Source organism: Chiloscyllium punctatum, chromosome 10, assembly GCF_047496795.1.
Source record: "Chiloscyllium punctatum isolate Juve2018m chromosome 10, sChiPun1.3, whole genome shotgun sequence".
NCBI classification, from domain to species: domain Eukaryota; kingdom Metazoa; phylum Chordata; class Chondrichthyes; order Orectolobiformes; family Hemiscylliidae; genus Chiloscyllium; species Chiloscyllium punctatum.
The window spans coordinates 32,952,181-33,096,359 of NC_092748.1; the positions used below are offsets into that span (position 1 = coordinate 32,952,181).

The window sequence follows — 144,179 nt, forward strand, 5'->3', positions numbered from 1 at the left end:
ATGGGTTGGATACTGAATGGTTGTTTCATCTTGTGTGAGAACTAGTGTACACTGTAAAGCTAAGGAGACTCGCATTTAAGATTGAGATGAGGAAAATCATTAGCTTTCAGAAGGTTGTGAATATTTGTAATTGTCTTTTCAGACAGCAATAGGTTATTGACTTTTTTTTAAATCAGAGGAAGATAGATTCTTCACATGCAAGGCAGGCATAGTGATTGTGGGTAGACGGAGAGAGAGTTGAGGCCACAGTCAGGTCAGTCCTGAGCTTTGTGAGTGCTGGAGCGGGCTCGAAATGTCAAGTTGCCTACCTCTGTTCGTAAATTGTATGTTGACATTTCTGTGTGACCTTGGCTAATTGAAAATTTAGAATGAACCGCAAGATTGTCTGCAACTGAATGACATTGATTACAAAATGAAACAAATATTCAATACTACAGTAATCCGACTAAATAGATGTATATGCTGATAAATATTCATGGTCTTTAGAGCACAATCTGGAAATCTAAATGTACAATCAATTATAAAGCAGCACACTGTGTAAACACTGGGAATAAAGCAAATGGTTCTGGAAATGTGCATTTGCTTCTTTACCAGTATTGGAGACAATTTTGATCAGAATGCTGAACTTTTGGAAATATACCTAGTTGAATGTGTAATGCCAACCATTTGAAAATGATAATACAAGTGCAGTATTGGAAACACAATGGACTTTCATTCATCACACAATGATATTTCAGTGCCTTAATTAGCTTTCCTTACAATGAGCGTGAATGGCATTTGTTTTGCTGGTTTTGTGCTAATTTGAAACCATTGAATTCATTACAATGACAGAAGTACAATCCAGGGAGACTGCCCAGCGTATAAATACCAAACTGGTTGAAACAGTGAATCATTCGGTGATAATCTAACTCTGAGCTCAAAATGGGAAAGGCAAGGATAAGTCATAGTTTATGTATGTTGTTTATCATTAAAAATTGTCTGACTTGTGAAATTATTAACTGACCAATACATTTTCCCCACAGATCATCTTTTACGAGGACAGGAACTTCCAGGGGCGTCACTATGAGTGCAGCAGTGACTGTGCCGACCTGTCCCCTTACTTCAGCCACTGTAACTCTATCCGTGTTGAGAGTGACTGGTGGGTGCTGTATGAGAAATCCAATTACATGGGATACCAGTATGTTCTGACCAGGGGAGCGTATCCTGACTACCAGCGCTGGATGGGATTCAATGATTGTGTCAGGTCATGTCGCTCCTACCCACAGGTATGTGATTTCTGGTGGTTTGTATTTTCTACACAAACTGACATTGGAAAATGGCCTGTGTGCTCGACATTTGCATGTGTGCATCAGGTCTGGAGAACAATTGCCTGTTTCCACAGGTCTGATTTTAAGTTTTTCCAATGTTTGTTAGCCAGTAGTGAAGTGTCTGCCTGACAAACATCCAACTCATTTACTGATCCACTAACACACGTCAGAAATTATTATCAGTCCTTGTCATTTTGTCCTTCCTGCTAGGTTAAGTGGGTTTGATCTTATGTCAGTTATTGTGCAATCATAGAGTTTAGTTCCTAGGTGACGTCTGACAATATTCTGGATTAGTGGTGCTGGAAGAGCACAGCAGTTCAGACAGCATCCAAGGAGCTTTGAAATCGACGTTTCAGGCAAAAGGCCTTCATCAGGAATAAAGACAGAGAGCCTGAAGCGTGGGGAGATAAGCTAGAGGAGGGTGGGGGTGGGGAGAAAGTAGCATAGAGTACAATGGGCGAGTGGGGGAGGGGATGAAGGTGATAGGTCAGGGAGGAGAGGGTGGAGTGGATAGGTGGAAAAGGAGATAGGCAGGTAGGCGAGTTTGTTTCACGACCTGGTTGAAGAGCTTCAGGGCAGAGGAAATGATCTGGGAGTTGCAGTGGGAGAGGGACTCCCTGAGATTCTTGTAGAGAGAGGAGGAAAACTTCTTCAAGGCAGGCATCCTTGCAAGAGGATTCGCAGTAGGGTTAAAATCAACGAGGTAAAAACAATGACTGCAGATGCTGGAAACCAGATTCATCTGACAATAGTCTGATGCAACACTGTGAACATCCAGGATGTAAATAAAATGTTTATTGTCATTAATGAGACAATCAGTAAAAGTCAAATTGTTATAATCACAGTTTAGAAAATAAGCTTGCCATTTACAGGTAGACTGGCTCCATACAGTATGTTGAGAAATATATTTGTACACACTCCATTCACTGACTGTAAATAATTAAGACATTACAGGAAAGACAAAGCTGTCCTCAGATTCCTCACGGTAGTTTAGACTGGAAGTAAGTTTAGACTTTTACTGATATTACTAAACTTCAGTCTGTGTGCACCAACTAATCAGAGGTGGGTACTGCAGAAGCTGGAGATCAGAGTCAAGATTAGAGTGGTTCTAGAAAAGCACAGCAAGGTCAGGCAGCATCCGAGGAGCAGGAAAATCGACATTTTGGGCAAAAGCTCTTCATCAGGAATTCTGATGAAGGGCTTTTGCCTGAAACGTAGATTTTCCTGTTCCTTGGATGCTGCCTGACCTGCTGTGTTTTTCCAGCACCACTCTAACAGTGCACCAACTAATATCAGTCTCACCTACTCTCATAGATACTTCTTCACTGATTATGTGTGCAAAGTAGGAGCTAGTTATTGGTAAAGAAACCTCAATTATAATCGAACTGTTGAATCAATGTTCATAAATTATATCACCTTTGCTCTCATTGTTGGTGTCTTCGACTGTGCCTCACTGTATTCATTTCTTCATAATGTTTTTCTTTTTCTAAAAGTACTCAACATGGATTTGTAGTTTCCTCAGTAATATCATCTCATTTTTATTCCAGTACCGAGGAGGCTCCTACAGAATGAAGATTTATGAGAGGCCTGACTTTGGAGGACAGATGATGGAATTCATGGATGACTGTCCATCTGTCTACGATCGTTTCCGTTACCGTGACATCCACTCCTGCCATGTGATGGACGGTTACTGGATCTTCTATGAACATCCCAACTACAGAGGGCGCCAGTACTTCATGAGGCCTGGTGAATACAGGAGATACAGTGACTGGGGAGGCTACAGGTCAACTATCGGATCTTTCAGGCGAATGAGAGATTTTTAACTTCTTAAAAATTAGATTTTGCTAAATTAAAATATTCCCAAACATAATAAATGTGTGAATAGCATAACTAATAACCTTTATTGAATTGTGTTTCTTTACACCAGCCATCTGTTTACAATATAACATTAGGAGGACAATAATTAAGGAGTAATTATTTCAACTATATTATTGAAAATGAAATAGTACACAGCAGCAAGGTACTGTCTCCACTGAGTTTTATGAAAAATATCAAACTCAGAATTTCAAGCACTTTGCATCTCTTTCAGACATTCTAGGGCACTTGATCAAGATTTACTGACACTAGGAATTTTTATTCTAGAAATTCTCTGAAGGTTGCACCTAAAAATATTAAGTATCGTACTATTCCACTTCATTTGACACCTTAGAATGGTCAGGAACAGAATGGAGCCCTCACTTGTGGGCATTTCACTCACTGTTCTCAGGACTGAGTACGACATACAACTAAGTCACACGAGGTAGAAAGACACTAGTTGCAGAAGAGAAGGTGAGGAGGGTAAGGCGATATCTTTCCTAAGCACAGAACTATCTTTCTGCTCTGTACCTCTCACACTAGTGCTTGCAATGCCATCTCTGAGACCCTCTGCACCTTCACTGTGGTCCCTCAGCCATTCTGTAACTTGCGACTCTGTACTAAGAATTGGATGATGAACATTCACTGGATTGAAATGCCAGGAATGCACATATACAGCTTTTTACATTGCATTGCATTGCACTTGAATGGTAAACCCGTTCTGCCTACTACCTTCAGGCAAGTTGAAATTACGGTATTCAGCAATTATGTCCAAATTGTTGGGTAAAATCTTAACCCCCAAATTAATGTGCCTTTTTCACACAATATCACTTTAGCTCTTGCTCGCACCCATTGTCATATATTTTGCCCTTCAGCAACGTCTGGTCATGGCTGAATACAATGATGTGAAATACCTGACTTCTGTTTGATTCCAAGCATTTCAAAATGATCCACTTGATTGGCACTAGATCCCACACTTCCAATTTTGACTTCTTCCAGGGCATATACCAGGGACAGTAGTTGGTACAATGTGAAAGAAGCACTGCAGCACTTTGCCAAAGCTCCTTCATAGAATTTCATCGAATCCCCACAGTTGGAAACAGGCCACTTGGCCCAACAAATCCACACCAATCCTTTGAAGCCACCCAGACACATTCCCCTTCTATATTTCTCTACATTTCCCCTGTTTAATGCACCTAACCTTCACATACCTGAACACCATGGGCAATTTAGCATGGCCAATTCATCTAACCTGCACATCTTCGGACCGTGGGAGAAAACAGTAGCAAACCCACGCAGTCACAGGGAAAATGTGCAAACTCCACACAGACAGTTTCCCGAGACTGAAATTGAACCCAGTTCCCTGACGCTGTGAGACAGCAGTGTTAATCACTGAGCCACCATGCTGCGCTGGCACTATCCAAAGTGCAACTTACATTGTCAAGCACAGTGAATGCATATCAACGTCACCACCCACAAATTACCTTCAAGTTCACACATCATCCTAACTTGGAGCTATAATGCTGTTCCCTCACTGTCACTGAGTCAAAGCTTGGAACCCCCTTCCTTACAGCACTGTCAACGTATCCACGTCAGATAGACTGCAATAGTTCATGAAGGTGATGCACCACCACTTTCTGTAGGGCAATTTGGAATGGACAATAAATGTTGTCTTTGCTAACGATGCACATAGCCTCAGAATTAATAATAACATAACAGCAAACTTTTGTCAGTGAGACACAAATTGTCATCATTTTCCACCATTTAGGGTGTAGGTTTGCTCGCTGAGCTGTAGGTTCGATATCCAGATGTTTCATTACCTGGCTAGGTAACATCATCAGTGGCGACCTCCAAGTGAAGAGAAGCTGTTGTCTCCTGCTTTCTACTTATATGTTTGTCCTGGATGGGGTTCCTGGGGGTTTTGGTGATGTTATTTCCTGTTTGTTTTCTGAGTGGTTGATAGATGGTATCTAGATCTATATGTTTGTTTATGACGTTGTGGTTTTCCACCATTAGTGGCATTCTCAACTGACAGGTTAGTTTGCATAACATAATGTGTACTTCAGTTAATGCTGCATTACTGTGTGTTGCGATGCCCTTGACCCACAAAATAAACCTATGCAAAATGAGTAGATGGAAAACAAAACTGCCTGGAACCTGTGGGAGTGGCCCAATAAAGGCAATTTCAATGAGTTCCAAGGCCAGGCAGAAAGTGAGGACTGCAGATGCTGGAGAGTCAGAGTTGAAAAAAATGACAGACAGCATCCAAGGAGCAGGAGAATCGAAGTTGCGGGCATACACCCATCTTAAGGACAGCTCGGCAGAAGTAAGTATCATAAAAATGCACTACTTACACTAACACTTGAGTTGAGCCACATACAAATTAAACATTTTTCAACACTATTAACAGTATCAAAATTAAAGTGTCACTGGACTAATTCTTTGGTTTTAAAGATAATCATTTCCAGTGATGCTTGACTGCCCACAGGAGACTGGGGAAGCATTTGGGAGATGTTCTCTGGGTAACGGGATGACACGCATATAATTGGGCATTGACATCATGACTTTTCATTCAAGAACAGAAATTGCTGGTGAAACTCAGCAGGGTCCTGAGGGGAGAAAGCAAAGTTAGTGTTTCAACTCTGATGACTCTTCATCGGTTGTATGTTACCGGATCCAAAACATTAACTCTGTTTTTTTCCTCACAGATGTTGCTCGTGCCGCTGAGTTTCTCAAATAATTTCTGTTGTTGTTGCAGATCTCCAGCATCCCCAGTTGTTGGTTTCATCTTCATACAAAAGGGCTGAGTGTGCCACAACAATGAGAAAATCAGGAACTTGTAACATATTGTCTTCACCCACTATGCTCCACCAATATGGTTAACCTGAACACAGGAACAATCGAGGCAAAATTTAAGAAAATGGAGCAATAACAGTGGAAAGTAAACCATTAAGTCATAGAGTCATAGACATGTACAGCACGGAAACAGACCCTTTGGTCCAACCCGTCCACGCCGACCAGATATCCCAACCCAATCTAGTCCCACCTGCCAGCACCCGGCCCATATCCCTCCAAACCCTTCCTATTCATATACCCATCCAGATGCCTTTTAAATGTTGCAATTGTACCAACCTCCACCACTTCCTCTGGCAACTCATTCCATACATGTACCACCCTCTGTGTTGAAAACGTTGTCCCTTAGGTCTCTTTTATATCTTTCCCCTCTCACCCTAAACCTATGCCCTCTAGTTCTGGACTCCCTGACCCCAAGGAAAAGACTTTGCCTATTTACCCTATCCATGCCCCTCATAACTTTGTAAATCTCTATAAGGTCACCCCTCAACCTCCGATGCTCCAGGGGAAACAGCCCCAGCCTGTTCAGCCTCTCCTTATAGCTCAAATCCTCCAACCCTGGCAACATCCTTGTAAATCTTTTCTCAACCCTTCCAAGTTTCACAATATCTTAGAAAGCAACATTGTACAGTCATACATTTTCTGGAATTAGAATCAAAGCTCATATTTGAGGCAAAATGTGCTTGAATAGGGCATGGAGGCGTTTATCCCAGTAAGCTCAGAGAATTGGGGCAGAGGCAGCCAAGCTGAGAATACTTTTGGAGAATGTGAATTATTCAGTAAGCAAAACATTAGGTGGCAAGGGCATGATGTTTTGATCAGGAAGGACTAACGTAACACATCTTGTGAACAAAGATGACGGAACTGCTTTTCCAGTTTCCCTCTGTCCATGTTGCTTTCTTTTCCCCTGTCTATGTCTGTGTGTGTCTGCATGTGTGTATGGGGAAGTTTACTTCAAACAGGATTAGAGTTTTAATTCGTATATCTACATATAGGTGGTTTTTAATCTGTGTACCTATGGTTAGAGTATAATTACTTGCACTAAATAGTAATTCTTGTCCATGGTCCTGTTTTCATGGTCCATGCTCTCTATTAGCCTGGGTCTGAAAATTAGTTAATTTGGGGAACTTTGTGCGTGTTTTAAAATCTTTAACTTTTGTGACAACTCTGGGAGTAGCGGGGCTTGATTTTCAGTGTGTTACCCCAGTGAGGTGTTACAACAGTGAATGCAAATATACAAAGAACAGCTGACTTAAAGCAATATGGAAATGATACAAATATAACATACCATTGCAGTCATAAGCCTAATCAGCACATTTAAATGGAAAAATGCATAATATTTCTATTGGATTCAAAGTCAGAGAAGGACCACACAGTACAAGTTTGGACTTCATGGAGGTGTCATTTCTTAAGATACGCCATTGCTTCAAAATTAAACATTAAGCACTGCAGGAACAACAAGGATATTGAGGGTTCGTGATTAGGTCAGATTAAGCACAAAAATTAGATGGGAAGGCATGTGGTGAGAATGACACAAAGAGTGTGGTGGGATACAGACATTTTAACAGAGTGACCAAAACCTGGCAGTTGGAAAATAATGTAGGAAAATGTAAGATTATGCACGTTGGAGGAAGAATAGAGTAGCTGCATTTTACTTAAATGAAAAAAGATTGCAGAAATCTACAGCACAGATGAATTTTGCAGTTCAGTGTATATAATACACTATGCTGGCATTCAATTTAGTAGAAAAGGCAAATGGAATGTTGGTCTTTATTTTTAAAGGAATGGAGATTTAAAATAGGAATACCTTGTGAAAACTAAGTAAACCACGAGGTAAACTACAGTTGGAAAACTGGGAAAAACTTTTGTCTCTTGTTTATGAAAAGATATAGCAGCATTGAAGGCAGTCCGGGGAAGGTTCATTAGGCTGATCCCCAGGTATCAAGGCACTGTTTTATGAGATTGCTGAGTAGCAACAGTGAATACCATTTGCATGATGCACTGCAGAAATTCACCAAAACTCTTTAGATTAGATTAGATTACTTAGTGTGGAAACAAGCCCTTCGGCCCAACAAGTCCACACTGACCCTCCGAAGAGCAACCCACCCAGACCCATTCCCCTACTTTTACCCCTTCACCTCACACTACGGATAATTTAGCATGGCCAATTCACCTAACCTGCACATTTTTGGATTGTGGGAGGAAACCAGAGCACCCGAAGGAAACCCACGCAGACACGGAGAGAATGTGCAAACTCCACACAGACAGTTGCCTGAGGTGGGAATTGAACCCGGTCTCTGGCACTGTGAGGCAGCAGTGCTAACCACTGTGCACCATGCCAACCACTTTAGATTGCACTTTCCAAACCACAACATATGAGGAATGTTTGAGGACTCTGGGACAATACTCAATGGAGTTTCAAAGAATGAGGAGGGAATCTGATTGAAATTTACAGAATATTGAATGGCCTGAACAGAGGGGACATTGGGAAGATGCTTCCATTGGCAGGAGAGACTAGCACCCGAGGTCACAGCCTTAGAAAAAAAATCTTTTAGCGATAAGGAGAAACCTCTTCAGCCAGAGAGTGATGAATCTCTGGAATTCATTGCCACAGAAGGCTGTGGAGGCCAGGCCATTGAGTATATTTAAGACGGAAACAGATAGTTCTTGATTGTCAAGGGAATCAAAGGTTACAGGGGGAAAGTGGAAAAATGAGGTTGAAAACCCTATCAGCTATGATTAAATGGTAGAGCAAACTCAATGAGCTGAGTGGCCTAATTTCCGCTCCTATGTCTTATGGTCTGTGGTCACAAACATTAGAAGGACAATGGCAGCAGATACAAGGGAACACTACCATCTGCAAGTTCCTCCCCAGTCATTCATCATGTTGACTTGGAAATACATTGTCATTCCTTCAGTGACTGAGTCAAAATCCTGAAATTCTCCCTTCCTTTGAATTGTGGGTCAATCAACAGCACATGGGCCACAGTAATTCAAGAAGAGAGCTCACCTTCAGCTTGTCAAGGTAAACTAGTGACAGGCATTAGCACTAGTCAACTTAGTGACTCCAGCATCACAAGCAAACTTAAATAAACCCCAAAGCCAAACTGGCTCAGTAAATTCAGCATGTCTGTTGGAAGCACACTATCCAGGTGCATAACAGCCTGGTTTGGCAACTGCTCTGCCCAGGGCCATAAGAAACAGCATAAGTTGGTGTGCAAACCCAGACCATCACTGAAGCCATCCTTCCATCCATGGACTCCATCTACATGGCTTGCTGCTGCAGAAAGGCTGCCAATGTCATCAAGGACCCTTCACACCCTGGTAATGACCTCCTATAATCTCTTCCATCAAGCAGAAGATACGGAAGCCTGAACATATGCATCAGCAGCTTCAGGAGCAGCACCAGCAGGTTTAGGAGTAGTTTCTTCTCAGCCGTTATCAGACTGATGAATGGAGCCTCTAGCCTCAATAAGCAATACAATCTGTGTGCCTCTGTCTAAATCTTTTGGAACTGTACATCTTTGCTTATGATGATCTGCCTATTGTGCAATGGTTAGCACTGCTGCCTCACATCGCCAGGGACCTGGGTTCAATTCCAGCCTTGGGCAACACTCTGTGTGGAGTTTGCACATTCTCCCCTTGTCTGTGTGGGTTTCCTCCCACAGTCCAAAGGAGTGCAGGTCAGGTGAATTGGTCATTCTAAATTGTCCATAGTGTTAGGTGCATTAATCAGAGGGAAAGGGGGCTGAGTGGGTTACTCTTCGGAGGGTCAGTGTGGACTTGTTGGGCTGAAGGGCCTGTTTCCACACTGTAAAGAATCTAATCTAATCTCTGTGCAAAGCATTTCACTGTACATCAGTACACATGACAATCAATCCATCAAGAAAGCAAGCTTGGAAACTCATTGCCTTGTCTTGATAAGGGTTATATTGTAACTTAAGCAAAATCTCTTGAGTTCCTTCTCCAGACTGTCTGCTGTTGTCTGACAAGTTAAAGTCTCAAATTAACAAATAAATATTAGAGTTAGAATTTATATTGTAACCCAAAACTTACAGGGCATAATTTCCCAAGTTGTATTGAAATTGTGTAATGAGAGTGTTAGGTATTAACAAGCCACCCTCATTGCTGAGTGAACACCATTCACTAGTGTCCCTGTCAGCTCATTAAGATTTGATAGATGAATGTAGGTGAGTTTTTCAACCTATTGCACGTCACAACACTGGCATCTGAAGTCACCAGAAACTGCCTGTATATCAAGAGCACTGATTGAGGCCGGATCCTTGGGGCACCAGTAGTGAGAAGCTGAATCCTTTCTTTCTTCTTGTGATGGGGTGGAGTTTGTCACAAAGCTGGTCCTTTTTTCTAAAAGCTGTTCCTTTTCTCAAGGATACCGTGTCCTTGGGATTTTTTGCAGAGGGGTCATAAAGAGCTCCTGACCCCAGTTAGACTGGTCTGGTACAGAGATTAAAAAGTTTGAGAGGCCTTTTGGTTTATACATAAACAGATGTGATTTTATGCCAAAGCTTTTATGTTTTAGAAGTAACCTGTGTAAGTCAAGGGGGCATGGCCAGCTCTATGGCTGAGTAGTTTAGTTCAGAACTAGTGGGAGTTCAGCTGTGGGCTGTGTGGAAACAGGCTGCTAAGCTGTCTCTCCTTCTGCCCTTCTAACTTCAACCTTTTTACTGTGGTTAAGGGGTTTGCTTATTGAGACTGTTGTGTATATTTGGAACAGCATAATTAAGTCTAGTTTGGATAGACTGAGTTCTGTAGGTGTTCTTTATTCTGTTCTTTGTGTTTCATTGTGCAATTTTGTGAATACATTTTTATTTGATTTAGGACATGGTAGTCAACCTAACTAACTTACTCTGGGTAATTTTCACTGTAACTTACCGAAACAATGTGCCAAGTTAGGTCTACGTCTCCCTGCTTAAGACTGTTTTGACTGATCTGGCCTAGGCCATAACAGATTGGGGACTCTTTGTTGGATTTTAAACAGCAAGTGGTAGGTGCTAGTGTCTTATTTCAGATGTTGGTTTGATTAGGTAGACAAGGCTTGGGATAGCAATGGCTCTCTCAGTCACCAGATGTCTTCTAGAGGCAGGTGAGGTGACTTTGAAAGTTTTGCAAAAGGTGAATAAGACCAAGCTGCAAGACTTAGCAGACAAGCTGGGGTTGGAGCTGGCTCCTTCTGTGAGGAGAGATAATTACAACAGTAGCTCAGCATTTAAACTTGCTGCTCACACCATCAGAATCTACAGAGATGGCAAGAATTCAATTGCAAATGAAGTAGATTGAACTAGAGGTGAGAGATAAGGAAAGGGCAGCAAAAATGAAGTAGTTTGAGTTACGATTAAAAGCAAAAGAGAAAGAAAACGAACAAAGGGCCTTAGCAGAAGAGAAAGAAAAAGAGTGAGAGTTTGATATTCAGAAACTGACGCTTAAAAAGGAAAGTCAGCTTAAAAGGATGGAGATGAAGGCTGAAGGCAAGTCTAGTGAGGAAGAGAGTGGGCCAAGCAACCCCATGGTGGGCGAAAGCCTGATGAGAAACTGTTTAAGTATGTGCAAGCATTGTCTAAATTTGGTGTGAAGGATGTGGAAGCCTTTTTTGTATCATTTGAAAAAGTGGCTAAACGGATGCAACAGTGGCAATGTGGGTTTTGTTGATCCAAACAAAACTGAGAGGTAGGGTTAGTGAGGTATTCACATCCCTATCAGAGGAGATGTCTGGGGAGTATGACAAGGTGAGAAAAGTCATTTTAAGTGCATATGAGCTTGTAGCAGAAGCCTATAGACAACATTGCAAGAATCTAAGTAGGGACCCTAGTCAAACCTATATTGAGTTTGAAAGATCAAACAGAGTAATTTTGATAGATGGATAAGAGCTTTGAAAATCAAGCAAACCTACGATGCCCTTAGAGAGCAAGTTATTTCAGAGGAATTCAAAAACTCACTGCCTGAAGTAGTGCAAACTCATTTGGAAGAGCAGAGTTAAAACAGCAAGGTGAGCAGCTGAAGTGGCTGATGATTATGAGCTGATTCATAAAACTCGGTTTGGCTTCCAGAATCAATTTCAGTCCATGAGGGATAGAAACTGGGGCAAAGAGAAATCCTGACGTGGAAAGGGAAAGGTAGATCCCAGTGAAGATTGTAAGGATAAAATACAGGGTAAAAAAGAAACCCTTGAGGGGGTCAACGAAATTAAAAAGCTCCAGTGATTTAGTTGTAATAAAGTGTGCAACGCAAAATCACAGTATTGCTGGTCTAGGAGAAAGCCAGATGTAGGAAAGCCAGACAAGCCTGGGAGTTTTGTTGAACTAGTATCAGAAAGCACAAGGGAAGTTCGACAACTGCCTCAGAGTTTACAAGATAATCGGAGGTTGATTAAGGAAAAAGTGCCAGATCTGCTTAAAAATATACATGCAAGGGTAAAGAGTATTCACATAGGCCAGGAGTAGCAGGTAAAGAGATTACAGTATTAAGGGACACAGGATCTTCTCAGTCGGCAATGCTAAAGGATGAGGAGATGTGTACTCTTGAGGGTCTATTGAAGAAAAGGTACTGGCAACAGGAATTCATGGTGAGACAAAAAAATGCTCAGTTATGTAAAGTGAGGCTAGAGTATCCAGAGAAGAGTGGAGAATTGGTGGTAGGAGTACTGGACAAACTCTCAGCTCCAGGAATACAATTTGTCCTTGCAAATGAAACAGCTGATTCACCAGTAGGTGTGCTGCCTACTCTAGTTGAAAAGCCAGTGGAGGCGCAGGCAACTGAAACAATGAAGAATGTTTATCCAGAATTATTCCCAGATTTTGTGGTCACAATTAAATTGAATTGAATTGAATTTATTGTCATGTGTACCGAGACACAGTGAAAAGCTTTGTCTTGTGAGCAATACAGGCAGATCACAGAGTTAAGTAAATTATAGGTAAACAGTGGCAAAAACAAAATCTTGGGTACAGGCGAATCTTCAGAGTTTGTGAGTCCAATCAGTATTCTAACAACAGTTGGGTAGAAACTGTTTCGAAACCGGCTGGTGTGTGTGTTGAGGCTTCTGTACCTTCTCCCCGATGATGGAGGTTGTAGCAAAACATTGCCAAGTTGGGATGGATTTTTGAGAATCCTGGCTGCCTTTCCTTGACAGTGGGCCTGGTAGGTGGATTCTATAGATGGGAGGTTGGCCTTTGTGATTGTCCGGGCCAAGTTCACCACTCTCTGTAACCGTCTCCAATCTTGAATGGTACAGTTGCCATACCAGGTAGTGATACATCCAGACAGAATGCTCTTGATGGAGCACCCATAAAAGTTGGCAAGGATATTCGCCATCATGCCAAATTTCCTCAGCTGCCTGAAAAAGAGATGTTGTTGGGCCTTTGTAACCAGTACATCCACATGAAGAGTCCAAGAAAGCTTGTTGTGGATGACCACCCCCAGGAGCTTGACACTCTCCACTCATTCCATCTCTGTGCTGTTAGCGTGTGTGTGTGTGTGTGTGTGTTGTGTGTGTGTGTGTGTGTGTGTGTGTGTGTGTGTGTGTGTGTGGAGAGGGTGGGGGCATGAGTAACCTCCTGCCGAAAGTCAATAATGAGTTCCTTGGTTTTGCTGACATTGAAAGCTAGGTTGTTCTCAGTGCATCTTTTTTCCAGGTCTTCCACCCTCTGCCTATAGTCTGTTTCATTGCCATCTGAGATTCAACCGACTATGGTGGTGTCATCAGCGAACTTGTAAGTGGCATTAGTCTGGTATTTGGCGATGCAGTCATGAGTATACAGTGAGGAGACTACAATCATAAGATCACAGAGGCACAAGCTGAAGCAGAGGAGACCAAAAGGCACAGATAAGGATACTGAAATAGCTTTATCAGGGAATCAGATAAGTGGGACACAGCAGGACCAAATAAGTAAACATGCAAATATATTTAGCTCTGCTGAGCTTACTGAGTTACAACAGAAAGATGAGAATTTAAAACCGTTATATCAAAAGGCATACACAGAGAAAGAGAATAAATGCATTCCTGTGCATTATTACTTAACAAATGATATCTTAATGAGGAAACCTAGACAATCACACATTCAAGCAGATGAGAAATGGGCAGAGATTCATCTAATTGTTTTGTCAGCAGGGTATAGCAAGGAGATGCTGCGAGTGGCGAATGAGCTATCACTTGGAGGTCATTTAGGAGTGAGGAAAATACAAGCTAAAATACAAAGACATTTTTACTGGTCTGGACTACACAAGGATGTAGTTGAAATTTGCTACACGTGTCACACATGTCAGCTAATCAGAAAACCACAGGCAGTAATTGAACCTGCATCTTTCGTACCTATTCCAGCATTTGATGAACCTTCCACAACAATCTTGCTTGATTGCATAGATCTAGAGTGTGGTGCTGGAAAAGGACAGAAGGTCAGGCAGTATCCAAGAAGCAGGAGAATCAATGTTTCAGACAAAAGCCCTTTATCAGGAAGACCTTTTGCCTGACATATCAACTCTCCTGCTCCTCAGATGCTGCCTGACCTGCTGTGCTTTTCCAGTATCACACCCTTGACTCTAATCTCCAGCATTTGCAGTCCTCACTTTCGCCTGATTGCATAGTTTGCCTACCTCAAACAAAATGTGGGAATAAGTATTTATTAACAATAATGGATGTAATGACCATATTTCCAGAGGCAATCCCATTATGCAATATTACAGCTAAAAGGGTTGTAGCAATAGAGATCCAGTCAGATTAAGGGTCAAACTTCACATCCAAGCTATTCAAGGAGATTATGGAAAACTTGGGAGTAAAGCAATTCAAATCTAGAGAATGACTACATAGAGCTGGAGAGTTGGCTAGACAGCATTTAGAAGTATCACAGTATACAATGAAACAAGAAGCGGATAAAACATCACAAATTCACAATTTTGCAATTGGAATAAGGTATTGATTTACTTCCAGTAATGCGTCAAACTTTGAAAGCAAGGTTTAGTGAACTGTATCAAATCAAGAGGAAATGGAGTGAGGTGAATTACTTGATAGGGACTCTAGAAGGAAGAAATCTCACAGAGTGTGTCATGTGAATATGCTCAAAAGGTATTTTGATAGGGAAGGAAAGCAAGAGGAGAAGGTGTTAATGATTACAGCACAGAGGGAAGAACCAAGTTCAGAGGATTCTGAATTGGACATTCCTCAAATCAACTTGGACAATGAGGAAGTTGTCAAAAATTAGGATAAATTATTGAGTTCCCTTCCACAAGAAAATCAAAATGACCTGAAAAAGTTATTGCTATCACATGGGGAGATCTGCGGAAATAAATTGGGAAGTACGAACCTAATTGTGCTTGATGGCGATATAAGAGATGCTGTTTCGATTAAACAGCATTCTTATAGGCATAACCCTCTAAAGTTGGCACAGGTTCAGACGGAGGTAGAACACATGCTCCAAGATGGCATAATCAGAGTGAGTTACAGTGACTGGATGTCACCCATAGTAATAGTGCCAAAACCAGATGGCACCCAACAGCTATGTATGGACTATCGCAAAGTCAGCGCCGTTACAAAGGCTGATGCATCTCCAATCCCACGGTTGGAGGACTGTATTGAAAAAGTGGGAGAAGCAACTCATATTTCTCAGATGGATTTGCTCAGAGGCTACTGGCAAGTACCTCTGTTAGAAAGAGCTGTCAAAAGGCATTTGACAGCAGAAAAACTGAGTTAACCACTGCCCCTGTATTAGCCACACCTGACTAACCAAAGTCTTTCAATGTGGCTATCGATGCCAGTGATGTGGGTGTTGTGCCATGCTCCTGCAGGAGGATGATGAGGAAATAGAAAGACTCATCGGGTATTTTTTCAGGAGGTTGAATGTCCATCAACAGAAATATTCAGTGGTGGAGAAAGAGACTTTGAGCTTGGTGTTGGCATTACAGCATTTCCATGTTTATATTACCAGCAACGCATCTGAGACAATCGTATACACTGATGATATCGCATTGATTAGATTAGATTAGATTACTTTACAGTGTGGAAACAGGCCCTTCAGCCCAACAAGTCCACACCGCCCCGCCGAAGCGCAACCCACCCATACCCCTACATCTACCCTTTTACCTAACACGACGGGCAATTTAGCATGGCCAATTCACCTGACCTGCACATCTTTGTGAGTGTGGGAGGAAACCGGAGCACCCGGAGGAAACCCACGCAGACACGGGGAGAACGTGCAAACTCCACACAGAGAGTCGCCTGAGGCGGGAATTGAACCCGGGTCTCTGGCGCTGTGAGGCAGCAGTGCTAACCACTGTGCCACCGTGCCGCCCATACTAGATTACTTACAGTGTGGAAACAGGCCCTTCGGCCCAACAAGTCCACACCGCCCCGCCGAAGCGTAACCCACCCATACCCCTACATCTGCATTTACCCCTTACCTAACACTACGGGCAATTTAGCATGGCCAATTCACCTGACCTGCACATCTTTGTGACTGTGGGAGGAAACTGGAGCACCCGGAGGAAACCCACGCAGACACGGGGAGAACGTGCAAACTCCACACAGTCAGTCGCCTGAGGCGGGAATTGAACCCTGGTCTCAGGCACTGCGAGGCAGCAGTGCTAACCACTGTGCCACCATGCCACCCACTGCTAATTGTCATTTGTGGAAAAATTTAAGAACAAAAATGCCAGATTGTTTAGATGGAGCTTGTGTTGCAGCCGTTCAATTTGACAATTGTGCATGTGGTAGGTCATGAAAACATGATTGCCAATGCATTATGGAGACTCGAATGAGATATGGAGGGATTCCGTGGAGGGTGTGCCACAGCCTGAATTCAAATGCGGTTGTGCATGTTTGTATGTGTATCATTAGTATAGTGCATATGGGTGCTTTAGACTACGAATCAGTTTGTTTTTGAAGGTTTTAAGAATGTGATGGTTCATTTTTATTAAAGAGGTGAGGTGTCACAAAGCTGGTCCTTTTTTCTAAAAGTTGTTTCTTTTCTCAAGGATACTGTGTCCTTGGTATTTTTCCAGAGGGGTTGTAAAGCGCTCCTGACCCCAGTTAGACCGGTTTGGTACAGAGATTAAAGGGTATTGAGAGGTCTTTTTGTTCATACATAAAGAGATGGGACTTTAGTCCAAAGCTTTTATGTTTTTAGAAGTAGTCTATGTAAGTCAAGGGGGCGTGGCCAGCTTACTAGCTGAACAGTTTAGTTCAGAACTTGTGGGAGTTTAGCTGTGGGCTGTGTGGAAACAGGTTGCTAAGCTGTCTCTCCTTCTGCCCTTCTAACTTCAACCTGTAAGCCTTTGTTTCATTTTTACTGTACTTAAGGGGTTTGCTTATTGAGACTGTTGTGTATATTCGGAACAGCATAATTCAGAATCTGGTTTCCAGCATCTGCAGTCATTGTTTTTACCCCATAATTAAGTCTAGTTTGGATAGACTGAGTTCTGTAGGGGTTCGTTAATCTGTTCTTTGTGTTTCATTGTGTAATTTTGTGAATACATTTTTGTCTATTTTAAAACCTGGTAGTCAACCTCGCTAACTTACGCCGGGCAACTTTCACTGTACGCTTAGAGTCATAGAGCCATAGAGATGTACAGCACGGAAACAGACCTTTTGGTCCAACTCGTCCATGCCAACCAGATGTCCCAACCTAATCTAGTCCCTCTTGGCCCATATCCCTCCAAATCCTTCCTATTTATAAACCCATCAAGATGCCTTTTAAATACTATAATTGTACCAGCCTCCATCACTTCCTCCACCACATTCCATACACCCATCACTCTCTGTGTGATAGGTTGCCCCTTAAGTCTCTTTTACATCTTTCCCCTCTCACCCTAAACCTATGCCCTCTAGTTCTGGACTCCCCGACCCCAGGGAAAAGACTTTGTCTATTTATCTTGTTCATGCCCCACATGATTTTATTAACCTCTATAAAATCCCCCCGCAGCCTCCGATGCTCCAGGGAAAACAGCCCCAGCTTATTCAACCTGTCACTGTAGCTCAAATCTTCCAACCCTGGCAACATCCTTGTAAATCTTTTCTGAACCCTTTCAAGTTTCACAACATCTTTCCAATAGGAAGGAGACCAGAATTGCACACCATATTCCAACAGTGGCCTAGCCAATGTCCTGTACAGCCGCAACATGACCTCCCAACTCCTGTACTCAATACTTTGACCAATAAAGGAAAGCATACCAAATGCCTTCTTCACTATCCTATCTACCTGCAACTCCACTTTCAAGGAGCTATGAACCTGCACTCCAAGGTCTCCTTGCTCAGCAACACTCCCTAGGACCTTAACATTAAGTGTATAAGTCCTGCTAAGATTTGCTTCCCCAGAATGCAGCACCTCGCATTTATCTGAATTAAAATCCATCTGCCACTTCTCAGCCCACTGACCCATCTGGTCAAGATCCTGTTGTAATCTGAGGTAACCCTCTTCACTGTCCACTACACCTCCAATTTTGGTGTCCTCTGCAAACTTACTAACTGTACCTCTTATGCTCGCATCCAAATCATTTATGTAAATGACAAAAAGTAGAGGACCCAGCCCCGATCCTTGTGGCACTCCGCTGGTCACAGGCCTCCAGTCTAAAAAGCAACCGTCCACCAACTCCCTCTGTCTTCTACCTTTGAGCCAGTTCTCTATTTAAATGGCTAGTTCTCCCTGTATTCCATGAGATCTAACCTTGCAAACCAGTCTCCCATGAGGAACCTTGTCGAACGCCTTACCAAAGTTCATATAGATCACATCCATTGCTCTGCCCTCATCAATCCTCTTTGTTACTTCTTCAAACAACTTAATCTAATTTGTGAGACATGATTTCCCATGCACAAAGCCATGCTGACTATCCCTAATCAGTCCTTGCCTTTCCAAAAGATGTAAATCCTGTGCTTCAGGATACGCTCCAACAACTTCCCCACTACCGACTTTGGACTCACCAGTCTGTAGTTCCCTAGCTTTTCCTTACCACCTTTCTGAAATAGTGGTACCATGTTAGCCAACCTCCATTCTTCCAGCACCTCACCTGTGACTATTGATGATGCAAATATCTCAGCAAGTTGCCCAGCAATCGATTACCGAAATAAATTGCAAAGTTATGGTATGGGCTGCCTGCTTAAGAATGTTTTGAGTGGTCTGACCTTGTCCATAACAAGTGTTGGGGGAGAGGGGGTCAGGGGTTGAAGGCAAGGGGAGAGTGCCACCTTGCCAAAGCCAACTCACCCAATCATGTACCCTTCTTGTCACCTCTCTCACTCCATCCAAGGAGGGGAAAGGTCTGCTTTCAAACTGAGAGTGAGCAAATGAATACACTATTACAGTATATTCAATGGATACTTTAGGAATAGTGTTATCAACAGTCAAGGCTTCAAAGAAAGCACAGAAACATTTGAATATATTTTAAAAGCTTTACCTTAATCAGATATTCCAGAAATTATCCCTTCTCACAATTACTTCAATTTAAGAACAAGTAAAATTCTTGAATGAAAAAGGTTCAAGAAGAGTTCAGCTTCCAGAAGATTCCATAAACAATTTCATCAATAACCTCTATAGGGCGGCACGGTGGCACAGTGGCACAGTGGTTAGCACTGCTGCCTCACAGCGCCAGAGACCCGGGCTCAATTCCCGCCTCAGGCGACTGACTGTGTGGAGTTTGCACATTCTCCCCGTGTCTGCGTGGGTTTCCTCCGGGTGCTCCGGTTTCCTCCCACAGTCCAAAGATGTGCAGGTCAGGTGAATTGGCTATCCTAAATTGCCCGTAGTGTAGGTAAGGGGTAGATGTAGGGGTATGGGTGGGTTCCGCTTCGGCGGGGCGGTGTGGACTTGTTGGGCCGAAGGGCCTGTTTCCACACTGTAAGTAATCTAATCTAATGAGTGGAAAGTTGTGAATATGGAGCTTTGAAGTCAGAATTCATAAGTGACAGAATTGTTGTTGGAATTCTTCATGAACTTTTGTCAGATGTCTTACAGTCAAATGTAGAATATACTTTGGAGAAGCTATTTCAAAATTTTGCTGGAAGCAGAAAGTAAAAAGACTCACAGACAGAGCATGAGATGAAAAGACTAGCACGATGTTAAGAAGGAAGCAGATTTTATTAACTTTATAAGATATGGGCACTCTAAAGAGCAACCTGAGAAGCCTATTCAGAGAAGAAGCCAGGCACCTGATGCATAAAGCCAGAGGCAGGTCTGTGGGATAATGAGACCTCCCAGACACAGATAATATCCAGCCATTGCTAAAGAAAGCTACATTTGTAAAACTCTAGGCTATTTCCATAAGATATGCAAAATGAGCCACAGCTTCAGAAACTTGGAAGTATTGATTGTTCCATATGTAGAGTGGTCCACACAGTACATTATGCACCACAATTAGAAAACATACCCGTATTTGATGAGGTACTTCCAATAGAGAAATTAGTCAAGACCCTCTTAGAGAATGAGCCAACCACATGACAGAGAGATGATAATGGACATCCAAATGATTTTGTGTTTGATTCAGGATTAAGTGTTATTGTCCTATCAGATCAGTGACCCTGTGAGTGAGTGTTATGACAGCAAGCAAAAAGCGCTGAGATGTAACCTGTCCTAATCTGTGAGTTGGGAGTGTGTTGCTGAACACATAGTTTACTTGTAGCCCAAGTTGCAGCATTGAAGTGCAGAAGAATTTCCTGCAAGTGAATTGGACATGTGCCATAAGGGCTTATAGAGCCAGGTGCATCTCAGATCCAATGGCTTTGGATGTGGGGGTTCTGTTTCAATATTGTCCACAGAGGTGCCTTAGAAGTAGGTGTATGGTGTCCACCATAGAGGTCATTTTGAGCAAGTTAGAGTTGAATTCACTAAAAAGCTTCTTTGGTTTCCATGTCGAGTTTTCTCAAGGGCTAATTCATATGATTGCAACTTATGACAAATTGTTTAAGATGTTTAACAGAGTTGGGAGTGTGGTGCTAGAAAAGCACAGCAGGTCAGGAAGCATCCAAGGAGCAACAGATTTGACATTTTAGGCAAAAGCCCTTCATTAGGAATGAAACCTGTGAGTCAAGGGGGTGGAGAGATAAATGGGAGGCAGATAGGGTTGAGAGGGGGTGGGTGTAGGCAGCTGAAAGTGCGATAGGTAGATGAAGGTGGGGGTGATGGTGATAGATCAGAGAGGAGGGTGGAGCAGACAGGTGGGAAGGAAGATAGTTAGGTAGGACAGGTCACGAGGGCAGTGCTGAGTTGTAAGGTTGGATCTGCATGAGGTGGGGGGGGGGGGGGAATGAGGAAACTGGTGAAATCCACATTGACCCCATGTGGTTGGACAGTCTCAAGGCGGAAGATGAGGTGATCTTCCTCCAGGGGTCAGGTGGTAAGGGTTTGGCGATGTAGGAGGCCCAGTACCTGCGTGCCCTTGGCAGAGTGGGAGGGGAGGTTGAAGTGCTCAGGCACAGGGTAGTGGGGTTAGCTGGTGCAGATGCCACCTACAAATGGACACCACCACCAGAGATATAGTGCCCTCCCCACCCCTATCTGCTTTCCGTAAAGACCATTCCCTCCGCGACTCTCTTTTCAGGTCCACACCTCCCAGAACCTCACCCTTCCCTCCCGACACCTTCTCCTGCCACTGCAGGAATTGCAAACCTGCGACCTCACCATCCAAGGCCCCAAAAGGAGTCTTCCACATTCATCAGAGTTTTACCAGCACTTCCACACATGTCATTTACTATATCTGTTGCTCCCGATGTGATCTCCCCTACTTGGGGAGACAGGACGCCTGCTGGCAGAACGCTTCAGAGAATATCCCCAGGACACTCACACCAACCAACCCTACCGCCCTGTGGCGGAACACTTCAACTCCACCCCAAACTCAATCCGCCAAGGACATGCAGATCTCTAAACCCTAACCACCCGATGCCTGGAGGAAGAACACCTCATCTTCCACCTTGGGACTGTCCAACCACATGGGATCAATGTGGATTTCACCAGTTTCCTCATTTCCCCTCTCTCCACCTTATCCCAGATCTAACCTTCCAACTCAGCACCATCCTCATGACCTTTCCATCTTCCTTTCCACCTATTTGCTCCATCTTCCTCTCTAACCTATCACCATCACCCCCATCTTCATCTACCTATCGCACTCTCAGCCACCTTGCCTCCCCAGCCCCACCTCCTCCCATTTATCTTTCCACCCCCATGGCTCACAAGTCTCATTCCTGATGAAGGGCTTTTGCCTGAAATGTCGATTCTGCTGCTCCTCAGATGCTGCCTGACCATCTGTGCTTTTCCAGCACCACACTCTCGACTGTGATTCCCAGCACCTGCAGCCCTCACTTTCTCCAATAGATATTTAACAAATAATAATGAGAGTCACTTAGAAATCCGTCGTTCCTAAGCAAGACTCTCGTGCTGCTTGAAAAAAGGGTATGAGGCATGGCCAGATGATCTTGACATCAAGATGGATCTTGCTAAAATTCTGCCACACATCTTCCCTTAGCCACGTTGCTCAGAAGTTGATTGGATTGTGCTAGCTTTCAGAGGGAGAAGATCTATTTATACCCATTTCTTAAAATCCTGGTAATTGAACTTGATGAAATAGAATTGTAATCATTGCTCTCATGCAATAAACCTATTTGCCATCTAATAACAATGCTTCCTCTGTAGACACTCAATGGTGGTGAATCCTGTACCAATAATCTCTAGGTAGGCCCAAGACAGAGTAAAAACAACCCATACCTGTCACCAAGTACTGGCGGAAGTGGAAAATATCACAAGGTGACAGGAATAGTCATTAAGAAAATAAACACGTTCTATTAAGGGCAGGCACGGTGGCACAGTGGTTAGCACTGCTGCCTCACAGCGCCAGAGACCTGGGTTCAATTCCTACCTCAGGCGACTGAATGTGTGGAGTTTGCACATTCTCCCCGTGTCTGCGTGGGTTTGCTCCGGTTTCCTCCCACAGTCCAAAGATATGCAGGTCAGGTGAATTGGCCATGCTAAATTGCCCGTAGTGTTAGGTAAGGGGTAGATGTAGGGGTATGGGTGAGTTGCGCTTTGGTGGGGCGGTGTGGACTTGTTGGGCCGAAGGGCCTGTTTCCACACTGTAAGTAATCTAATCTAATCTAAATTGGGCTTTCCATTTCCTTCACTCCACATTATTCTTTTAAATAAAAATATGAATCCACCACTCCGGTGTGCCAATTAATTATGTTACAGTTTTCAGTAGCTTCTCAGTTCAATCTATATACAGTCTTTCATGACATGTGAATATTTTACAGGGCGAAAGTGGGTTCTGCAGATGCTGGAGATTAGAGTCAAGATTAGAGTGGTGCTGGAAAAGCACAGCAGGTCAGGCAGCATTCGATGAGCAGGGAAATCGACGTTTCAGGCAAAAGCCCTTCATCAGCATCATGAATATTTTACAGTCAGGCTGTATCATAAATGCTCTTGATATTACTAAAAAGGCAATTTGTGCCCGAATCCCAGAGAAATAATTTTCACAGCAGCATGATTTTTGATGGTCCTCAGCCTCCATCCAATTCACCATATTTAGACAGTTCCAAATTGATTGAGCTCAAATACCATGCCAGCAATATCACCATTATTTTGTAGCCATAATTAGTTCTGCCAAATATAAAGACTGAACCCTAGGTGCTCACCATTTCGGTGAAATTTATCAAATTACTGTACAATTAAAAATAATTCTCTATAAGTGCTGCAGAAATATATGATGCCAGCATGAAAAACTGTCTGCTAAAGAATTTTATTCAGATCTGTAGGAGTATTAATTCATAGATCTCTCACACTTACTTCTCAATCGTAACTGAGAAATGAGCATTTTCTCAAGTTTCTTAAGATATTAATTCAGTGAACAAGAATCAGAAGGTGTCATATCATGCTGTTTCTCTTTCTACTGATGCTGCCACACTCTGAGCATTCCCAGCATTTTGAGTTTATTTTCAAATATCAGGAATTTGAATTTTTTTTAAGTTTCTTTAGATCTTAAGATATTGTTATGAAAATATATACCATATAGAAAGAATATGGAGTTAAGTTCACATGCTTGAAAATATTATCAACCAAAATTGGACATCAAAGCACTTAGGAAATACGACAACAGATGATCAAAGTCTTGATCCAAGAATTAACTTTCACAAAACCTCTTGAAGGAGCAGAGAGTTGTGGAGAGAAGGAGTGATTTAGCAAGGAATTTCCAAATTCATGACCGAAGCAGTTGAAGACCAGCTTCAAATGGGTGGAGGAAGTAAAACTAAGTCTGTTCAAGACTCCAAAATAGGGAGCACACAAGGACATCTTGGATAACTAGGGAGCTGCATGACAAAAATATGTTAATTGCATGTTAAGTTTGTATTGAATTGCATTCAGATGATAGACAGTAATTGGGGATTTACTTGTGATTGTAGGTTTGTAGCTGCATAATATGGCTGTAAATAAAAGATGAAAACTATGCTCAAATTCCATCCTTTTGCTGCATGGTAATATAAGGGGATGTCAGGGATGGGCGATATGGAATAATTTAAAACAAATTGAGAATTTTGAAATTGAGATGGTGCTAAACTGGAAGTAAATGTGAGTTATTGAACTCAAGAGGGATGGAAGGCAGGGTAGATGCGTTAGAGTTTACAAAGAATAGATGTTGAGATGCTGGCTAAGTGCGTACATGGGAATAGTGGAGGGGTTGAAAGAGGTGACAATGAACCATCACCTAATGGTTGCTGATTTGCAAGCCATAAAAAGTCAGAATAGTAGTCTAACTTTATGTTTAGTCAATGTGACTAGGATTCACCTCTTTTCTACTTGTGTGTGTAATAGCTAATGAACAAAAGAAGGTTGTCTGGCTTATGACAATTCAGCAAAGTTCACAGTTCAATGTTTTGTGTATTTTATTCTGAGTATAACTAGGGTCCCTCGACTTTTGTTCCTTTTTATTCTTGCAGGACAAATCAAAATGACATGAAAGCAAAACTCAAAGAGCCAATCACTCCTATTATTCTGAATGAAGGTGATTTGCTGAAATATCTGTAACACATTTTAGCTTATTTTTGCTGATCTGTGCTTGAGATTGTTTAAAATTACAAAGGCAGTTTCTGCAACTGTCTCTGAAAGGTATAAATACTGAACACCCAGAGTGAGAGCATGTTCAGGCTCTGCTATATCACTGTGAGCTCAAAATGGGAAAGGTGAGGTAGATTCTGATATTATTTACATTTTATCCATGATTCATCAGAAAATACAAATAGTTTGTTTCATTTCCTTTCCTCACAGATCATCTTTTACGAGGACAGGAACTTCCAGGGGCGGCACTATGAGTGCAGCAGTGACTGTGCCGACCTGTCCCCTTACTTCAGCCGCTGTAACTCCATCCGTGTTGAGAGTGACTGGTGGGTGCTGTATGAGAAACCCAATTACATGGGATACCAGTATGTTCTGACCAGGGGAGAGTATCCTGACTACCAGCGCTGGATGGGATTCAATGACTGTGTCAGGTCATGTCGCAGTTACCAATATGTGAGTCATAAATTGACTGTCCTTCAGATGAAATGAGCTTGTCAATTGACTTATATTTGGAAAGGACCGTTTAATTATTTATTTCAAGAAAAATGTAGTGATTTTCAATTCATATTTCCATGCAATGAATTTCATTGATAATTAATTGAAATTTTAATTTGAATTCGAAATTGTAGCCTGCAAATTGGTGGGTTATGTTATCTCAGTAAGTACCTCAGGACTATCCTGATTGATCATCGATGAAAAATGAATGGGAATGCCATTACCTTGATAGGAGCAAGGGGAAGGTGTGACTGATGGATGGATTTTTTCTCAGTCTTCTCAAATGGTGATCATTCGGGACAATTTCTGAACAAAATCCCAATGAAAAGTCACTTGTGAGGGGCAATATGTAGAGTTCATAAATAATTACAATAAAGTAGGCACTAAAATAATGGGAAAACACATCAAGTTGTATCAGAGAACAACTTATTTAAAGCTAAGGCTGGCACCACATGTCAACTAACTCACACGGAAACATTGCACTGAAGCAAACTGCCAAGGTTATCTTCTACTCCCCTCGTAGTTGATGCAAAGTTTAGAGATGCCTCAAATCAAATAAGCAATGAAAATGCAATGGCATTTATCTATAAAAACAAACATGATAAGTAATCATCTTCTTGACTTCCGAGTCCACTGAGACTTGAGCTAAGCCATGTCTTCCCCAACAGTTGAATTCAAAACAAAACATTTTCGATTGCTTTTGTCATGAAGGTTTTAACCTGGCCTTATCATTAGTCTGATGAGAGATTAGAGTTTGTCTTGGGTGTGATGGAGGTTTGACGCTGTATAATGGAATAAGAGGTAAAATAGAGAGGAATTAGAATAATAGACTAGAGTCATAGAGATGTACAGCACAGAAACAGACCCTTGGGTCCAACCCGTCCACACCAACCAGATATCCCAACCCAATTTAGTCCCACCTGCCAGCACCCGGCCCATATCCCTCCAAACCCTTCCTATTCATATATCCATCCAAATGCCTCTTAAATGTTGCAATTGTACCAACCTCCACCACATCCTCTGGCAGCTCATTCCATACACGTACCACCCTCTGCGTGAAAAGGTTGCCCCTTAGGTCTCTTTATGTCTTTCCCCTCTCACCCTAAAACTATGCCCTCTAGTTCTGGACTCCCCGACCCCAGGGAAAAGATTTTGTCTATTTATCCTATCCATGCCCCTCATAATTTTGTAGACTTCTATAAGGTCACCCCTCAGCCTCTGATGCTCCAGAGAAAACAGCCCCAGCCTGTTCAGCCTCTCCCTGTAGCTCAAATCCTCCAACCCTGGCAACATCCTTGTAAATCTTTTCTGAACCTTTTCAAGTTTTGCAACATCTTTCTGATAGGAAGGAGACCAGAATTGCATGCAATATTCCAACAGTGGCCTAACCAATGTCCTGTACAGCCGCAACATGACCTCCCAACTCCTGTACTCAATACTCTGACCAATAAAGGAAAGTATTCTCCGTCATTTCTGCCACCTCCAAATAGACTCCACCACCAGGGATATATTTCCCTCCCCAACCCTCTCAGCGTTCCGGAGAGACCACTCCCTCCGCAACTCCCTTGTCAGGTCCACACCCCCCACCAATCCAACCTCCACTCCCGGCACCTTCCCCTGCAACTGCAAGAACTGCAAAACCTGCACCCACACTTCCCCCCTCACCTCCCTCCAAGGCCCCAAGGGATCCTTCTATATCCATCGCAAATTCACCTGCACCTCCACACACATCATTTACTGTATCCGCTGCACCCGATGTGTTCTCCTCTACATTGGGGAGACAGGCCGCCTACTTGCGGAACATTTCAGGGAACACTTCTGGGACACCCGCACCAACAAACCCGTGGCTGAACACTTTAACTCCCCTTCCCACTCCGCCAATGACATGCAGGTCCTTGGCCTCCTCCATCGCCAGATCCTGGCCACACGATGCCTGGAGGAAGAGCGTCTCATCTTCTGCATAGGAACCCTCCAACCACACGGGATGAATGTAGATTTCTCCAGCTTTCTCATTTCCCTTCTCCCCACCTTATCTCAGTCCCAACCCCCGGATTCAGCACCGCCCTCTTGACCTGCAATCTTCTTCCCGACCTCTCCGCCCCCACCCCTCTCCGGCCTATCACCCTCACCCTCACCTCCTTCCACCTATTGCATTCCCAGCACCCCTACCTCACTCCACCCCCCCCCCCCCCCCACACACACACACACACACACACACACACCTTTTATCTCAGCCCGCTTGGCACACCAGCCTCATTCCTGAAGAAGGGCTGATGCCCGAAACGTTGATTCTCCTGCTTCTCGGATGCTGCCTGGCCTGCTGCGCTTTTCCAGCACCACATTTTTCAACTCTGACTATCTACAGATTGACTGCATCGTCCTCACTTTCTCCAAAGCATGCCAAACGCCTTCTTCACTATTCTATCTACCTGCGACTCCACTTTCAAGGAGCTATGAACCTGCACTCCAAGGTCTCTCTGTTCAGCAACACTCCCTAGGACCTTACCATTAAGTGTGTACATCTTGCTAAGATTTGCTTTCCCAAAATGAAGCACCTTGCATTTATCTGAATTAAACTCCATCTGCCACTTCTCAGCCCACTGGCCCATCTGGTCCAGATCCTGTTGTAATCTGAGGTAACCCTCTTCGCTGTCCACTACACCCCCAATTTTGGTGTCACCTGCAAACTTACTAACTGTACCTCTTATGCTCATATCCAAATTATTTCTGCTCTTTGGGGAGTATTGGGAACGTGTTGAGAAAATGAGAACTCGGTCTTTCAGGCTGAACTTAGCACACTATCCTGCTTGCTAAGAGTGGTAGGTGTAGATCAATGGTTATTTTGGTTAGGCCAAGTTATTAAATGAAATTGAGTGAAGGCAAGAATATGGGATTACATCACAAATCAGTCACAAGCTTCTTGAATGTTGGAACAGGCTTGAAGGGCATAACGGCTCACTCCAGTTCTTATAATCCTCTGTTCCCATCATTAACATGTACTCTGCTAAATGTCAAACCAACATAGCTATGTCACAAATCTTTCATTTCTTTCTATTCCAGTACCGAGGAGGCTCCTACAGAATGAGGATTTACGAGAAGCCTGACTTTGGAGGACAGATGATGGAGTTCATGGATGACTGTCCATCTGTCTACGATCGTTTCCGTTACCGTGACATCCACTCCTGCCATGTGATGGACGGTTACTGGATCTTCTATGAACATCCCAACTACAGAGGGCGCCAGTACTTCATGAGACCTGGTGAATACAGGAGATACAGTGACTGGGGAGGCTACAACGCAACTGTTGGATCTTTTAGGCGCATGAGGGATTTCTAATTCCTTGTTGAACTAGATTTTGGCGTGCAGAAATATTCTGTAACATAAATAAATGTCCTTTCATTAGAACTGATTTTTTATCTTTGAATTATGTTTTTGTGCCTCTGTTAGTACAAAACTTTTATGAATTTGAGACCATAATGTTAAAAATAGGGAATTATATTCAGAAGTTCTCTGAGATCCTTATGTAAAAAGATTAGACATTGTGCAACTGCATCATTTGGGACACTTTGTAAGATACGTCAGTAAGAATGATGTTTTGTCCAAGGCCATAACTGGGTGACCAACATAATACTGGGCATTGGCATCATATGTGACACATGGATTAAGCAAGTCATTTGAAGAGATGGTGACATGGGTTGTGGAAGAGGTTCCCCTTTGCTTTGCCCCATCTGGGTCTGATAGTGGAGCTCATGTTCACTCTATAAGGGGTGTAGAGAAATGTGTTGGGAGGTGAGGGGAAGGGCTGATATTTGGAAAGCTTGCCCCTATCATGTATTGGAGGAAAGTAGATTCCCATGTCTCACATGTTGGTCTGCTTCCCTTGCATATTGACTGGTTAAAGAGTTTCCATGTGTCTATGGGTTCTAAGTCTTCAAGATGGAAAATGTTGGCATTGTCTGAGGCGGAGCATGATTAGAACACAATGACACCCTTCTATGTGCTGTTGAGAAAGAGGGAAGGCTCATAAGTACCACTCTGGATAAAGGTCAGCAGATTAAAGAAGTCACCGTGTGCCCCTATTCAAATGAACATGCCTTGTATGGTTTTCAGACAATCACTGTTCTAAATTGTACTGTAGAGAAGTAGAGCCTGAACACAGACACTACCAGGGCAATGTGTAGAAGGAAGGGAGAATACTATATCACAACTTCCAGAAAACACTGTCAGGATGGGATCTTTGTATGTAACATCCAAAAATACCACACATACCAGCCAGGTTAGGTGGAATCAAGCTCACAGACATCTACATGAGGAGTGAGATATTGTCAATGTCAGTGACAAACATTATGGAATCACTGGGACACCAGCATTGAACTCCTAGCAGAAAAATTACAGTCGGTCCGGACACAATGGGCAAATGCACATGAAGTTTTTACTCCAGTCATTCAGCAGACAGAGCAAATTCAAAAGGATACCAGGGAAAACAAAGTGACTAATTGGTGGGAAGAGTTCTGGCACTGGGGCTCAAACATGCATGTACCCCCATGGGTACGACTCCTATCACACCTGGATGTGTTGTTCATCCTCTTTACTTTAATCTACCTCACCCTTCTCACAGTGAAATTTGTTTGTTGAAAGAAGGAACTCATCCTGAAACTAACTACAAACTCTGTGCTCCTAAAGCGGGAGCCAAGAAGTTAATGAACATAGACTGCATCATGAAAGGTAAATTGTTGCACGGAAACAATTTTACCCTATCGACTACAGCTAACTGCCAAAGAGGCAATGTATATAAATAGTGGTTAATTCTCAATTTATGTATTAAGTTATTTGTAAAAAAAGTCCTGTTAGGCTCATTATGTGTGTAAGGAAAATGGTTTGTGTATAAGATATTTTTGTCTATGTATAGTGAGGAAACCAGATACTCAGTAAGTTCAGCTCACCATCTGAGATTTGATACATGCCTGCACAAGAGTGTGTTCTGAGCCCATGATCACATTTTCACTAGAAGTTTCAAGTGATCAACAGGATGGAAACGGGTCCAAAACTGGACATTCAAAACTGACCGACAACCAGAGAAATTGAGACAGATAGAAAATTAGCCAAACTAAATTAAGCAGCAGCCAGCAGCTACAGACAACAGTGGAAACCAAAGTCAAACAAGTTACAGGAGAACTAGTTTCAACCAGCCTGAAGGTTGTGTACTGGAGAAGTGTTGATCAGATATTCTGGCATCTTGACTACCTGAGTATGTGCATTTCACAGCTGTTCGTGCGACCCCATTGGATGATTAGAATCTTGTTCATGAAACCAATGGCCAAAGGCCACAGAATATTCTAGAAGATCTAAGGATGGATAAAAAACACACATATGGAAGCCAGACTTCCAGTGAGAATCCTGATGAAGGGCTCAGGCCCAAAACATCAATTGTCCTGCTCCTCAGATGCTGGTGACCTGCTGTGCTTTTCCAGTAACACACTCTCAACTCTGATCTTCAGCATCTGCAGACCTCACTGTCTCCAAGTGCGAAGACCCTGTGAAGACTCAATGAAGACTCAACCTGGCCCAGCAGTAGAGCTCTAACAACCTGGAAAGGGAGAGAGGAGATCCATCCTGACCTGCGAGATCCATCTTCAGGGAAGAGAGTGAACCCTAGGTCAGAGAGGAAGATGATTCCAATGACCCAGCTCAAACAAGTGGATTGTTGCGGGTAATATCCTTTCTCATATGGAGAGAGTTGAAAAATGTGGTGCTGGAAAAACAAAGCAGGCCAGGCAGTATCCGAGGAGCAGGAGAACCGCCGTTCCGGGCAGAAGCCCTTCTACAGGAATGAGGCTGGTTTGCCAAGCGGGCCGAGATAAAAGGTAGGGGGGGAGGGAATTTGGAGGAGGGGCGCTGGGGATACGATAGGTGGAAGGAGGTGAGGGTGAAGGTGATAGGCCGAAGAGGGGGTGGGGGTGGAGAGGTCGGGTAGAAGATTGCAGGTCAAGAGGGCGGTGCTGAATCCGAGGGTTGGGATTGAGATAAGGTGGGGGGAAGCTTCTTCATTTCCCCTCCCCCCACCTTATCTCAGTCCCACCCCCCCGGATTCAGCACCGCCCTCCTGACCTGCAATCTTCTACCTGACCTCTCCACCCCCACCCCCTCTCTGGCCTAACACCCTCACCCTCACCTCCTTCCACCTATCGTATTCCCAGCGCCCCTCCCCAAAATTCCCTCCCCCCTACCTTTTATCTCAGCCCGCTTGGCACACCAGCCTCATTCCTGTAGAAGGGCTTATGCCCGAAATGTCGATTCTCCTGCTCCTCAGATGCTGCCTGGCCTGCTGTGTTTTTCCAGCACCACATTTTTCAATTCTGGTATTCCAGCATCTGCAGTCCTCACTTTCTCTTCATATGGAGAGAGTTAAATAAAGAGTAAATATTGCGTGAATTTGGGAAATGCTGCTATTGTGTTTCTAATAAAAATATTTTATAAATAAAATTGAGTTGAACCAAATCTAATTCTCAGAATTAATCTGTGGAATTCTTTACTGCTGAGCACTATAGAGGCTGGGTTATTATGTGTTTCAAGACAGAGACATAGATTTCTAACAGTAGGGAATCAGAGGTTAAAGGGAAAAGGCAGGAAAGTGGAGTTGAGGATTTATAAAGAACAAAGAACAAACAACACAGGGTAGCATGGTGGCTCAGTGGTTGGCACTTCTGCCTCACAGCACCAGGGTCCCAGGTTCCATTCCAGCCTCGGGTGATTGCCTGTGTGGAGCTTGCACATTCTTCCTGTGTCTGCCTGAGTTTCTTCCAGGTGCTCCGGTTTCCTCCCACAGTCCAAAGATGTGCAGGTTAGGTGAATTGGCCATCCTAAATTGCCCATAAAGTTAGGTGCATTAGTCAGGGGTAAATGTAGGGAAATGGGTCTGGGTGGGTTGCCCTTCAGAGGGTCGGTGTGGACTTGTTAGGCCGAAGTGCCTGTTTCCACACAGTAGGGAATCTAATTTAAAAAGTACAAAATAGCACAAGAACAGCTCCTTCAGCCCTCCAAGCCTGTGCCGACACATGAGCAGATCAGCCATAATCTCATTGAATGGTGGATCAGACTCAATGGGCTGAATGGCCTATTTCTGCTCCCACACTTCATGGTATTATGGTATGCTCCATCTGCCATAAATCCCAACCAAATGACCTTATGCCATCTACACTGAAATGCACTTGTCCCATATTTTCCCATTCACTTATCATCATCTCTGTAATTCCATGTTTCCATTGATTCTGTTTACAATACTGCCTATGGTCTAGTTTCTATTAAATTTGAAATTTTGGATGATCCAACTTATTAATAAATACGCCAAATATTTGTGATCAATACAGTTTCGCACAGGTCACATTCTGCTGTTTTGGGTACATTCCCATTAAACCTGATTCCCTTCCACCTGTTTCTCTAACAGACTAATAATTTTCAATCATTAGAATTTCAACTTTGACTAGACGTCTTTTATGGGAAATTTTAATAGAATCTAAATATCTGTAAGGCAGCAAGCAGCAGGACTTATACGCTTAATGGTAAGGTCTGAGGGAGTATTACTGAACAAAGGGACCTTGGAGTGAAGGATCATAGCTCCTTGAAAATGGAGTCGAAGGTAGATAGGGGTGAAGAAGGCATTTGGTATGCTTTCCTTTATTGGTCAGAGTATTGAGTACAGGAATTGTGAGGTCATGTTGCGGCTGTACAGGATGTTGGTTAGGCCACTTTTGGAATATTGCATACAATTCTGGTCTCCTTCCTATCAGAAGGATGTTGTGAAACTTGAAAGGATTCAGAAACGATTTAAAGGATGTTTGCCAGGGTTGGAGGATTTGAGATATAGGGAGAGTTGAATAGGCTGGGGCTGTTTTCCCTGGAGTGTTGGAGGCTGAAGGGTGACCTTATAGAGGATTATAAAATCATGAGGGGCATGGACAGGATAAATAGACAAGGTATTTTCCCTGAGGTGAGGGAGTCCAGAACTAGAATGCACAGGTTTAGGGTGAGAGGGGAAAGGTATAAAAGAGACCTACTGAGCAACCTTTTCATACTTCACACAGAGGGTGGTGTGTGTGTGTGGAATGGGTTGCCAGAGGAAGTGGTGGAGGCTGGTACAATTGCAACATATAAAAGGCATCTGGATGGGTACATGAATAGGAAGGGTTTGGAGGGATATGGTCCAGGTGCTGGCAGGTGGGACCAGATTGGGTTGGGATATCTGGTCGGCATGGACAGGTTGGACCGAATGGTCTGTTTCTGTGCTGTATATCTCTATGACTCTATGATTCAATGAGTTGTGGAGGAGACAGGAGAGTAAGTTGAGGCCGCAGTGAAATTGGCTATGTTCTTATTGAATAGATGAGCAGGCTTCTGGTGCTGAATGGCCTCCATCGGCTCTTAATTTTTATTAACTTGCCTTCTTCCATTCATCTGACCACTACTTGATCCCTATTTTCAAAGTCAAATTTGCCAGCCATGACCTAGTCTTCACAAATCCAAACAGGCTGTTTCTGATCAGTTGAAAATTTCCATGTGTATCATCAATCTATCTTCAATTATGGTTTCTTATAGCTTCCCAAGAACAGATGCCAAGGTCACTGGGCAATCAGTTTATGGTTTTCCTCTGTCAATTTTCTTAAATAGTGGAGTAACATGGCCAATTCAATCAAATGGTTTTCAGTTTGAAAAGGCATCATGTCACTCTTGAGATAACTCTCATTATCCAGACTGTTCCTAATCTGATCTACTGCATCTCTGCTTTTCTCTTAGAGCTATTACTGTCTAACACTCAGAGGTTCCAGTAAATGTGTTATTTACATTTCAATTTACAGAAAAGTAATGCTCAACTCTCTAGTACTGTGCTTCCATTCCTCTCTTCCCAAAATCTGGATAGTATGCAATTGTTGATCTCTGATTCTCAATCTCATTTCAGTACAACCACCATCTGCCCTTTTAATGTTTTATTTAATATTACAATACAACTTCAGCTAAATTAGAAATAAGTGACAGGTAGTATACACCAAAATGACATTGATTAAGACCATAAGACATAGGAGCGGAAGTAAGGCCATTTAGCCCATCGAGTCCACTCTGCCATTTAATCATGGCTGATGGGCATTTCAACTCCACATACCCGCATTCTCCCCATAGCCCTTAATTCCTTGTGACATCAAGAATTTATCAGTCTCGGCCTTGAAGACATTTAGCGTCCCGGCCTCCACTGCACTCTGCGGCAATGAATTCCACAGGCCCACCACTCTCTGGCTGAAGAAATGTCTCCGCATTTCTGTTCTGAATTGACCCCCTCTAACTCTAATGCTGTGCCCATGGGTCCTAGTCTCCTTGCCTAACGGAAACAATTTCCTAGCGTCCATCCTCTCCAAGCCATGTATTATCTTGTAAGTTTCTACTAGATCTCCCCTTAATCTTCTAAACTCCGATGAATACAATCCCAGGATCCTCAGCCATTCCTCATATGTTAGACCAACCATTCCAGGGATCATCCGTGTGAATCTCCGCTGGACACGCTCCAGTGCCAGTATGTCCTTCCTGAGGTGTGGGGACCAAAACTGGACACAGTACTCCAAATGGGGCCTAACCAGAGCTTTATAAAGTCTCAGTAGCACAACAGTGCTTTTATATTCCAACCCTCTTGAGATAAATGAGTACATTGCATTCGCTTTCTTAATCACGGACTCAACCTACATGTTTACCTTTAGAGAATCCTCAACTAGCACTCCCAGATCCCTTTGTACTTTGGCTTTACGAATTTTCTCACCATTTAGAAGGTAGTCCATGCTTGTATTCTTTTTTCCAAAGTGCAAGATCTCGCTTTGCTCACATTGATTTCCATCAGCCATTTCCTGGACCACTCTCCCAAACTGTCTAGATCCTTCTGCAGCCTCCCCACTTCCTCAGTACTACCTGCCTGTCCACCTAATTTTGTATCATTGGCAAACTTCACTAGAATGCCACCAGTCCCTTCATCCAGATCATTAATATGTAATGTGAACAGCTGCGGCCCCAACACCGAACCCTGCGGGACACCGCTTGTCACCGGCTGCCATTCCGAAAAAGAACCTTTGATCCCAACTCTCTGCCTTCTGTCAGACATCCAATCCTCAATCCATTCCAGTAGCTCACCTTGACCACCATGGGCCCTCACCTTGCTCAGCAGCCCCCTGTGTGGCACCTTATCAAAGGCCTTTTGGAAGTCTAGGTAGACCACATCCACTGGGTTTCCCTGGTCTAACCTACTTGTCACCTCTTCAAAGAATTCCAACAGGTTTGTCAGGCATGACCTTCCCTTACTAAATCCATGTTGACTTGTTCTAATCCGACCCTGCTCTTCTAAGAATTTAGAAACCTCATTCTTAATGATGGATTCTAGAATTTTACCAACAACTGAGGTTAGGCTAATTGGCCTATAATTTTCCATCTTTTGTCTTGATCCTTTCTTGAACAAGGGGGTTACAACAGCGATCTTCCAATCATCCAGGACTTTCCCTGACTCCAGTGACTTTTGAAAAATCTCAACCAACGCCTCCACTATTTCCTCAGCCACCTCCCTCAGAACTCTAGGATGTAGCCCATTGGGGCCTGAAAATTTATCAATTTTAAGACCTTTTAGCTTTTCTAGCACTTTCTCTTTTGTAATCGCAACCATACTCAACTCAGCCCCCTGACTCTCTTTAATTGTTGGGATATTACTCCTGTCTCCCACTGTGAAGACTGATGCAAAGTACTTATTAAGTTCTCCTGCTATTTCCTTATCTCCCATGACTAGGCTTCCAGCATCAGTTTGAAGTGGCCCAACGTCTACTTTTGCCTGTCGTTTGTTTCTAATGTATTGAAAGAAACTTTTACTATCATTTCTAATATTACTGGTTAGCCTACCTTCATATTTGATCCTCTCCTTCCTTATTTCTCTCTTTGTTACCCTATGTTTGTTTTGTAGCCTTCCCAATTTTCTGATTTCCCAGTGCTCTTGGTCACTTTATAGGATCTCTCTTTTTCTTTGATAGATTTCCTGACTTCCTTTGTCAGCCATGGCTGTCTAATCCCTCCCCGGATAATCTTTCTTTTCTTGGGGATGAACCTCTGTACAGTGTCCTCAATTATACCCACAAACTCCTGCCATTTTTGCTCTACTGTCTTCCCCACTAGGCTCTGCTTCCAGTCTATTTTCATCAGTTCCTCTCTCATGCCCTCATAATTACCTTTATTTAGCTGTAACACCATTACATCTGATTTTGCCTTCTCTCCTCAAACTGCAGACTGAACTCTACTATATTATGATCACTGCTTCCTAAGTCTTCCCTTACTTTAAGATTTTTTTTGTAAAGTCTGGTTCATTACATAGCACTAGGTCCAGAATAGCCTGTTCCCTTGTGGGCTCCATGAGAAGCTGTTCCAAAAAGCCATCCTATAAGCATTCCATGAATTCCCTTTCTTTGGATCCACTGGCAACATTATTTACCCAGTCCACCTGCATATTGAAGTCTCCCATGATCACCGTGACCTTGCCTTTCTGACATGCCTTCTCTATTTCCCGGTACATGTTGTGTCTCTGGTCCTGACCACTGTTAGGAGGTCTGTACATAACTCCCACTATGGTTTTTTTGCCTTTGTGGTTCCTCAATTCCACCCACACAGACTCCACAACATCTGACACTATGTCATTCAGTGCCATAGATCTAATTTTGTTCTTAACTAACAAGGCCACCCCGCCCCCTCTGCCCACTTCCCTGTCTTTTCGATAAGTTGAAAACCCTTGGATGTTTAACTGCCAGTCCTGACCCCCCTGTAACCACATCTCTGCGATGCCTACCACATCATAATCATTCACGATGATCTGAGCCATTAGTTCATCTGCTTTGTTACGAATGCTATGAGCATTCAGGTAAAGTGCCTTAATGCTAACTTTCTTATCATTAGCGATATTGGAAGTCATAAGATGTCCTAAATTATCCTTTTTTGCTGCATTCCCAGTCTGTCTCAAGTTTAAATCCGCCCTGCACATATGCTATCCTGCTGCTTATCTTTCCATTTAACTCCATACTCCCTGTCGCTTTCACTTTGCCTTCCCCCCAACTCAGAAGTTTAAAGTCCTACTGACCACCCTATTTATCCTCTTCACTAGAACATTGGTACCAGATCGGTTCAGGTGGAGACCATCCCAACGGTACAGATCCCCCCGATTCCAAAACTGATGCCAATGCCCCATGAAGTGGAATCCCTGTTTCCCACACCAATCCCTTAGCCACGTGTTTACTTCCCTAATTTTCTTATCCCTATGCCAATTGGCACGTGGCTCGGGCAGTAATCCCGAGATTATGACCCTTGAGGACCTGTACTTCAATTTCCTTCCTAGTGCTCGATAATCCCCAAACAGGTCCTCCACCCTAGCTTTGCCTATGTTGTTAGTCCCAACATGGACCACAACAACTGGATCATCCCCCTCCTGCTCCAATATCCTTTCAAGCCAGTCAGAGATGTCCCGCACCCTGGCACCGGGCAGGCAACACACCATGCGAGACTCCCGATCCGGCTTGCAAAGGATACTATCTGTCCCCCTAATTATAGAATCCCCTATAACCACTACTTGTCTTTTTGCTCCCCCCTCTTGAATGGCCTTCTGCACCATGGTGCCGTAGCTGCCTTCCTAAAATTACTTACCGGTAAGTAATTTTAAAACACACTGTTTTACCTTAGCTGTAGCCTTCTGGGTTCGTTTAAACTCAGCTGCTGCTCGCATTCAAAATGCGAGTTTCATATTAAAATATGAAACTGTCCATAGGCCACAATTAATGTTAATAAATATCCTGTCAATGCTGTCGGAGAAATGTTACCAAATAGATAAATTCAGGTTTAAAGTTGATGGCCTTTGCAGCACAGTCTGGAGTCTAAACATCCAGGGGTTATACAACATGTGCAGGGGGCTGTAAATAAAGCAACTTGCTCTGAAAACATACGTTATCTTATAGACAGGTTCTGAAGTAGATTTCCATCATTGCGTTGAAATATTGGAAACAGACATAGATGATGGTCAAATGACAAGTGCTCGAGAATTTTAATGACAGCAGAGGACAGAGTACACCATTGCTCTAATGCATTGTTGCTGCCTTTCAAGCAATTAAAATGACATGAGGGAAAACACAAACAATGATACATAGGTGCTTTAAAATGATTTTGCCTTATAACGGTTTTCTTTACAATGAGTGCATGCATCATGTACTTTGTTTCTTTTATGTTAACTTCAAATCCTTTCAGATATTGGAATAACAGTTAGTAAAACTCAGAGAGGCCTTTCAGTCTCACTTATAAATACCAAGCTGCATGAGGCAGTGAGACGTTCGGGTGCTTACTCAACGAGCTCTGAGCTCGAAATGGGAAAGGCAAGCATAACTCAAATGTTTTATATTTTACATTGTATTGGGATTATTGATTAGACATTGCCAAATTGAAAACTCTGAATTAATAAACCTGCATCTTTTCTCACAGATCATCTTTTACGAGGACAGGAACTTCCAGGGGTGGCACTATGAGTGCAGCAGTGACCATGTCCCCTTACTTCAGCAGCTGTAACTCTATCCGTGTTGAGAGTGACTGGTGGGTGGTGTATGAGAAACCCAATTACATGGGATACCAGTATGTTCTGACCAGGGGAGAGTATCCTGACTACCAGCGCTGGATGGGGTTCAATGACTGTGTCAGGTCATATCACTCCTACTATTAAAATGTGAGAAATTTCTGGTGGTACGCATTTTCTACCCAGTGTGACATGAAAAAGAAATTACTGTGTTCAAAATTACTGTGTACAGCTTGTACCCATTAGCACTGAAGAGGAATATTTGTTCCCACTGGTCTGGTTATATCTTGCAGCAGTGATATTAACAGTAGCGGATCATCTGCTGTTACAAATCCAACCCCATTTACCAATCTCCGTGCACATGTTACAGTCACTGTGAGAATTTAGTATCAACCTTTGTAATTTCATAATTGCAGTTAAGTTCCACAGGCACAGCTTCTTACATTATTGTTGCATAAACTAGGAAATTTGTGGTAGGTCACTGGTGGTGGTATACTTAACATTTTCAAGAATGTTTGGGAGACAGTAGAACACATCTTTTTGTATTTAATCAAATAATCATAACTAAAAGCCAATTTGGTCCTTTGACAGTGTAGAAAGTAGTAAGGTAACTACAGATAGGCTAAGATACAGTACACTTTTCTAACAGACATATTTGTACACATTCCATTCATCTCATTATAAATATTCAATACATTATAAAAAGGAGAAAGCTGCCCTCACTTGGAGAAGGTCTCGTCACAATTAGATTTTTACAGATATTGATAAGCCTCATTCTGTGTGGATCAACTAACATCAATCACACATACTGTCACAGACATTTCACTGATCAACTGTTTAAAATTAAATAGAAGCTGCCTGTTTGGTGTTCAAACATAATTGACCTACTGAATTGATGGTAATGAATTATATCAGCTTTACTTCCATTATTAATGTCATCAACTGAGTCTTGCTGTATTCTTTCTCTCATTATATTTCCGTCTCTCAGTAATTATCAAACATGGGTTTGCTATTTCCTTATCAATATGATCTCATTTCTATTCCAGTACCAAGCAATACCAAATATTTCATAATAGATTGATAACAATTAGATAACCAAGCAGGAATTGTCCAAAACTAGACAACAATCTGTTAGCATCTAGAGATGGTCAATAGCTGGTTAATGATTGAACGGTGAATTTTTAATAAAAAGCTGATGGGTTCCCTGGTCATATTACTAATATAAAAGCAACCCACAACAATCATTTTAAAGTGTTCTATAGATATTTTCATACCTGCATCTCAAATGTTTCATTTCTCTCTATTCCAGTACCATGGAGATTCCTACAGAATGAGGATTTACGAGAGGCCTGACTTTGGAGGACAGATGATGGAATTCATGGATCACTAACATTAACATGATATTGACTCCTGCCATGTGATAGATGGTTACTGGATCTTCTATGAACACCCCAACTACAGGGGGTGACAACACTTCATGAGACCCGGTGGATACAGGAGATACAGTGACTGGGGAGGCTACAGCTCAACTGTTGGATCTTTTAGGCACACGAGGGATTCCTAGTCTGCCTTTTTAAAACAATTGGCAACATAATAAAATATCTTCTATTACATGGGCATTTTGTTCAACTTGATCATATGTTCAGAACTTTGCAGAAATGGTCCACTACAGCTGGTATCCAGATGTCATGTACCTAATATATCATTACAATCACCTCAGTAATGTGATGACCATTAATGTAAAAGAAGGGAAATAGAAAATGTGTGAATAGGGATCCTGCCAACAAAATTGGGAAATAGCAGAGACCTAGAGTCACAGACAGCATTCAGCATGGAAACAGACCCTTCAGTCCAACTAATCCATGCTGACCATATTCCCAAACTAAACTAGTCCCATCTGCCTGCACTTGGTACCCGTATCCTTCAAAATCTTTCTTGTTCATGAACTTATGCAAATTTTAAACGTTGTAACTGTACTCGCATCACCACTTCCCCTGTAAGGTCATTCTACACATGCACCATTCTAGGGATAAAAATGTTGCTCCTTAAGTCCTTTTAAATCATTCTCTTCTTACCTTAAAAATATGCCCCCGAGGTTGTCTTGAGATGTTTTACTCAGCATTGTCTGATTATCACAAGATTATTACAGTTGGACATGACCTATAAACACACTTTTTGCCCCCAGAAAATCTTCAAAAGGCACACCTCCAGCTCTCTTAAGGCTGTTGTGTTACAGCTTGTCTAACAAACGTCTTGTGTTCTACCAACGCAGCTGCAGCCTAGAATGTTGGGAGCTTGCAGTGTCAGTAGTTCCCAGCCACTCTCTGCGATTTACTGGATCACAGGATAGATAAGGCAGATCTGAAGGGAATGGAGACAATGCCTGAGGAAAGACAACCAATGGGAATGTCAGCTCTGTGGAAGCCAGAACAGGAAATACAATGCTTTGCAATTTATTGAGAGTAGGATCAAGGAATTAGAAGCTGGCTCCTTTGTATAAGATGGACTTGAGAAAGCACAAGACATGATAAGAGAGAAACAAGAGAAATATGCAAGCTGAGGACTACAGCATGGAAGATCAACTGGGGAATTTGGCCAAAGCTGTAGAAGCCGAAGAGTATACTTCAGCAGATTGTAATTCATTAAACAGATTAAGGAATCATGTTACATGACAAAAATAATCCCCACTGTTTGGTTAGGGCCATCTATTTTTCAGTACGCCCATTTCTTACATTACAGCATGTGAATAGTCGTGAGGCAGGCAGGAAGATTGCAAAAGGCACTGTATAATTACAGCTGTTTTTTTTCTTGAGCACCTTATCCATACTGTTAGACTACATGTACTAAGCAATGTGGAAGATTGTCAGGTTCTGTTCTGTCCCCAAAAAGCAGCATCAATCCAACAAATACAACTGCACTAGGGCATTAGTCTACTTTCAATTGTCAGCAAAGTCACAGAAGGTTTGGTGACAGTGCCCTCAAGTGACAGACAATCAGCAATAACTTTCTCACTGATGCTCGTTTTGGCCTAAATTAAAAACCAGACAATACCAAGTTATAGTCCAACAGGTTTATTTGAAAGTACTAGCTTTCAAAGCGCTGTTCCTTCATCAGGTAGCTGATTTTTAACTTTATCCACCCCAGTCCAACATCGGCACCTCAACATCACAGCTTGGCCTACACCAAGGCCTCTCAATATCAGTCCTCATGACAGCCTTGGATCCAAACATGAACAAAAGAAATCCAATAGTTGGAGTCATAACTGGCACAATGGAAAATTGTTGTGGATATTAGAAGCCAATCATCTCAATCCCAGTGCATCACCATTATTTATTTTTTTCAAAGATACTGATGGGTTAACCTGAGGAGGAGCAGGAATGGACCATATGACTAAATAGTCCCTCAAACCTACTCTGCTATCAACATAATGAAAATCGATTATCGGCGTCAGTTCCATTTTCCACTCACTCCACATTCTTCTATTTCCTAAGAGACTAAGATCCTGTCCATTTCAAACTTACCTGCACTTAACAATGAAGCATCTATTGCGCTTTTGCTCGAAACATCAATTTTCCTGCTCCTCAGATACTGCCTGAACTGCTGTGCTTTTCCAGCACCACTCTAATCCAGAATGAAGCATCTATTGTCAAGTCCGTTCAGAAACATTTGCTTATTTTTTGCTAAACTCCAGATGGTATAGACTCAATGTTCACAGCTTCTCATCATAGGAACACCCCATCATCTCAGGAATCAATAAAATACTTTTTCAATATTGCCTCCAAGACAAGAATATCCTTTTGTTAAACATGGAGAACATTGGGACAAAAAGTACTTGGAATGTGGTCTCATCAAAGCATTGCAAATAGGAAGGAAGACTTCCTTTTTCCTGTACTCCAAAATCCCCTTACAATACAGGCCAACATGCTGTACGTTCCACAACTGCATGCATGCTGACTTGCTGCGTCTTTGGTACAAAACACATCTAATTCTCTGTGGGCATTTGAAAGTTTCACATCTTTTAAAAAACTGTTCTGCTTTTCAATCTTAATACCAAAGTAAATAACCTCACACTTGGCCACAATAAAGTCCATCTCACGCTCTGTTTCCCAATCAATTCACCAATCTACTTTTCTCAGTCTTTTTGTGTCCTTTTCACAGCTTGCATGCCCACCTAGTTTTGTACTGTCACAGAGGGTAACATTTGCTCAGTTGAAGTGAACAATTCCAATACTATAGGATGGAACCTGTTCTGACGCCTGTAAGCCAATTCAACAAAACTTAAATATGGGGAAAAGCCCTCATTCCTCTTTCCTAACTGTGTGCTATTGCCGGAGGCACACCCCCACCTCCCTATTTATCTCTTATCCCCTTCCTCCCTCCACATTCCTGATGAGGGGCTCATGCCCCTAATCGCTGACTCTCCTGCTCCTTGGATGCTGCCTGACCTGCTGTGCTTGTCCAGAGCCACACTTTTCGACTCTATCCTCAAAGGCCCACAAGCAACTTCTAGTCACCTGACATTTTTTTCCCAACATCTGCCATTTTGTTTCTGCATATGTTCAGATGATCAGAGATTACTTCAGTATGGTAGTCTCAATTCAGACCCTTCAGTCCAACTAGTCCATGCTGTACATAATTCCAAAACTTAAACTAGTCCCATCTGCCTGCTCCTGGCCCATATCCCTCCAAACCTTTTCTATTCATGTACATATCTAAGTGTCTATTAAATGTAACTGTGCCTGCATCCACCACTTCCTCAGGAAGTTCATTCCACATGGAGATTAACCCCTGTGTAAATAATTTGTCCCTCATTTCTTTTTAAAATCTCTCTCCTCTTGCCTTAAAAATGTGTCCCCTTGTCTTAAAATCCCCCACCATAGGGAAAAGACACCTACCATTAACCCTATCTATGCCCCTCATGGTTATATAAACCTCTAAAAGGCCATCTCTCAGCTTCCTATGGAAGCAGGATCAGTATTTTCTGTTCCCTGCAAGAGTGAGTGCCATCATACTCATTCTGCTACCTCACACTCACAGGGACACACTCACTCTAACTCTGGCACTAGGATTCAGTGACCACTACTCCTACAATTGCATTTATTGTGTCAATGGCTTTCACTCACTTTATACTTCCAAGCTACTAGCCCGTGCTGTCCTCTGCACTTCCTCCTCATCTTACCAACCTCTCCTGCTCTTGCCTTGTCACTCACTTTGCTTCCTTCCACTTTCATCAGACACAATCTTTCCATTTGTCTCATTGCAAGAACAATTATCCTACAAATGGATTGAGAGGGCCAACACTGACAGGGTGAGGGCACCCACTAAACCTTAGCAAGGAGGAGACTAATGTTACAAACTCCAAGCCCCACATTCATCTCTGAAGAGGAAGCCAATGAATACTGAGAAAGCACTGGCAAGGCTTTGACCTGAACTTTCCACTAGTTCACAAACTTCCATCTCAATGACCTTGCTCTCAAAGAATTAGATTGATGCCAGAGGGTATCCATAGGGAGGAGGAGCCCCAACAGTGTCTGACAAAACCATCAGAGGTCCCTGTTCCTACCACCTCCCTCCTGTTTGCAATGCCAAAAGTTTGTCACAAATCCTTGTTGCAGAGGGGGGAACGCTTGGCTACTGCTGGTAGTGATGAAGAGGCAGCACCTTGAAAGCTAGTGCTTCCAAATAAACCTGTTGGACTGTAACCTGGTAATGTGTGATATTTAACTTAGTCCATTCCAGTCCAGCACTGGAACCTCCATATCATTGTTGCAGAAGGTGAGCCTACATCCAGGCAGGAAACTTTCAACAGTCATTCATGAAACCACCCAAGTTGGGAATTGGTGCCATCTAGTGACTGACAGCAATAATGGTGTATAATTGAGGCAAGTTGAGCAATCCATAAGATACAAATACATGCAGCTAAAGAAGTAACTGAAGTCACTTTTTAAAGCTTAAGTGAAAAGCAGCAAACATTTTTATCATTGTCAAGCTTCTGACATTTTCTTTATCATCATACTTTCTCAACTTTCTTGTCATTAGCAACACCAGTTCCACGCAGATGAAAATTCTGCCAGTGAAATTACAATAGATTAGCTTGCGTGTGTAGTATGTCATGCTTCAAGTGGTCCTAAATTAAGAAGGAGTTTAGGATCTTTATATCATTATGTCATGAGCATGTCTATGAAAGGTTTATTGACATACTGATTGTTCTACACAATACAACAATCCCTGGCTTGCCTTTTCCTTCTTCTATTGGCTTTTCCTTGGCCAGTCAGTTAGAGGATGCCAGTGTAGTGGATATGTTAATGGACTAGGAATGCAAAAGGTTCTGGGAAATGGTTTAAGGACAGAGGTTTAAATCACACAATAATTGCTAATTGAATTCAAGCTAAATTAATAAAATCTATTGGATCAATCTAAGCATGACATCTAGTTCATCAGTGCCCTGACCATGTTTACATTTTTTGCGTAGACTGCAGAAAAAATGATAGGACTTACTCTGCAATCAATGGCCCTTTGCTAGTCTGGTCAACATATGTATGTAAACTGACACAATGTGGTTGACTTTTTCTTTTTTGTGTTTGATTCGTAACTGCCTTCTGAAGTGGTCCAGTGAGTCACCCAAAGAAACTGGTCAGACCATCTATTATCAACCTAGACACCAGAAATAATGATTGGTCAATCTGTCCAATTGGTAATGCAAAGTCCTCTCACTAAAGTCCGCTTCAGAGGGCAATCTCATAGACTGGTCCAGTAACAACCTGATGTACAGTCAAACTTACAGAATCAAAATATGCAGCCAATGGTCCAGATATCCCCAGCAGTGGGAGAGAGACAATGGTACGTAATCAGAAACTCGTAGCCCTGTTAGTTCTCAACATTGCCTCTGAACCCCATCAAGTCGCATGACATCATTAGAAAGAAGAGTGAAGAAAATTCCTACTGATCTCCACTAACCAACAATCACTCCTCTCACTCATCATTGTCTTTGAGTGGGGAACAATTAGGGTCTCATCTGTGTTGTAATTGTAGAAGCAGATTGAAACTGTGTTTGTCAGATGCACAATACGTACAGTAAGAACATAAAGAATAGGAGCAGAAGTAAATCATTTGACTCTGAGAGTCTGGTGAACCATTTAATCATAGAACCATTGACCCATAAAGACTAGAAGGGCCCTTCGGTCAATCAAGTCAGTATTGCCAATGTTATGTTTAAAGCTACACTGTGAATTTCACTCAATTTTCCTGCCTGCTGACTCAATCTTGAACACCATCAAAAATTTTGCATTTCTTTAAATAACAACTTGCTACCAAATAAAGACTCGTATCTGATTCTAGCCTTATACAGCAACAGAAAAACAAACTTAGAATTTTCAAATTAAGGTGTTGCAAGATAGAACCAGTACAGATCATTGCAAACTAGAGTGATAGTTGGACAAAACTTATTGCCAGTTATAACATGGGAAGATGGGTCATGGATAATTTGGAATTTACCAAGGATAGAAGATGGCAGGTGGCCAGGACTCCATGGGATCAGGCAAACAGGATGAGAAAACAACAACTGCAGGTGTTTTGAAAGAGGAGATGGGAAATTCAATTACAATAGTTTCAGATGATGTAGCCCACAAACTTTGAAATAGTTGCCTGGATTTCAAGGTTACGCAAAATGACAAGCATTCAACCACATTGAACCTGTTTGGAAAAAAAAGTGATGTCCAGTTTATGACAATTCCACAAAGTTCATAGTTCCATGTTTTTTGTGTGTTCTACTTGAGAATGGCTAGGGCCTCTCATTTTTTGTTGCATATTTTTCCCCTATAGGACAATCGAAATGACACAAAATTAAAACAAAACGAGCCCGTGACAATCTAATGCGCTGAATAAAGGTGCTTGTGACACCTTTTGTTTTTTTTTGCTGATCTGTGCTTGAGATTGTTTAAAATTACAAAGGCAGTCTCTGCAATGGCCTCTCATATGTATAAATACCCAGAGTGAGAGCACATTCAAGCATTGCTTTATTGACTGTGAGCTCAAAATGGGAAAGGTAAAGGAGAGTCTGATATTTTCAACATTATTAAATAAATTGTTGTAACATAGAAATTTTTCATTAAATGCTCTTCCCTCACAGATCATCTTTTACGAGGACAGGAACTTCCAGGGGCGGCACTATGAGTGCAGCAGTGACTGTGCCGACCTGTCCCCTTACTTCAGCCGCTGTAACTCCATCCGTGTTGAGAGTGACTGGTGGGTGGTGTATGAGAAACCCAATTACATGGGATACCAGTATGTTCTGACCAGGGGAGAGTATCCTGACTACCAACGCTGGATGGGATTCAATGACTGTGTCAGATCATGTCGCTCCTACCCACATGTGAGTCATAAATTCACTGTACTCATAGACAAAATAAACTGATCAATTGATTTGTGTCTGTAATGGCAATTTTCATTGTTGTCAGTTTAATAGATCAAAAACTCAGATGAGTTATTCTTCCCACTTCCCTTTATTTGTATTCCTTAATGATTAATGGAAGAACAGGAAATTTCGCAAATAAAACGAGTTGTGGAGTGGTGGAAGTTTGGAACTTTCTTCTTCAAAAGTTAATTGATGTTAGTTGGATTGTTAGTTTTGTGAACCAAAAGTATTAGAGCGTATATCGCAAATGCAAGAATGTGGAGTTTGATCAAAGATCAGCCATGAGCTCATTGAATGGTAATATAGGCTTAAAGGCCTTAGTGGTGCTTTCCCATTAAACGTACGTTCCCTGCTGAATGTCAAATCATTATTCAGAGAATAAATCCTTGCTTCCATATAAACAGCGCTTTCTGGAATAGGACTTCAACCTGAAATTATCTGGGTCATAATTTAGTAGCAGTAATATATTTTATGAAATATTTCATAAGACATTGATGACAATTGGATAACCAAGCAGGAATTGTCCAAAACTAGACAACAATCTAGAAATGGCCAATAGCTGGTTAATCATTGAACAGTGAATTTTTAACAAAAGGTTAATGGGTTCCCTGGTCATATTACAAATATAAAAGCAACCAACAACAATAATTTTAAAGTGTTCTAATAGATATACCCTCAGAAACTTTTTACCCGGGTACAACAGAGTGTTACAAGGGGACATAAATTTAAGGTGAAGGGTGGAAGGTATGGGGGAATGTCAGGGGTAGGTTCTTTACCCAGAGAGTGGTGGGGGCATGGAATGTGCTGCCTATGGGAGTGGTAGAGTCAGAATCATTGGTGACCTTTAAGCGGCAATTGGATAGGTACATGGATAGGTGCTTAAGCTAGGACAAATGTTCGGCACAACATCGTGGGCCGAAGGGCCTGTTCTGCGTTGTATTGTTCTATGTTCTATGTTCTATATTTTCATACCTGCATTGCAAATGTTTCATTTCTCTCTATTCCAGTACCGAGGAGGTTCCTACAGAATGAGGATTTATGAGAGGCCTGACTTTGGAGGACAGATGATGGAATTCATGGATGACTGTCCATCTGTCTACGATCGTTTCCGTTACCGTGACATCCACTCCTGCCATGTGATGGACGGTTACTGGACCTTCTATGAACATCCCAACTACAGAGGACGACAGTACTTCATGAGACCCGGTGAATACAGGAGATACAGTGACTGGGGAGGCTACAGCTCAACTGTCGGATCTTTCAGGCGAATGAGGGATTTCTAATTCTTTTTTGAAAACCAGACTTTATTCTGTTAAATATTCTGAAAAATAATAAATGAACTATAAGCAAAACTGATTTCTTTTCTTTTAAATTGTGTTTCTGTGTCTTTGCTGATGCAGATGCTTTATGACCTTAAGACGTTAATTAGGGAGACAATAACATTAAAAATAAGAAAATATATGGAATGGGTGTTAATTTTCAAACCTCCTCCTTCTTTTAAATAGGTCAAGGCTGATAAACTTCTCCTTCATTTCTAGCAATGTATTCTTGTTGTGCTTTGAAAATATTCAAAGGTTCTGTTTCTACTACATTGTGAGGAAATGCTCCAAAGAAATACAATCCTCAAAGGGGAAAAGTCTTTCCATCGCTGGGCAATCCTTCTTTTGAAGCGGCAACACTTTTGTCTGAATCTCTAACAAGAGGAGACATCCTAATCTTACCTGCCCAATCAAAATCCCACAGAAACATACTTGTTCATTCAAACATCTCTTCAGATGGATGAACGTTCCCATTTATTATGCCAGGGTCTATGACTGAGACATAGTTAAAGAAATTGAAATAGAATTCCTTTAGTTGGGAAGCTGGCTATTCAATCCATCAAGTTCACACTGACCCTCTGAAGAACACCCCATCCAGATCCAGCCCTCTACCTTATAAGCCTACATTTCCCATGTCCCTAATTTACACATCCCTGGGAAATTTAGCATGGCCGGTCCACTAAACTAACACATCTTTAGACTGTGGGAGGAAACTGGAACACCCAGAGGTAACCCACAGTCATGTGGACAATGTGCAAACTCCATACAGAAAGTCACCCAAGGGTGAATTCAAACCCCTGGAGCCACTTTCATTTTAAATATCACCGCTTTTTAAAAAAAAATCTCAATAATTTATATCTCCCACTCCACCATTGTCATCCAGATGAGGGATTAGTCATGACTCAAAGAAGAGTGAAGAAAGGTATTCTAGACTGGTTCCTGAAGAAGGGCTTATGCCCGAAACGTCGATTCTCCTGTTCCTTGGATGCTGCCTGACCTGCTGCGCTTTTCCAGCAACACATTTTCAGCTCTGATCTCCAGCATCTGCAGTCCTCACTTTCTCCTCATTCTAGACTAGCACCAGGCATACTTAAACATAAAGTGTCCAATTGGTGAACTTACAACATTGGAAAATAATTTATTTATTTATATAACTACTGCACTTTAATTAGTCACAACAGAACTGATAGAATTGACTGAATCCTGAGGGAAATATCAGTCAGTTTGGGCCTGCAATAGATGGTGAGGAAAAAAACCTACTTGACTTTGCCTTTATTAATCTACTTGGCAAGACGCATCTGTCCATGTCAGAACTGATAGAAGTGACTGCTGTGAAATTCCATCTTTGCAGTAAGGATGTTCTCCATCATTTTGTGTGACTCTACCATGATGGTGTAGATTCAAGCAGACCAAGCAACTCAAAACTGGGCAGCCATTGAGTGTTGTGGGCCATCAGCAGCAGCAGAACTGCATTTAACTTCAACCTTTAATTTCAAGGTCCTGTATATCTCCCACTCCACCATTGTCATCCAGATGAGGGATTAGTCATGACTCAAAGAAGAGTGAAGAAAGGTATTCTAGACTGGTTCCTGAAGAAGGGCTTATGCCCGAAACGTCGATTCTCCTGTTCCTTGGATGCTGCCTGACCTGCTGCGCTTTTCCAGCAACACATTTTCAGCTCTGATCTCCAGCATCTGCAGTCCTCACTTTCTCCTCATTCTAGACTAGCACCAGGCATACTTAAACATAAAGTGTCCAATTGGTGAACTTACAACATTGGAAAACTTCTATGAAAAGCAGTATACAATAGACAACGCTAAGGATCCATATAGCCAATGGATCAGATTTTCAAAGATCTGCAGTCTTAGTCAATCATGACTGTTGGCAGAGAATTACACAAGTAACCAGAGGGGCAGGTAGCCGGGGTTGGGGTGGGGGTGGGGGGGGGGGGGGGGGGGGTGGCGAGGGGCACTCCACAAACATTCCTACACATCAGTGCAAAAGATAAAGATCAAGCATTTGCAGTCAGCTTCAACTCCAGAAGCTGGAATGCCCACCTCGCCTCATCAAGGGTCCCCAGCATCACGCATGCCAGTCTTCTGTCAATTTGATTCACTCTTTATGATATTAAGAAGCTGCTTAAAGTACTAGATACTGCAAAGGCTATATGCCTAACAATATTCCAACAATGCTCCTGAAAATTTGTCTTCCAAATTTTCAGGCTGTGTAGTTCTGTTTGTAGCCAAGTTGTACTTACTGTAACAAAACACCTGACAGCACTGTGGGTGCATTTGCTCCAAATGGATTGCAGTTATTCACCTCAGAAAGCAGCTCATCATTATTCCATCAAAGATCTCTAGGAATAAGTAACAAACGCTGGCTTCCACAGTGATGTTCCCATCTCATGAAGACGAGGACAAACGTCAAATCACTCTTCATAACCAAGACTGTTTGATTGCTGGAGTGTAATGCTCCCTCCTCACTCGTTCACTCTTCTAGGAAACAATTTTTCACCCTGAGCAATATTGCTGCCTGAAGGCTTGAAGCAATGATTACTTCCCCTATTCATTTGCCAACTCCCCCATGCAACTGTGAATTGCAATAGATTCCTTCATGTCTGGGCCACTCGACTCTAAGTTAACCTGCTGATGGTTTGTCTTGACAATCCCAACTGAATAGAACAAGTGTTATTGTAACACTTAGCAGTATCAAGAATGCACATGGTATTCAAAAGATAATTAATTTGATCCAAGTGAGATATTTTTCCTGAGAAGCTCATATTATTAAATATTTATTGAATTTGGTGGCCTCTTGTGGCCTGCAAAGTCATTACAGCTCTACTAAAGTGGTGAATAACTGCTTGGTGTCTACCAGGGGAATTGCTTACCGATAGTCCTTATGGATTAAAAAACACCAGAGTTGCATCTGAAAGTTCTGCAGTTGGTGGGGGGTGGGGAGGTTCTAAAATGTAAGACTGCCGTAAAAGTTACTTTTCAACTGTTCCCTATCATAATTCAAGTCTGGTTGTTAGTCAAACCTCTGAACAGCAGTGCAGCTTTCAATGTAACTCAAGGGCAGTAATCTCTGGATTACTTCCATGCCAGTTGGTAGTGACAGTAGGAATAGGAGGATAAAGCAGATAAATGTGTGGCTGGGGAGCTGGTGCAGGGGCAGGGATTCAGATTTTTGGATCATTGCAATCTCTTCTGGAGCAGAAGCGACCTGTACAAGAGCGACAGGTTGCACCTGTACTGGAGAGGGACTGATATCCTGACGGGGAGATTTGCTAGTGTTACTTGGGGACGCTTTAAACCAGTCTGATGGGGGATGGCACCCTAAGCAGTAGTGAGACAAGAAAGACAATGAATTAAACTGCATTTATTTCAAAGCAAAAGGCCTGACAGCTGAGGCAAATGGACTCAGGGCATGTATAGCAACATGGAACTGGGTAATCATAACTATTACAGAAACATGGCCGAGGGAGGAACAGAACTAGCAGCACAATGTTCCGGGGTATAGATGCTATAGGGAGGATTGAAAACAAGGAAAGAGATTAGGGAAATTGTCACGACAGGAATTGGGATTGTCCAGTGAAGCTATATGGGTGGATCTGAGAAATAAGAAGTGAAGGATCACCTTGATGGGATTGTACTATAGGCCCCTCAATAATCAGCGGGATCCTGCAGAGAAAAAATGTCGGGAGATTGCAGGTAGCTGTAATAATAGAGTTGTAATAGTAAGGGATTTAAACTTTTCAAATACAGACTGAGAATGCCATAGTGTTAAGGGCTTGGACTGGGGGGGAGGGGGCTTTGTTCAGTGCATTCAAAAGAACATTCTCAATCAATATGTGGCTGTGTCTACTATAGACGGGGCAAAACTTGACTTCCTCTTGAAAAATAAGGCAGGTCAGGTGTCTGAAGTGTTGGAGCGGGGAGGTGGGGAGGACTTTGGGACCAGTGACCATAGTTCTATTAGTTTTAAAGCACTTATGGAAAAGGATAGGTAAGGGCCACAAGTTAAAGCTCTAAATTGTGGTCAGGCCAAATTTGGCTGGAGGAGGCTGTTCACTGATAAAGGGACATCTGGCAAGCAGAAGGCTTTCAAAACTGAGATAACGAGAATTCAGGAATAGCATGTTCCTGCTAGTGTAAAGGGCAGGGCTGGCAGGAGTAGCGAACCTTGAATGACTAGAGATAGGCTCTGGTCAAGAAAAATAAGGAGACTTATGTCAGGTATAGATAGCTGGAATCAAATGAATCCCTGCAGGAGTATAGGGGCAATAAGAGTATACTAAATAGGGAAATCAGGAGGGCAAAAAGGGTACTTGAGGTAGCTTTAGTTTAAGGAGAATGCAAAGAGATTCCACAAGTATATTAAGGGCAAGAGAGTAACTAGGGAGAGAATAGGGCTCGGAAACAATCAACAAGGCTATCTATGTATGGAAGAAGAAATGGGTGAGATCCTAAATGAATATGTATTTACTGTGAAGAAATAAATGGAAGCTAGAGGACTCAAGTAAATAAATACTGAAGTCTTGAAAAGAATTCATATTACAGAAGACGAGATGCTGAAGGTCTGAAAACACATAAACATAAATAAATCTCTGGGACCTGATCAAGTGTATCCAGGGACTTTGTGGGAAGCTAGAGAAGAAATTGTAGGGCCCTTAGCAAAGATGTTCATGTCATTCACAGACACAGTGTGGTGCCAGAAGACTGGAGGGTTAACGTAGTGCCATTATTTAAGAAAGGCTGCAGGGAAAAACCAGGGAACTATATACCAGGGAGCCTGACATTAGTGGTGGACATGTTGTTGCAGGGGATTCTGAGGGACCGGATCTACCTGCATTTGGAAAGGCAAGGACTGATTAGGTATAGTCAGCATGATTTTATGTGTGGGAAATCATGTCTCACAAACTCGATTGAGCTATTCGAAGACGTGACCAAGAAGCTAGATGAAGGCACAGTGGTAGAAGTCATCTACATGGATTAGCAAGGTTCTGCATGGTAGATTGGTTAGTAAGATTAGTTAATATGGGATACAGAGAGAGCTAACCAATTGGCTTGATGGTAGGTGACAGAGGGTAATGGTGGAGGCTGGTTGTTCAAACTGGAGGCCTGTGACCAGAGGTATGCCTCAGGATCAGTGCTGGGTGCACTGATGTTTGTCATTTATATAATTGATTTGGATGATCATACAGAAGGCATGTTTAGTAAGTTTATGGATGACCTCAAAATTGCTGGTATAATGGACAGTGAAGAAGGTTATTTTCAATGGGATCTTGATCAGCTGGGCCAGTGGGTTGAGGAATGCCAGATGGAGTTTAATTCATATAAATGTGAGGTGTTTCATTTTGGTAAGATAAACTAGGACCAGACTGTTAATTACACAGTTAATGATAGCCCTGGGGAGTGTTGTCGAACAGAGAAATCTAAGGAGGGCAGGTACATAGTTCCTCAAAAGTGGTGCCACAGGTTAAAAGGGCAGTGAAGAAGGCACTTGGCATGCTTGTCTTCATTGGTCTAAATAGGAGTTAGGACATCATGTTATGGCTATACAAGACATGGGCGAGGCCACATTTAGCATACTGTGTATAATTCTGGTTGCCCTGCTGTAGGAATAAGGGGATCATAGATCGGAGCTTTAGGGAAGTAGTAACTCCAAAGATTGCAGACAGATGGGTGACAGTGAGGGGGACTGGGAGGAAGCAGCCAGTGCAGGGACCCCTTGCGGCTGTTCCCCTCAAGAACAAGTATACCGTTTTGGATACTTGTGGGGGGGATGACTTACCAGGGGTAAGCAATGGGGTTCAGGCCTCTGGCATGGAGCCTGTCCCCGTTGCTCAGAAGGGAAGGGTGGAGAAGAGCTGAGCAATAGTTATTGGGGACTCGATAGTTCGGGGCACAGATAGGCGGTTTTGTGGGGGCAAGAGAGACTCACGTTTGGTATGTTGCCTCCCAGGTGCAAGGGTACGTGACGTCTCTGATCATGTTTTCCGGATCCTTAAGGGGGAGGGGGAGCAGCCCGAAGTCGTGGTCCACATTGGCACCAACGACATAGGTAGGAGGAGGGCTGAGGATGTTAGGCAGGCTTTCAGGGAGCTAGGTTGGAAGCTCTGAGTTAAAACAAACAGAGTTGCTGTCGGTTTGTTGCCCGTGCCACATGATAGAGAGTTGAGGAATAGGGAGAGAGAACAGTTAAATGCGTGGCTACAGGGATGGTGCAGAAGGGAGGGATTCCGGTATCTGGATAACTGGGGTTCTTTCTGGGGAAGGTGGGGCCTCTATAAACAGGATGGTCTACACCTGAACCTGAGGGGCACCAGTATCCTTGGGGGGAGGTTTGCTAGTGCTCTTGGGAGGGGGGTTTAAACTAACTCTGCAGGGGCATGGGAACCTAGACTGTAGCTTTAGGGTGCAGGACCTGGAGTGTAGGGAGGTTAGGAACATGGCATCAATCTCAAAGGAGGGCACCTGTAAACAGGAAAGTGGCTTGAAGTGTGTATACTTCAATGCAAGAAGTATACGAAATAAGGTAGGTGAACTTGCAGCGTGGGTTGGTACCTGGGATTATGATGTTGTGGTTATTACGGAGACATGGGTAGAACAGGGTCAGGATTGGCTGTTGCAGGTTCCAGCGTTTAAATGTTTTAGTAGGGTCAGAGGTGGGGGTAAAAGAGGGGGAGGTGTGGCATTGCTTGTCAAAGATAGTATCACACGGTGGAAAGGAAGATGGATGAAGACTTGCCATCTGAGGTAGTTTGGGCTGAGGTTAGGAATAGGAAAGGTGAGGTCACCCTGTTAGGAGTTTTCTACAGGCCTCCTAATAGTCCGAGAGATGTAGAAGAAAGGATTGCGAGGATGATTCAGGAGAAGAGTGAAAGTAATAGGGTGGTTGTTATGGAGGACTTTAACTTTCCTGATATTGACTGGGAAAGCTATAGCTCGAGTTTGTTAGATGGATCGGTGCTTATCCAATGTGTACAGGAGGGTTTCCTGACACAATATGTAGACAGGCCAACAAGAGGTGAGACCATACTGGATTTGGTTCTGGGTAACGAACTAGGCCAGGTGTTAGAATTGGAGATAGGTGAGCACTTTGGGAGCAGTGGCCACAATTCGGTGACTTTTACTTTAGTGATGGAGAGGGATAAGTGTGCACTGCAGGGCAAGAGTTATAGCTGGGGGCAGGGAAATTATGATGCGGTAAGGCACGACTTAGGATGCGTGGCTTGGAAAAGTAGGCTTCAAGGCAAGGGTGCAATTGATATGTGGAGCTTGTTCAAGGAGTAACTATTGAGTGTCCTTGATAAGTATGTACCTGTCAGGCAGGGAGGAAAGGGTCGTGTGAGGGAGCCGTGGTTTAATAAGGAATTGGAATCCTTTGTTAAAGGGAAGAGGGTGGCCTATGTAAAGATGAGGCATGAAGGTTCAATTGGGGCGATTGAGAGTTATAAGGTAGCCAGGAAGGATCTGAAGAGAGAGCTAAGAGCAGCAAGGAGGGGACATGAAAAGTCCTTAGTTGGTAGGATTAGGGAAAACCCAAAGGCTTTCTATAGGTATGTCAGGAATAAACGAATGACAAGGGTAGGAATAGGTCCAGTCAAGGATAGTAGTGGGAAGTTGCGTGTGGAGGCTGAAGAGATTGGGAAGACACTGAATGAATACTTTTCGTCAGTATTCACTCAAGAACAGGACATTGTTGCCGATGTGAATACTGAGTCACAATTAATTAGAATGGACGGCTTTGAGGTATGTAGGGAAGAGGTGTTGGAAATTCTGGAAAGGGTGAAAATAGATAAGTCCCCTGGGCCTGATGGCATTTATTCTAGGATTCTCTGGGAAGCAAGGGAGGAGATTGCAGAGCCATTGGCCTTGATTTTTATGTCCTCGTTGTCTACAGGAATAGTGCCAGAAGACTGGAGGATAGCAAATGTGGTTCCCTTGTTCAAGAAGGGGAGTAGGGATAACCCTAGTAACTATAGGCTGGTGAGCCTCACTTCTGTTGTGGGCAAAGTCTTAGAGAGAATTGTAAGGCATAGGATTTATGAACATCTGGATAGGAATAATGTGATCAAGGATAGTCAGCATGGTTTTGTGAAGGGCAGGTCGTGCCTCACAAACCTTATTGAATTCTTTGAGAAGGCGACTAAGGAGGTGGATGCAGGTAAAGCGGTAGATGTGGTGTATATGGATTTTAGTAAGGCGTTTGATAAGGTTCCCCATGGTAGGCTACTGCAAAAATACGGAGGTATGGCATTGAGGGTGAGTTGGAGGTTTGGATTAGGAATTGGCTGGCTGAAAGAAGACAGAGGGTAGTAGTTGATGGTAAAGGTTCATCTTGGAGTGCAGTTACTAGCGGTGTTCCGCTAGGATCTGTTTTGGGACCATTGCTGTTTGTCATTTTTATAAATGACCTGGAGGAGGGGCGAGAAGGTTGGGTGAGCAAGTTTGCGGATGATACGAAAGTTGATGGAATTGTTGACAGTGAGGAAGGATGTGTCAGGTTACAGCAGGATATAGATAAGCTGCAGAGCTGGGCAGAAAGGTGGCAAATGGAGTTCAATGTGGGTAAGTGTGAGGTGATTCACTTTGGTATGAGTAACAAAAAGATGGGGTACTGGGCTAATGGTCGGCTACTTGGTAGTGTGGATGAACAGAGGGATCTTGGTGTCCATGTACACAGATCTCTTAAAGTTGCCACCTAGGTAAATAGTGCGGTGAAGAAGGCATATGGCGTACTGGCTTTTATTGGTAGAGGAATTGAGTTCCAGAGCCCTGAGGTCATGTTGCAGTTGTAAAAGACTCTGGTGCGGCCGCATCTAGAGTATTGTGTGCAGTTTTGGTCGCCATACTATAGGAAGGATGTGGAGGCACTGAAACGGGTGCAGAGGAGGTTTACCAGGATGTTGCCTGGTATGGTAGGAAGATCGCATGAGGAAAGGCTGAGGCACTTGGGGCTGTTTTCATTGGAGAAAAGAAGGTTAAGGGGTGACTTGATAGAGGTGTACAAGATGATTAGGGGGTTAGATAGGGTTGACCATGAGAACCTTTTTCCACGTATGGAGTCAGCTATTACGAGGGGCATAGCTTTAAATTAAGGGGTGGTAGGTATAGGACAGCTGTTAGGGGTAGATTCTTTACTCAGCAGGTCGTGAGTTCATGGAATGCCCTGCCAGTAGCAGTGGTGGACTCTCCCTCTTTATGGGCATTTAAACGGGCATTGGATAGGCATATGGAGGATAGTGGGCTAGTGTAGGTTAGGTGGGCTTGGATCGGCGCAACATCGAGGGCCAAAGGGCCTGTACTGCGCTGTATTTTTCTATGTTCTATGTTCTATGTTCTATGTTATTAAATGTAAAGGGCGCAAAAAACGTTTTACAAGGATGTTACCAAGATCGGAGGGTTTGAATTATAAGAGGCTGGGACTTTGTTTCCCTGGAGTATAGGAGGCTGAGGGGTGACCTCATAGAGGATTATAAAGTCATTAGGGGCATTGATCAGGTGAATAGCCAAAGTCTTTTCACCGGTGGAAGAAAGTTCAAAACACATGGGCAGGGGTTTAAGGTGAGAGGCGTAAGATTTAAAGGAACCTGTGGGGTGATTTTTTAACACAGAGGGTGGTGCATGTATGGAATGAGCTGCCAGAGGAAGTAATAGAAGCAAGTACATTTACACATTTAAAAGACATTCAACAGATCCATGAATAGGAAAGGTTTAGAGGAATATGGGCCAAACACAGGAAAATGCGACTGATTCAGTTTATGAAATATGGTCAGCATGAAAGAGTTGGGTTGAAGGGTCTGTTTCTACTCTTGGGTCAGGTGATGGGAGATGGTAGTTGGTTTTTGGTGGGAGGAATGGATTATTGGTAGGTGTCCATTTATGGTGTTCAGTTACACTGGAGATCAAACCATGCATCGTTTCCTGAATTAGTATCTAGATAAGTTACACATATCTAGCCCAAGAGTCCATCACTGACCTCAATGTAAGAAGCACTCATGGAGGGTCATGAGCATCAGGAATCCACCCACTGAAAGTTTAAGCTTTCCAGGTAATGACAACACAGCTGCATGCACCAGAATGTCTGCAACGTCCTGATACACACCACAGATTTATGACCATACTTCATCACTCACAGCCTTGGATAATACAGGGAAAACGATCAATAAATTATTCCACAGCCTTCATCTTTACATAACTGTCACATATATTCTCTGCTGATATTTATCCAGGCTTTTATTGAGTAGATTATTCATGATACCACTGCTTATTTAGATGGATACACCTTTCAGATATCAGTCACTCTGCAGAACATAAAGAGATCTTCTGTTGTTAAGGCTTGTCTGTGATTTGTTTATCTTACATTCACTTCCTTCTTTCTTTGAATTCACAATCTAAGTGAAAGATTAAATTGTTGCTATTTTGCTCCACTGTATTAATAAAACCTGGATAATATTGCTATTCAGTCATCTGTGCTGAAGAAATAAAGCACTGAGAGCAGGTCATTTTGCCTCAAGCCGATTTCCCATTTGTAGAATCAAAGGTAACAGAAAAAGGAGGTCAATCACCTGTAATATCTGATCCAGCTCTGAAAGAACAGGGCAATTAATATTACTCCCTCACTCTTTTCCCTTCAGCCCAATAAAGGTATCCTCTTCAACTGCTTACTCATTTACCTTTTGAAAGCCATCATCAAATCTGCTTCCACTACACTCTCAGTCAGTTCATTTAAACTCACATCCTCACTGGGAAATGAGCAGGAGTAGGACAATCCACTCTTCAGACCTGCTCCATCACTCGATAAGATCATGGCAGATCTCATCGTGGTCTCCACTCCTTTATCCTGTTCCCCCAACCCCATCATGATCCTTAATGGTCATGTCTGTCAAAAACCCAGCCTTGAATAAATTTTATGGTGCAATCTTCACTGTTTCCAGAGGAAGAGCATGACACAGGCTAATGACACTCTGAAAGAAAATGCTTCTCTGTCTTTATATGAAGAACTGTGTCCCGTAGTTCTAATCCCTCCAACAAGAGGACACAGCTTCAGGACATCCACCCTGTCAGTTTCTCTCGATGGGGATCTGAAATGTCTCCACAAGATCACTGCTCAATCTGCTAAACTATAATGGACAAAGGGCCAACTTGTTCAATCTTGCTTCATAAAATAAACTCTTCATCACATGAAGGAGTTGAGTGAACCTTCTCTGAACTGTTTCCAACTCAATTATATCCTTTAACCATTATGGATTTGTATGTGATCTGAAAGGATCTGGAAGGGTTAATAATTGATTGGCTGCAGTAAGCAACACCCACTGTGATGATGTCAATGGGACTTGGCCAGAATAAAGAATGAACTGGTGGGAGATAGACCTGAGTGTGGTGTGACCCTATAGTCTCTGCGATATCGTGAATCATTAAATAGTTGCCACAATGCAATAAGCTTCCCTATGGTTTCTCAGTAAGACTCTTCTAGTTAGACCAGAGATGTGGCTATCTTCAGCCATAACAATTTGGTCTTGAAAGACTCCACATGCCCAACACTGACTATCTCTAGAAATGTGCTGTCATGAAAATCTCTTTCCCCTTCATACATTGAAATGGCATTCCCCCTGAATATCATCTAAGCCACCCACCTCCACAGCCCCTCTGCACTCTCTATACCTCCTAATTAACAAACCAAAGCCCCATCGTGTCCTCAACTCTTCAGTCTAACCAATGATCCTTTATCCAACCTGTCCATTTATAGCTCCAATGCCAACTTGGTGTCAACTCATACCAATCCCTGGCCATAGCAGCACCTACCACGCCAATGCACATGGAATCTATCATGGGCAGACCTCAAGATCCATGCACAAATGAAATGTTTTATTTAATCAAATGCAGCTATTGCAAATTTCATGATATTAAGAAAAAACACGTTCATAAAGATCCATGTATTCTACTTAAATTATGTCATCTCAACAAACTGTATTTTCATATGCACCATATATAGGAATTCAAAAGTTCTGCATCAAACTATCGAAACCTATTTAAATGTGGCACATTGGTTCAGTGGTTAGCACTGTGGCCTCACAGCACCAGAACTTGGGTTCAATTCTAACCTCAGGCAAATGTCTGTGGAGTTTACACATTCTCCCTGTGTCTGTGCAGGTTTCTGTCAGGTACTCTGGTTTCTTCCCAACATCCAAAGATGTGCAGGTTGGACAAATTGTCCTGTAGTATCCAGGGATGTGCAGATTAAGTGGATTTGCCATGGTAAATATGGGATTAAGGGGGAGTGAGTCTGGGTGGGGTGACCTTCAGAAGGTTGGTGCAGGCTGAATGGCCTCCATCTGCACTGTAGACATGATCTATGGTTCACTTGCAGCTGTGAAATGGAAAGTACTGAAATGGAAGGAAGGTACAGTATGATAACGTATCCTTGTGAAATATATTGTGCTGCACTAAGCTAACATTGGAATCCTTCAGGCTAATGACAAGAAACGGATTGAAATAGAAAACAATGCATTTTCTAACTCTCCAATTTTTCTTCAAAGATTAAATGGCTGCACTTTTAAATGCCTTGTCAGTCTTGATAGTTCCTTTAACAGCTGAATTGTCCAAATAAGTTGATACATTTTTGCACATGTATATCCACTTTTGACAACCCAAATGGCATCTAGCTTTAGTGCCTTACTTCTGCCAAGGAGTGTTTTAAATCCCTCAAAAGTGCCCTGCAACTAGACCTTATTTCTCCAAAAGAGTGCTCTGGCTATACAAACACATCCACAAGTTTTAGACCTTCTCTCAATTATGTGATACGTACAATGAAGGATTCAGACACTTACTTCAATAAAATGACCATGAGCAAAATTGCAGCTTTCCATTCCCTCCCACATCCAATTGGGAAGTTAAAAACTAAAAATTACTGGTAAAGCTCAGCAGAAGCAACACTGGACCCAAAACATTAATTCTGCTTTCTTTCCACTGATCCTGCCAGATCTGCTGAATTTTTCCAGCAATTTCTGTTTTTGTTTTAGATTTCCAGTATCCGGAACTCTTTGTTTTTCCTTGTTTAAATTTGGAAATGGCATGTTATGGGGGTGGACTTTGAATTTCTGAGGGCTTTTATGATTTTGTCACATTTGCCTGGAGTCAAGTAATCTTTCTGTTCAATCTACACTGCACTCCCTCCAAATTCAATATACCGTTGAATGGCATAATGCCTAGAATTAGTTCTAGTGTGGTCTAAACTGCACTTTGTAAAACTGACATAAATTCTGTCCTCCATGTATTCTGTCCTGTAGACATAAATCGCAACATTTTTCTTTTAATATCTATGCAGCTTCATGGCTCTTATTGAGTTCTCGACGTCGCCTTACTTTACTTCCCCCTTGTTCTAGATTTTGATTAATTATCAAAGACCTTGTTCAGTCCTTTTAGGCCCAAGATAGAGGGCCTCACATTTGCCTGCATTGAAACTTATTTTCTATAGTTTTAACCAGTGACTTATTTCTGTCATTGTAAATGTATGCTTCTATATGCATTAAATATAAGCTTCCAAACTTTGGATCAAGGGCTCATTTGGATATTTGAATTTCTATTCTTTGTTAATTATGAAGTGTTGTGGTGACAATGCAGATGCATGAGGGATACCTATAGTCACATCCTGCTAATTAGAGTGCTTTTCCATTGCCTCTACATTTAATTTCCTATGTTTGCTAACTTTCCAAGTTACAAAAAGGGATTGTTTTCTAAGCATCTTCATAGTTCCAATTTTTCATTAGCCCAGACTCTTCTGGCCTTGATTGGGATGAACTGAATTGGGTTGGTAAAAGTAATAGTTGCAATGTCATGTGATCTTAAGTCCCACTTCCACTTTAGAACATAGAACATAGAACATAGAACAATACAGCATAGAACAGGCCCTTCGGCCCACGATGTTGTGCCGAACTTCTAACCTAGATTAAGCACCCATCCATGTACCTATCCAAATGCCGCTTAAAGGTCGCCAATGATTCTGACTCTACCACTCCCACGGGCAGCGCATTCCATGCCCCCACCACTCTCTGGGTAAAGAACCCACCCCTGACATCTCCCCTGTACCTTCCACCCTTCACCTTAAATTTATGTCCCCTTGTAACACTCTGTTGTACCCGGGGAAAAAGTTTCTGACTGTCTACTCTATCTATTCCTCTGATCATCTTATAAACCTCTATCAAGTCACCCCTCATCCTTCGCCGTTCCAACGAGAAAAGGCCGAGAACTCTCAACCTATCCTCGTACGACCTACTCTCCATTCCAGGCAACATCCTGGTAAATCTTCTCTGCACCCTCTCCAAAGCTTCCACATCTTTCCTAAAGTGAGGCAACCAGAACTGCACACAGTACTCCAACTGTGGCCTAACCAAAGTCCTGTACAGCTGCAACATCACTTCACGACTCTTGAATTCAATCCCTCTGTTAATGAACGATAATATTCCATAGGCCTTCTTACAAACTCTATCCACCTGAGTGGCAACCTTCAAAGATCTATGTACATAGACCCCAAGATCCCTCTGTTCCTCCACCTGACTAAGAACCCTACCATTAACCCTGTATTCCGCATTCTTATTTGTTCTTCCAAAATGGACAACCTCACACTTGGCAGGGTTGAACTCCATCTGCCACTCCTCAGCCCAGCTCTGCATCATATCTAAGTCCCTTTGCAAACGACAAATGCCCTCCTCACTGTCCACAACTCCACCTATCTTCGTATCATCTGCAAATTTACTGACCCACCCTTCGACTCCCTCATCTAAGTCATTAATAAAAATTACAAACAGCAGAGGACCCAGAACTGAACCCTGCGGAACTCCACTTGTAACTGGGCTCCAGGCTGAATATTTACCATCTACCACCACTCTCTGCCTTCGACCGGTTAGCCAGTATTCTATCCAATTGGCCAAATTTCCCTCTATCCCATGCCTCCTGACTTTCCGCATAAGCCTACCATGGGGAACCTTATCAAATGCCTTACTAAAATCCATGTACACTACATCCACTGCTCTAACCTCATCCACATGCTTGGTCACCTCCTCGAAGAATTCAATAAGACTTTTAAGGCAAGACCTACCCTTCACAAATCCGTGCTGGCTGTCCCTAATCAAGCAGTGTCTTTCCAGATACTCGTAAATCCTATCCCTCAGTACCCTTTCCATTACTTTGCCTGCCACAGAAGTAAGACTAACTGGCCTGTAATTCCCGGGGTTATCCCTATTCCCTTTTTTGAACAGGGGCACAACATTCGCTACTCTCCAGTCCCCTGGTACCACCCCAGTTGCCAGTGAAGACGAGAAGATCATTGCCAACGGTACTGCAATTTCCTCTCTTGCTTCCCACATAATCCTAGGATATATCCCGTCAGGCCCGGGGGACTTGTCTATCCTCAAGTTGTTCAAAATGTCCAACACATCTTCCTTCCTAACAGGTATCTCTTCTAGCTTATCAGTCCGTTTCACACTCTCCTTATCAACAATACGGTCCCTCTCGTTCGTAAATACTGAAGAGAAGTACTTGTTCAAGACCTCTCCTATCTCTTCTGACTCAATACACAGTCTCCCACTACTGTCCTTTCATCCTCTCCAATCTTCCCATGGGGTCAGGGGAGAATTTGGGCCTCCAAATCTGCCCACACTAATTCTGAGACTAAATAACAATGCCATGGACTACTTAAAAAGCCTGTTTCCTACATTATTGCAATTTTTCCTATGAAGTCTGGAGATTAGCAGCCTGTCTGAATTAGACCAAATTAGCCAAAAGTTTTGAACATTTTAAAATTATCAAACTCTTAAATTGCAGCAGACCAGCCAAGTCAGAAGCCATCATTAAGAACTTTTCAAGTTTAAACATTGTCACCCCCTTGGCATTACCTCATCAGCGAGGTGTCAAAGCTGTTCAGACTCCAGTCCAGCATGAAGAGACTACAGATAAAATGGGTTCTGCACTATCGGAGATTGCAGCCATTTTCAACTAGGGGCTTTATTTTTATCTTTGTTTCAGGATGCAAGTTGGAAGACTTCCCTATGTTGCATTCCTGGCATCAATAAGGTAACACCTGCCGATGGAATTTTGGCCTTCAGAAGTTGGAGGTAGGCTGACATTGGGGCTTCTACATACTGAGGCAGCTCCAAAGCCACAATAGAGAGGGCAGCAGAAAGGAAGGCCCACTTCTATTCTCTGGGACATCAGCTAAGTTGTATTTATGATGTTATGACCTCACCTTGCCACCCAAACCCAATGCTCCGTAAATGTTTACATATTCTCTCAAATCTCCTGTTCATTCTTTGTCCCCCTTCCCTCATTCATTTTCCAAGACCACTCATTAATTAGCCAGTATGCATCTACTTTGCAGCTCTGTAAACAACTCTCAGTAAAATTAATTGAATAAAGATACCTTGGAGCTAAACAAAACCTTCTTCGTAAAACAATTTGGCAAAACAGGTTTTCATCCATCTGTTCAACTGACCATTGTTAAGAAAGTTGCCAGGCAGTGTCGTTATGAAAGTTCAGCTGAATTCCAAACAACACTGCAGAGGAATTGTTTACACAGATGAAATGGACTGTTAGTTTTGTTTTATAACTTTTTGTGCTTGGAAAGCTTTGTCTTTCTTTGGTGTGATTGCTCAATATCTGCTTATTTATTTGCACAAGATTGCAAGATGTTAAGTAGATTAAAGATTTCTTTTCAATCCGACTTTCACTGGGTTATGTTTGATCCAAGAGTTTTGTGACAATATTTATCAAACAGAACTTAAATGTTGTTTGTCTTGTTCTATATTTCACGAGCTCTCCCCAAATTTGTCTTTTTTTGTTGGAAAAATGCATGATAGATTCAGCAAGTATCAGGACAATGTGAAATTGAACTTACACAGTGCTGGTAAATGTAATGGTCTTTTAACTTTAAATGAAACAGTGTTATGAGTAATCATGATGTAAATAATATATTTAACATTTCAGACAATATCTAATAATGACTGTTGAAGTTGACAAGAACTTTTAAACTTACCTACCAGAAGGCTTTTGACTCCACACCAGACTTATCCCAAGATTTTCAGACTGGCTTACCAGGCATCATCTCCAAGCTTTCAAAAACCTACTTGTCTGCATACTAATGACAGTCAAAGTGAAAATTTAATTTGGAATGACCACTTAAATAGCAAACATTCACTTTGAGAGTGTGTCAGATTGCAATCGGTTACATTTTCTAAATTGGGAAAATGGCAGGGGGCTGGAATTGGAGATAAGCATGAAATTGTGTCTCCACGTGTTTTCATGTAGTCCCCCCGATGTGTGTTCATCAGCATTGAGGAACGGAAATTCAGCCTAAAGAGTCCAGGTTGACATTTGTCATCTTACTCATCTACATCAATATGTACATCTTGAGCTCAGGGTAAGAGAGGAAATTGCAGTACCGTTGGCAATGATCTTCTCGTCTTCACTGTCAACGGGGGTGGTACCAGGGGAATGAGAGTAGCGAATGTTGTGCCCCTGTTCAAAAAAGGGAATAGGGATAACCCCAGGAATTACAGGCCAGTTAGTCTTACTTCTGTAGTAGGCAAAGTAATGGAAAGGGTACTGAGGGATAGGATTTATGAGTATCTGGAAAGACACTGCTTGATTAGGGACAGCCAGCACGGATTTGTGAAGGGTAGGTCTTGCCTTACAAGTCTTATTGAATTCTTCGATGAGGTGACCAAGCATGTGGATGAGGGTAGAGCAGTGGATGTAGTGTACATGGATTTTAGTAAGGCATTTGATAAGGTTCCCCATGGTAGGCTTATGCGGAAAGTCAGGAGGCATGGGATAGAGGGAAATTTGGCCAATTGGATAGAAAACTGGCTAACCGGTCGAAGTCAGAGAGTGGTGGTTGATGGTAAATATTCAGCCTGGAGCCCAGTTACAAGTGGAGTTCTGCAGGGATCAGTTCTGGGTCCTCTGCTGTTTGTAATTTTTATTAAAGACTTGGATGAGGGAGTCGAAGGGTGGGTCAGTAAATTTGCAGATGATACGAAGATAGGTGGAGTTGTGGACAGTGAGGAGGGCATTTGTCGTTTGCAAAGGGACTTAGATATGATGCAGAACTGGGCTGAGGAGTGGCAGATGGAGTTCAACCCTGCCAAGTGTGAGGTTGTCCATTTTGGAAGAACAAATAAGAATGCGGAATATAGGGTTAATGGTAGGGTTCTTAGTCAGGTGGAGGAACAGAGGGATCTTGGGGTCTATGTACATAGATCTTTGAAAGTTGCCACTCAGGTGGATAGAGTTTGTAAGAAGGTCTATGGTGTATTATCGTTTATTAGCAGAGGGATTGAATTCAAGAGTCGTGAAGTGATGTTACAGCTGTACAGGACTTTGGTTAGGCCACATTTGGAGTACTGTGTGCAGTTCTGGTCGCCTCACTTTAGGAATGATGTGGAAGCTTTGGAGAGGGTGCAGAGAAGATTTACCAGGATGTTGCCTGGAATGGAGAGTAGGTCGTACGAGGATAGGTTGAGAGTTCTCGGCCTTTTCTCGTTGGAACGGCGAAGGATGAGGGGTGACTTGATAGAGGTTTTTAAGATGATCAGAGTAATAGATAGAGTAGACAGTCAGAAACTTTTTCTCCGGGTACAACAGAGTGTTACAAGGGGACATAAATTTAAGGTGAAGGGTGAAAGGTATAGGGGAGATGTCAGGGGTGGGTTCTTTACCCAGAGAGTGGTAGGGGCATGGAATGCACTGCCCGTGGGAGTGGTAGAGTCAGAATCGTGTGCGACCTTTAAGTGGCATTTGGAGAGGTACATGGATGGGTGCTTAATCTAGGATAGAAGTTCGGCACATCATCATGGGCTGAAGGGCCTGTTCTGTGCTGTATTGTTTTATGTTCTATGTTCTAATGTTTCCTTCTCCTTTCTGACCTTTATCCCTCTCCTCTGGTTTTCTGACTTTCGAGGCAGATGGTCACTGTCAATAATGCCCACATCAGTGAGAACTTTATGGTATCTCACAGGTACTTGCATACCAGTGTATCACCCAGGTGACAGATGCCCTCTTTACTGATGTTGGAGTACACATCAGAAACACAACTGCTGAGCACATTGTAGACTTAGAGGACCGAGGTCAGATTCCTGCTGCATCCATCCTGGAATAACTTCCTGTTACTATCTGAAGAAGTGTCAACCTTGCAATGGTGAGAGCCAGGAAGAGATCAATACGTTGGAGAAGAACAGGAGGTAGGATAGATGGAAGCAAAAGGGGAGACGATGAGACGTGTCTTACAGCATGTCAAGGTGGCCTCCTCCTGTCATCCTTTGGAAAGAGGCCCTTCCTTTTCTTCCTTATGTAGAGCTAGTGTTCTGGTTCCATCAATCATCCCTCTGCACAGAGGCAGGATTTCACATAAACTCTCTCCCTCAAAACAACTAACAGCCTCAAGGCTGCACTAGTCTTTAAAACTCATCCCTACCAACTTTAATCAGACAAGAAACCCTTCCAATCCTCTAATGAGCTTTCACATTACTTTTACACAAACAGCCAATGCTGCTGTAACATTCCACATAGCTGCTCCATGTACATTATACAATGACAAACCTGGTACAAAATAAAGCTGATTGCGGTGCTAGAATGAAGAAAAACATTGCGATTTCCATGACACACTATAGCAATGTACAGATAATGCATGAAGCTGAATATTTGTTTGCAGTTGTTACATTAATATCTACTTAATATTCAGAAACAGAGAATACCAATCCATTCTTGAAAACAAAGTTATAAAGCAGATCAACAAAGTGACAATACCTTTACTGGACTCAACACAACTGAACTTGGATTCGAGCCATTCGAATGTTTTCAGGAACAATTGAAACCGCATAAAAGCAGAATGAGAAGAATCAGCCCTATCAATAACCCTGAATAAGGGGATTTTATTTGTAATGATTATAGGTCTTTATTTTTCTAATTTGTCATTTTGCTGATATATGCTGTTGAAACCATTAGAATAACAAAAGTATTCCCTTCAGTAGTGTTTCAGTCCAGTGTATAAATATCAAGCTGGCCAGAACAGTGCTACATCTCAGAAAGCTGGTTCACTCACTGTAAAGCTCAAAATGGGCAAGGTAAGGTCAACCTACATATTATTCACATCTGCTAATAATATTTTATAAAATCTTAAATTAAGGCAATTATTGACTCAGTTGTGTAATTCTCACAGATCATCTTTTACGAGGACAGGAACTTCCAGGGGCGGCACTATGAGTGCAGCAGTGACTGTGCCGACCTGTCCCCTTACTTCAGCCGCTGTAACTCCATCCGTGTTGAGAGTGACTGGTGGGTGGTGTATGAGAAACCCAATTACATGGGATACCAGTATGTTCTGACCAGGGGAGAGTATCCTGACTACCAACGCTGGATGGGATTCAATGACTGTGTCAGGTCATGTCGCTCCTACCCACAAGTAAGTTTAATGAACATGTTAAATGCATGATGAACAGACATTTCCAATCATTTGATGACATGCTTTATTTCTCTTATAAGACATCAAATTTTTTCCATACCTTATATTTCCAAAAACCTTCATCAATAATGAAATTGACTTTTATAATAATTGAATTATTAAGCTTATTTCCTCTTTTTCTATCATTAGTGACAAATCTATATTTTAATTTTGTTGGCTGCATCTTATTTCATATGTTAGAAAAAAGATTGAGGTATTACAAACAGCAACCAGAATTGGGAATGTAGAAGGAAAAAAATGTCTGTTTTGTATTGGTATGATTCTAATTTGTTGTAAATTTGTACTAAGTAAACAGGAAAATTGATGTATCAATGTGCAAAAGTTTCATTATATCCCTTTTGTACTTCTCCAAGTACATGCCTGGTGAATTTGACCAGGGTGACAAGTATTTCACATGTATTCCTGAATACAGTGTGCACAGGTGACCTGTAGGTAAACATTAGCAATTTATTTCTGTTTACTTCAGTTTTTGTAATTGAAATGTTGACTGAATCTGTGGGTTTTGGAAAGTTGTTCAGGCATGGTGAGTGCCATTACTAGGCCAATACTTCACTTAACAGATACAAACTTCACCTAGCTTTGAACTTGAACAAACTTGACTAATCTCCTAGTGGAAGATTCAGTAGTTTCCTTTGATCCCCATCTGATGAAGATATTTACAAGTTAAAGGAGGTAGCTAGCTATCCATTAGCACTTTAACAGGTGGATCATGCCTTATTTAGTCACTCACTTTATCCAATGAATTGATGGTCGGTTTGGTTTCTCTCACTTCATAATTGAGAAACCTTTCTTTGCAAGGTGGAATTTGAGTCACCCTTCTCTGGCAACAATGAACTACCAGTAAGAATTCATCTATAATTTCAGTGACAATCTCCTCGCAGTTAGAATACCAAGTTATGATACATTATACTTGAATGTATTTTGTTTCAGTTTCATATGCTATCTGCATTGCTTCGAATGGTTGAACTGCAAGTGGAAACCTTTAATCAATGGCCAGTAATCTATTTCTAAATCATTTTTAACTTCTGTCTTTGGTAATATACGTCTGCACACATTTTCTTGTTCTAACAGATACAGATTTAACAAGTGTTTTACATTGTCCATTCCAGTACCGAGGAGGCACCTACAGAATTAAGATTTATGAGAGGCCTGACTTTGGAGGGCAGATGATGGAATTCATGGATGACTGTCCATCTGTCTACGATCGTTTCCGTTACCGTGACATCCACTCCTGCCATGTGATGGACGGTTACTGGATCTTCTATGAACATCCCAACTACAGAGGGCGCCAGTACTTCATGAGACCTGGTGAATACAGGAGATACAGTGACTGGGGAGGCTACAGCTCAACTGTTGGATCTTTCAGGCGCATGAGGGATTTCTAGATTGTTGCTGAAACCTGAATTCTGACATACTGTATTATTCTGAAATATAATAAATGTGCTATCAGCAGAACTGATTTTTGTTTCTGAGTCATGTTTTTGTTTATCTGTTGGAGACAGTGTATTATCATGAAATTATAATAATCATGGAGAAATATATTTTCACTGTCAAATTAATAATAATTCTGCAATGTAGCTTCCAATTAAATAAGCGACTACTCATTCAGTTAGCTGATTCCCCCATCATATTTTGGGAAAAGTATCATGACTTGTCTTTAGTACAAAATACAAAAAAAATGGTAACATCATTTATTCAGAAAGTGTCATCTAGTTAACAGGCATTGATCCTTTAAAAAAATGAATAGCAATAAATTTGATTTCTGAGCCAACAAAATGAAAATCCAGGAAATTCCATTTGGATTTGTGTGGATTTTTAGGTGATTATTGGACAATAACTGCATTCAATTTTCCCTCATGTGTTAAGGTTATATACTCAATACACTGATGGTAACCCTGTGCATACTACTGAAACCTAAGAAGATTGGGTGAATGATAATGATATGAGCTTCCAGACAAGTGTCTATGCAGCCAGTAATGTGAATCCAGAGACATGGGTTCAGTTGTATGAAAAATTAAGGAAAAAGTTAAAGGCAGAGGGGAGGACTCAGTAGAGGATATTAAAGTTCCCAGAACAAGTAATAGGTCAGAGAGTATGAAAAAGGTCTTGAATCTTATTTCAGATGCAGCAGACAAGGGAGCTACTATGAGAAGAGAAGCAGCCAGTGCTGGACTGTGGGGCTTGTACTTAAATGTGCACAGTATATGAACCAAGGTAAATGAACTTGTAGCGCAGATTGAAATTGGTGGGTACGATGTTGTGGGTGTCACAGAGACATAGCTGCAAAGGGATTAGGGCTGGAACCTAAATACCCAAGGATACATGTTCTATTGAAAGGACAGGCAGACGAGCAGAGAGGGTAAGCTTGCCTTGTTGGTAAGAAATGAATTTAAATCAATAGTGACAAGTGATATGGTGTTGGGGGATGTAGAATCTCTTGAGGAACCGTAAAGGCCGAAAAGACTCTAACAAGAGCTATGTACAAGTCTCCTAGCAGTAGTCAGGATGTGGAACAGAAAATAATTTGGGAAACACAAAATACATGTAAAAAAGGCACTATTACAATAATCATGGAGGACTTCAATATGTAGGCGGACTGGGAAAACCAGATTGGTAGTGGATCTTGAGAAAAGGAATTCATGAAATATCTTGAGATTATTCTTTAGAGCAGCATGTGGTTGAGTCCACTAGGGAACAAATCTAGATTTGGTGATCTATGATAAGGTAGATATCTGGAGATTTTTTTTCAGAGCAGCATGTGGTTGAGTCCACTAGGGAACAAATCTGGATTTGGTGATCTATGATAAGGTAGATCTGATTAGGGAGCTGAAGGTGAAGGAACTCCCAGGGGCAGTGACCATTACATGATAGTATTCACCCTGCAGTTTGAGAGGCAGAACCTGGCATCAAGTGTCATGGTATTACAGTTGAGTAACAGCAACCACAAAGACATGAGGGAGGAGCTGGCCAGAGTTGATTGAAAGGGAAGACAGTGGAGTAGCAATAGTAGGAGTTTCTGAGGGTAATTCAGGAAGCATTGCAGAAATTCATTCCAGGGAAGAAGAAACATACTAAGGGGAAGACAAGGCAACCATAGCTGACAAGGGAAATTAGGGCAGTGTAAAAGCAAAAGCAAAAGCATATATGTAGTGAAGATTAATGGGAAGCCTTTAAAAACCAGCAGAGGACAACTAACAAGCAATAAAGGGTCAACAAGATGAAATATGAGGGCAAGTTCTGAAGAAGGGTCACTCAACGCAAAACATTAACTCTGATCTCTCTCCACAGACCTGCTGAGCTTTACCAGCAATTTCTATTTTTGTCACAAAGGGGAAGGTGCTGGGGAAGCTGTAAGGTCTGAAATCACCTCAACCAGATGAACTACACTCCAGAGTTCAGAAGGAGGTTGTAGAGACATTGGTGATGATCTTTCAGGAATCACAGGGGTCAGGGAGGGTCCAAAAGAACTGGATAATGTGTAACACCCCTGTTTAAGAAGGGAAAGAGGCAGAAGACAGGAAACTATAAGCCAGTTAGCCTGACCTTGGTCATTGATAAGATTTTAGAGTCTATTGTCAGGTTGAGATTGTGGAGTACTTGAAAGTACATGGTAAAATAGGGCTGAGTCAGCACAACTTCATCAAGTGAGGATCATGCCTGATAAATCTGTTAGAATTCTTTACGGAGGTAATGAGCAAGTTAGACAAACGAGAGCTAGTGGACATAATCTATTTGGATTTCCAGGAGTCCTTTGACAAGGTGCACACTGCTGCTAAGTAAGACAAGAGCCCATGGTGTTAGGGGCATCTACTGGCATGGATAAAGGATTGGCTGACTGGCAAAAGTCGAGATTGTGATGCTGGAAAAGCACAGCAAGTCAGGCAGCATCCGAGGAGTAGGACAACCAACGTTTCAGGCATAAGCCCTTCATTTGAAATGAGGCTTGTGGGCAAGGGGGACTGAGAGATAATTGGAAGGGCGGTGGAGCTAGGGGACAAGTTGCTGAGATTGCAATAGATGAAGGTGGGGGAGATGGTGTCAGGATGGAGAGGACGGTGGAGTGGATAGATGGGAAAGATGATAGGCAAGTCAAGAGGGCGGTGTTGAATTGGATCTTGGGACTGGAATAATGTGAGGGGAATGGAAATGAGGAAATCGGTGAAATCCACATTGATCCCATGTGGTTGTGGGATTCCAAGGCAGAAGATGAGGTGTTTTCCTCTGGGCATCGAGTGGTAAGGGAGTGGTGATGGAGGAGGCCCAGGACATGCATGACCCTGGCAGAGGGGAGTTGAAGTGTTCAGCCACAGGGTTGATATGGGTGTCCCAGAGATATTCTCTGAAGTGATCCGCAAGTTGACGTCCTGTCTCCCCAATGTAGAGGAGACCACATCGGGTGCATCGGATACAGTAGATGATATTTGTGGAGGTACAGGTAAATTTCTGATGAATGTGGAAGGATCCTTTGAAGCCTTGGACGGAAGTGAGGGGGGAGGTGTGGGTGCAGGTTATGCACTTCCTGTGGTGGCAGGGGAAGGTGCTAGGAATGTGGGGTGGGCTGGTGGGAGGCGTGGATCTGACAAGGGAGTCGCAGAGGGATTAGTCTCTCCAGAATGCTGATACGGGTGGGGAGTATTCCATCTGTGGTTGAAACAAGACTTTATTACTCCCTAATTTTACACCTTGGCTAATGAAGGCAAGTGTCCTGTTTGTTTTCTTCAACACCCTTTCAAGAATTCAGTGGCCAATCCAGACAAGCATGCCATTAGTGTCACAGACTTCATCGGCAAGTGCACAGAAGACTGTGTGTCAAAGAAGTCAATCTGCATGTTCCCCAACTGGAAATCTTGGATTAACCAGGAAATCTATTTCTTATTGAAAACCAGGCTTCGGGTGTTCAAGTTAGACAACCCAGACCTTACAGGAAATCTAGATATCACCTCCACAAGACAATTAGAGACGCCAAGAGGCAATACCGCACTAAGTTAGAGAACCAAACCTACCACTTGGACTCCTGCTGTCTGTCGCAAGGCCTACACTACATCACGGGATACAAAATGAGGTAGAGCAAAATAGCAGACAAAAACATATCCCTCCCTGATGCGCACAATGCTTTTTAGGCTCAGTTTGAGCAGAGTGCAAGTGAAATGGTGTCATCTGCCCCAACAGTCCCAGAGAGACTTATTCCCTCAATCACCGCTGTAGACATCTGATTGACCTTCTTGAGAGTGAACTCATAGAAAGCGACTGGCCCGGATGGAGTCCCTGGCTGTGCACTTAGATCCTGCGTGAACCAGCTGGTGGGAGTATTTGCTGACGCCTTTAATCTCTCCTTGCTACAACCTGAAGTCCCCACCTGCTTCAAGAATACCACCTGGTATTATCCTGGTACCAAAGAAAGCACATGTAATGTGTCTCAATGGCTACCACACAATGGCTCTGACCTCTATAATTATGAAGTGCTTCAAGAGGATAGCCATGGCTCACATCAACTCGAGCCTCCCAGCCTGCCTCAATCCCTCGTAATTCACTTACTGGAGCAACAGGTCCACAACAGATATCATTTCCCTAACCTTGCACTCATCCCTGGAACATCTTTATAATAAGGGTACCTACATCAGGCTTCTACTTATCGACTACAGCTCTGCCTTCAACACTATAATCCTAACCAAACTAATCTCCAAATTCCAAGAGCTAGGTTGATGCTCCATCATTTACAACTAGATCCTTGACTTCTTGACCCACAGACCGTATTCAGTGAGGATAGACAACAGCACCTCCTACACACTAATCCTCAACACTGGCACCCTGTGAGAATGTGTACTCAGCCTCCTACAGTACTTCCCGTCCACTCATGACTGTATGACCAAATTTTATCTGAACTCCAACTACAAGTTTGCTAACAACACCACCATTGTAGGCTGGATATCAAACAATGATGAGACAGAATACAGGAAGGAGATAAAATGCTTGCTGACATGGTGCAAAGAGAACAATCTCTCCCTCAATCTCAGCAAAACTAAAGAGCTGATCATTAACTTCAGGAATCAAGGAGGAGGACATGCCCTTAATCTACATCAGCGGAGCTGAAGAGGAGATAGTCAAGAGCGTTAAGTTTCGAGGAGTGACAATAACCAATAATCTATCCTGGACCTCCCATGTAGATGTGATGGTCAAGAAGGCACAACAAAACCTCTTCTTCCTCAGGAGGCTAAGGCTAATTGGCACATCCCTTAGGAGCCTTAGCAACCTTTATAGATGCACCACAGAAAGCATTCTATCCCGGTGCATCACATGACTTGGTATGGCAACTGCTCTGCCCAGGACCGTAAAAAACTAAGATAGTTGTGAACATAGCGCAGAACACCACAGAATCAACTTCCCATCATTGCCATGGAAAGGCAGCCAATATTATCAAAGACCCCTCCCACCTGGTAATACTCTCTTCCAACCTCTACTATCAAGCAGAAGATACAGAAGCTTAAACATTCGTGCAAACAGGTTCAAGAACAGCTTCTTCCCTGCTGTCATTGGACTGCTGAGTGGACCTCTCAAATTTCAAATCTAATATTGATCTTGCTTTTGTACATCTTCTGCACAGCCGTGACTTTGTATGCTTTGTATGAATTCTGTTCAATTACCCTATGATCTGTATGTCCTCATATGTTATTGTCTGCCTTTACTGCACACAAAACAAAACTTTTCACTGTACTTGGGTATGTGTGACAATAATAAATCAAATCAACCCACCTTCAGTGATCTGTGGACATGTACTTCAAAAATGCCTTGTTCCTCAATGCTCAGAATCCAACATTGTTACATTCTTGCTATTTTCAAGTTGGTCATTTAATGCCATAGTGAAGAACAGTTAGAATCATAGTGTCTTCAAAACACAGGACAGAATGAAATCAGTCAGTATCTTGTGCCAATGGTGGCTCATTGGAAGAGCAGTGGTATTCATCAGACAATCCTAGATTGCTTTGTAAACCATAATTTTTCATCCTCGTGTACCTATCAAACTGCATTATGAATGATTATGATTCAGGATCCGGAGAAAATATTATTTCTGCATCTGCTGTACCTAAAACAAATTTGAATATTATGCTCGAATATTAATTCTTCGTATGTACACACACAAGACTCAATTTAAAATTATGCTGTATAATTGCATGACTAACAACCCTTTTATATATTCATGTGGTGTGAGTGTCTAATAGGACATGCGTTTTACAAAGGTACAGATTGATGTTGAAAGTTGCTGTCCTTCCTCTGTGTACAGGTCTGTATAATGTTGCTACCCAAAGAGGCTTTCAACTAAAGCTTCAAAGGTGATAGGAGATGGCAAACCAAGAGGCTTTATTAATCAATGCCACTCCTTCCAAAGGTCTAACAGCACTCACTTCTGACTGGATGAATCTACATTAAGCCCTAACACGATGCAATGCTTCTACTGGCACTCTATCATCAACCAGAATCACTTCACCCAAAAGAAGGTGACTTTAAGTAGCAATAGTGAGAGGTCCTTGTTTGATTGAATGCAGCTGTGTGTGTTGAAGAGGGAGAAGTAACATAATCAGTTGGTTAGAAACAGCAGGCATTTCATGTCTCACAATCAGTAGGTTAGTAAACCCTTAAGCAACATGCTCATGGTATCATAAATGTGTCATAACATGTGACATGAGGGTTTAAAGATCTCACAATCCATTTTATCTCAGACCACTTAATTAAAGCATGCTCCACTTGTACGATCCAATAGATTAACATTAGAGAAGAGGACTCTTGTGGTACAGTGGTAGCATGATAGAGTTATACAGTCTTACAGCACGGAAACACACCCTTTGGTCCAATTAGTCCAATTTTGAAGAAGTAACAAAGAAGATTGATGAGGGCAGAGCAGTAGATGTGATCTATATGGACTCCAGTAAGACGTTCGACAAGGTTCCCCATGGGAGACTGATTAGCAAGGTTAGATCTCATGGAATACAGGGAGAACTGGCTATTTGGATACAGAACTGGCACAAAGGTAGAAGACAGGGGGTGGTGGTGGAGGGTTGTTTTTCAGACTGGAGGCCTGTGACCAGTGGAGTGCCACAAGGATCAGTGCTGGGCCCTCTACTTTTTGTCATTGACATAAATGATTTGGATGCGAGCGTAAGAGGTATAGTTAGTAAGTTTGCAGATGACACCAAAATTGGAGGTGTAGTGGGCAGTGAAGAGGGTTGCCTCAGATTACAACAGGATCTGGACCAGATGGGCTAATGGGCTGAGAAGTGGCATATGGAGTTTAATTCAGATAAATGCGAGGTGCTGCATTTTGGGAAAGCAAATCTCAGCAGGACTTATACACTTAATGTTAAGGTCCTAGGGAGTGTTGCTGAACAAAGAGACCTTGGAGTGCAGGTTCATAGCTCCTTGAAAGTGGAGTTGCAGGTCGATAGGATAATGAAGAAGGCATTTGGTTTCCTTTATTGGTCAGAGTATTGAGTACAGGAGTTGGGAGGTCATGTTGCGGCTGGACAGGACATTGGTTAGGCCACTGTTGGAATATTGCATGCAATTCTGGTCTTCTTCCTATCGGAAAGATGTTGTGAAACTTGAAAGGGTTCAGAAAAGATTTACAAGGATGTTACTAGGGTTGGAGGATCTGAGCTACAAGGAGAGGCTGAACAGGCTGGGACTGAGGGGTGACCTTATAGAGATTTATAAAATTATGAGGGGCATGGATAGGATAAATAGACAAAGTCTTTTCCCCCTGGGGTCGGAGAGTCCAGAACTAGAGGGCATGGGTTTAGGGTGAGAGGGGAAAGATAAAGAAGAGACCTAAGGGACAACGTTTTCACGCAGAGGGTGGTACATGTATGGAATGAGCTGCCAGGGGATGTGGTGGAGGCTGGTACAATTGCAACATTTAAGAGGCACTTGGATTGATATATGAATAGGAAGGGTTTGGAGGGATATGGGCCGGGCGCTGGCAGGTGGGACTAAATTGGGTTGGGATATCTGGTCGGCATGGACGGGTTGGACCGAAGGATCTGTTTCCGTGCTGAACATCTCTATGACTCTATGACTCTAGTCCATGCCGAACATAATCCCAAACTAAACTAGTCCCACCTGCCTGCTTCTTGCTCAATCCCTCCAAACCTTTCCCATTCATGTATCTATCCAAATATCTTTTAACCATTGTAATTGTACCCACTTCTACGACTTCCTCAGGAAGTTCATTCCACACGTGAACCACCCTCTGTGTAAAATGTTTGCCTCTCATGTATCTCTTTGTCCAATGTTTGAGTTCAAGTCCCACCTGCTTCAAAGGATGTCGTAACATACCTGAACAGGTTAATTCAAAACATCAGACATTCGGCAAGCATTTCCTGCATTTATAGACAATAGGTGCAGGAGTAGGCCATTCTGCCCTTCGAGCCTGCACCACCATTCAATATGATCATGGCTGATCATCCTTAATCAGTATCCTGCTCCTGCCTTATCTCCATAACCTTTGATTCCACTATCCTTGAGAGCTCTATCCAACTCTTTCTTAAATAAATCCAGAGACTGGGCCTCCACTGCCATCTGGGGCAGAACATTCCACACAGCCACCACTCTCTGGGTGAAGATATTTCTCCTCATCTCTGTCCTAAATGGTCTACCCCGTATTTTTAAGCTGTGTCCTCTGGTTCGGCACTCACCCATCAGCGGAAACATATTTCCTGTCTCTAGAGTGTCCAATCATTTAATAATCTTATATGTCTCAATCAGATCCCCTCTCAGTCTTCTAAACTTAAGGGTATACAAGCCCAGTCGCTCTAGGCTTTCAGCGTAAGGTAGTCCCACCATTCCAGGAATTGACCTCGTGAACCTACGCTGTACTCTCTCAATAGCCAGAATGTCTTTCCTCAAATTTGGAGACCAGAACTGCACACAGTACTCCAGGTGTGGTCTCACCAGGGCCCTGTACAGCTGCAGAAGAACCTCTTTGCTTCTATATTCAATCCCTCTTGTTATGAAGGCCAGCATGATATTAGCCTTCTTCACTACCTGCTGTACCTGCATGCTTACCTTCATTCTGGCACTTTCCCCTGCCACTGCAGGAACTGTAAAACCTGCGCCCACACCTCCTCCCTCACCTCTATCCAAGGCCCTAAAGGAGCCTTCCACATCCATCAAAGTTTCACATGCACATCCACCAATATCATTTATTGTATCCATTGCTCCCGATGCAGTCTCCTCTACATTAGGGAGACTGGGCGTCTCCTAGCAGAGCGCTTTAGGGAACATCTCCGACACACCCGCACCAATCAACCAAACCGCCCCGTGGCCCAACATTTCAACTCCCCCTCCCACTCTGCCGAGGACATGGAGGTCCTGTGCCTCCTTCACCGCCGCTCCCTCACCACCAGACGCCTGGAGGAAGAACGCCTCATCTTCCGCCTCGGAACACTTCAACCCCAGGGCATCAATGTGGACTTCAACAGCTTCCTCATTTCCCCTTCCCCCACCTCACCCTAGTTCTAAACTTTCAGCTCAGTAACTGTCCCCTTGACTTGTCCGGACTTGTCCGACCTGCCTATCTTCTTTTCCACCTATCCACTCCACCCTCTCCTCCTTGACCTATCACCTTCATCTCCTCCCCCACTCACCCATTGTACTCTATGCTACTCTCTCCCCACCCCCACCCTCCTCTAGCTTATCTCTCCATGCTTCAGGCTCACTGCCTTTATTCCTGATGAAGGGCTTTTGCCCGAAACGTCGATTTCACTGCTCGTTGGATGCTGCCTGAACTGCTGTGCTCTTCCAGCACCACTAATCTAGTATTTGGTTTTCAGCATCTGCAGTCATTGTTTTTACCTTGCTTACCTTCATTGACTGGTGTACAAGAACACCCAGATCTCTCTGTACCTAAATTGATTCCATTTAGGTAGCAATCTGCCTTCCTGTTCTTGACACCAAAGTGGATAACCATACATTTATCCACATTAAACTGCATCTGCCATGCATCTGACCACTCACCTAACCAGTACAATCTTTGTACATAATAGTTAGCTGTAGTAACTACCTCCTAGAATAATCAATGCCAAAATATCCATATGCACTTTCTTATGTTTTAAGAAATAACATGAACATTGCTGCATAAATTAAAATATCCTATTGGAGGCAAACACACTAATGTTAATGATGGTAGCATATATTAGGAAAATTAATTATAAACTAACTGGACAACACATAATTTGGATGAAGGGTAAATTCCTTAGCCATAGGCAGCATCAGTTTCTGTCAATACAGTCAGTCGAGACATTTACCACGAAAACAAACAGAACTAATTTACTTTTGATTAAGGTGCAATTAATTTTTTTTCAAACCTGCAATGTCTTTATTATTAAGGAAGGGGCACCTTCTAACTTAAATTAATACAAAATTAGGGGCATTCACATTAAGGTGGTACACGCAACACTTTTAATTGGAATCATGGAAAGCTGAAACCTCATTATAGATTTGTCATCTGATGACACCCTCATCGAATTCTGTGGCCATGCAACATATGCAATTATACCTTACAGACTAAACCATTGATAATCTTGAGAAAAGACCTTTAATAATCTTATTTTCCATTGGAAAGGTGGATTTTCATAGAAGTAACACATTTGGTCTTTTCATGGATAATTAGAAAAATCCAGGACAGATCTGTAAGAATTAGCTTCATGCATAACAGACTCCAACTCACATTGTACAGACAGCAACCTCCAAGAGCTTACTGACCAGTTTACCAGAATTCCACAGTAAACAGCATGAGTGTTACTTTTCAGAAGTGAAACTCCTCGAGAAGCTCATTATATTAAGTCATCATATTTACACCAGCTAAATCTATTTGCATCATCTTCTCAGTGTGATGAATTAATTCATGATCAATAGAAATAGGAAGCCATAGCATTAGACTAACAACAATTAGATGTTTTGGATATAATTAACACGACTGATATGGTCATAATACCTATATAATATGTAAGAGATCCATTATATCTTATGTATAAATGATTATTCAACTTTTCTTGATATCTGTAGAATGTATGGCACTGAGGGACATAAGGCATGCATGTGCAGAAAATCTAATTCTAAAGGCTAGGCCAGATTCCAGAACAATACACAGTTGATAAGTTGGTACAACACTGGCTGCAAGGCAAGTGTAAAGATGGTATACAAATGCACACAAATACATCAATGAAGTTCAGAATCAAAAGCAAGTGAAAATCAAATTTCAAACAATGCCCAAGCTTTTATGTTATTCACCTTATAACCATGTCAACAGCATTAGGCGATCAGGAGCTTTTATATATGCTATGATCATTTACTCTGAAAAGGCATAATAACATACAATGAAAGCCAAAACCAACATTGGAGTTACTGCCAACATATTACTACTATGCACTCAGAAAATGTATGTATCTCACCAAGTGGTACACTTGGGAGACACTGTCTCAGGGTGTACAATGGATCACCATTTCTGTGCATTAGCAAAATTATGGCTTCCCAGAATCTTCTACCTGGTGATGCTAATACACAAGCAGTGATGGGATTACTAGTATGCACAAGTCTCGGTATAGTTACGATTCATGAGATTCAACTGCGCCCTTTGTGGCAGAACAGACTACATGTGGCACGACTAAATCTGTCAATGGTCTCAAAAAATATAACTTTCAAGTGAGATTTAAGTCAGGCACAAGGATGATTACTTCAGAAGCACCAAGATGATCAGATTACCCAACCCACACACAGACCAGGATATACCTCTTGACCTACACAATGCGGTTCAAGATTATACAGTTAAAGATTTTCTCAAGATTGCTCCATTACACTTTGGCCAGAGCAAATGCTATTGGCTACTGCTGAAGATAAGCAACTACAAGAGTTGCAAGAAAAATAATGTCCAGGAATGGGCTGACAGTATTCAAGAAGAATCTGAGACGATTTGCTCAGTACATCAGGACAAGGCACGTTTTGGAAAAAGCAAGTCCAAATACCATAAACATAACACCACGATATCATTTTGATGTGAGACCAGAGGCACATTAGCATTGAAACTCACAAGGCAGCTGGCATGTGATTCTGCCTTGGGATATATCAGAATATTAATGCCTCATGAATGTATGTGAGGTATGCCAGATGTATCAATCCCACTAGAGGGAGCCTCCACACTCACACAATGTTCCATTCATTCCTTGGATGAAGGTAGCAACAGACCTTTTCACAGTACACTGAGAAGGTTGCATCTTTGTGATGGATTAAATTTCTAAACTCCCTATTGTTCAGAGGCTTAGCATCACACTGAGCGGGACCATCACTGACATGATAAGTTTTATTTTCAGTTTATTCGATGTCCCAGATCAGATAGTGAATAAAAACAAACCATTCTTCACTGGCAAACCATCTCAGGACATTTGTACTGTGGGGAGTGACCCATAGCAGACTGTCACCTCACTAACCGGACTCAAATTGTTTAGCAGAATGTTTGGCAGCTTTTTGTATTGCCTTGCTGCATTTTATGCAATACCAAAATAAGGAATTTCGATTTCAGGACAATTTATGTTCATATGACAAGTGCAAATTACTTTTCCCAGCAACGAATTGTCTAACTATTCCAAGATACAGGACATTCTTCTTCTTAGACAGATGAGAACGAAAGGGATCGGCATGAATGAGCAGATAGAAACCTACCAAAACAGAGCACTGGGCAGAGAGTATGATTTATAAATACAAATACGCCGATACCAGCAAAAGTCTATGAAAATGCAACCAGCCCCAGACCATAACTGACCATGACACTACATTGTGAAGGAATAGAAACCAACTCAGTCCAACATACAGCACGCTAATTATGCATAAAGAGGGTGAGGAAAACTACTCCAAAGTTACCGTTTAGACATCTCATGTCTTTGAATACCACTATTAAATATCTCTCATTATGCACTTCTCTCAGGTAGAACATCTTCTGCCTATCCATGGCTAATAAGTCTTTCATTCCTGGAAAAATTCTCATAAATATCCTTGGCACCTTCGCACTTTTCCCAAAATATTATGCCAAGATTGAAACATGTACTTCAGTTGAAAGTAGATTAATATTCCATGAAGTTTCATCACAAATTGTTTTACTTTGATACTTGATTTATAATGCCATGGAGCCTGGCTGTCTTTTTAACCACTTTATCGAGTTGCCCAAACACTTTCTAAAAAATGTGCTTCGAGTATCATTGGGTGTGATTGTGCAGTGATAGCTACCAGCAAAGTGACAACCAAATTGTCAAAACAAGTGCAACAATGCAAATTTCTATAGACAGGTGCACAATCACCACTTCAGGACAAGTTGGGCAACCGCAAAAACATTATACTGAAACACAGAAGTTTAGTTTTCTTTTTAAACTCCGTTTTACCTATTTGAATCAGTTTTTAATTGATACCATGTGCCTATGTATAACCACGTATATACAGTCGGTTCTGCTATAATGCAGCAGTTCTGATCTCGTGTAATCCTGTGTTATAAGAAAGCCTCATAATAGCCTCACCATTGAAACTAATGGGGCTGGAATCATGTTATAACCAATCCACGCTTTAAAAACTCATGTTTGGTCCCCATTTGTCAATTGTGTTATTGCGAGTTTGCATTAACAGAGCGCACATTATAGCAAAACAACCTGTATTTGTTCAGGATAGATTTTTATCTTTGGAAAAATGGGATGTTGTGCTTTGTCTCATGATTAGCATGTCAGTACAACTTTAAGGGACATGCTTATATCACCACAGTATTGTAACCTAAAGATATAACAGTCGTCCTAACTTAGAGCATTTGAAGCATTATAGTCAGATAGTTTGATATTAGCCCAGACATTCTGTGCCTGAGGAATGTAACTTTTGTACATGAAAACCTGGTCATCGGGTGTGAGGTACTGTCAGTGTTGTTATATGTGGCACAGATCTGGCCTATTCCCAGAACCAATGCCGCCGCAGTCACCCGGGCCATCTTCCACTTCATGTGGAGATCAAAGATGGACCAGGTCTGAAGGGACATCATGTATAAAGATCTGGGCAACGGGGGAAAAAATACACCCAATGCCACCCTTACCCTAATGGCCACCTTTGTGTGTGGTGCATCAAGTTGTGCGTGGATCCCTGGTACGCAAACGCCAAGTGTCACTACGTACTGAGGTTCTACCTGTCCCCGGTGTTGCGAAGGATGGGCCTGGCCTCGCTGCCGCAGAACGCTCCGAGTAGTTGGACCGTTCCATATCAGCTGTCCTTCGTGGAGAAGTTTATGAAGAAAAACACCTTTGACCACAAGTCCATCAGGAAGTGGTCAGCATGTAGTGTCCTTGAGACCCTTCGGGAAAAGGAGAGGGCGGATCCTGTCGAGCGGTTATCTGAGCAGACTGTCAAAGCCATTTGGCAGAATGCCTCATCGCCAGAACTTTCCAACAAGCACCAAGCCATGGCTTGGCTGGTGGTGAGAAGGGCTTTGCCTGTGAGATCCTTTATGCATGCCCGGACTCTCAGCCGCACCGCACGCTGCCCTCGAAGCGGCTGCGGGGAGACGAGACTGTCACACACCTCCTTCTGGAATGTGCCTATGTAAAGGAAGTCTGGAGAGGAATGCAGTGGTGTTTGTCGAGGTTCGTCCTGAGCAGCTCCGTGACGCGGGACTCCGTGCTCTATGGTCTGTTCCCTGGGACGCACACCGAGAGGGACATCAACTGTGCCTGGAGGATCATCAACTCGGTGAAAGACACTCTTTGGTCTGTCCGAAACCTGTTGATCTTCCAGCTGAAGGAGTTGACCCTGACTGAGGGTTGCAGACTGGCACATTCCAAGGTCCAGGATTACGTGTTGAGGGATGCGCTGAAACTTGGGGCAGCTGCCGCCAAGGCGCGATGGGGAAAGACCACAATGTAAGGTCTGCCTGCCTAAGAAGAACGGGCGGCCCACCCAGTAATAGGGCTCCACTGATGCCTCAGTAGAATAGCTGGATAGTCAATGTACAGATTTGTACATATGAATGATTAATTCCGATCTCGGTATGTAAAGAAATGGAATGTATACGTATGTATGGCAACACCAGTTGTATAGATATCAAATAATTTTATGAATAAAGTATATTTTTGAAATTTTAAAAAATGTAACTTTTGTACATGCACGTTAGTTGTGCTAAATGTCTTTTGGTTTCTTCAATATTATTATGTGCGAGTTTTTTTAATGCTACAGGTGATAATGTAGACATTACCGCAAAAGCTAAAATACGCTATTGGTGGAAATTCACACCAGCATTATGTCAAATGAGTGATTAGCATCTTGTTCTGCTTACTCTGCGTATTTCGGGTAAACATAATGCGTAATCATGGACAGCCCACTTCAAAAACGGCAGTTGATACACTGAGCCAGAAACATCCTCACCATTGTCCACCATCCATGTTCTGTAATGGAGCATCACAGTGATGCAAGGGAGACCAGTTGCATGTCAATAATAACTTTACTTGACGCATCATAAATGAATTGTCAGTTTGCCTTTGAAATATTTCGTGAACAATGAAAGCAGCATCAAAGCAGAATGAAAAGAATCATTGTCCTATCAATAAACCTGAATAAGGGGATTTTGTCTGCAATGACAGGTTTTTTATAATTTGTCATTTTGCTGATATGCGCTGTTGAAAGCTATTAGACTAACAAAAGTATTCCCTACAGTGGCATTTTAGTCCAGTGTATAAATATCGAGCTGGATAGAACCAGCTACATCCCAGGTGCTTGTTTAATAAGCTTTAAAGCTCAAAATGGGCAAGGTACGGTCAACTTGTATAACTTTAAACTTGGCTCATAACGTTTTCTAAGAATCCTCGAATTTATGAAAGTATGAAATCTCTTGTGTAATTTTATTTCCCACAGATCATCTTTTACGAGGACAGGAACTTCCAGGGGCGGCACTATGAGTGCAGCAGTGACTGTGCCGACCTGTCCCCTTACTTCAGCCGCTGTAACTCCATCCGTGTTGAGAGTGACTGGTGGGTGCTGTATGAGAAACCCAATTACATGGGATACCAGTATGTTCTGACCAGGGGAGAGTATCCTGACTACCAACGCTGGATGGGATTCAATGACTGCGTCAGGTCATGTCGCAGTTACCCACAAGTAAGTTAGAAATACGTGCTAATTATCTGTCTCAGGACATCTACTGATATGATTTATGGTGTGTGAATAATTACTGTTTTTTAGAAAATACATTTGGAGCTCCTTCCTAAATTATGTTTTCATGTTTATATTGAATAGTGGACCAGGCTTAAAGGACCAAATGGGTTACTCCTGTTGATGTAATCTATGTTTCTATATCAATTGAGGCACAATTATTGTCATTTCCATTGACTGTCATGAGTGACAAATCCATATTTGAACTACACTTCATCAGGAAGGGCTTATGCTTGAAACGTCGATTGTCCTGCTCCTCAGATGCTGCCTGACCAGCTGTGCCTTTGCAGCACCACACTCTTCGACTCTAAGCAACAAGACTCTTGTTGAGAATTACAGAACCATAGAACCACTTTTCAGTAATGGGAACAGTTTCTAATCAGAAACACTGTGGAGACATCTCGTGGTTTTGAATACCTCTATCAAATATCTCTCATCATTCACTTCTCTCAATAGAACAATGTTCGACTATCCATGGCTAATCAGTCCACAGTTAATAAGTCTTTCATCCTGGAACAATTCTCATAAAACTTGTCTGCATGTTCACACTTTTCCTATAGCCTGGTGTCAAGTATTAGACATGTAATTCAACTGAAGCCAGATTAATGTTATATTTATCACAACTTTTTTGCTTTTATGTTCTGTGATTTATAATGTCATGGAGCCTGTTCATCTTTTTAACCACACCATCAACCTTTTGAGCCACCTTCCACAAGTTGTGCTATCATTATTCTTCACCTCCTTGAGAGTTACACCTTAAGTTTAGATTGCCATTTCTCATTCTTCCTTCCACAGTGCATGACTTCATATGTTGCTTTGTTCAATTTTATATGCCACATGACCACTTATTACATCAGCTTATATTCCTTTGAGGTCTATCACAATTCTTCTCATGGCCCCCTATGCTTCACAGGCTTGTGTCAGCTACACACTTTGAACTTGTGTCTCATAGACCCAAGTCCAAGTCATTGATAAATATACTTGTTCTGGAGTGTTATAATCTTGAAACTGTTTTCAATATACTTCATGTGCATGTTTATAGCTGCATTGTGAATGTTTTACATTTTATGTTGTAGTACCGAGGAGGCTCCTACAGAATAAGGATTTATGAGAGGCCTGACTTTGGGGGACAGATGATGGAATTCATGGATGATTGTCCATCTGTTTACGATCGTTTCCGTTACCGTGACATCCACTCCTGCCATGTGATGGACGGTTACTGGATCTTCTATGAACATCCCAACTACAGAGGGCGACAATACTTCATGAGGCCTGGCGAATACAGAAGATACAGTGACTGGGGAGGATACAGCTCAACTATCGGATCTTTCAGGCGCATGAGGGATTTCTAATTCCTTGTTGAAAACTATATTCTGTTATGCTGAAATATTCTGAAATATAATAAAAGTGCTAGCAATAGAACTGATTTTTCTTTGGATTTTATATTTGTGCACTGCCACCTCAAACATCCAACAGTCTTGAAACTATGATAAACCATGCAAAATATTCCTCATGACATTGAAAATGCGAAATACATAGCCATGCAAGATTCTTCACCAGAACCTTTAAACCAGCGACTGTTCATTTCGACAGCTATTCAGATAGATCAGTGACATTCAACAGGAAAACAGTGAGACTCAACTGGGATATTAAAATAGGACTGCACATAGAATGCTAAAAATACTTTAACAGGTTTATTTGGAAGCACTAACTTTTGGAGCTCTCCTCCGTCGCCGCATGGTCAGACAGAAGGAAGGAGCAGTGCACCAAAAGCTCGTGCCCCCAAATAAACCTGTTGGTAATAACCTGGTGTTGTGTTATTTTTAACTTTGTACATTCCAGTCCAACACTGGCTCTTCCAAATCATAAAATTTTGGATTTGATGTATTGTCTTTATTTAAAAAGGTGTTTAGTATTTAAAACAGATAAATTCTCAAGAAAGATATTTACTTATTAGTTGGAATAAAAACGTATAACTATCAACTCATATTTATTTGATGTTGATGGACAGAACCAATCTGATTGTTACCTTATTTTGTTGCTGCTATTTTTTGCTTTAAGTAGCTGGTTCAAGTGTACATTAGTAAGTCAGACTCTGTTTTTGCTCTTTATAAATTTTAACAAACTGACGGGTGTTTTGCCTATATACCTGGGCCTACAAAAAGAGAAAGAATATTTTTTGGCCAAGAATGACAGAGAAGGGTATTGTTTTCGTTGAAGCATTTTCAAAGCACACTTACATTACTCACCTCAACATTGTCTTGTAACATGCCTTCAGTGTCATGTCTTGCAGCAAGTCAAACAGTTCAGTTTTTAAGTATCTCCTTTCATATCTAAGAATACTTAGTTCTGTCATATACTCGATTGAAATTAACCTGGGTTTTCAATGAGGCAAAAGACTTGACAAGATCCTCTAAAGGCCTGGGGCATACTGTCTATTTATGTTTGCTAGCAGTGACACCTTCCGTTACTTTACTGATGAGCGAGAGTAGCCTTATAGGGCAGTAATTGGCCTGGTTCGATTTGTCCTGCCTTTTGTACATAGTGTGTACCTGGGCAATTTTCCACATTGCTCTGTAGATGCCAACACTGTAACTGTACTGGAAGAGATTGGCTAGGGGAGCACGTGTTCTGGATCACAAGCTTTTGGTACAATTGCCAGAATGTTGTCAGGACCCACAGCCTTTGCAGTGGGTGGCACAGTGGTTAGCACTGATACCTCACAGCGCTAGAGACCCGGGTTCAATTCCTGCCTCAGGCAACTATCTGTGTGGAGTTTGTACATTCTCCCCGTGTCTGCGTGGGTTTCCTCTGGGTGCTCCAGTTTCCTCCCACAGTCCAAAAATGTGCAGGTTAGGTGAATTGGCCATGTTAAATTGCCGGTAGTGTTAGGTGAAGGGGTAAATGTAGGGGAATAGGTCTGGGTGGGTTGCTCTTCGGAGGGTTGGTGTGGACTTGCTTGCCTGAAAGGCCTGTTTCCACACTGTAAGTGATCTAATCTAAATCCGGTTCCTCCAACTGTTTCTTGATAACACATGGAGTGAAACAAGTTGGCTGAAGACTGACATCTGTAATGCTGGAGAAATCACTGGAGGAGGCCGAGGTAGATCATCCACTCAGCACTTCTGGCTGAAAGTTGCTGTGAATACTTCAGCCATAGCTTTTGCACTGATGTGTCAGGCTCTTCCATCATCAAGGATGGAGTTATTTATGGAGCCCTCCTCCTCCAGTGAGTTGTTTAATTATCCACCACCATTCAAGATTGGATACACCAGGACTGCAGAGCTTACATCTGATCTCTCAGTTGTAGGATCACTTAGCTCTGTCCATTTGCTGCTAATGTGGTTTGGCGTGCAAGTAATCGTGTTTGGTAGCTTCACCAGATTGACATCTAAATCTTAGGTATGCCTGGTGCTGCTCCTGCACTCTCATTGAATCAGGGTTGATCCCCTGGCTTGATGGTAATGGTTGAGTGGGGTTTATGCCAGGCCATGAGCTTACAGATTCTGCTGGAGTACAATTTTGCTACTGTTGATGGCCCACAGTGCCTCATAGACGCTCCGTCTTGAGTTGCTAGACCAAAGTCTGTCCCATTCAGCATGGTGATTGTGCCACTCTACACAATTGAGGTAATTACCAATGTGAAGACAAGACTTTGACTCCACAGTGCAATGATGCTGTCACTTTAAAAAGATTATTTTGCCCTTGGGATTTTTTATCAAGACAATCTGTGAAGGCAGTGATGTCAAAATATCTGGGCAAGAGCCTAGTTTAACAATGGCATGGGAGTGGCCAGTTCTCCCAGTTCAGGTTTTTTCTAGATCGGTTGAGTTATAACAGTGAGAAGCTGCTGGTTTAGCTGTAGAAGAAGCTGTACAGTGCAAAAGGTTTCCATGCTTCAGCAGATAATCCCTGACTGACTTTTCTCTCTGAAATCTTTCCTGCCTGTAAGAACCTGTGTTCGAATGTATCTTTTGCCAAGGGGTGTGTTTGGGATGTTACTGGATTGGAACAGCTCCTTAGTTAAGTTGCTGTGTCAGGTCAGTTAAGATTCCAATAGTTATGATATTCTAAATTCCATTTACTTTTGTACATGTTTCAACTGTAGTGTTTCAATAAATTCTGTTTTGCTCAAAGCTGAATGGTTTGACCAGCTGCATCACACCTGGAATAACCCTTGCCTTTAAAATAAGAAAACGTTAGGCTACCTTCTTATAATATTTTGAGGGGGTCTGGCCTGGTCCATAACAACAAAGAATGTGTTGTGGTCACTCTTACCAAGACTGTCATTGACAGATACATCTGCAGCTGGCAGATTGGTAAAGATGAGACCAGGTATGTTTTTCTCTCTTGTTGGTCCCTTCCACCTGCCACAGACCGAGTCTAGCAGTTATGTCCTTTAGGACCTAACCAGCTCAATCAGTAATACTGCTGCTCTGCCCCACCCAGAGTACATTTTAAGTCCTTGCCTCCCTCAGTACTTCATCAAAGTATTGTTGAACATCGAGGAGTTCCAATTCATAAGCCGAGGGAGGTTGGTACGTAGTACTCAGCAAGAGCTTTCCTTGCCCATCTTTCACCTGAATCCATGAGACTTCATAGGCTCCAGAATCACTGTTGAGGACTCCAACGGAATCTACCTTCTGACTGTATGCCACCGTGCTGCCATCTCTGCTGGGTCTGACCAGCCAATGGGACCAGACAAATTCAGGGGTGGAGATGACAGTTCTAGGACATTGTCAGTCAGGTATGATACCATGAGTATGACTAGTCTGTGAGAGAGCTCTCTCAATTTTGGCACTTGCACCCAGATGTTTGTAAGGAGGACTTCGCAAGGATGACAGGGCTGTTTCTGCCATTGCCTTTTCTGGTATCTAGGTCGATGCTGTGTATTCCAGCCAGTGTCATATCTTTGATGAAACTTTGTAATGATTGGTACAATGCAGTGGTCTGCTGGGTACCAATTAAGACTGTCCGACCCCATCATGCCCAAACAACTTAATCTGAAGGATGATGACTTGTGCTCAGAAGGTCTGACCCATGTTCTCATCCTGGCCACTGTGCAGGTCACAATCTTGGATTCCCTTACTTTTTCTGTCAGGAGCATGTAACTGGGGACCAGAGCTGCAGCAATACATTCCTAACCAATAAATGTATCCGGGATGGAATAGGTGCCACTTTCTCCAGAGCACAGCTCTTCATGGTGATCCCCTGTGATAGTGAGAGTCAAGCAGCTCGGGGTTTTGGAATGCTCCACTTTGTGAGTGTCCCCCATTGTTGCATTCAACTGCACCCATACTCCTTTGGGAGTGCCTAGCACCAACTTGTAGATGATGTCAATCAAGAAATCTTGCACTCTGTGAATGATCAAATTATATGCGACCCTTGATATGTCATAAATATGCCACATTCTGTGGGTCTTTGTCAGATATCCTGGGGGTTGCCCTGACCCTTGCATATTAGAGAGCTCACTAGTTTCCTGCCCCCTTTCTAGGTGCCCAGGCCATACAGGAGTGGCTGTTGGGGAACTGAGCCTTCCCCTTCCAAACATGGCTCTTCACTGTTTTACGATACACCTCTCCAAGGAACGCTATAGTGGAACAGACCCTTATGCTGAGGTTTTGATGCCTGGAGTACACCAGCTGGCCATGTGATATAGCTGAGTGTATCCGGTTTCTTTGAGCCATGCTGTACCTTCATAAGCTGGAGCCAGCAAAAAGAAGATGCAACTGAAATCAAAGATTGAGGGCAGTCCTTTGAGGATAAAGATGAGGCCGAGGATCAAGACATTGACAAGGAGGGCTTTCCAAGGAGGAGAATAAGAGACATGCATCATCGAATTCAACAGGCCAGAAAGAACATTAGTGAAGATGAAAGACTGGGCTTGGACTTTGTTTAATTGTTTAACATTCTCTTCATAATCTGGGAAACAGACTGTAAAGGTTATATGGACCTTCTTGTTTTTGCAGTCCTTGACCTTTTGTGTTATTGAGTAAATGTCTTTTTATTCATGTCATTAATGCTTGATATCTTTGGATGATCCTACTTTAATGTATGTGCAGACATCATATCTCAATGACCATTAGGGGAAAGGCAACAGTCTTTCAGACAGTGCAATCACATGGCTTTGTGTGAACTCTCTCAGGTTAGCCAGCAGATTGAGGGAAATCCTTATCTATCTCCATTTGACCATAATCAAGGGTACTTCATTGCTTTAGAGTGCATGTAGAATGCTTAGTTGTCCTGAAATGCTTTCGCAGCAACTATGAACCAGCGAGGGCAACACTTTGTGCATGGTTTCTTGGCAGGAAATGTATTATGAGGGAGCACTGAATGTTACTGAATGATAAACAGAATAAACAAAGACATGTAGAATCCTCGGTACTCTCACTCATAAGATGTGGAATAATGTGTGAATCTGGTCCATTTCTGCCTATAGCACATAATTTAAATGGGGTACATATTAAATTATAATGACTTGGCAGCAGTCCTTCATGTGCAAGAATCTTGACATTTTGAGATTATCCACGGACATGCCGCCTTCGTGCCCTCAGTGTCCTTTTTCCATCTTTACCCTCTTACTATGTCTAAGTGCAGCTCTGACATATGCACTAGGGTGGAGGAAACATGCACTGTGGTTGACCCTGTTGGATTGGTAGATTTGGGCAGTCGTGGCTCCTGGTGCCTCTGGGCCCAGACAGCCCGATTCTGCTGAGAGTCACCTACCTAGATGCAGGCTCACCCTCCTTTGTTTGAAGTGCTGCAGGCTTTGAGATCACAGGGAGGGTTGAGGTGGCACTGAAGGTAGCACTTGGCAGAGTGTTCTGAAAAAAAGCACTGGGGGAACCTGTGTATTACTCCTCCCTCACTCTGCCAGCACTACCATGAGAAAAAAGGGGCATCTGGAGTGAGACTGAAGTTCACAGTCCCACTCCCAACTTGGCAGTGATGTTGAGTGACTATGGCCTGACCATTGGAGAGCAGCTCTTTGACAATGTCCTCTACATAACATATTCAGCAGCTCGACTTGGCTTTCCCAGGTGATTGCCAACCTGTCCATGCAGACTGCCAGATCCATGCCAGCTGAAGTCAACACTCGACTGACAATATTTGGTAAACTTCTGTGTACTTCGTGTAAATGCCTCTGTCGAGCGTTCCTGATGTTCCTGTGCCTGTCTTTGCAGTCTGACATAATCATTAATGGCTGAGAACAAGGATTCATCATCTGTATGGGGTTGCAAAGGTGCCTTGAATTTAGCAGCAGTGCCCTGAGTCCCAGAGCCAATGCATACTTCATTGAAGCTCACTTTCCACAGGGTAGGAGGAAGTGAGGACTGTAGGTGCTGGAGAGTCAGAGTTGGAAAGTGTGGTGCTGGAAAAGCACAGCAGGTCAGGCAGCATCTGAGGAGCAGAGGAGTTGACGTTTTGGGCATAAGTTCTTCATCATCTTGTGGCAGGTGGGGGAAGGGGGCTAAGAGATAAAAAGGAGGGTGTGGTTGGGGCTGAGGAGAAGGTAGCTGGCAATGTGATATGTAGATGAAGGTGGGGGTAATTGTGATAGGGCGGGAGGGGAGGATGGAGCAGACAGGTGGGGAGGAAGATGGACAGGTAGAACAGTTCAACAGGGCTGTGCTGAGTTGGAGGGTTGGAACTGGGATGAGGTGGGGCAGGAGATATCAACATCGTCCTCTTGACCTGCCCTACCTGTTCATATTCCTTCCCACTTATCCGCTCCATTCTCCCCACCAACCTATCACAATTAACCTTCACCTGCATCCACTTCTCGACTTCCCACCTACTTTTCCCCTAGCCTCTCCCCCAACCCCTATTGTCTCTCAGCCCCCTTTCCCCACACCTCCTCATCCCCCCATTCCTGATGAAGGGCTTATGCCTGAAGTGTCAACTCTCCTGCTCCTCAGATGCTGCCTGACCGGCTGTGCTTTTCCAGCCTCACCCTTTTTAACTCGCTTTCCACAAGGCCTAGCAAGTTTTCTTGCACTATCATCCTCATTGATGATGGACAATGCCTTAACAGCGGCCTGCTCTACTTATTCTTCCATGCACTGCACACCAAAATAATTGCCACTACTGGCACATCATGCAATTCCCAGCATGGGCACTCCATTTAAAATGGCATTATATACCCAGTCAAAAAGCAAGCATTGGCTCCCCGGCTTTGTGGATGGGGACCTGGCGATCCTGGTGAATGTGATGCTGCAAAAGAGGCCTCATCCCTTTACCCAACCTTCCCATCTGGTCTGAGGTCAGTGCAGTCTCTACAGAATGGATAAGTACCCAGCAATGCAGGAAGAAGGTCAGTGATCTTCTCTGTTCTACCACAGTAATTGCCACCATCTTTTCTCTGTTACCTCACTCTATTCTTGATACTGCACCCACCTCCTACCTCCCACCTCCTAGTGCTTGCTCATGCTCCTCCACTCAATATTGCATGCAACACCTTCTCACTTGCTCTCACCTAATATACTCCCCCTTGCTGCACTACAAACCCTGTATCCTCAGGGCTGACCTCTCAGTTACTCGAGGCACCTCTTCATCTTTTCCATACCTTCACCAGTACTTACAGCTGTACCACCCATTCTCAGTTCACTCAAACCCTCCCATTCTCTCAAATCAGGAGAAAACAGCTCACAGTCGGGGAGTAAAAGCTAAGATGGGTAGTGGGGAGCCTGATATTTAGCTCTTCATACCCGATGATTTGTGAATCCTGACTTTGGCATGAACCAGGACATTATCATAGGCTGTGTGTCCTCATGGTGTTGAGTGTTGTCCAAGATGGAGGTATGGAGGAACAGGCTGAGAGTTGGAGTTGCTAAAAACCCACTCTGACTTTCATGTTGTCAATTACCACCATCTACCTTCACCCAATGGCTGAGTCAATGGGCAAGTGCAAATAAATGAAACAACTGTTAACTAATAAAAGATGTTGGTGCATGCTAATGATGGCAAATGGATCTCTCGTCACTCACAAGTGAGAATCTCATTATCATATTCAACACTTCATTACAAAATTATATTTCTTGGTCTTGATTTTGAGAAGCTCCTTGTTGGCCAGCTTACAAAGTTTTACACCCTTTGCTCTTGGGCCCACTTCATTCAGGGGCTGCTAAATTGTTGCCCATACTCTTGCAAGTTACTTGCTATTGCTGCCTGCAATAAGGTGAACAGCTAAACATCTCAGCTTATTGAAGGTGAAATTAGCTCCTTTTTATCTGTGGGAGGGTTGGAGAGGAGGCCATCTGGAATATTCGGTTCAAAATGCGTCACCCACTGATTAACATTATGACTGGGGGCACTGCATACTCCTGGCAGACATAGGACGTTGTCCACACACAAGCACCTTTGATGACATTGTGTGGCAGGAGTGTGCAGATTCACTCGGGATAACACTTTGGTATCTATGTAGCATCTGTACAACCCACAATACATCCAGCAAAAACTCATTATCGTGCTCATAGCCTGTGTTTGCCTGGGATATACAAGATACAGCATCACAGAGGGAGGCCATCATGACTGCATTGGCTTGTTAGATGAGTGTCATTACCCATGCCAATCGCCTGCTTTAATCCCATACCCTTAAATATTACTGTTTTGCAAATAGTCATCCAATGTCCTCTTGTATCATTGATTACTTTTGGAAACAGAAGTTACGTAATAGTTGTCCCATCTTCCAAGCCTTTTTCCATGTTGGATATGGGATTTAAACCACCTTTTTTAAGGATCACTTCTTGGTTTGAGAGTTACAGCTGAAATTTCAGTATTCTCTGTTTCTAGACCTGTTCTACACAAACTGTGTTCATTTACAGGATCCATATCCCTTTATTCTCTTCTTATTCATGTATTTGTCCACGTGCTTCTTGAATGCTCCCTTTGTGTCTGCTTCCACCACCTCCTCCAGCAGCATGTTCCAGGCACTCAACAACCTTGTCTGAAAAACATATCTTGCGCGTCTGAGTTTAGATTAGATTAGATTACTTACAGTGTGGAAACAGGCCCTTCAGCCCAACAAGTCCACACCGACCCTTCGAAGCGCAATCCACCCAGACCCATTCTCCTACATTTACCCTTTCACCTAACACTACAGGCAATTTAGCATGGCCAATTCACCTAAGCTGCACGTTTTTGGACTGTGGGAGGAAACCGGAGCACCCGGAGGAAGCCCACGTAGACACAGGGAGAATGTGCTAACTCCACACAGTCAGTCGCCTGAGGCGGGCATTGAACCCTGGGTCTCTGGCGCTGTGAGGCAGCAGTGCTAACCACTGTGCCACCGTGCCGCCCACTTTTAAGCTGTCCCCCATTTGCACCTTGAACCTGTGTCACTTCTTAACTGACCCCGCCACACTAAGAGAAAGCCTCATACTTTCCACTCCATCCATGCCATTCACAATCTTATAAACTTCTATCAGGTCGCCCCTCAACCTTCTTATGTTCCATTGGAAACAAATCCAGTCTGTCACCCTTTCATCATAGCTAAAATCCCCCATACCGAACAACATCCTGGTAAACCTTTTCTGTACCCTCTCCAAAGCATCCACATCCTTCTGGTAGTGTGGTGACCAGAACTGTATGCAATATTCCAACTGTGGCCTAACTAAAGTTCTATAAAGCTGCAGCATAACTTGCCTATCCTTATACCCAATGCCCTTCCAATGAAGGCATGAGCCTTTTTTACTACTTTACCTACCTGTGCTGCCGCCTTCGGTGATCTGTACAGATGAACACCCAGATCTCTCTGCATGTCGATACTCTTAACTGTTTGGCTATTCACTGTATGATTTCACCTGTACTTAACCTTCCAAATGCATCACCTCACATTCGTCCAGGTTTTATTTCAGCTTTTCTTAGCATTTATTTTTGTTGACTATTACGGGAACGTCAAGCATTGTGGGTTTGCACTGAATTTTATGAATTCCATGCCTGCTGTTAACCTTTTTCTAGCCAAATGGTGTAATTTGTATGTCAGTTTGAACTAAATTAGTAAAAGTAGTGCTTAGTTGATACAGACTTGACTCTTGTACTCCTTATGCCTAGCTAATAACTGTTGTTGAGGGTAGTGACCAGGCAACACACTGCCCTGTCTGCCTTTATTGATGTAAAAGAAGGGGAATTTCTCTGATGTTACATGATGGCTGCATGTGACAAACTCAGAAGCCTCTCCAAGCAATACCGCCCCTCCAATGTCCCAGCAGCACGCGCTTCTTACTAGAAGAACCTGCGTTGATCCTTCAGGAATGCGATGCTACCTTGGCACAGCTGCAACAAATAGAAAATCAAAAGCATATCACCCGGTGCTGGGTTGGTGAGACCTCAAATAGCAAGGCTGAAGAGTCAATTGTGCCACTGAAAGCATCTGAAGCTATCTGTGTTTAAGAGAGGGCCTTAAAAAGTTTTCAAACTCAAAAATGGCAGATTGTAAGTCATGCCAGCATCAAATCAATGACTGATATCATGAGCTGTCTATATGTTGCATACATAAGGGAAGTCAATACTATTGCACCTCAGCCAACAAGGATTAGTGCATTGTGCTAAAAGAGGCTTTGGTGTTGCAACTAATAAATTAAGTCAAGCCATTACAGCACCAGAGGATGATAGGGCTGTTGTCTCGCTGGAGAGACACTTGGTGATGGGCTTAACATGACGGTCATCCTACCTCAAGTAAGGGACAAGATTCAGAAGGCAGAATCTTCATGGGGATCTCAGCTGGTAAAGGACTTGAAACCACTCTGTTGGCATCATTCTGCGTCACAAACCAGCTGCCCAGCCAATTGAGTTAAACAGTGCCCTGTGGTGCCCAATTTGCACTGTAATATCTTCACTAGACTCAACATTAATGCAGAAAAATGTGTTTCTGGCTTATGCCCGAAATGTCGATTCTCCTGCTCCTTGGATGCTGCCTGACCTGCTGCGCTTTTCCAGCAACACATTTTGCAGCTCTGATCTCCAGCATCTGCAGTCCTCACTTTCAACATTAATACACTTTGCATTCCAGGCTTTTGCATTTTTTTCACGAACAATTAAAACAGCATCAAAGCAGAATGAGAAGAATCACTGCCCCATCTATAAACCTGAATAAGGGGATTTTGGCTGGAATGACTATAGAGTTCTTTTTTGCTAATTTGCCATTTTGCTGATATACGCTGTTGAGACCATTAGAATAACAAAAGTATTCCCTGCAGTGGCATTTTAGTCCAGTGTATAAATATTGAGTTGTACAGAACAGTGCTACATCCAGGTGGTTTAACCAGCTGTGACGCTCAAAATGGGCAAGGTAAGATCAACTTTTAAACTTTTCACATTTGTAAATAATGTTATATTATAAAATATATCAAAGGTGGGAAATTACCAATTCAACTATGTCATTTTATTCACACAGATCATCTTTTACGAGGACAGGAACTTCCAGGGGCGGCACTATGAGTGCAGCAGTGACTGTGCCGACCTGTCTCCTTACTTCAGCCGCTGTAACTCCATCCGTGTTGAGAGTGACTGGTGGGTGCTGTATGAGAAACCCAATTACATGGGATACCAGTATGTTCTGACCAGGGGAGAGTATCCTGACTACCAGCGCTGGATGGGATTCAATGACTGTGTCAGGTCATGTCGCAGTTACCCACAAGTAAGAAACTATTACTTGCTAAGTGTCAATGTTTGGCTGCATGGTGGCACAGTGGTTAGCATTGCTGTCTCACAGCGCCAGGGACCCGGGTTGAATTCCCGCCTCGGGCAACTGTCTGTGTGGAGTTTGTACATTCTCCCCGTGTCTGCGTGGGTTTCCTCCGGGTGCTCCAGTTTCCTCCCACAGTCCAAAGATGTGCAGGTTAGGTGTATTGGCCATACTAAATTGCCCGTAGTGTTAGGTAAGAGGTAAATGGTATGGGAATGGGTTTGAGTGGGTTGCTCTTCGGAGGGTCGGTGTGGACTTGTTGGGCCAAAGGGCCCATTTCCACACTGTAAGTAATCTAATCTAAAATCATTTTCTGATGTCATTTACGTTTGCTATTGCCCATCAGTAATTTATTGCCTTGTTATGCAATCTATTTTGATTCCCTTGATTAATCATGTAACCTTATACTAATTATTCTCACTGCCTTTTACAATCATGAGTAACAAATCCAGAACTGAGTTATTCTGTTTTACGTTATTTCATATATTTGAAAAACGTTAAAAATAGCAAGATCATGGAGGATGGTACAAAGAACTTTGTCTGTACTGTCTTGACATGTTTCTAATTAGTCACTAACTTGCAATAAGTACACAATAATTCTAATGCATGAATACTACAGAACTACTGATTGTGCTCCTGGTACACCTCTGTAACTTTTGATGGATTTGACCAGGGTGCATGTAAAGATTTTACAAACATTGTAGACAGTACAGCTAGGGAGCTGTCCCTTATACACGGACAGTCCTACAATCTTTTGCTGAAAGGGTTGTTGTTGAATTTTTTATTGAGACAGGGAGAGTTGAAGAGCTGTTCAGTCGTGCTACCATTGGAATTAGACCTGAATCTTACTTTACCCCGATGGGATCTTGACCTACTAATGACATTTGTCATAGTACTTGCTGATGATGAACAGCTCTACAAAATCTCTTTCAAAGTTCTCTTCTCTAAGTGAATCTCAGTGTCTCGAATCTATCAACTTAACTGAAGCACCTCATCTCTGGAATAGATGCTATAAAACAAGAATTACAGCTCCTGTAAAACTTTCACATCCTTCCCAAACAGTGATACACAGAATTGGACACATGGGGAAAATTGTACAGGCATCTTAGAAGCAGGAAGGGAGTAGATCAGCTGGTTAAAAATACAGGAGGCCAAGTCAGATTTACTTACTGTCCATTTCCCACCATAACAGATATTTGGTGAATTCACATATTGGATTTGTACAGGCAAAGATATCATTAAGGATCATTTTATCAAGTCTTTTTCCAACAGCTCTGCCATGTAAGGAGCACCGAGCTAAATGGAAGCAGCATCTGAGAGCAGCCCTCAGGAATTTTTTTTTAAGTAAGGATTTGTCAGGCAACTGTCAAGGGCAGAGTGCTATCTGAACAGGAAAGCAATCCTGGCAGTAACCACTTATTAAGCTACCACATCTGTAACTGAGAGGGCAGTCCCGCTAGTCACCTGTGTATGCCAACAACACAGGATCCAGCTGATGTTGATTAGACTGGCAGGAGGCTGGAAGAACACAGCAAGCCAGGCAGAATCAGGAGGTGCAGAAGTCGATGTTTGGGGTGTAACCCTTCTTCAGAACTCCTTTACATTCCTCAGGCGATGTTGAGCCATAGATGGGATTGACAAAATTCTGCCCAAAGCTCCGGCTGAGTAGTTGAGGACAAGCCAATGTTTGTTAAAACTTCATCTGAACTTCCTTGCCTTTATACTCCATTTATAAAGTCCAGAGTTCTACATGCATTTTTCAAACTTCCCTGCTCCCACAATTTCTGCATGTATGCTCCTAAGATTCCCAGTTTCTGCACTCAGCTCTAAAATTACATCTTTTAATGTTTATTGATTTCCTTCATTCTCCCTAACAAAGTGTATCAATTTGTTATTTTAAGTGCTGCATGACATATGTCCACACATTCCACTAGACTGTCTATATCCTTTTAAAGTCTATGCTGACCTCCTCACAGTTCATTATTCTTCCAGGGTTTGAATAACCTGTCAATTTTGAATTTGCGCCCAGTACGTCAAAGTCAAAATCATTGATACATGCCAAGTAAAGTACTCCATCTTGAAATCGTCCTTAATATATACCCAGATATATTTATTGTGATTTCATGTACCTTCTATATTTTACATTGCAGTACCGGGGAGGTTCCTACAGAATGAGGATTTACGAGAGGCCTGACTTCGGAGGACAGATGATGGAATTCATGGATGACTGTCCATCTGTCTACGATCGTTTCCGTTACCGTGACATCCACTCCTGCCAGGTGATGGATGGTTACTGGATCTTCTATGAGCATCCCAACTACAGAGGGCGACAGTACTTCATGAGACCCGGTGAATACAGGAGATACAGTGACTGGGGAGGCTACAGCTCAACCGTCGGATCTTTCAGGCGCATGAGGGATTTCTAATTCCTTGTTGAGAGCTACATTTTGTCATGGTGATATATTCTGAAACATAATAAAGGTGCTAGCATCAGAACTGATTTTCTTGGATTGCATTTGTATGCCTCTGCTATTCTAGACATGCTATGATCTTGAAACTAGGATAATTTTTGAGAAATAAATTCCCCATCACATTGAAAATGAGAAAATACATAGCAACATAAGATTGTGCACCAGATCTTTTTTTCAAGCCAGCAACTATTCACTCAACCAGCTATTCAGATAGATGGTTTATTGATCATGTTTAGTTAAAGTACCATGAGCTTATCATGAAAGGACTACATAAGTACATTGTCAGATCATAAATTAAGATATTATTAGTCAGATATTAAGTAGTCATTATAACAGAGTCTTATACTTTCTTGATGCCACTTATACTCTTTTGCAATGAACTACACTTGAAAACACCTTGCTGAAAGCATTGCATTTATGTAGCTAAAATCTCTTAAAAATCTATATACAATGCAGGCCGATCCTAATGTCTTATTAAAATGTGACTCAAATTTGATGCTAGTAGTATCATTTCAGAGCTCAAAGTTCTATCAACATCTCTTATTCTCAGGAGAACATGAGATTAAATAACAGAAAGGTATCATTCACCATTGGTCATTATTTTCTGGGTGCAATTCTAAAAAATATTTGGTGATGTCCTAGTTATTTCCAGATTCAACACCTACAATGAGTTATGCTGCAAGTGTTGTCAGACTTTCTACTGACCTAAGGACTGCTGCACAAACCATTTCCTGCATCCACTGTATTTTGCTTTCACTTATTCCCAAACTTGGGTTCAACTCTTTGGCACTCTCCTTTGAATACCGCATGATTGGCAGAATAAGTAGAGGGCCCACGGAGCTGAATAAACAGCTAGAAGAGGGAGGAAGAGGAGTGATAGCAAGATTCTCAGCAAGGGTCCGTACAAACCCAGAGTATTCAAAGGACAATTCTCTGACCTGAAACCTAGTAAAGGACAATTTGTTAGATGTCGATGTTTCACTCAGGATTTCTGCTTGAAATCTGCCAACTCCTGCATCTATAACTGCAAGGTCACACTTGGGAAAGGATAGCATTGCCTATGAAGGTGTCGGTGACTATGTATACTTATGTTTCGCAGGCTGTAGCTGGAGATATTTGTACCATCTTATAGCTTGCCACCCACTGTTGCACTGAGACCTTTGATTCAAAGAGAGTTAAGTAAATCTCATCTATCACAAACCTAATGCTGCAAAAAAGCAAGCAGGTGGCTTGGTTATGACTGCAGGCTGCCTTATTCATTGATTGCATTCACATTGTTTTTTGATCGCACATGCTAGATGCTGTATACTCTTCCTTATACTACAACCAGAAGGGATTCAATTACCCCAACCTCCTAGCTGGTGTTTGCAATACTTGAAAAGAAATCAGGTCCCTGTCCGGTATTTTGGGGATTCTGGACATCTCTTCCCTGTTCCAGTTTGTCTTCATTCATCCACAAGGTGTCACTAGTGCTTAGTTTATTGTCCTTCAATAAAAATCTTCAAAAAAATGAGAAGTTTGATGAGGTAAAGCCGTGAAACGTGTGACCAGCAAATAGCTAAAGTAAGGGCAAAATTTTAAGGGTATTACCAAAAAGGGTTTCTGTTTCATACAGAGTTATTAGGATATTATGAAGTTGATTTTTATATCCAATTTGAGATCCAAAACAGGGTATTAATGATGTGACAAACATGCAAAATTTTATCATTTTTGGATTTTTGATTTTGAAATAGAGGCTGATGCGTAGTTTCAGATTTGTAATGATCACTGCTTTTTTCTTCAAAAAAGGCCAGGAAATAACTTGGAACAGTAACTTTGACCCATAAATACCAAAACAGCAATTAAATATTTAGCGGGACACCAATGATGTTAGTGGATGGGATGTTTTACTGCTGTCTTTATGGTAGGCAGAGAAAACAGATCGGGGGCCATTAGTTTAACCATCACTCTAAAGAATCGGGAGTCCAGTTCAAAAAGAAGAACAGGTTTCTCGTAGCCACAGAATCAAATTTTCAGTTCAGGACCATCAATCACTTTAGTAGAAGGATGTCAGTTTATGAAGTTGGCAAACTTCATGAATTCGTAATAAAGTTTTCAACTGGGCAGAATTGAAAAAGATTCAGGCAGCAAGCTTGGAAAGAAGTCATAAAACTCTATCAGCAATCCAAGGAGGATAATTGGGAAGAGTCAGTTAACTCAGCAATTAAAGAATTATTTACCAAGGATTAAATATCTATAAAGGGAGTGTTTGGAATTAGGCTGAAACTTTGCTACTTATGCTCCGATCTTTCCAAATTGTCATATAATTATCTGGCAAGGTTTGCTTTGTTTCTCCTTTTGTGTGATAAATTTGTGTTCTTTCATTAGAGAAGACTTGTGCTCATGTTCAGTAAATAACAATCACAGTTACCAGCTGCAAAAAGAACATAAGATCTATCAAACCCAGTTTCACTCTGGGATCTGACTTGTTCACATTACCATCAACTCAGATCATTACAATGGAGCCAGAAACAGGTCAGGAACTGAAGGGTCTAATCACACCTTGTTAGTTTTAGGTGCTCTTCATCCCTGAGGGTAGAGTCTCTGGCAGAATTTGGCAAAGAGAGCCTGAACTAAATAAAATTAAAATTAGATGAGGTCCTTATTTTTTAACACTGTATGAAAATGGCTATTGCATGAAACATTATTTCTATAATATGGCGTCAGAGGTCACATCAGGATGGCAAACCACCATGCTCAATGGTATTTTGCCTCAAATTCCCCTTATCAGAAAAGAATGCACATCCAATCATTTGTAAGTTATTCAGTGTACATAGATAATAAAGAACATTATCATGAATGTCCAACACAGGGGCCCAGTGGTTAGCTCTGCTGTCTCACAGAACCAGGGATCCAGGCTCAATTCCACCCTTGAGCAACTGTTGGTGTGGAGTTTGTATGATCTTCCTGTGTTTACATGGATTTGCTCTGGTTTCCTCCCACAGTCCAAAGATACGCAGGTTAGGGGATTGGCTGTGCTCAACTATCTGTAGAGTCCAGGGATGTACAGGCTAGGTGGATTCATCATAGAAAATACATGGTGATAAGGTAGAGGGGTGGATCTGCGTGGGATGCTCTTTGGAGGACTTGCTTTCATTTTGTAGGGATTCTATGATTCCAAACTATTCTGTATATCTCAACATTTTTTTCTCTGCGCTCCTGCATTTAGTCCCCATTTAAAGGTAGTATCAAGTAAAACTTGTCCTGAACTTCGGGGATAGAGTGGGTCCAGGTGGGATGCTCTCTAGTGTGGACTTGATAGGATGAATGGCCTGCTTCCTACAGGGTGTCTATGATTCTATGAATTAAGACAGTCCAATGTCGGAGAAAGTGCATCCAAATTAATCTGCCCAATTACCATTTCACATTGAAACTTCCAAAGCCAACTACAATAGGCATGGGGGGATGAACAGAGTTGGAAGGCAAGGTGACCACCTCCAAAAATACACAGTACCTCAATGACACTGCTTACCTCTTACACTCCTAACAGTATTCTCCCTACTCCCGACTCTGCGCCTCCTCCTCCGTTAGCCCCAAAGAGTGCTCAACTCACCACCCCTCCACCCCTCCAGACCTCCACACCTCTGCCCCTCAGTAGTATTGACACCCCTCCTACAGTCCACAACAGTGTTTAGCTCCCTTCACCCCTGCTGGCAGAGTAACTCACCTTCACTTCCATGAAAATGCTCATTCTCCTAATCTCACTTTCCAGAGAGTGGTTACCCTACTGCACACCCAACAATTGACCACCTCCCTCACCCTGACAATGCTCATCCCCTTTCATTCTTCATGAGACTTCACCCCTCCTTCAGCTGCTGACAGTGACCAACCCTTGCTGTTATCACCCAAATTATCAATTGCACCATCCCTGAGAATTTTCGCACCTCTTACCTCACAGGAGTGTTCATCCCCTCCTTCAACCCCAAGAGCTTCTGCTCCCTCACCTCAACAATGTTCATCCCAACATGCCTCAAGAATCCCCATTGTCCTCATCCCTTAACAATCTGCCATGCTCCTCTCCCTTCAACCCCTGACCCTTGACACAGTTCATGTCCCTCGCTTAACCCTACACATCTCCACCCCACAAAAAGGCAAAAATGCTCAATTCCTTTTCCCCCTTGACCTCCTCACAATACTGGATCTTACCAACAGCTGGACAGGGTTTCCAGAAAGTATGTGGGCAAGTGCGTGCAGGTGTGGAGTGAGCACTATTGATGGCACGGGGTCTGGGGTGAGCTCTATTTGGTGCAGGAGTCGGGTGAACATTACCTGCATTGGCCCTATACACTCCAGTGGGTACTGGAGTCTTTTGAAACTGTTGTTAATTTGCTTTGAATTTCACTGGCCTTATATGTGCTCTGAAAATCGTGAATTAATTCCTTATAAAAAACAGATGTGGTACAATGCAAACAGCCCAAGTTGGGCTTGGTCCTGTCCATTCAAGGTTACTGCTATAGGAATCACAGAGCTGACCAGGCAAGGTTAAATCAGCAATCAATAAGGTCAAACATTGCATCAAAGTGCAGAGGAACTATGGATATCAGGTTATCCTCAGAGTTCTGGGGACTTCAGCAATGTAAGGGGAGTCACTTCAGAAGATTTGGGTCTATGTGTTCCTATTACTTGGAACTTACCATTTATATCTTTAGAATTGGTTCAAACTCTTCGGAGTCACGTTCAAGCACTTACGCAAACAATTACAAAAACAAATTTGCCAAATATATTAAGGTATGAACATTTTCCAGCTGTCTGGGTCAAAGGTCAATGCGTCAATGAGTTTGTATGTGAGTTCCTCTGCCCTGGTAATGGAATCACATGGGCATCACTCTGAGTTGAGAAATGCTGTTTAAGGGGGGAATATTTTAACATTTCTTTGCAGTATTATCTGTTCTAAATGCTGGACTTTATAAAATGGCTATGCTTTAAACTGTCTCCCTTCATTCAAGTTGAAATGGAGCAGTTTGGAGTGTAATATGTTACTTCCAGTGAAATCTACCTGAAGGCAAGCACGTGAGGTCATACTAAATCAGTGCAGACACAAACCCGTGCAACCTGTTGGTTACGAGGACAGAAATTCAAATCAAGTCTTATTGAATGTTAGGTGCAAATTTTAACACCTTAGGACACAGGAAGAGGCAGTTGACTTTTGCTGGGTAGAGACTTACAGATTCTCAGTCAGTCAGGCTAAGAGACTGGGGAAAAAGACCTCCAAAAGATGCTGCTAGGGCAGGCAGAAGAAAATATCTAGCACAATGGTGGTGAGGATGGGCTTCCCATTCAAAGAAACGAGGCATGTGGATGTTAAAGACCAAGGATTAACTGGGGAAGTGCCTTATTATGGAGATTCATTCAATTAGGTTCAGAAGATTGAGTATAGGAACTTTATTTTAAAGTGTCACTCGAAGTATTACAATGGGGTTCAGATGTTTCAACATAGTGCATAATGAGGCTGAACTAAAAATCCAGGTAACCATTAGACTGTCAAAACAACTGATCCTCATTGGTTGATTAACTACTCTAGTGCTCCGGTCTCTGTTGTCAATGGCACATTCTTGTGTAAACAAGATTCTGCAGTTTCAGGACCCTGTAGTTTCTATTTTTTTGATACTTTAAAGGATGTGGATGATTGACACTTGTATTGGCCCTGCACAAAAAAGACCTTGTTTAACATAGTAGAAAGTAATGAGAAAATGACAGTTTAAGAATCATTTTTACACATTCTAGTGTCGCTATAAGGTTCAGTTGGTTCTATGCAGTGTGTGCGATGGGATGGAGGAGATGTATGAGTCATCGTTTTCACCACAGGAGGTTTCTGTCCTCCCTGAACTCACCTTTGGCCCACTGCATTCCAATTTGGCACTACCCCAATCAGCCTTCTGTTCTGCCATTGTGCCCAGAATGGATCATGTCCAGCCAACTGGTGCTTCCAACCAGGAGTGCGAGCTCCATGTTACCCACACCACCCCCACCCCTTCCTCCATGTCCCCAAGCTTGTGTTTGTTCTGTTTCTATTTCAGACACTCAGCGTCTGTGGTATCGTGCTTTTATATATTGCTCGAATGCACAAGAATCCAAAATGTACATAGTTCCATTATTAAAGCATGTACGCTCATCTCAATGTTATGCATTTTAGTTTGTATGAAATCATTAATAACAATATCACAAAGATAAATGAAAGTTCGAGTGTTCTGTTTTTGGTTTTGTCATATATTAGATTATAGCCATAACATTGTTCACCATCAGTCTTTATACTGACTACAAAAAAGTGGAATGAAGCAGAATGAAATGTTGCTGGTCACAGCTGGAATGTTTGCCAAAATTTTTCATGCATTAAGTGTAAGCTTTGTACATCAGCACAGAAGCACAATCGTGGACTGCTGGCAAACAGGGTTCAGTTCACAGACTGAATAAATTACCTAGATGCGAGAAAAGCATTTCTAATTGAACTTGTAATCAACTAAAACACGAGATGGTTATGCATAGAGATGGCAAGTTGACCTTTTCAAAACTGATGGGTGTACCTTGTTAAGAATGAGTCTGTAAACTTGCCAGATGTGCAAGGTATTTTGTATTTATTTAGCACTCAATTGATCTCAGTTTTGAAATGAGATACAAAGTGGCCACTGCAATTTTAAAAGAAATCAATCTGAGAAGCTAAAACGTAAACTAAACAACATTTTACTTTTTTTCACGTTAACTTTTTTATTTGTCGGCATTTATTCTTAAAGGAGGGATCTCTGAGCAAGATTTGCTACTTTAGACTTTTCTCGCACATTCATCCAGAGCATCCACTTCAATTAGTAATGTGATTATATATGAGCTTTTCTTTCATTTGTTCATGGAATGTGGATGGCACTGGCTACACCAGCATTCATTTCCTATGCCCAATTGCCCTGGTAAAGGCACATGTTGAAGTTAGTGAGGATAAGTACACCCAAAGTGCTGTTACAAAGTTGATTCCAGAATTATGATCCAACAACAGCGAAAGAACAATGACTATGTTCCATAACTGGATGGTGTGTGGCTTTGATTAGATTAGATTCCCTAAAGTGTGGAAACAAGCCCTTCGGCCCAACAATTCCACACCAACCCTCCGAAGAGAAACCCACCCAGATCGATTTTCCCTCCGACTAAAACACTAACACTATGGGCAATTTAGCATGGCCAATTCACCTGACCTTCACATCTTTGGAGGAAACCGGAGCACCCGGAGGAAACTCACGCAGACACGGGGAGAACGTGCAAACTCCACACAGACAGTCACCCAAGGCTGATATTGAACCTGGGACCCTGGTGCTGTGAGGTAGCAGTGCTAACCACTGAGCCACTGTGCGGAGGGTAATTTGCAAGTGTTGCTGCCTCCATGCATCTGCTGCCCTTGTCTTTCTAGATTATGGATATCAAAGGTTTGGAAAGTGCTACTCGAGCCGACTGTTTGAGTTACTTCAGTGCATCCTATAGATGGTACAAATAATTAAGGAAAAGGCACAAAAGATTTTGGAGAAGAATTTTCTCTTAGCATACATATTTGTGACATATAACAGTGCAGAAAAATCAGACATGCACCTCCAACCCTCAAAAGAAAATGGCTAGAGTTCCAAAACAAAAGAGGAATGCAATCTAGGAATGATATCATCAAATTTCCCACAGTGAGATCTTCAGCAGATACACTTTTATCCAAACCAGAATTTTAGGCCCTTTAATTTTGTCTACATGCTGTCTTCATTGAGTGTTGAGCATCCTCCATAAAATTGAGCCAAACTTTTTAAGGAATCCATATATGCAGAGGCCATTTCCATGGCTTCAGAGCTGAACATTTTCCACTGGGTTGCCTCCTGACATTTAATAAGGGTAGTAAGATGTTATTTAAACAGCACTTCTGGAGTCATGGTCTTCTGTACTCTGAAAATCATCCTGAGCTAAGGAAACAATGCAAATGTCTAAAACTACTTGACAAAGATAATGGAAGGTAACTGAAAATAGACACAATACAGTTTCAGTATCAGCAGGATTAAATTCATTGAATTATAGTGTGGAAGTAAGCCATTTGGCCCATCAAGTCCATACCAACCCTCTGAAGTGCATCAATCCAGACCTACCCCCCTGCCTTGTTCCTGTAACTCTGCATTTTCCATGGCTAATCCATCTAGCCTTCACATCCCTGGACACTTTAGCACGGCCAGTCCACCTATCCTCACATTTTTGAACAGTGGGGGGAAACCAGAGCACCTGAAGGAAACCCACGCAGACATGGGGAGAATGTGCAAACTCCACACAGAATTGCCTGAGTGTAGAACAGAAGCCGGGTCCCTGACACTGTGAGGCAGCAGTGCTAACCGGAAGAACTGGATAAAAGTGGGGTGCGTTGCTGCTTGAACTACCATATTGCTTTACCAGTCCAAGAGTTGTTCTCATAAAACTGGGTAGATATATTCTAAAGTATGAGCATAAGTGATGAATTTTCAATGTCCTTGTTAGGAATGCAACTTCTTGAGAAGAAAGAAGTAAGTGAAAAAACAATAACTTTAAAGCTCACTTTGGTAAATGTGGGGAGAGAAACAAAACAAGCTGGAAACAGTACTATTCATTGTACAACATGTTCAAATACAATAGTTTGATTCTTCCAGTGGTTCAGCCTGTTTAGCTAAGCAGTACCTAGGTGCTTCAGAAGTTAAAGTAATCAGTATGAACATTCCCTGCTCAACACTATCCATCGTAAAATGAAAGTTGTGAATATGTTTGTGTACATTCAGAAGAAGCAATCAAACCCATATCAGTGTGGCAGTACTGTGGATGATTTGCCAGAGACTCTTCTTCTTAATTGATGGAAGTTTTTGCCTGGAACATTCAGAGTTCAGCTTTTCTGATGGATTTCTGAATAAATTCTTATTATTAAAGACATTCGAGATGACATGTATGGGTGGCATAGGAAGCGTCAGAACTTCTTCTGTTGTAACAAATTTTTCATGGAATCAATCACATTATTGATTATTAATGTTCTTTACAAACAAATGCATGAATAAACTATTCATTAAGTGTAAAAGATCTATGTGTTAAACATTTATTCCTATGTTAAGCTACACAACCATGAGTGCAGAAATCAAATCAACACACGACAGCACTTCTTTAATACTGAACAATCATTTTGTTCACAAAGGATATCGCATCCAGATTTTGCTGATATGCAAATACAGGTTATTAAAATAACAAAGCATTAGATTACAGTGCATGATCTGGTTAGATATATAAACCTCACATTTCACATCCCAGTGCCATTGTCCATCAAAACAGCCCTTTGGGTGAAAATTAAAAATGGGAAAGGTAAGGCCGGTAGTAATTGTGAAATGTAGCAGCTATTTATTACTTTTGTTATCTTGTAGATTTTATTGAACTAACTTTCCTCTCCTCACTACAGATAATTTTTTATGAGGACAAAAACTTCCAGGGCCAGTGCTATGAGTGTAGCACTGACTGTTCAGATCTGCACTCATTCTTTACTCGATGTAACTCTATCCGAGTGGAGCGAGGCTGTTGGGTGCTTTATGAGAAAGCAAATTTCACTGGATATCAATATATTCTGACCAGGGGAGAATATCCAGACTATCAGCACTGGAATGGATACAGTGACAGTATTAAATCATGCCGGCTCATTCGCCATGTGAGTACGGGTTTAAATGAGAAAAGGACAGAGTTTTTAGGAGATTATTCACTGACATTTTAGTTACTCGATGTAAACTTAGACATCTGTGGATTTAAGAAAGAACAGTAATAATTTGCGTAGAGTGTTGGCGTACAATCACTGCTTTATTAAATCTACACTCTGTATAACATAAACGTAATACTATCTGTGTTCTGAAAATTATAATGAATTTAAAAACTGCAAGGCTGATTAGGTTTATATCCAGTAATGTTTGATATGTAAATTCCCTGGCAAGTGGTTGGAATTTGAAACTCACTATTGCTGGGAATAATTGAAGAGTATTGCACAGGTAGATTTCAGGAAATGCTAGATAGGTTCACGATGGAGGGAAAATGATAAATAGTAAGAAGAGGTAACATTCATGGTTCAAACACCAGCATAGGTCAGCTAGGCCGAATGGCTTGTTCCTTTGCTACAAATTATTTTTAAAAGGATAGAGTTTCATCAAATTTTGCAATGAGGCAATAAATGTCAGAATGAGCCTTTCACTTTGGGCATACAGTGTCAGTATCAGCACTCTCAGACTGGGTACCATTTGGTTTTAAAGCCAGAATATAGTTTCCTTTCTCTAACCCACTGTTTTGGACTTGGTTATTAAATGGCTGTCACTTTTACAAAGCCCAAGTGAACTACGTAAAAACTGATACCTGATGTAAGATAGGGTGTCTGTCTAACATTAGGTCTAGGGTACCATGAAGGGATATTGCACTGGGAGCTTTACTCTAAATCCAAAATGCTACATTCTGGCTTTGGATTGCTTGTTGCTGACCTCATGTGAAAAAAGCAGGAGCATTTTAATTTCCCAGTGCTGATTGTATTCATTACGAACAATAAAAGCATGCATTAACCAGCAATTTACAGTAGATCTGAATAAAACACTAATATTGCAGTCAAATTGAAAACCTTGAATCTTTGTATCTAGGCATTAACAGTGTTTGAGAACAGGGAACAGAATTAGTAACTCTGAAACACACATTGTGAACTGCTGATAACATAGAAACTTGGCCAAAATTGGAATTAAAATGCCAACATAAACTTAAATGTATTTGATTTTTTTGGGATTTCAAATGATGTAGGAAAATATGACTATGTTGTTAAATATTAGCTTATAAAAGCAGTGATAAATTCTCAATTCCTTATTTCGTTTATTACATCAGCTAAGCATTATCACTAATCTAGATGTCTCTAACTTTCCAGTGCCCAGTAACTTGACAGTGCAGGCATCCCCATTGCACTGTGTTACTGGTTTATCTAGCCATAAGCTATTGATAGCATAATGATGAATGTGCAATTGAATAGTTATACATTCTTAGTGGTTTGGAGATTGATATATAGAATTATAAATGTTACTGTCTAGAAATAAACTATTTTGTTTTTGATGCTTGCTGCTGCTCTTACAAGAATACAATCAAATCTATTTCTATTCACCTGTCCACTCCCCAATTCATATCAGTCTTTCTTTTCAGTTCAGTTCAATCACGTTATCATTGCCATTGGATCAGTCAGTTGTTAAGGATTCAAAGCTCTAAAAACTGTGGGCAAATGTTTCCCCAGTTGTGAAGTATGGGGTGAGGATGTTAGGTGGTGACCAACATGTCACACCCACCACCAAGAAAATACCTTCAATCAGCTCATTAAGGGTTTGGGCAAGCTTCTCAGAGAATCACAGGACTAGGCACTGCCAAACGCTGTCAGCAAATCAGAATTTGGCAGCTACTGTCCGTTGCTTCAGGCCTCCTCCCTGGGGGAGCCAACAGTGCGGAGGTATGGAATTTTTATACTCCTCTTTCAGGGTGTGTGCAATGGAAGGGGTGGTGTCAGGGCTTTGGAGGTAAAGGCAGACATGCGGCTTTTAGCGGTCAACCCTTTGCCCTCCATATCTACCACTCCGATTGCTCCACAATTGGAGAAATTTGAGTACTCACACCAACTTTGGCAGTTTCCTGCTTTTCCAGTTGGGAAACAGCTGAGGAGGCAGAGTGATCAGAGAAGTAGCAAACTGGACTCTTAAGTGAGCATTCATGGGCTGCATAAGAGCCTTAGCTGATGGTGGGATGAGAATATTTTTGCTCAGCTCATAATCAGTGAACTGATTAGAAGAGGGTGAAACTCTAATGGTTATTCATCCATTATTTTCCCTTCTTGCCACTGGATAAAAAGGGAAAAGTTGCACAATGTGCGGTCAAAGATATATGCTCTAACTTTGCCCTGTTTGATAGATGAAGGACATTTGTGGAGTTATAGAGCTATACAGTGCAGATATAGACTCTTCAGTCCAACTTGTCCATTCAACATTAGTTCATTTTTCAATGCAATTCCTTACTAACTACTAATCTTCTAGTTTAGCGACTCACCAACGGTGAAAATTGGAAAACTATCATGCTTTGCTACGTACCTGTGAACTTCTCCACTATATTTTTTCTTGTCCTGTTTCCATTTTTATTCTTGGGATGTGGGCTTTGTGAGCTGTCTTCTTGAAGCATTGCAGTCCATGAGCTGTAGGTCGACCCATAGTGCAGTTAGGGAGGGAATTCTAACACTTCGACCTAGCAACACCAAAGGAACAGCGATTATATTTCTGAGTAATTTGATATATTTCAAATTAACAGTTTATTTTTTCAAAGTGAGTTATACCAAATAAATCAAAAAGGCTGGAAGGTGCATCCTAGGATTATCATTGACCAGAAACTGAATTGAACTATCAATATAAATACTGGAGCTACAAAAGCAGGTCAGAGGTTAGGAATTCTGCTGCAAGTAACTCACTTTGTGACTTCCCAAAGCTTGTCTGCTCTGCACAGGGCACAAGTCAGGAGTGTGATGGAATATTACCCACTTCCCTGGGTGAGTGCAGTTCCAACAACATTCAATTTGCACTAATTCTTTTTGACTCAGCAAGTCACAGTGAAGATGAATCTTTCTTTGTGCAATAATATAACTGATAACAAATCTGTTTAATACTTCTCCCAAATTATATTTGCATCGAAGTCAATAAAAAGCAGTGACATAAATTATTCATTATGATATATTTTACAATATTGCACAAAGCCAAACTGACACTAATTTTATACCTTTTGAGTATCTTCTTAAAACGAAGGCTGACTAAAATTTCAGCCATGTGACAGATCTTATGCAATTGCCTTTTGTATCTCTATGACCATTTGTTGAGGATTACGTGGAAAAATTAACTTTAAGAACCAGTGTCATTGTCTGTAACAAGGACACACAATGGAATGTCTCATAAAACACACAGGTTTAGATTGAATGATATCGACAAACTGCGTTGAATCTCTCCGAATTTCCATTTCCATTATTATTCCAACAATAAACATATGGGACAGATGTGAACTGTACTGTTGACTCATATTCCCACAATTACAGCCTTGTACTACAACAAATCTACTCTTTACAATTGCTTCGAGTCTAAATAGACAAGCAGGAGGCTGGAAGAACACAACAAGTCAGGCAGCATCAGGATTTGGAGAAGTCGACGTTTTGGGCGTAACCCTTCTTCAGCCCTCAAGTCTCACAAGTGTCTATCATATTTCAGTTGTTATTGCCTTGAAGATATATTAGCAAATTAAATTAGCAAATTATTAACTATCATTTATTCTGTTTTAATACTGCAGGCCACTGGTGGTTTGTACAAAATTCGAATCTATGAAAGGGCAGAGTTTGGTGGACAAATGGTAGAACTGACAGAAGATTGCCCATCTATCCATGATCGTTTCCCTTACCGTGAACTGCAATCCTGCCAAGTGATAGAAGGAGCTTGGGCCTTTTATGAGCATCCTAATTACAGGGGCAGACAGTATCTGCTTGAAAAAGGAGAATACAAGCACTACAGTGATTGGGGTGCAAACTTTCCCACTGTGGGATCCTGCCGTCGCATTATGGAGTTCTAGAAGATTCCACCTTGTGGCCTTTCTTCCCCCCTAGATGGTATTTTAAATATCCAATAAAGTCTGAGAAGCAGCATATCTGATTTATGTGTTTTATATCTGAGTGTACCATACAAGCTTAATAATGGATTAGGAAGTTTAAAGCACAATCTGACTGGTCTTTTCCAATATATATGTGTGAAACAAACACAGAAGCAACACCAAAAGATTTGAAGCAAATATAAATTAGGCAAATTATTAACTGATGAAGAAATTGAATCAAATTTGATCTAAGCTAAACTTTTTTCATATGTTGAGACACTTTTAAAAAGACTAATACATGTGAAACTAGAAGCTAACGTAAAACCTTATTTGTTTTAAATCATTAAGAATTAACTTCAAACACATTGCATAATTTTAATAAGCACATCCAAGTATGATTGCACATCTGATGTTAATATACTTTAACATTAATTCTATGAAGTCTATAAATTCCTAAAAACAGTTCATCGCCTACTCAAGCATATTCCCATTGCAATTCTCTAATCCCACTGTCAAGTATGGCTTCTCAAGTCAAGGACTGAGCCATCTTTTGCATTCACTGGCAAAAGTAGCCTGAATGCTTTTAGTCTTTTGAAAGCTAGTATTTGCCCTTTTTCTGGATAAACTGCCCAGAATCACTTCTTGTGGGAGCTGGCATTACTGATTCACTGAGGCATTGTGCTTCACTTTAAACTGTATAAAGGAATGCTTTTCAAAATGAGATTCTTTTTACTCATCCTGTCACATTTGATTCTCACAATCCATCTGATATGAATTGGAGTTCAGGTTTTGGCTGTTTATTTCCTCTTCCTGCCATTTCAATGTAATTTGCTCTCTGAAAATGATCTCTTCCTTGCTTTTTTTTGTTCCTTACTTGCTGTCAGTTGGCACCTTGTTGAGTTTATTCTATTTTCTTCTTCTTGTAAACTAAAGGCTTTTAAGATGCAACATTAGGACTTCACCCTGCTTATTCTCGCACCCTCATCAGTCTTATATTTCTACCCTTATTAATAGCTTTCATTGCGGGCTTAGCCTTGTCTTAATACTAAAGATATTTTAGCCTTTCAGTTATTTACTGATAAATTTCATTCGAGGTATCTACTCAGCTTTAATATTCTCCATATCACCAAGTACAAATGGTTTAAAGCAAAAAGCAAAATGGATTCACATAGCACCTTACATGGCCTCAGGGAGTTCCAAAGTTTTCCACAGCCAATGAAATATGAATGAAATGCATTTTGTTGAAACGTAGGAAATGATGAAGCTTTTTTTTTCAAAATGAGGATTGACAAATAACAATGCTGTTATGAGCGGATAACCATTTCCACTGAGAGGTAAATACTGACCGTCACAAGAACAAACCTCCTCAGCTTTCTTCTCAAAACTCTTTGAAATCCTCCAAAGGGACTGGTGGGACTTCAGTTTAGTGATCAGTCCAGAAGACATTACTTTCAGCAGCAAGCAGCCCCTCAGTCAATGAATATTGCATTCCTGAGGTCATTGAGCTGACTCGAGGCAAGAATATTACCACTGGGATATAGCTAACACTCAGGCAACAATAAAAAAAATGAAAATTGTTCTTGAAATAACACATCTGAATTTTCATAACAAGATTCAAAGTTTCTGATAAAAATCATATTTCATTTATGTAAAGACCAACCAGAATATCAACATCTCTCTCCAATGAACTTTCAAAAAAGATCTAACTCTCCAAAATGCTGTGCACATATTTTGTAGATTTAGAATTTAGACTTTATTGTCACATGCACTCAAGGACAGAAGTGCAGGAGTACAGTGATATGAGTATAATGTTGTCATGGATAGCCATCTTAGGTATCAAGGTAATTAGGTACAGAAAAAAAGCTGAGGTACAAAGTAGTAAGAGAAATCTTATAGTCCATATGTAGGTGGAGGCCTGGAAAATGAGATGAGTTGTTGTCAGGACCAATACCAACACCTACATATTGCCACCCAAGTAAGTACCAGGCTGGAAGACTCATGGGTGACCTTCTCATCCCAATTCCACTTGAAACCCTTAAGTGGTTAATTAAGGACCAGCTAAAGTCTTATTCTGGCCCAACTGGCAGGCACACTCATGCCCTTGATTCTGACCATTCTACGCCTTTTTAGCCTCACTCCTCAAGAAACCCCACTCCCCAGTAACATATACTTTTTTTCCTGGTTACTGCTCCATCCTGGGTGCCCATGAGTGCTGTACCAATAGCTGCCACAGCCTCCTCCAGGACATCACCAAGTGTTGGAATGTCCATCTTCTGTTTGGGTGGCAGCTTCAGGTGGTTGTGACATTGTATCCTGAGCTCCTCATTTGAGAGGAAGGAGCACTGGTGTCCACTGGTATCTGATAGACATCAGTTCTTTCTAAGCGTTAACATGTACATCTTGGCACTTTTGCAGGCACCACATGAGATCAAGATTGCGCTCTTGAATTTTGACTACCCATAGCCAGGGACAATTACTCTCACAATGCATGAATAAAAAGCAATAAAGATGCATCATAGAAAAGCAAATTCCAATAATTCACAAGTGTACAGTAATTCGATAGAGAAGTTAGTGATAATTATCTGACATCTAGATATCCACAAAGAAGTGCACATCTGTGTTCTAAACATATTCCAGAAATTGAAATGTGCAGATGCTTTAAATATAAATTTGATGTTTGAATTCATGCAGTAAAATAACTTGTGAGGATTAATTTTCTTTTTGTCAAGATCCACCATGATATTATTACAAATTTGTAGACAAATATCTCCATAGAGGCCAGTATCCTGTCACCAAGTCACCCTTTATTTACACATGGAAAGTCCTTGAGACTGGTCCAGCTCCTTCAGTGCCAGCTGTCAGATTGAACAGGACGGTTGACTCTCCTGTTTACATCTGTCAGCCTGGGCTCCCTGATTGGAGCAGATTAACAACTCCAATCAGAGACCTCATATTCTGTGAGTTCCACTTTGCTGACCATATTACAATCATTACAGTTGGAGAGAAGAGGAGATAAAATCCTGAGGTCATAGCCTGGCAACGTAAAACTTTGATATATTATTTCATCTCACCACTGAAATGAATATGATCAATTATAAAGCCACAGGCCCCATTCTGGCAGCATAGTTATCCTTGTCACTACAATCACTGTGAAAATTTCCTCCTTATTATTCAACCTTTGTTCAGAAAATTAATCCTGGCGATATGCATTATTGAATCTTTGATTTGTCCATAAACTATTCTGTATATCTCAGCATTTTTCTTTCAGTGCTCCTGCATTTAGAGGCAGTATCAAATAGAACTTGTCCTGGAATTTGCCAAAGTGCATTCAGTTGCGATGGTACAGAGCTCCTTATTAGTTCAGAGAGCATGGGCAAATCTTCTGGGCTCTGGTTAGTAAAATTTTAGAAGTTTAAAATTTTGAATGGGCCATTAGCCTGTATACAGAGCCCTGTGGAAAGATTTCCTGTTGTGAACTAAGGCCTCCAGAGGACTACATTGCATTTAACTGGGTGGTTAGCTAGGACGTACATATATACATGCATACATAGATACATAGACAGATAGATACATACATAGATCCATAGGCAGATAGATACATACATAGATACATAGGCAGATAGATACATACATAGATACATAGGCAGATAGATACATAGATAGATACATACATACGCACATAGATAGATAGATAGATGGATTAGATAGATAGAATTTACAGTACAGAAGGACGCTATTTGACATATTGTCTCTGCACTAGCTCCCAAAAGCGCTTCTCAGCTAGTCCCACTCTCCAGTCCTATCTCCATAGCTCTCATCACTTTCCTCACCTTCATCACTTTTAAATGCATATCCAGCTCTCTTTTAAAACCTCACATGGAATCCCCCTCCTCCACTCTCAGACTCAGCTCACTTCAAATCCTAATGACTCTCTGAGTAAAGATGTTTCTCCCCATCTCACTCATATCTCTCTCACTGGTAATCTTGAAATTGCGATCCCTAGTTACTAGTGACTAGTGGAAATGGAATATCCTTTGATGTCTAACCTTTTCGGTGTATTTGGGAAGATAGGAAACTGAATATTAATGAGGTGAGCTGTGTCAATGATAAGGTGTTGAACAAGCAGTAATCCCCTAGAATTGGCAACTCCACTCTGCCTAATAAGAAACTCACTTCACTCAATAGGTGCTTAAGGGATGCAATGTAGGCCTTGTTGGATTTCTCAGGCAATTCTGCCCTAAATCCTACCATAGCACACATCATTCAGGCCCATACAAAAATCTAACCAATAATTCTTTTAGCTCTAATATAGGCATTGCCTTATTACGAATAATTTGGATATTCCTCTCATAGATACATTATGACAGAACTACTGTGTCATGAGGTATACACAAACACAAGCTAAATGCATTTGCAGCCATCATTTGGAGACGGCGGTATTGGACTGGGGTGGACAAAGTTAAAATCACACAACACCAGGTTATAGTCCAACAGGTTTATTTGGGAGCACTAGCTTTCAGAGCACTGCACAACCACCTGATGAAAGAGCAGTGCTCCGAAAGCTAGTGCTTTCAAATAAACCTGTTGGACTGTATTTGCAGTTGTCAGTTTTTATCTTGATTTCTGTGGTATCTTGAATGCAAGATTGCATGCAAGCTTGCAACTGATGCTTCATGAAACTATCATTAATCTACTTCTAAATTATTTACCAATATTATTGGGTGGGGGGGAGGAAAATTTTAGACTCTAAGGGTGTTGATTCTGCCAGCTGGGCACGGAGGTGAATGGGTCCATGGGGCAGGGAAAGAGACTGCTGAGACCCAGGTGGAGAAGGTATTATCAGGTCCAAGGATTAGGGTTAGGGTTAGGGGGTGATTGCATCCAGTGGTTAAGAGTGTTGTCCCCTTCATGAGAGGTGGGTATCAGTCCAGGATGGGTGTTTGAAGAGGTCCAGGGAGGTATGGTTGGTTGGTTGCGTGTGTGTGTGTGTGTTGAATTGTGATGAAACAGCTAGGGTTATTTTGCAAATGAAAAATTAACATTGCATTCAATAATGATCCCCAATTACACGTATCACATAAAAGCACATCTTTGTAATTTTGAAAATGAATCCTTGCCGAAACCAGAAACATAACCCAACCAATGCAACTTAATTTGCTCTTTCTCAATTATGCCTGAAGGAAAGCTCTATAACCTAAATATTTATAATAAAGAACAGATGCATCCAATTCTCAAGATTGTGAATAAATATAAAATTTGATTATAAATTAATCGGCAACCCTCACCATGGATTTTTTTTTGCAATCACTTTGTTCCTTTTCAGGCATTAAAAGAAAATCTTTGCCCCTTAACGTGAAGGCTTACTGAGAAAAGAAAACCAGTAAGTTAAAAATTCGGGAGCCGAAAATCTCTGCCTTTACTTCATTTATGCAGATTGAATCATGAATCTGTAAATGATCATTGGAAAGATAAATGACTTGTGCCATAATTTAGCTGCATTTAAAAATCACACACACACACACACACACACACACACAATTTCTTTGGCTTGCACCGAAACTAAGAAGCCAGAATTCAGGTCATGTTAACATTTTACGCATCAGCTTCCTGTTTTAATTTCACAGGTCACCTGGTTCAAAACTAGACAATCAAAGGTGAAGACGCAGAGAAAAAAGTTTAAGAAATGGCAACTTTACGGTGACAGACAATTTTCTGCTCAAACCAACAGCTGATTGACAGAGCCATTGAAAAACAACAGATTGCTCAAACGTGAACAGCAGAAGTTAGGAGCCTAGCTTGACGTCAGGAGGTAGGTGTAAACAGTCCATGTTGGGTAAGAATAAGTATTTAAAGATGTCTGGAACTTTTCAAAACCTCTTCTACGTAGATCAGAAAGGTGTTATCCCCCGTCCACACTATTACACATCAGGCTTGAAGGAACACACATGCACAATATGGTAACCTGTATTGCCTGACCTTAAACTGACTGAAGAGTCATGACTGTTGCAAATGAATCTGAAAGGTCCTTGATTAATTTTGGTAAGTAGTGCCACTCACTGCATTGATGCTGTGAGGGTTGGGTGAGAGTGCTGTGGGCAATGGTTGCACACCTGAGGGTAGCACCCACGCCATTCCCCTCACCTCTGACCAAGGACCAAAGGGATGGTTCCACATCCATCAGAAATTTACCTGTACCTGTACCAATGTCATCCACTGCATCAATTGCACCCAGTGTGGTCTCCTCTACATCGTGAAGACAGGACGCCTTCTTGTAGATCATTTCAGAGAACATTTCTGGGGCATCCCCAGCCACCAGCCCCACTGCCCCGTGGCTGAACACTTCAACTCCCGGGTGGTTGCAGGGTCCCAAGGCAGAATATGCGGTGTTCCTCCACCAGGTGTAGGGTGGTAATGGTTTGGCAGGGGAGGCAGTCCAGCAGGTCCTGGGCTGCCTCCACTGCCAAACTGTTACCACCAAATGCTTGGAGGAGGAACACCTCATATTCTGCCTTGGGACTCTGCAACCACATGGGATAAATGTGGATTTCAACAGCTTCCTCATTTCCCTTCCTCCCACATTATCCCAGTCCCAAGCTTCCAACTCGGCACTGCCCTCCGGACCCGTCCATCACTCCCCCCTCTGACCTATTACCTTCTGCCTCACCTTCATCCACCTGTCACTTTCCCAGCTACCTCCCCCCAACCCCGCCCCTCTCAAATTTATCTCTCAGCTCCGACCCACAAGTTTCATTCCTGATGAAGGGCTTATGCCTGAAACATTGTTTCTCCTGCTCCTTGGATGCTGCCTGACTGATTGTGCTTTTCCAGCACCACACTCTCGACTCTGATCTCCAGCATCTGCAGTTCCTCACTTTCTCCTACCTGAGGGTAGTGTGTTCCTCACAGTTCTCAGTAATAATCTGCACATCCATATAATCTATGAATTGTTTCAGGATTGCAATAACCTTCCTGCAATAACCTACAACAAAGCTCTTATAATTAGACATTTCCACCACCTCCAAATGGACCCCACCACCAGGGATATATTTCCCTCCCCACCCATTTCCGCTTTCCACAAAGAGCGTCCCATCCATGACTACCTGATCAGGTCCACGCCCCCCCCAACAACCCACCCTCCCTTCCTGGCAGCTTTCCCTGCTACCGCAGGAATTGCAAAACCTGCGCCCACACCTCTCCCTTCATCTCCATTCAAGGCCCTAAAGGAGCTTTCCACATCCATCAAAGTTTCACCTACACACCCACAAATGTCATTTATTGTATCCGTTGCTCCCGATGCAGTCTCCTCTACATTGGGGAGACAGGGCGCCTTCTCTCAGAGCACTTTAGGGAACATCTCCGGGACACCCACACCAATCAACACACCATCCCGTGGCCTAACATTTCAACTCCCCCTCCCACTCTGCCGAGGACATGCACGTCCTGGGCCTCCTTCACCGCCGGTCCCTCACCACCCAACGCCTAGAGGAAGAACGCCTCATCTTCCACCTCGGAACATTTCAATCCCAGGGAATCAATGTGGACTTCACCAGTTTCCTCATTTCTCCTCCCCCCACCTTACCCCAGCTCCAACCTTCCAGCTCAGCACCATCCTCATGACCTGTCCTACCTGCCGATCTTCCTTTCCACCTATCCGCTCCACCCTCCTCTCTGACCTATCACCTTCATCCCTATCCCCATCAACTATTGTACTCTTTGCTACCTTTTCCCCAGCTCTACCCCCCTCCCATTTATCTCTCCAATCTGGAGGGTCCCTGCCTTCAGTCCTGATGAACGGCTTTTGCCTAAAACGTCGGTTGTCCTGCTCCTCGGATGCTGCCTGACCTGCTGCGCTTTTCCAGCACCACTCTACTCTAGACTCTTATAGTTAGACCAACAGGTGGCTACCTGCATCCACACGAAAATCCAACAGCCTTGATAAGAGACCCCATACAACCTGGTGAGCAGCAGATGCTGAAAATGGTGAGTCCCTGACACAGCTAAGTGATCATTGGTGACCGGCACTAATTCTAAACAATGGAAACTAAGAGAAGTTAGGCTTTGGGCCTTCAAGATTAACCACAAAAAAAAAACTGTTGATCAAGAAGATGGATTTCAAGACTGGGGTCACATTTTTAAGGTGAGAGGAGAGAGGTTTAAAAAGACATGAGGGGCAATTATTTTACCTGAAGGGCAGTTCACGTGTGGAACGAGCTTCCTGAGGAAGTGGTGGATGTGGGTACTGTTACAACATTTAACAGATATTTGGATAAATAGGAAAGGAACATGGGCCATGAGCAGACAGGTGGGACTAGTTTAGTTTGGGATTAGGTTCAGCATGAACTGGTTGGACAGAAGGGTTTGCTTCCACGCTGTATGACTCTATGACTATATACGATTTCAAAATAAACAGGTACCGCTGATTGCTGTTGACAGTGAATCCCGGAAATGTTATGACAACAAAGAAAGCCACTTCAGAGAATGATACAAGGAGAAAGTGAGGACTGCAGATGCTGAGATCAGAGTCGAGAGTGTGATGCTGGAAAAGCGCAGCAGGTCAGGCAGCATCCGAGGAGCAGGAGACTCAACCTTTCAGGCATAAGCTCAAATTCTGATGAAGAGCTCCTGCCCAAAACATCGACTCTCCTGCTCCTTGGATGCTGCCTGACCTGCTGTGCTTTTCCAGCTCCACACTCTCGACAGAGAATCATACAGAAAACTTCTCAAACCTTACAGAAGATGTACAGTGACAAAGAAATCTGCAACTCCAAAGCAGAAGTACAGAGAGCATCATAGTGTGGCTGGCTGTGGAAATGATCCCCTGTCCTAACTGAGCCCATGAATTACTGTGGCATCAAAGTAAAACCTTTGCTCAACCAGGAGACTTTAAATTATGCAGCAATTAAGGATGAGAGGGCATTAATTCTAAAAAAAAGTCACAGATCTGACAAAGTATTGTCACGGTAGAGCATGGATACAATAAAGCAGGACAGGTAAATTGGAACTAAGAAAGCCAGCAGTGAAACTGGCATAATCCAGGAGCAGTTGAGAGTGTGGTGCTGGGAAAGCACAGCAGGTCAGGCAGAATCCAAGAAGCAGGAAAATTGACATTTCGGGCATAAGCCCAAAACGTCGATTCTCCTGCTCCTCGGATGCTGCCTGACCTGCTGTGCTTTGCCAGCATCACACTCTCGACTCTGATCTCCAGCATCTGCAGTCCTCACTTTCTCCTCATAACCCAGGAGCAGCTGGATGGGTGTTACAAGTCAATGCACTATGCACTAAGAACATTATCTACTACAGTAACATAATATAGTATTATTGAGAACGAATATCTCCCGGTTACATAGCCCTGCAAGAAATTTTCAGACTACCTCCTTGGTCAGAAAGTGGTCATAGAATTGGATAAAAAGCTCTTCATTTATCTGCTGGAGCAAGAGAACCTTGCAAGAATGCCTCCAAGAATGTAAAAATTTCAACTTTACTTCATGAGGTTCATTCACAAAACATAATGTGCAGAGGAAACTGCACACTCTGGTAGATGTGCTCTCCAAGTGAAGTTTGACAGCCTTACCAGTCCCACTGTAGATATCATCCAAGATATTTAAATCATACTCCTCATCTCTAGTGGCACAGTGGCCAGCAAGTCATAATTGGTTTAGTTAGATTCAGCCATAACAAATGAGAGATAAGGAATTACTCACAATCAGCTGATACTACTCATGGAGTTAGCAGCACCCAAAGGGCAGTGTTGTGGCTGTGAAGATGTATATACAACACAGGAATAATTTTGCATTGTTGGCAAAGTACCAACACATGATGAATCAGTGGCTATCCGTCAAGAAGGAAGTTTTACCAAGTTCATGTCGCAATCACCAACTGCAGGACCAGGGCTGAATCATCAGTAAAGTGACCTGTCACCTCAAAGAATGCTGAGGAACTCATGGTCAAATGTCACACATGTTTCATCTACAGGCAAAAATATGGAAAATAATGCCCTTCACATCCTCACTAGACTTTGGGTGTGTGTGGAGGTGGATCTGTTTATTTTCAATGTTTCCATCATCATATACTTTTCCAAGTGGGATGAAGTTAAAAAAAGTTGCATAAAACAACCACCGGTGCAGTGATTCATGATGCAAGAAAACGCATGGTATCCCTGATGTGGTTGTTTGGCCAATAGGGCAAAGTTGTCATGGCTCTAGCCACTTTGTAACTAGATCAGGATATGATAAATTGCGATCATATCACACACAGCAAGCCACCCACTACAAGAAATACTTTCATGCATGAAATCTGCTAGAGGTAGGAGAGGTTCAACACATGTGGATGTATTCTTTAAATATCAAATGTCCAATCATCCCGGAGAGGCAAAACAATGGAAATTGTCCATTACCCATACTGCCAAAGGAATCATGGGAAGGAAATGCAGCAATCTCATTCCATTATGGTGAAGATGTCTACAGGTTAAATTTTGGAGTGAAATGACTGTTGAAAGTGGGAACAGAGAACGGGGAATATCTACAAGGTCCACTTTATCAATCACCTTTAGCATTTTATAGATCTCAATCTGATCCCCTACTCATTCTTCTGAACTGCAGTGAGTATAAGCCTGAAATATTCAATTGCTCCTTGTATGACAGACCTTTCATCCCTGGAATCAATCAGGTAAACCTCTTCTGAACTGCTCCTAGTCCAACCACATCCTTTTTAAAGTAAGGAGCCAAAACTGGATACAATATTCCAAGTATGGTTGTAGCAATCCTTATATAACTGTAAAAATACTTTTTCACTTTTATAATCGAGTCCTTTTGCAATAAATGCCAAGATTCCATTTCAACTCTATAGCACATGATAATAATCATCATCTTCAGTCTAACTAGGTAGGAAAATTCTGGTCATGAATAGATCACAAAAGCTGTTTTCTGTTCAAATTGGATGAGATTGAAGCACATCACCGTAATATTGATTTGAATATATGTTTGACTGCCATTCTGTCATTAAATTAATGATGTTGTCTTACAATTCAACATATATTCCAATTATTTCCATCTTGAAAATGATCTTTTTCCTAAAATATTAATCACCTCTGACAGATTTATCACACAATTCAAATGTGTTTCTTTATTATATGTATTGATAACTTCCAGTAACATTCTTGGTCATATTATCTATGGATAAATATTTGACTCTTTCAGCATGAAAGATGACAATTTGCAGTTTAATTGGAAGCATTCTGTATTAGTACTGTCATTAATAAAGGATTCAATACAACTTAGCTTCCTGTTCACAATTACATCTAACCATTTATCCAATATTAATTATTTCGAACTTAATCTTCACACTTTCTCATTCGCTTTCAAACAAAGACAAGCAGTTGGTAACATTCTTGTGAGGTGCAGTTAAGTTACTTTGTCAATGTCCAGTACAGTAGAACATAAGGAAGCACTATCAACCCAGTGGGAGCTCTAGCTATTAATAGGTAAGGAATTCAGTCATTGCGTAATACTGTCTGAAAGGTAGTTTAATACATGATTTGTAGGAACAATAAAAGTTGTGATTTTTTTTAGAAGCTCATAACAGTAATAAAGTTATACCTTAAACCAGGCGTAATAAAGCTTTTTCTTTCTGCACAATATTGTTGTAAAACAAAATATATATCCAGTCTTCATTTAGAAGGAATTAAATGCCTTTTAAAGTACATAATGCAAATAATTCCATTTTCTGGAACTATAACATCTTACAGCACTGCAGGGGCATTTTGGCCTATTGTAACTGTGCAACCACTTTGAAAACATTATCCCACTCCATTATTGAATTGAAATGAATTGAATTAAATTTATTGTCACATGCACTGAGGCACAGTGATGCAAGACCTTTGTCTTGCAAGCAATACAGGCAGATCACATAATTAAGTAGCATAGATAGTAAATAATAGGTAAACAGCGGAAAAAACAAAAACACAGGTACAGGTGAATGTTAAGAGTTTGTGAGTCCATTCAATATTCTAACAACAGTAGGGGAGGAAATGTTATGAAACTGGCTGGTGTACAGGCTTCTGTACTTCTCCCCAATGGTAGATGTTGTAGAAAAACATTTCCAGGGCAGGATGGATCTTTAAGAATGCTGTCAGCCTTTCCTTGCTTGACAGCGGGCCCGGTGGATGGATTCCGTAGATGAGAGGTTGGCCTTTGTGATTGTCCAGGCTGAGTTCACTACTCTCCGAAACTGACTCCAACCTTGAATGGTCCATTGCCATACCAGGTCATGATACATCCAAACAGAATGCTCTTGATGGCGCACCAATAAAAATTGGCAAGGGTATTCACCATTATACCAAATTTTCTCAGCTGCCTGGGGAAGAAGAGACATTGTTAGGCCTTTGTAACCAGTGTGTCCACATGAAGAGTCCAAGAAAGCTTGTTGTGGATGACCAATCCCAGGAGCTTGACACTCTCCACTCATTCCACCTCTGTGCTGTTAATGTGTAGGGGGGCATGAATAACATTCCACCAAAAGTCAATAATGAGTTCCTTGGCTTTGCCGACATTGAGAGCTAAGTTGTTCTCTGTGCACCATTTTTCCAGGTCTTCCATTTCCCATCTGTGGTCTGTTTCATCACCATCTGAAATTCGACCGACTATGGTGGTGTCATCACTGAACTTGTAAATGGCATTAGTCTATTATTTGGCGACGCAGTTATGGGTATACAGTGAGTATAGTAGGGGGCTGAATACGCACCCCTGGGTCTCCAGTGTTGAGTCTTAGTGAAGATGAAATATTGTCCCTAATCGCTGGGCAGCATGGTGGCACAGTGGTTAGCACTGCTGCCTCACAGCGCCAGATACCCGGGTTCAATTCCCACCTCAGGTGACTCTCTGGGTGGAGTTTGCACATTCTCCCCGTGTCTGCGTGGGTGTCCTCCGGGTGCTCCGGTTTCCTCCCACAATCCAAAAAAAAATGTGCGAGTTAGGTGAATTGGCCATGCTAAATTGCCCGTAGTGTTAGGTGAAGGGGTAAATGTAAGAGTATGGGTCTGGGTGGTATACGCTTTGGCGGGTCGGTGTGGACTTGTTGGGCTGAAGGGCCTGTTTCCACACTGTAAGTAATCTAATCTAATCTAATCTTCACTGATTGTGGCCTGTGGGTCAGGAAACTGAGGATCCAGTTGCAGAGAGTGGGGCTTAGCCAAGATCACTAAGTTTAGTAATCAGTCTCAAGGGGATAATAATGTTGAAGGCTGAACTGTAGTCAATGAGTAGGATTCTTACATAGCTGTTCTTGGCGTCAAGATATTCTAGGAGGAGTGAAAGGCAAGTGATATGGCATCTGACGTGGATCTGTTGGTTCGATACGCAAATTGGAGTGGGTCAAGAGTAGTGGGTTGCTGGAGTTGATTAATGCCATGACCAGCCTTTCAAAGCACTTCATGAGGACCAAAGTTAGGGCCAGTGGGCAGTAGTCATTGAGACATGCTGCATGAGCCTTCTTAGGCACAGTGATGATGTTGGCTCTCTTGAAACAGCCAGTGACAGTGGCCTGCCGCAGGGAGAGGTTGAAGATGTCCGAGAAGATCTCTGCCAGTTAATCTGTGCATGCTCTGAGTGCATGGCCTGGTACTTCTCTGATCCCATTGCTTTCCTTGGATTCACAGGAAGGAAAACTGATCTGACCTCTGATGCAGTGACTGTTGGGATAGGTTCATCAGGACTTGTTGGAATAGGTGTTACCTCTCTGCCGAAAGTCTGCTCAAAGAGAGTTTAGAAGGTGTTGAGACAATCTGGGAGGGATATGTCATCGTCTGCTATCTTGCACTGCTTTTTAAGAACCTGTGATGTCATTCAGTCCTTGCCACAGTTGGTGGGTGTCTCTCTGGGTCTCTAATTTGGATCGGTATTGGTCTTTAGCTGTCTTAATGGCTCTGCAAAGGTCATACTTGGATTACTTACATTTGAGTGGGTCTCCTGACATGAAGGCCTCATGCCTGGATATTAGCAGGTTCTGTACATCCTGATTCATCCAGGGTTTCCTGTTGGGGAACACCCAGATTTACTTCCTCAGTATGCAGTCCTCCACACACTTGCTGATAAAGTCTGTGACCGTGGTGGTGTACTCATCCAAGGTACCTGCAGACTGTTTGAACATGGCCCAATCAGCCGATTCCAGACAGCACCGGAGTTGATCCTCTGCTTCCTTCGACCAGCACTGGACCTGTATCCGTGAGGGGATCTCCTGCTTGAGCTTTTGCTTGTAAGCCAGGAGAAGAAGCACGGGATTGTGGTCGGAATTCCCGAAATGAGGGCAGGGGATGGAGTGGTAGGCATCTTTCACAGTGGTGTAGCAGTAGTCTAAAATGTTTGGGCCTCTAGTGGGACAGCTAATGTTCTGGTGGTACTTGGGCAACACCTTCCTTAGATTGGTTTGACTGAAGTCACTAGTTACAATAAACAGGGCCTCAGGGTGCTCCATCTCCAGGATGCTTGTGGTGGAGTACAGCACATCCAGAGCTTCCTCAACCTTTGCTCTTGGCGGTATGTACGCAGCAGTTAGTACAGCAGCGGTAAATTCCTGTGGTAGGTAGAAGGGGCGGCATTTGATGGTGAGGAGTTCAAGGTTTGGGGAGCAATGGCTTCCCAGGGATGCAATGTCCGTGCACCACAAGTTCTTGATTAAAAAGCAAACCCCTCCACCCTTTGTCTTACCTGAGGACGCTGTATGATCCTTACGATGGATAGAAAAACCATCAGCCTGAGGTGCGGAGTCGGGAATGGCTGGATTGAGCCAGGTTTTCGTGAAGCAGAGTGCGCAGTAGTCCCGCAGATCACGCTGGAAGCTGAGCCGTGATCTGAGTTTATCCATCTTGTTCTCCAGAGATTTTATATTTGCTAGGAGTAAGCTAGGAAGAGGGGTCTTGAAACCACGTAGTCTCAGTCTTACTAGCAGGCCAGCATGCTTACCCCGCTTCCTTGTAGGTTTCTTACATCTGAGCGGTGGTCTGGTGGAGTGGATTCTGACTGTTTCCAGTTAAGTGATCCTTCCTAGGACCGTGTGGACTAGGTAGGTTGCAATTTGGTGTATTTTTGCAGAGGGTCTGCTTAGGACCAATGTATCAGGTAATTTACAGAAGGGACTGTGCTTAGGACCCAGTAGTTTCTGCTTGTGTTCCAACTTGTCCAGTTAGTTCCTGGCCCTTGGCTCTGCAATCATTTCCCTTTCAAGTATGTACCCAATTCCTTTTTGAAAGCTTCTATTGAATTTACTTGCACTGTCCTTTCAATGCATTCTATGTATGTATATTCAACCATATTTAAAAAAATACATTGCACAAACAATGAAGTCTCTTACACTAACCACTGTTAAAGTAGTCACTTTTCATGTTCTTGCCCACAAGGTTGAGATTACCTAAATTCTTTCCATTTTGCCCAGTTACAGAATTGATGCATTTATGTGGAATAATAATGTTCTCATACCATTTGGAACAGGTAGTTTAATTCAGGTCATATTAAATGGTCTAATGCAGGGTTTAGCTTTACTCGATGAGCTTCTTGAAGATATCTGAAAATTACTCATTTTGTAAGACAGTTATGATTCATTATTCTTGTTAAAACGGTTTCTTGCAATTATTATTTAATATACTTGGATTTCTCAGTAAACGTTTAGTCAAAAAGTCATTGTATTGCAAACTCATACTTAGTTACGTTCATGTTATGCATCAGTTATCCATATCAAATATAGATTAAAGATACAGCTCCCTTTCCAACATATCAGATGGAATTCAGCCATAGTTAGCCATCCACTTGCACTGCAATAAATTCTACTCCTGCCAGACAGAAGGTTTTTGGATCACCTTCAAATATTCTGAGTGTACAGAGCAGTGACAGCAGAGTGTACCATCTAAAATAAGCATAGCAGCAACTCACTGAGGCTTCATTGACAGCATTTCCCAACTCTGTGACTTCTACAACCTTGGAAGGATTACCAGGCACTTGTTTAGTCTACTCCATGCCATAACTCATCCTGACATGTAAATTTAATGCTATTGTTGCATCAAAATCCTGCACCTCTCTAGCACTTACATACTATGGAAGTATATCACCATGTGGTCTTCACAGGTTTAGAATACATTGGATAGGTTATTGGAGATGAGTAATAGACTCTGGCCTTGCTAACGAATCCACGACCCGTGAAGGAATAATAAAGCAGAAACTGATGATCAAGCCTTCCAGTATAAAATCTTGAGGGGTAAAGATAGGGTTAATGGCAGTTATCTTTTCCCTAGGGTGGGGAATATCAAGACAAGGGGACACATTTTTAAGAGGAGAGAGACCTTAAAGAAACATGAGGGCTTTTCTTTTACACACAAAGTGGTTCATATGCAGAATGAACTTTCTGAGGAAATGGTGGATATGGGCATAATTGCAACATTTAAAAGAGACTTGGACAGGTACACGAATAGGAAAGGTTTGGAGGGATATGGGACAGGAGCAGACAGGTGGGACTAGTTTAATTTGGGGATTATGTTTGGCATGGACTGGTAGGAGTGAAGGGTCTGTTTCTGTGCTATGATGGGTCTGTATGATGCTATGACTCGATAAGGTAGTTGCAAATAATCTGATGAATCATAAGCATTACCCCAAAGAGTTTCAAAAATGGAATTGATTGCAGTGAGATGCACTGCAGTCTATAGCACAGATAGAAAAGGGCAAGTTGTCTTGCTGAAATGTAAAATTAATCCAAAGAGGTGTAAAATAGACTGTCAAACCTCTATCACCAATTTTACATTTTCATATTAACTCAAACTCTATCCCATGTTGTTTCATTATCCAGTATTACATAGTATTGACAGCATTTAGCCTAATAGTTCCATGGGAATATTGATGCTGCACATAACCTCTTTATCAAACCTCATTAAGAAACTCCCCTAAAAAGTGTTCAGACTAAGCATTTTAACTACTACTTCTGGTGAAGATTTTCACACTTTAGTCACTGCCACTGTAGAGATGTTTCTTATGAATTCTCTACTGGACTTATCACTGCCTTATGGGCATGGCTTCTGGTGTCTCCCCATCAAACCCCTTCCATGATTTTCTAGGCACCTCTCCAGTCACCCCTTATTCTCTTTTGTAGCAAAGGTTTTTGGATCATTCTGATAAATAGAACTTATTAGTCCTCAATTTTTTTGTCACTTTCTCAGGAATCCCCATTCCCGTTGCATAATATGGAGACTAGGAAATGTTCACAACACTTCATGTGTGGTCTCATCAAGCTTCTATGAAAATTTAAAATAAATTCTCTGTTTCTCACTTCACTTTCCCTTGATGTGAACCCCTGCTGTTTGCTTTCCTTTTATGGTATCATTAACCTGTGTCTCTACTTTAGTAGCTTTCTCTGGTCTTCTTCCATATTTACACGCACTGCAAAATTTATCTCCATGCTGCATGTAGTTTCAGAGTTTCAGTGTTATTTTAGTTTCAAATTATCAACATAAGGAAAATGCACTTTTGCCATAGTTTGCATTTTGGGGAGTCAGTTGCAAGAGAGTTAGGAGCATGTGCTGAAATGCACAATAGGACTTTTGCGATTTAGTTGTTATGAAAAAATGATTTGACACTATGCTGCCTGAAATAACTGCAGAGAGATCAGTATCTTGTCACCAAGTCACCCTTTACTTACACATGGAGAACCTTTAATACTGATCCAGCTCCCTCAGAGCCAGCTCTCAGAGTGAACAGAACCTCTGTTTATATCTGTCAGCCAGGACTCCCTGATCGGACCAGATTGACAGCCCCGATTATATTCTGAGGTCTACCTGGCTGACCTCATTACAATCACTAAACTGCCATTATTGACCTTGTGGTTCCAGCCAATGCCATCCTTACACAGCTGACATCTGCTCAGCAATGTGAAGAACATGCCCCCACCCCCAAGCCCACAATCCATTCTCTCTCACCAGTGCTATTTAAAGAGATAATCAATCACATACGGGCTAGTTGTTGGTCAATTTTCATTTGTTCTATCTGGCTCTGTACAAACTGCTGTGGGGTATCCATGATGTTCGAACTTGATGGAATCAACAGCAAATAGTATTGCATGTGGCGCAGGTGTTGATTCTGACTTTAAAAGTTCTAGTCAGAATACTTGCTGCCAATCATTGTTTCTGTTACCGGCCCAGTATGAAAGGGTTGCAGTCTTTGGATTCCTCCTTTTGCCACCTGCTAGTGAGGCCAGCAATACGAAGATAATAGAGTTGAAAATGTGGCTAAAGAGCTGATGTGGGAAGGAGAACTTCAGATATCTGGATCGCTGGGATCTCTTCCAGGGCAGGTAGAACCTGTACAAGGAGGACGGGTTGCATCTAAACTGGAGACCATCAACATTCCTGCCGGGAATTTTGTTAGCACTACTCAGGAGGTTGTAAACTAGTGTGGCAGGGGCTGGGAACCAGAGCAGTAGGGTCAGCACGTGGGAGTTATTGAGAAGGTAAAGGTTCAGTCAAGTAAGTCTAACAGAAAGAACAGGGCAGAGCCAGGTTAATGACTACAGCAGTACTGAGATGATGTGAGCTAATACATTTTGGGAGGCCAAATGCAAGAATAAAATATACAGTAAACTGAAGGACTCTTAGGAGCAAGGATATACAGAGGGATCTTGGGCTCCAAGTCCATAGCTCTCAGACATTGGGAACACAAGTGGAAAACCAAGTAAAGAAACAATTTGCCTTCACTGGTCAGGGTATTGAGTACAAAAGTTGGCAAGCCATGTTGCACTCGTATATGATTTTAGTTATGCCATAATTTGGAGTATTGTATGCAGTTCTGATCACCTTGCTGTAGGATGGATGTGCAGGCTTTGGAGAGGGTGCAAAAGAGGTTTACCAGGATGTTGCCTGGATTGCAGTGTATTGGCTAAAGGCAGAGGTTAGACAAACTTAGATTGTTTTCACGAGAGCATCGGAGGCTGGGGGGGTGATCTGATAGAAGCATATAAAGTTATGAGAGGTATGGATAGAATGGATAGTCAGCCCCTTTTTCCCAGGGTAGAAATGCTAGGGGCATAGATTTAAGGTGAAAAGGAGAAAGTTTAAAGGAGTTGTGCAAGGAAAGTTTTTTACATAGAGGGTGGTAGGTCCCTGGAACGTGCTGCCAGAGGGACTGTTGGAAGTAGATGCTATAGCAACATTTAAGAGGCATTTAGACAGACACATGAATAGGCAGGTAATAGAGGCAGGAGAAAGTGAGGACTGCAGATGCTGGAGATCAGAGTCAAAATGTGTGGTGCTGGAAAAGCACAGTGGTCAGGCAGCATCTGAGGAGCAGGAGAGTTGACGGTTCAAACATAAGCTCTTCATCAGGAATGCTCCTGTGCAGGCAGATGGGGATAGCTTAGTCATGGTCGGCACAAACATAGTGGGCAGAACAGCCTGTTCCTGTGCTGTACTATTCTATGAAAGGGCAACGTAGCAGAGGTGACAAGAGGAGCTGCTTGCAAAGAGGGGAATAGGAGTGAATAAGGGTGCTCAGGAATAATTTTCAAATGTCAACTTAAGCCAACAGTATGGAATAAAAAAACTGCATTTTATGCCAAATTTAAAGACAACAGGTTGGAATGAGAGGTAAATGGGGAAGCAAGAGGTGCATATCTACATGACCTGAAGCTTGATTAGCTAATGACATGATGGAATGACAGAGAAGTGGGATGTGAGAAGATGGATTAGGTAAAATCATACTTTAATCCATAATGGAAGGGGGCCCACTTTTGACTGTAGTCTCTGTCGTACTGCTGTGATGATGTTCAGCATGGTCCCTTTGGGGAGGAAGACATACCCCAGAACTGTCCCTGTGTGTTCGATGTGACTGCCTCTAGTTATTGCAAAGTAAGAATTTGGGCCAGGAGTAGGTTGCTCAACTCTTCAGGCCTGCTCCAACTTGTAGGTCTGTGTCACTTTGTTTGCAAAACAGTGAGTGGGCCAGTGAGCAGTGTGGGATGTAAAGTATTTAGATGATGTTCCTGTCAAAGATAGCTATCTGAACATGTATGCAACAATCTAAAAGGCAAGACTGAAGAATTAGCATCCATCCTCAGTCAAAAGTACTGAGCGGATGATTAATCTCAGCTTTCTCTTAGGGTCCCCTTGCTTAAGGTGTGAATACTTTGGGAGAATGGAATGGTAAAGGATTAATACACATGGGAACTCTCAGGGAATATTACGGAAAACATGCATATTGATTTTTAGTGGTAATGGATCACCAGACTATTGATGGAGTGAACTCACTTTTGATGATGATTTCATGTGTGCATCCCATGATCTATAAGAATTCAGCCAGAACAACAAATCCCCAAGGTCCTCTTGTTCTGCCTTGCAGCAGAAATGACCTACTGGTGATGTGCACTCGCTTGGTCCACTTGGAAAGTGATCTTCTTCTAGGAGGCTGCTACTGTCAACACTGGCCTGATGGGAAAGTCTGACCCTCTTGAGGCACTGATGCTCATTAATGTGAAGGAGGCTATTCCTTATCCTTTAAACAATTTGTTGGGGCTCTGTCTTCCCAAGAGCTGGAGCTTGGAGCTCATCACCTCCATCTTAGGTCTTGAAAGAAGGTTTACTGCTGTTCATGTTGCTACTTTTCTCACTGCCTTCAGCATTGATGCTACTCCTCCTCTTATCCTTCATCTGCTTTGAAAGGTAAAGGTGTGTCAGCTTCTCCCATTCACATCTGAAGATAGACAATTGAAACAAGAAGAGCAAAGGTATAGACTCCACAGTGACAAAAATGTTATAAAACATCTTGGGAACTGCCTCCAAAGCTGTGCAAGCACACTCTCAGAAAAACACTTGTGAAAAAAAAAGCCATTAAATTAGACGTTGAAGCAGAAGTTACATGTGAAGCTTTTCTTGACAGTTACAGTCCTGTCAATTCCCACTATCGTCTGGCAAATTCCAGGAAGTCCAGGATTATGGACACAGAGTTAATGTCAAAACCCTGGGTTCAAATTATAGTTTTAATAGCTCACCACCACCTTCTCAAAGCTGGGCATCAGATGCTCGCCCAGCCAGCAATGCTCACATCCTGTGAATTAATACAGAATGAAGCCATTGAGCATGTAACATATTTAAATGGCAAGCCTAATTGACCCAAAGGATTTTCTCATGCACAATGGAATGCACTGCAGTTAAGGATGGAAGTTAGTGGCTCAGTGGAATTCAATGTGAACAAATGCGAGGTCTTGCACTTTGGCAAAAAGAATAAAAGCACAGACTACTTTCTAAATGGTGAGAAAATTCATAAAGCCAAAGTACAAAGGGATCTGGGAGTGCTAATCGAGGATTCTCTAAAGGTCAACATGCAGGTTGAGTCTGTGATTAAGAAAGCGAATGCAATGTTGTCACTTATCTCAAAAGGGTTGGAATATAAAAGCACCATTGTGCTACTGAGACTTTATAAAGCTCTGGTTAGGCCCCATTTGGAGTACTGTGTCCAGTTTTGGTCCCCACACCTCAGGAAGGACATACTGGCACTGGAATGTGTCCAGTGGAAATTCACACGGATGATCCCTGGAATGATAGGTCTAACATATGAGGAACGGCTGAGGATCCTGGGATTGTATTCATTGGAGTTTAGAAGATTAAGGGGAGACTTAATAGAGACGTACAAGATAATACATGGCTTGGAAAGGGTGGACGCTAGGAAATTGTTTCCGTTAGGTGAGGAGACTAGGACCCGTGGACACAGCCTTAGAATTAGAGGGGGTAAATTCAGAACAGAAATGCAGAGACATTTCTTCAGCCAGAGAGTGGTGGGCCTGTGGAATTCATTGCCGCAGAGTGCAGTGGAGGCCGGGACGCTAAATGTCTTCAAGGCAGAGATTGATAGATTCTTGCTGTCTCGGGGAATTAAGGGCTACAGGAGAATGCGGGTAAGTGGAGTTGAAGTGCCCATCAGCCATGATTGAATGGCGGAGTGGACTCGATGGGCCGAATGGCGTTACTTCCACTCCTATGTCTTATAGTCTTTTGCTCTTATGTCAATTTCCCAACACTCTGGTAGTTCAGGGGATTTAACCTGCTGCCTGTACAGAAATAGATCCAACTCAGTTGATTAAAATTTTCCCCTTAGTCTGTATAACGTTGGCAAGAGTATTCGCTACCTGAGTTACCAAGGAACTTACTACATAATTCAGCTTAACTTTTCAGGATACATCCAATCATATACCAAGGTCAATGAGAATTCTGGGCAACATGATTTCGAAAGGTTTGACATATCCCCTCCTCATTTACAAAATGAATAGCAGTAGCTAATGCTTGATCAGGCATCAGAAAGGCAGTTCCTACACTATACTGGCATAAGGACAATACTTAAGCTCTTTGTGCTTTTAGAATGTGCTTCTCTTTGGGCTGGCATTAGAAAATGCATGGTACAGTGGGCCGGGAATGTTAAATGAAATCATCTGCACTAATCAATAGAACGGACTTATTTTTACAAGGAATCTGAAGGACTTTGATCACTGAAGCATCTCAAATTCTACTTTCATGCAAAGGCTGATCTTTGCAAAATTACTTGAGGAATTTCTTAAATGGGAAAATTCCAATCTACTTTGGAATATTTTAATACACTAAAATTAAGATTTAAGATATTATTCTTATTTACTGTCAAATAGGTCTTGTGGCGTAATAATATCACCCTGAAACTTGCTTTACAAATTTTTCCCTCTGAGGAAATAAATTTTAACAATATCTCATAAAAAAAAACGGCAGACCTTCAGAGACTGGTGTGTGACTGAAAACAAATGGTGGGAATCTTGTAGCATAGATATACATGGGAATTGTCTTGGATTTCTCCTGAATAGCTCTGATTCTGAGTTTGATTCTGTCCCCATGACTTGTCCTACCTGCCTATCTTCTTTTCCACCTATCCACTCCAACCTCCTCCCTGACCTATCACCTTCATCCCTTCCCCCACTCACCTATTGTACTCTATGCTACTTTCTCCCCACCCCCACCCTCCTCTAGCTTATCTCTCCACGCTTCAGGCTCTCTGCCTTTATTCCTGATGAAGGGCTTTTGCCTAATGGCAGGTAAGGTTAGGATATCTGGTCGGCAAGGATGAGTTGGACTGAAGTGTCTGTTTCCGTACAACTCTATGGTTCCATTACTCTAATTTGGACAGTAACAGTAACAACAGTAACAAGGACAGAACCACCCCCCGCCCCCCGAACCTCCCCGATGCTCACCTTCCACCCTAGCAACCTTCACATTAACCACATCATCCGCCGACATTTCCACCACCTCCAAGCGGACCCCACCACCAGGGATATATTTCCCTCCACACCCCTTTCCGCCTTCCGGAAAGACTGTTCCCTCCGTGACTACCTGGTCAGGTCCACGCACCCCCCTACAACCCACCCTCCCATCCTGGCACTTTCCCCTGCCACCGCAGGAACTGTAAAACCTGTGCCCACACCTCCTCCCTCACCTCTATCCAAGGCCCTGAAGGAGCCTTCCACATCCATCAAAGTTTTATCAGCACATCCACTAATATCATTTATTGTATCCGTTGCTCCCGTTGCGGTCTCCTCTACATTGGGGAGACTGGGCGCCTCCTAGCAGAGCACTTTAGGGAACATCTCCAGGACACCCGCACCAATCAACCACACCGCCCCGTGGCCCAACATTTCAACTCCCCCTCCCACTCTGCTGAGGACATGGAGGTCCTGGGCCTCTTTCACCGCCGCTCCCTCACCACCAGACGCCTGGAAGAAGAACGCCTCATCTTCCGCCTTGGAACACTTCAACCCCAGGGCATCAATGTGGACTTCAACAGTTTCCTCATTTCCCCTTCCCCCACCTCACCCTAGTTCCAAACTTCCAGCTCAGCACTGTCCCCATGACTTGTCCTACCTGCCTAACTTCTTTTCCACCTATCCACTCCACCCTCCTCCCTGACCTATCACCTTCATCCCCTCCCCCACTCACCTATTGTACTCTACGCTACTTTCTCCCCACCCACACCCTCCTCTAGCTTATCTCTCCACGCTTCAGGCTCTCTGCCTTTATTCCTGATGAAGGGCTTTTGCGTGAAACGTTGATTTTACTGCTCCTCGGATGCTGCCTGAACTGCTGTGCTCTTCCAGCACCACTAATCCAGAATCTAATTTGGGCAGTTCTGCAACATGTATCTGAGTAGATGTTCATGAAATGATAGAGGGGTTAAAGTTTAGTCTAATATTTGGATAATGACACAACTAATCACCCAAATACTCCAATGAATCCATGACTATCTCCAACAAACCTCCAACCAAATTATCCATTCACTTATTAATCCACCACCCACAGACTCACTCATGTACCTGTCCACACTACTCAAGGACCAACCTACCTACTCGACTAATGACCCTACCCATCTCAACTACTCCACACTCTGACTCATCAGTTACCCAGTCACCTACCTACAAATCTACCCTTCACTCACTCTACAATCCGCCCATTCATTTACTCACCCATTTACTCATTTGTTCATTGATGTATAAAGACTGAACCTTAACATTTACCACATGGCAGCCCCAGTGCCATAAAATGAGGGGGTGTTCCAGTTTTTATCTGATTCTGTTCCACTCCGATAGGTTTCATATGGAGTGCTGCACTGCTCATTGCTTTGCTGGCCAAGATCAATATTTATTCTTCTTTCCCCTCGCCTTATAAACTCGAGATATTGTTCAAGAATCTTATTTTATATAGAATCCCTATAGTGTGGAACCAGGCCATTCGGCCCAATAAGTCCACACCGACCGTTTGAAGAGCATCCCATCCAGACCCACCCCATCCCTGTAACTCTGCATTTCCCATAGTTAACCCACCTAACCTACGCTATGAACAACTTAGCATGGCCAATCTGCCTATCTTCATATTTTTGGACCATGGGAGGAAACCGGAGCACCCAGCAGAAACCCACGCAGACAGGGGGAGAACATACAATCACCCGAGGGTGGAATCGAACCCGGGTCCCTGATGCTGTGTGACAGCAGTGCTAACCACTGAGCCACCATCCCTCCATCAGAGGCACAATGTGTAAACCAACTGCGGGAATGTGTGCTGATGATTGCACGATGTTCAGCACCATTTATGACTCCTCAGATACTGAAGCTGCCCACATCCAGATGCAGCAAGACCTGTACAATATTCTGTCTGGGCAGGCTAGTGACAAGGAACATTCATACCACATATGTGTCAGGCCATGATCATTTCCAATAGCAGAGAATCGTATTTGCAACACATATAGATAAAATGGTTAAGAAGGTATTTACCACACTTGCCTTCATTGCTCAGACCTTTGAATATACGAGTAGAGATGTTATGTTGAGGATGAACAGGATGTTAGTGAAGCCTCTTCTGGAGTACTGTGTCCAGTTCTGGTCGTCTTGTTATAGGAAGGATATTATTAAGCTGCAGCGGGTTCAGAAGAGATTTACTAGGATCGAGAATGAAGGGTTTGAGTTATAAAGAGAGGCTGGATTGGCTGGGACTTATTTCACGGGAACGTAGGAGGTTGACAGGTGACCTTATAGAAATTTATAAAATTATGAGGGATATAGATAAGGTGAATGACAGGTGTCTTTTCCCTGGGGTGGGGATTTCAAGACTGGGGGCATATTTTTCAGCTGAGAGGAGAAGGAGTTAAAAAAGGACATGAGGGGCAATTTCTTTACACAGAGAATAGTTTGTGTATGAAATGAACTTCCAGAGGGGACAGTTACAATGTTTGAAAGAGAGATGCACATGAAGAAGGAATGTTTAGAGGGATATGGACCAGGCACAGGCAGGTGGTAGTTTGGGATTATGGTCAGCAAGGAATGGTTGGATCGAAGGGTCTGTGTCCGTGCTGTACGACTCTATGACTCTACAATCACCATGTCTTAACATTCAATAGTATTATCATTACTGAGTTCCCTACCACCAACATCCTGATGGTGACCCTTAACCAGAGACTGAATTGGACTAGCCATATAAATAATGTGGCTACTAAGCAGGTCTGAGTCTAGGAATCCTGCCGCGAGTAAGTCATCTCCTGATTCCGCAAAGCCTGTCCACCATCTACGGGGCACAAGTCAGGAACGTGATGGAATGCTCTCCACCTGCCTGGATGGGGGCAGCTCCAACAACCCTCAAGAAACATGACATGATCCAGGACAAAGCAGCCAGTTGGATTGGAACCATATCCATACCAACCCTCCACAACATTAGCACAATAGCGGGAGTGCATGCCATTTACAAGATGTACAGCAGAAATTCTCAAGTTCCTAGAATTCTCAGTTCCTAGAAAGTATCTCCCAAATGCACGTTCACATCTTCTCTAGAATGACATGCGTAAATGACACGTGGAATCACTATCCCCTCCATGTCCTTCCAACATCATCATGACTTGGAAATGTGTTACTGCTCCGTCAGTGTCACTGGCTCAAAATCAAGCAAGTCCCTCCCTAAATGCACTGTATGTGCATATATACATCTATATGAAATAAGAGATACACAAGGAGGTTGTCAGGGTTGGAAGGAGCTATAGAGATAGGCTGGGGCGTCGGAGGCTGAAGAAGTGACCTTATAGAGGTTTGTAAAATCATGAGGTGTACGGATAGGGTGAATAGCCAAGGTCTTTTTCCCAGCGCAGTGGGGCCCAAAACTAGAGGGCATAGGTTTAAGGTTAAAAGGGACCTAAGGGGCAACTTTCTCATGCAGAGAGTGGTACGTGTATGGAATGAGCTGCCAGAGGAAGTGGTGGAAGCTGGTACAATTACAACATTTAAAAAGGCACCTGGATAGGTAAATGAATAGGAAGGGTTTAGAGGGATGTGAGCCAAGTGCCAGCAAATGGAACCAGATTAATTTGGGAAATCTGGTCAGCATGGATTAGTTAGACTAAAAGGTCAGTTTCCATACTGTACATCTCTATGACTCAATGGCTTATAATTAACTTGTGAAAAATTATGTAAAGCTCTTTCATGCCTCCTATTAAATTTATTATTCAATAATCAGAAAGTCACCTATTTATGTCAATTTAATAATTTATTTTTACATTCATGTTAACAAGTTGAAGGTTTAAATTTCAAAATCTGAGGGATTGACTTTGAAATTATATGGTGCTGTAAAGTGGATGCTGACCCACCTTTGTACATCTCTGCAGAGTTTTATTTCCTTCTTACACTACTGGTGTCATTGACATTGAGCCTGAAAGTGCTGATGTATGTTGGCAATTGGGAAACATTACTCTCAAGGAGAACATTTCAACATCTGAATGAAACAGCTAACTTAGTAAATAAGGGAGGTTTTTAAGACAACATAAAGAAATTGCCTATTGCCCAATTTCAGTTGATATATAAATAAACGTATTTCAAAAAGCCAGGTGGCAACTGTTTTGGGGAAGAAACATTAAAAATTCACATTACAGAGTCATCTAGTGGTCCAATCCTGTAACTATGCCATTAATACATTTGATGTAGCAAAACTGAATTAGACATTTGATATATCAATTTAAAATAGCAAATTTTAAATAATTGTTTGTGTTACGTCTTAAAACAGAGAACAAAGGTGCACACCTTTTGCAAGATCTTTTTTCAGATATATTTTTTAATGTTTTTCTTAGAATGACCTCTATCAGTTCAGCAGATTTTCACCTATTTTGTCAATGTATCTTGGTGTGGCAAAGATCTCCACACTGTATCTTTTTCCTAAAATAAGCATCAAAATATTTCATAAGTTTTTTTTAAATTCCCGATTTCAGCCTAATGTAACACTGCATGTGTACAATTTACAGAATTTATGTATCTCATCGAGTCATAGAGTTATATACAGCACAGAAACAGACCCTTCAGTCCAACTCGTCCACGCCAACTGGACATCCCAATCTGACCTAATCCCATTTGCCAGCATTTGGCACACATCCCTCTAAGCCCTTCCTATTCATGTACCCATCCAGATGCCTTTTAAATGTTGTAATTGTACCAGCCTCCACTACCCCCTCTGGCAACTCATTCCAAACATGCACCACCCTCTGCGTGAAAAAGTTACCCCTCATGTCTCTGTTAAATCTTTCCCCTCTCTTGTTAAATCTGACTAAATAAAATAAATTATTTCAGTCAATGTATATCACATGACCTGTAAATAGTCCAAATTTTATTGTTAGTTTCAGTTGCTTACGAGCATTTAAATGCATTTTAGAACAGCAACAACATCTATTTATGAACTAAAAACTGAAAGTAATGGAGATCCTGGAAATCAGAAACAAGAACAGAAATTGCTAGAAACGCTCAGCAGATCTGACATCATGGGAGAGAACGTTTTGGGTTCTCATTTTGGGTTCAGTGAGGAATATGTGGGACACAGTGTAGGCAGACATCTTAAGCTTCATTTCACTAAAGTTCCCATGTTGAATACTATGCTGTGTTGTACGCCTGAAATGCTTTATCAAAATTGTTAAGTGTGCAAAGTTAAAACTAAAAGCACAGCTATAGAGCTATGAATTGCCATTGAAAAAAGAAAAAACAAATGCAAAGATCACAGTGAAAACACTACTTAAGAGAAAATGGCTGCAGTTTCTTCCTTATCAGCTCCTACTTGAACGATCAAGGATATGAGGTACAACTGGGAAAACTTCCATTAACAACAGCAGAATGAGGCAATATTTATGGATTAATTGAGCAAACCAGAACAAGTCCACTTTTATCATTGTCGGGTAGAGACCGTTTCAAAATATGCTC

The 144,179-nt window shown here is 42.3% G+C and overlaps 7 protein-coding genes across 7 annotated transcripts; all 7 read left to right on the forward strand.

Annotated features, from left to right (window-relative positions):
* Positions 1–859: 859 nt before the first annotated feature.
* On the forward strand, positions 860–3,204 carry LOC140482003 (gamma-crystallin S-1-like). Its single transcript, XM_072578830.1, has 3 exons — positions 860–930; positions 1,023–1,265; positions 2,855–3,204. The coding sequence occupies exons 1-3, from the start codon at positions 922–924 to the stop codon at positions 3,128–3,130; spliced, it is 528 nt and encodes a 175-aa protein (XP_072434931.1). The 5' UTR covers positions 860–921; the 3' UTR covers positions 3,131–3,204.
* Positions 3,205–25,104: 21,900 nt separating this feature from the next.
* LOC140482015 (gamma-crystallin S-1-like) lies at positions 25,105–28,949 on the forward strand. The gene is made up of 3 exons (XM_072578843.1): positions 25,105–25,170; positions 25,256–25,498; positions 28,601–28,949. Exons 1-3 carry the CDS (start codon positions 25,162–25,164, stop codon positions 28,874–28,876), a joined length of 528 nt encoding a protein of 175 aa, XP_072434944.1. The 5' UTR covers positions 25,105–25,161; the 3' UTR covers positions 28,877–28,949.
* An 18,182-nt stretch (positions 28,950–47,131) lies between these two features.
* LOC140482009 (gamma-crystallin S-1-like) lies at positions 47,132–48,917 on the forward strand. The gene is made up of 3 exons (XM_072578836.1): positions 47,132–47,196; positions 47,281–47,523; positions 48,573–48,917. The coding sequence occupies exons 1-3, from the start codon at positions 47,188–47,190 to the stop codon at positions 48,846–48,848; spliced, it is 528 nt and encodes a 175-aa protein (XP_072434937.1). The 5' UTR covers positions 47,132–47,187; the 3' UTR covers positions 48,849–48,917.
* Positions 48,918–68,904: 19,987 nt separating this feature from the next.
* LOC140482002 (gamma-crystallin S-1-like) lies at positions 68,905–70,863 on the forward strand. The gene is made up of 3 exons (XM_072578829.1): positions 68,905–69,006; positions 69,102–69,344; positions 70,514–70,863. Exons 1-3 carry the CDS (start codon positions 68,998–69,000, stop codon positions 70,787–70,789), a joined length of 528 nt encoding a protein of 175 aa, XP_072434930.1. The 5' UTR covers positions 68,905–68,997; the 3' UTR covers positions 70,790–70,863.
* A 15,272-nt stretch (positions 70,864–86,135) lies between these two features.
* LOC140482016 (gamma-crystallin S-1-like) lies at positions 86,136–88,040 on the forward strand. Its single transcript, XM_072578844.1, has 3 exons — positions 86,136–86,218; positions 86,322–86,564; positions 87,695–88,040. The coding sequence occupies exons 1-3, from the start codon at positions 86,210–86,212 to the stop codon at positions 87,968–87,970; spliced, it is 528 nt and encodes a 175-aa protein (XP_072434945.1). The 5' UTR covers positions 86,136–86,209; the 3' UTR covers positions 87,971–88,040.
* A 10,796-nt stretch (positions 88,041–98,836) lies between these two features.
* LOC140482017 (gamma-crystallin S-1) lies at positions 98,837–101,799 on the forward strand. The gene is made up of 3 exons (XM_072578845.1): positions 98,837–98,907; positions 99,013–99,255; positions 101,454–101,799. The coding sequence occupies exons 1-3, from the start codon at positions 98,899–98,901 to the stop codon at positions 101,727–101,729; spliced, it is 528 nt and encodes a 175-aa protein (XP_072434946.1). The 5' UTR covers positions 98,837–98,898; the 3' UTR covers positions 101,730–101,799.
* A 9,257-nt stretch (positions 101,800–111,056) lies between these two features.
* On the forward strand, positions 111,057–115,491 carry LOC140482018 (gamma-crystallin S-1-like). The gene is made up of 3 exons (XM_072578846.1): positions 111,057–111,134; positions 111,229–111,471; positions 115,143–115,491. The coding sequence occupies exons 1-3, from the start codon at positions 111,126–111,128 to the stop codon at positions 115,416–115,418; spliced, it is 528 nt and encodes a 175-aa protein (XP_072434947.1). The 5' UTR covers positions 111,057–111,125; the 3' UTR covers positions 115,419–115,491.
* The last annotated feature ends 28,688 nt before the right edge of the window (positions 115,492–144,179 follow it).

Bases quoted from the DNA above. Each gene is read 5' to 3' on its own strand.
- LOC140482009 (XM_072578836.1), top strand. The intron at 47,524-48,572 runs GTGAGTCATAAA...TCTCTATTCCAG, and splicing joins CATGTCGCTCCTACCCACAT to TACCGAGGAGGTTCCTACAG.
- LOC140482018 (XM_072578846.1), top strand. The intron at 111,472-115,142 runs GTGAGTACGGGT...TTAATACTGCAG, and splicing joins CATGCCGGCTCATTCGCCAT to GCCACTGGTGGTTTGTACAA.
- LOC140482002 (XM_072578829.1), top strand. The intron at 69,345-70,513 runs GTAAGTTTAATG...TGTCCATTCCAG, and splicing joins CATGTCGCTCCTACCCACAA to TACCGAGGAGGCACCTACAG.
- LOC140482015 (XM_072578843.1), top strand. The intron at 25,499-28,600 runs GTGAGTCATAAA...TTTCTATTCCAG, and splicing joins CATGTCGCAGTTACCAATAT to TACCGAGGAGGCTCCTACAG.
- LOC140482016 (XM_072578844.1), top strand. The intron at 86,565-87,694 runs GTAAGTTAGAAA...TTTATGTTGTAG, and splicing joins CATGTCGCAGTTACCCACAA to TACCGAGGAGGCTCCTACAG.
- LOC140482017 (XM_072578845.1), top strand. The intron at 99,256-101,453 runs GTAAGAAACTAT...TTTACATTGCAG, and splicing joins CATGTCGCAGTTACCCACAA to TACCGGGGAGGTTCCTACAG.
- LOC140482003 (XM_072578830.1), top strand. The intron at 1,266-2,854 runs GTATGTGATTTC...TTTTTATTCCAG, and splicing joins CATGTCGCTCCTACCCACAG to TACCGAGGAGGCTCCTACAG.